Source organism: Chiloscyllium plagiosum, unplaced genomic scaffold (assembly GCF_037043375.1).
Source record: "Chiloscyllium plagiosum isolate Xiang-an unplaced genomic scaffold, Cpla_swu_hap1 HiC_scaffold_48, whole genome shotgun sequence".
Taxonomy (NCBI): Eukaryota; Metazoa; Chordata; class Chondrichthyes; order Orectolobiformes; family Hemiscylliidae; genus Chiloscyllium; species Chiloscyllium plagiosum.
The window spans coordinates 37,942,758-38,086,936 of NW_028270186.1; positions in this window are offsets into that span (position 1 = coordinate 37,942,758).

Genomic DNA, 144,179 nt, shown 5'->3' on the forward strand with positions numbered 1-144,179 from the left:
CTACACACAGATGAAAAAACCCACCAATTCGACTGGGATAACACATCTATTCTTGGACAGGCTAAGCAAAGGCATGCCAGAAAATTCCTAGACGCCTGGCACTCCAACCATAACGCCATAAACATACACATAGATCTCGATGCCATCTATCAACCCTCAGAAAAAGAACAGGAAATGACATCACCACAAACCCCAGGAGAAAAATATAAATAGAAAGCAGGAGACAACAGCTTCACTTCACTTGGAGGTCGCCACTGATGATGTGACCTAGCCAGGTAATGAAACGTCTGGATAGCAAAACTACAGCTCAGAGAGCAAACCCTAAATCTCAACCTGAGCTACAAACCTTCACAATCCTTGCAAATGGTAAATTACCCATAGTGTTCAGGGATGTACAGGATTGACACGTTAGTTAGGGTAAATAGAGAGTAATAGGTGGGGGAATTGTTTTGGGAGGGATGTTATTCAGACGGTTCGTATAGGAGTTGTTGGGCCAAATGGCCTGTTTCCACACTCTGGGTACTCACTGAAGGTAGCCAGGAAGGAACTGAAGAATGGACTTAGGACAGCTAGAATTGGGCATGAAAAGCTTTGTTGGGAAGGATTAAGGAAAACCGTAAGGCATTCTCCACTTTTGTGAGGAACAAGAGAATGGTCAGTGTGAGGGTAGGGCCAATCAGGGATAGTGAAGGGATCTTGTGCCTGGAGTTACAGGAGGTAGGGGAAGTCTTTAATGCATACTGTGCTTCAGTATTCACTACTGAGAGGAGCCTTGTTATTTGTGAGTTCAGCGTGAAAAGGACTGATTTATGTGAACAGGTTGATGTTAAGAAGGAGTATGTGCTGTGAATTGTGTAAAACATAAAGATAGATAAGTCTATAGGACCAGACGATATATGCCCAAAGTTACTACAGGAAGCGAGGGACTGGATTGCTGTGCCTTTGGCGATGACCATTGCACCCTCACTGTCCACCGGAGTCATACCAGATGATTGGAGGGCAGCAAATGTTACTCCCTTGTTCAAGAAAGGGAATAGGGAAAATCCTGGGAATTTCAGACTTCACTTTCTTATGTCTGTGGTGTGCAGATTATTGGAGAGGACTCTGAAAGAGCGAATTTATGACTCCATAGGAAACCATAGTTGGATTAGAGATAGTCAGCATGGCTTTGTAAGGGACAGGTCTCTTCCTCACAAATCTTACTGAACTCTTCAAGAATGTGACAGAACACCTTTATGGCTCATTCAGAAAGTACAGAGGCATGGGATACAGTATACCTGTCTGTCTGGATACAGAATCCCTGGCACATAGAAGACAGAGGGTGGTGATAGATGGGATGCCTTCAACATGGAGCTCGGTGACCAGTAGTGTTCTTCAGAGATCGGTTGCAGGAACTCTACTTTTTGTGGGTTTTTTTTCTAAATTACTTGGATATGGTTGTGGAAGAATGGGTTCGTAAGTTTGCCAATGACGTGGAGGTTGGTGGAGTGGTGGATAGTGTGGAGGTCTGTTGTAAGTTGCAGCAGGATATTGACAGGATGCGGAGCTGGGCTGAGAAGTGACAGATGGAGTTTAATCTGGAAAAGTGTAAAATAATTCATTTTGGAAGGTCGAACTTGAATGCAGAATACAGGGTTAAAGGCAGAATACTTGGTAGTGTTGTGGAACAGAGAGATCTTGGGTTCCACGTCCGTCGATCCCTCAAAGTTGCCACCCAAGCTGATAGGGTTGTCAAAAAGTAATATGTTATGTTGCCTTTCAATTGCTGGGAGATTCGGTTTTCAAGCCAAAAAGTTATGCTGCAGCTCTATAGAGCCATGGTTAGACCCCACTTGGAATATTGGTTCAGTTCTGATCCCCTCATTACAGGAAAGCAGTGGAAGCTTTAGAGAGGGTAAATTGGAGATTTACCAGAATGCTACCTGTGTTGGAGAGCATGTTTTATGAAAAAAGGTTCAGGGAGGTAAGCCTTTGGTCATTGAAGTGAAGAAGGGTGAGGTGCGACTTGGTAGAGGTTAACAAGATGATGTGAGACACAATGAATAGCGAGAGACCTGTTTATACCATAGCATAAATGGTTATTGTCAGTGGGCATAAATATTTTTAAGGTGGTTGGTAGATGGGTAAGGAGGAATTTCAGAGATAGGTTCTTTACAAAGAGTGTTGCGTGGTTGGAATGCACTGCCAGCGGTGATAGGAGAGTCAGATACATGAGGGACATTTAATAGACTCTTGGATTGGCACATGGATGGCAGTAAAATGAAGGGTATGTCGGTTAGTTTAACCTTCCAGACGGATTAAAGGTTGGCATGGCATCTTGGCCAAAGGGCCTTGTACTGTACTGTTCTGTGTTCTACGTTCCGTGTGGTACACTGGGTAATAAGCCCAGATCATTGTAAAATGATATGGCATTCACGAGGAGCCAGTGAACTGGTTACAAAATTGGCTTGATGGTAGGAGACAGAGGGTGATGGGAGACATGTTGTTTTTCTGACTGGAGGCATTTGACCAGCGGTGTAGTGGGTCCACTGTTGTTTGTCATTTGGATAAATATTTGGATGGGAATATTGGTTTTGTGGTAAGTAAGTTTTTTTGGGTGACACTGAAATTGGTGGTAAAGTGGACAGTGAAGAAGGTTATCTATGATACAACAATATGAACAGTACTGCTGGGAAAGTGGGCTGAAGAATAGCAAATTAGATAAACGTGAAGTGTTCCATTTTGGTGAAACAAACCAGCGTGGGACTTGTACAGTTAGTGTTCGAGTCCGAGGTAGTGTTGTCAATCAGAGACCCAAGGATACAGGTACACAGTTCTTTGAAAGGGGCGACACTGGTAGACAGGCTGGTGAAGCAAGTGTTTGGAATGGTTACTTTCATAGGGCAAAGCTGTGAGGGTAGGAGTTGGGATCTCGTGTTGTGGCTGTACAAGACATTGGTGCGGCCTCCATAAAAGCATTGTTGATCACTTGGAAGAACTCGTCAGGTTCACTTAGCCCCTTTAGGGAAGGTCATCTGACATTCCAACCTGGTCTGGCCTCCATGTGAATCCAGACCCACAGCCATATAGCTGACTCTAATCTGCCCTCTGGGTAATTAGCAGTGGGGCAAAGAAGGCTGGTCCAATCAGTGTCACCCTCATCCCATGAATGAATACATAAAAATGTAAATGTCTCTCCCTCCCTTTGCAAATCCCTCCAGGTGCTGCAATCCGTAACACAGTTCAGACCTGGACCACTTTCTTTCACACTCTCACCATCTCCAGCACCTTCACCTCTCCCTGTTCCTATCGTGTCATTAATCCCTGACAAAGATTCCTCTTCCCACTGTCCTCCCCCCGCTAGCAGACGCTTTGCAATCCCTTTAACACTTACTGCTTAAACTCTCTCTCATTTCAGGATTTTAAGTACTTTGTGGTAATCGTCCAAGCCTCATAATCTGATATGATCCATTTTGGCCTGAGTGAGGGATGGGTGGGAATTTCTTGCTGAGGTTTTGTCTGTTTCAATGGAACGTCCTTTTGTTGAGTATTTTACACTGTTCCTTCAAATGATTTCCAGTGTTCATTTACAGACACATGTTTCAGTCTGTTTAGCCTGTTTACCTTTGGTCAGTTCTCTTCTCAAACCCATGTAATTGACTTTTAGCTTCTCGATGTAGCTTGTCCTTTCTGTGATTCACTTTAAAATGTTATTTTACTTTAAACTGCACATTACACATTTTCCCAGAGGATCTCCCCAGGTGACATTACTCACTAAGTAGCTCTGAAGTCGTAACGTCCTTGCCAGTTGCACAATGTGCTATTCAAAGAAACACTGAAAAAAATTCTAAAATCTCCTCTTCGAATATCACTCTTGTCAGTGTGATTGTCAAGAATATACGAATATTGCAGTTTCACTAAATTATCACAATGTCTTTATTAAAAATTCCAATGAGTTCCTCTTTAATGCAGTGATGAGCAATGGAATGTTGTCAAGTGGCCTAAGACTATTCTGGTGCTTGTGTCCTTGACAAGTAGTTGCCATAATTTACATTCAGACTGACTCTACTTCATGGTCTGAGACCAAATGCTTTCTCTGTAATGTTTTTGTTATCCATTATTGTTCGCGTTACACATTTTGCACGAGTTTCCGCAAGATTGTGATCCATTGAATACGTAAGTTCCAACTGTTGTTCGTCCTGTACCCATGTTCCCCTGGTGTCTAAATCTCTTTTATCTCTGTGTCACAAATCAGTCTACCTTGCTGCAGAGACATTGTCCATTCCAAAAAAAAACATAATTTACTTTTTCCCACAATTTCCTGTCACAAATCGATTCCCTGATGTACAGTTTTAGTTAAAATCTGTCCCTCCCTGTTCCTTTCTACTTGTCTTCAGCCACATCCCCGTGCTGTTCACATGCGTCATCTTTTCTATTTGGATTTGGACAGTTCCTTTCACCTGAACCCTCTGTCAGTTTAAAGCCCTGTCCATAAACCGACTGACATGATTGGCCAGGACACTGGTCCCAGCTCAGTTCTAGTGGGACCTCATCCTTATGGATTTTTTAAAAAAATCAGGTACGGGATGTTGGTGTCTCTGTCTGAGCAGCCTTTCTTTCCCAGCCCTAGCTGCCCTTACGTTGAGTAGCTTGCTAGGCCATTTCAGAGGGTAATTGAGAGGCAAACACTTTGCTGTGACTATGTTGTGCAGACCACGTGAGGACGGGCAGATGTCCTTCTCTGAATGACAAGTGTTTGGATTTATTTTACATCAGTAATGGTAGTTATACATTGTCAATTACTATTTTTAACATAATTAATTTCAAATTCCACCATTTCAAATGATGTGGTTCAAACCTGCCTCTCCTGAACATTAGCTGAGTTTTGGGATACATGCTCTCGGAACAATATCACAAGGTCATTACTTTGTCTGCTCACAGGGTATTTATCCCTGAACCCCGATACTCGTGTATCATGAAGCTAAACCTGTTTTTTCTTCATGATTGTTTGATCCTGTTACCTTCCGGCACTCTGGTGATATCACTCAGTCTCTCTCCATGTGGTATCCCTCACTGTGTGTGTCTAATTGCTGCCTCTGTCAGCGTCTCTCACTCTTGCAGCTACTCCAGATCCCGAGCCAGCAGAATTCTGCACTCCAGAGAGACGCAGCAGCACAGGCCAGGAATGGAGACTGGGATTTTCCAGATCTCCGTGGGACACAGTACTATCCTCCGTGTGTAACCCTCACGGCATCAGTCTAAGTTCCCATTCTTTCTATATTTCTGTCTTCTGTAGCTACTCAGGAAGTTCCTGACTCAATAGATTTCCCAGCTGCTGGGTATCCCATCCATCACCACATTGTTCCTCTGGCTGACGATCCATCTTCAAAGGGCAGGGAGATCTGGAGCCTTCAATAAATCCTGCACTGAGGTAAGATCACTCACCGTGCACAGAGCAGAGAGCAGCGAAAGGGCTCCAAACATCGGCAAACAGTACTGGAAGTGGAGCAGTGTATAGACAAACCCCAGGCTCAATCACTACGTCGACTGTAAATTTTGTTGTTCTGAGACAGTATCGGGAGTGTCTCAGTTATCAATGCAAGCCTGTGATGTCTTAGTGAGCACAAGGACAACAGAGGGGAAAGCAGGCTTCTCATGGGTGGGTGAGAATACTGCCTGGAATCTTTCTGTTCTGTGTTCCCCCTCCAACAATGTACATATACTGTGTCTCATGGACCAGTGTCTTTAATAATTTGTAACTCCTATAACAGTTCCTGTCCCTGAAACCTCGACCTCCCCTATAGTCCCTCCCCATATTTGAAATGTACTGCATTTCAAACTATTATTCCTATCTCTGTAACTTTCTTCAGTGTCTACACCATACCTTATCTCTATAGACTTCTCCTCCAATAACTAGAGACAGAGGCATGCAGCATGGAAACGGTTCCTTCCATCCAACTAGTCCATGCTGACCACTGTTCATGAACGAATCGCATTTGCATGTGTTTGGTCCATATCCCTTCAAACCTTCACGTCTCCATGTATTGCCCAAATGTCTTTTCCATGTTGTAATTTTACTTTTCTCTACCCTTTCCCCAGACGCCCATTCCATACATGCACCATTCTCTGTGGCGAAATGTTCTCCTCTGGTCGCTTTTAAGTATTTCCACTCTCACCTCATATTTCTGCCCTCTAGTTATGGATTCCCCTACCGTGAAGTAGAGACCTTTCCTCTTCACATTACGTATACCCCTCATGCTTTTATAAACATTCATAAGGTCACCCCTCAGCCACCTCGCCCAATGGAAATACGAAGGACAATGATATAAATATCTCTGCCACGGTCCCCGCTGCGACTTTGCCACAATGTTGTGGCATACACTTGTTCAGGACCTCGGGCGTTCTCTACCTTTGTGTCCTAACATCTCCGGCACCAGCTCTTCTGTAATGGGGACTCTTTTCAGGACATCATTGTTTCTCTCCCTTTGTTTCTTTGTCCACAGTATGTTCTGACATGAAATATTCATTTCAGGTCGCGCCCACCTCCTGTGGTTCCAGGCATGATTGGCCTTCTTGATCTTTGAGGGGCCTGATTGTCTCTCTACTTGCTTTTTTTGTACTTGTATGCTATAGAATCTCTTTGGATTCTCCTTAGCCTTATCTGCCAAAGCTATCTCAACGCCCTGTTTTGCTTTCCAGCTTCTCCAGCCTCTCTGTTTCTGGCAAACCCTCCAGTATCAGTAACATCTTCGTCAATCTTTGCTCCGTTTGCAGTTTCGGAAAATGCTTCCTGAAGCAGGAGGATCAGAATTCTACACAGTACTCCAACTGGAGACCCAACAATGTCTTGTACAGCCGTATCATGATGTACCAAGTCGGGAACTCAATGCTGTGACCCATGAGGGCAATCTGCCTAATGCTGCTTTCCCCACCCTGTCCACGTGTGAAGCCACATCCAAGGAAAAATGTAACAGCACGCCTTGGTCTCTCTCTGTTCGACAACACTGCGCAGAGCTCTGCCATTAACTGTGTTAGTCCTCTCTGGTTTATCTTAACAAAATCCAACACCTGAATGCAAATCCATCTTTCATTTCTTGACCCACTGGCTCGGTTGGTTAAGATCACCTTTGAAAACTGTATTCGCTGCCCACTATAACACGCATTTTACTTTCCACAATAATTCATATATTCTCGTTTATGTCAATAATACACACGTGTGGATCCTGCACCGATCGTCATGGTACACTGCTTGTCAGAGTCCTCCAGTCTGCACAACAACCATCTCCCATCATCCTCTGTCTCTTACTGTCAAGCGCATTTTGTGTTTGTTTGGCTTGCTCTCCCTGATCCCATGTGATCTAACCTTACTAACCAGTGCACCATGCTAAACCCTGTCAAAGGCCTTGCTGAAGTCAGGATAGAAAACGTCTACTGCTCTGCCTTCATCCATCTTCTTGGTCAACTCTTCAACAAACTCTATCAAGTTTGGGAGAAACCCCTTTCTACGCAGAAAGCTGTGCTGACTATCTCTAATCAATCATTGCCTTTTCAAATGCATGTAACTCCTGTCCCGTAGAATCGCTTCCAACAACATTCACACCACTGACATGAAGCTAATCGGTGTATATGACCCCCTGGCTTTCTCTTGCAACCTTTCACAAATACTGGCACAACATTAGCCACCCTCCAGGCTCCCAGCTCACCACTTGTGGCTGTCAGTAGTAGAAATATCTTTGTAAGTTTCTTCCCTAACTTACCCCAATGTCCTGGGATGTACTTGATTAGTCCCCAGAGAGTTGTCTAATTTTAATGAGTTTGAAAACCTTCATCACCTCCTGTTCTCCAATGTGTACTCTGTTGAAAACCTCACTGTTTATTTCCCTGCTTCCCCAGTGTATTATCAACAGTAAGTTCTGACGTGAAATTTTTGTTTCGGATCTCGCCATTTCCTGTGGGTTCACACACAAATGGCTTCATTGATCTTTGAGGGGTCACATTCTATTTCGAGTTAATCTGCTATTGTTAATATATTTGCAGAATATCTTTGGATTTTCCTTCTCTGCTAAAGCTCTGCCAGATCCCTTTTAGGCCCTCATGATTTCCCTCTTAAGGATATTACTGCACCCACAATGTTCTTCAAGGGATTGACTTAATCCAGCTGGATATATAGGGCATGTGCCCCCTTTTGTCTTGACCAGCACCTCAATATCCCAAGTGATCCACTGTTTCCCACTTGTGTCAGCATTGTCCTTTACAGTAACAGGAATATGCTGGCCCTGAAATCTTAATTTAACTCTCTTTTGAAAGAATCCAACTTGCTCGGCGTCCCTTTACTTTGAAATAGCCTCCACGAATCAACTTTTGGACGGTCTTGCCTAATAGCTTCTGGACTGGGGCAAGGACAGTTTTGATGGTTAACCTGTGGTCCAGGCCTGTCCTTTTCCATCACTATTTTCAAACTAATAGAATTGTGGTGACTTTGCCAAAGTGCTCCCCCACAAACACTTCAGCCCCTTTTTCTCCCTTGTTTCCCGAAGGGAGGTCAGGTTTCATCTCTTCCTCCAGCCGGACCAGATACATACTGACTGAGACAGTTTTCTTGAACACACTGAACAAGTTTCTTCCATCCAAGCTGTGAACACTCCGGCAATACTAGTCTTGGTTTAGAAAGTTAAAATCCCCGATCATTACAGCCCTATCATTCTTTCAGATATCTGAGATCTCCGACGTATTTGCTGCTCAATTTCCCGCTGACTGTAGTACCGTCATACCGAACTGATCGTCCAGTATAATTTCTCAGTTCCACTAATACAGCTTCACTGGGCGATCCCCAGGAATATCCTTTCTCAGTGCTGCAGTGATGTTTTCACTGATCAAAAACTCTAATCCCCCTCCTCTCTTGCCTCCCCTTATATCCTTCCTGTAGCTGCCTGTCCTGCCCCTCCCTCAGTTTTGTTTCTGTAATTCCTGCGATAGCCCTGTCCCATGCTCCCATCCATGCCGTGCGTTCATCTGTATAACCTGTTAGGCCTTTTAAATTAAAGTAAATACAGCTTAATTGATGCGCTTTCCCTCGTTGCCTTCTGCGCTCTTGCCTGCCTTGTCGAATGAAATGACTCTGTTGAGATTCTGTCCCAGCCTCAATGTTCAGACTGTAGCCTGAGACCATCCCCCGCACTGTAAAGAACAGCCTCACTTTTCATGTCATCTGCAAACCTACTAATGATACCTTCTGCTTCACATCGGAGTGATTAATGCCCATAAAGAACAAAACGGTTCCTGCAAAGATCCCTGTGGTACACCCGCTGGGCAAAGGCTTTCAATCACAAAACCAACCCTCCACCAATTGTGGATCCAATTTTCCAACTTGCCTTGGATCCCATGGGCTCTTCCCTTCTGAAACAGCCTTCAACGTGCGACCTTGTCAAAGGCCTTTATGAACTGCATGTAAACCACAATATCTGCACTGCCATCATTAATATCTTCAATCGTAATTTCAAAAAAAAGCTCAGCTAATTTCATCAGACATTATCTTCGTCTTCCAAATCTATGCTGACTATCACTAATTGGTCCCTGCCTTTCCAGTTATTGATCCATCCGGTCCCTCAGGATTGTTCGCAATTTCCCTCCCACTAATGTCAGACTATCTGCTCTGCAATTTCCTGGCCTATCGCTCCTGCCCTTCTTGAATAAAGGAAACACATTAGTGATCCTCCAGTCATTCGGCACTTCACCTGTGGCCAGCAAAGTATTACATACATCCACCAGGGCCCCAGCAATCTCCTCCCTTACCTCCCAAAGCAGTCTGGGATATATTTCATTGGGTACTGGCGATTTCTCCGCCTTTATGCCTGTGAAAATATTTAACACCTCCTCTTTACTGATCTTAACATGTTCTGGAACCTCAGCATCCCAACTGAAATCCCCGGCTACAATGTCTTTCTCCTGTGTGAATACAGATGGGAAGTATTCATTGAAGACCTCACCCGCTTCCTCTGGCTCCATGCACAGTTTGTCCCTTTGGTTTCTCACAGGCCTCCCTCTTTCGTTGGGAATCCTCTTGCTCTCACGATGCTGATAAAATACCTGTGGCTTTTCCACAATCGTATCTGCCAAATATATTTCATGATAATTGTTTGTCTCTCATTTTCCACAATCCCCTTGCACTCTCTATACTTGTGAAGGGCTTCACCTGATTTTATTGCACTGCATTTTCTTTATCAAACTCACGATATCACTTGATCAGTATTCCCTGGACTTGCTGCCTTTACTATTCACTCTTCAAGGAGCACACTGACCCTGCGTTCTCACTGCATCACTTTAAAATACTCCACTTTCCTAACATGGACCCAACTGCAGGGAGTTCCTCCCAGTCTCTGTTTTCCAGATCATCTCTAATGATCGCAATATTGACAGGAGACTCAGTTGTGAGGGGGATAAACAGGAGACTGTGTGTCTGCAGCAGTGACCCCAGAATGGTGTGCTGCTTCCCGGGTCCCAGGGTCAAGGATGTCTCTGAGCAGTTACCGAAGGTGGAGGCTGAACAACCAGAGGTCATTCTGCACATCAGTCCACATGATAGTGGTAGACAAAGGGATAGGCACCTGTCAAATGAGTACAGAGAGTTAGGTAGGAAGTTAGAAACGCAGGATATTGACATTAATGATCTCCAGATTACTCCCAGTGCCACGTGCCCGTGAGGATAGAAATAGAAATATAGGCCAGATGGATGTGTGGCTGAAGAGCTGGTATAGTGGGCTGGGTTTTCACTTCTTGGGTCATTGGGATCTCTTCTGGGGTAGAGATGACCTGTACAAAGGGGATCGTTTGCACTTGAAGCAGAGGGGCACCAGTATCCCAGAAGGAGATTTGCTCGTGTTACCCAGGAGGATTTAAACTAGTTTGGCAGGGAATTGTGACTCTGAGTAAGAGAGGGAATATCAAAAAGTCAGGGGAAATACATCAGCCATCCAGAGCAAGTTTCCTATTCAGGATATCCAGGGGCACAGTCGAGGGAGGGAAAAGACATCTGGTTTAAAGAGCATTTATTTCAACACATGAGGACTGACTGGTAAGGCAGATGAACTCAGACCATGGATTGGCTCTGGGGACTGGGATATTACAGCCATAACAGAAACATGGCTGAGAGAAGAGCAGGAACATGGCTGAGAGAAGAGCAGGACTGGCAGCTCAGTGTTCCATGATACAAAAACTACAGGCGTGACAGAAGGACAAGTCAGTGAGGAGGGGAGTTGTCCTTTTGATTAGGAAGGACATAATAACAGTACTTAGAGACAATACTGTTAAACAGTCATCAAATGAGGCCATGTATTTAAAAGTTAGAAACAAAAACGGGATGGTCAGTCTGCTGGGATCGTGTTCTAGACCCTCAAGTAGTCAGCAGGGACGAGAGGAGCAAAAGTGTCGTGCGTTTGCAGGTACCTGTAAAAATAATAGAGTAATATTGGTTGGAGATTTTAACTTCCCCTGGATTGACTCGGTCACCCAGAGTGTAAAAGGCCCGTACTGAGTGGAATTTGTCAAATATGTCTAAGAAGGTTTCCTAAACCAAGACGTAAAGGGTTCTACGCTACTCAGGCGGATACAACAGTGGACCTCCCCTCAGAAACCGAAGTCAGGCAAGTGACTGAAGTATCAGAGAAGAGCACGTTGCGTCCAGCGACCACAACTGTCTTAGTTTTAACATAGTTATGGAAAACAATCAGACAGGTCCACAGATTTAGGTCTTAAACTGGAACTGGGCCAATATTGGGGCCATTCTGCAGGGTTTGATTGGGTGAAGGTAAAAATCACACAATACCAGGCTATAGTCCAGATGGTTTACAGAGGAACCTCGATTATCTGAACGAGATGGGCGGGCACTATTTCGTTCGGATAATTGATTATTCAATTAATCAATTCAATGCCTTTCCTCTGGGGCTCGGAGTTTTCAGTCCAGTCTGCTCCATGTTCAGGTGACTCGGCAGCGGCAAGCCATGAGCGAGCCCCCAAGCCCTGCCAGCCACAAGAACATCCCCGCTCGCCTCAAAACCCATCCAATACTGCCCCCACCCGCCCCTCAACGTTGCCCTCCCACCTGCCCCAAATCCACCCAACAGCGACCCCTGCCCCCAAAACCGTCCGACACCCTCCACCCGCCGCCTACCTCCACTCCCCAAACACGTTCGACATCACCCTCAGCCCGTCCCCAAACCAGTCCAACACCGCCCCCTGCCCTTCACTCCCACCGTCCAATCCATGTCCACGCCCGTGCCCTCGTAATGTTACCCAGGTAAGCGGATAGTGAAGAAGGTGTTTGGTATGCTTTCCTTTATTGGTCAGAGTATTGGTTATAGGAGTTTGGAGGTCAGTTTGCAGCTGTACAGCACGCTGGTTAGGACACTTTTTGAATATTGCATGCATTTCTGGTCTTTTTCCTCTTGGAAGGACGTTGTGAAACTTGGAAGTGTTCAAAGAAGATTTACAAGCATGTTGCCAGGGTTAGTCGATTTGAGCTATAGCGAGCGGCTGAAAAGACTGTGACTGTTTTCCCTGGAGCGTCAGAGGCTGAGGGGTGACATTCTTGAGGTTTATAAAATCATGCGGGGCATGGATAGGATAAACAGACAAAGTATTTTCCCTGGGGTGGGGGAGTCCTGAACTAGAAGGCATAGGTTTAGGGTGAGAGATGAAAGATTTAACAGGGACCTAAGAGGAAACCTTTTCACGCAGAGTGTGTTGTATGTATGAAATGTACTGCCAGAGGAAGTGTTGGAGGCTGGTATAATTGCAGCATTCAAAAGGCATCTGGATTGGTATATGAATTTTTAAAATGGTTTAGTGGGATATGGGACAAGTGCTGGTAGATGGGACGAGATTAGGAAAGGATATCTGGTCGACGTGGACGAGCTGGACCGAAGGGTCCGTTTATGTACTGTACGTCTCTCGGACTCTCAGGCTCTAAATGGTTACCACTGTTCATTTACAGACTGACATTTCAGTCTGTTTCCCCTGTTTACCTTGGTCAGTTCTCTCTCAAAATCATGTAAATGGATTTGTTACTGATGGTTGGGTGTGCTTTATGGTCACTTTAAATTGTCATAATCTCTTTGAATTCCGGTATGATTTCTTGGAGGATCTCGGTGTGATATGACTCATTCATTCAGCTTCATCACCCAACGGTCGATCTGAGATAGTTACATCCCTAGCAATTTGCACAATGTGTTATTCAAAGAAACACTGACAAAAACATTCAAGGAGGATCTCGGATAATATCACACTTGCCAATGTGTCTGCCCCAGATTATACAAAGATTGAAGTCTCCCAAAATTATCACACCACCTTTGCTACAAATTGTAATGAATTCCTGTTCAATGCAGGGATGAACAATGAAATACTGTTAGGCAGCATAAAACTGTTCTCCTGCTGTGTTTTTGACACGTAGCACACAGAATTTGCATTCAGGCTGATTCAGCTGCATAATCTGAAGCCAAATACTTTCTCTGTTATACCTTTGTTATCCATTAGTGTCAGGGTTCCCATCTTGCTTTTCCATCCTGCCTGAGATCCTGTAAGGTTGTTTACCGTTGAATATTTATGTTCAACCTTTGTTCACTCTGTAATCACGTCTCTTTGCTGACTGAATCTCATTTATCTCTGTGTCACAAGTCTATTACCTTACTGAAGATACTTTGGCAATTCCAGAAAAAAATTATAATTTACGTTTTCCTACAATTTCCTATCACAATCCTATTCAGTGATGTATATTTTTAGTTCAACTCTGTCCCTTCCTGTTCCTTTCTGCTTGTCTTCAGCCACATCTCCATGCTGTTCCGAGGTTTCACGTTTGCTCTTTGGATTTGGAAAGCTCCTTTCACCTGAACCCTTTCCCTGCATCCTCTCTGTCAGTTTAAAGCCCTGTGCATAAACCTACATACATGATTAACCAGGACACTGGTCCCAGCAGTGTTGTTTTTAATGCACTCATGGGATGTTGCTGTCTCTGGCTGTTCAGCCATTCATGCCGACCCCCAGCTGCCCTAAAGCTTGCCAGACCATTTCAGAGGGCGGTTGAGAGCCAATCCCATTACTCTAGGTCAGGATTCATACGTAGGCCAGACTAGCAGCCGATAACAGATTTCCTTCTTTAAAGGATATTAAGTAGTCAGATGGTTATCCCTGACACCGCATTAAATTCTGGATGAACAGTCTAGCGAGAGAAACACTGGGCCATTGCCTGGCCAACTGATTCCTCCCTCATCCCTGAGTACTGATCCCAGTGCACCATGAATCAATACCCTTCGTCCTGACTGTGGTTTGATCCTGATACCTTCCTGCACTCTGGTGATATCACTCAATATCTCTCCATGTGGTATCCCTCACTGTGTGGGTCTAATTGCTGCCTCTGTCAGCACCTCTCGCTCTTGCAGTTACTCCAGATCCTGAGCCAACAGAGTTCTCCATTCCAGAGAGAAGCAGCAGCACAGGCCAGGGATGAAGATTGGGATTTTCCAGATCTCTGTGGGACTCAGTATCATTCTCCATGTGTAATTCTCACTGCATCAGTCTGATTTACCATTCTGTCTATTTCTCTGTCTCATGTAGGTACTGAGTATATTCCTGACTCAGCAGAATTCCCAACTCCTGTCTCGTCTATCATCACATTGAAGACGGTTGGTCAGCCAGAGCGATGGAGAGTGAGATCTGGAGCCTTCAGTAAATCCTGCAGCGAGGTAAGATCACTCACAGTGACCAGAGCAGAGTGTATTTAAGGGATGGAACTTTGGTCCAGAAGACATGACATAGATACAGTATTGAAGGGTAAACACAGAGCACGGTGGTCCCAGGCTCAATCCCCACCCTCTTGTGAGAGGATTACTTTCAGCTCTACTGTACTGAGCCTTCCTGAGACAGCATCGGGAGTTCACAGTAATTCATCCAGGCATGTGCTGTCTTAGTGAGCATCAGGAAACAGATGGGAAAGCAGGCCTCCCTCAAGGGGTTAGTATTAAAACCTGGGATCTTTCTGTTCTCTGCTACCCCTCTCTCACTGTTCCTTGTCATGTGATAGTGTCATACAGCAAGGAAACATACCTTTCGGCCCCACTCATCTACACCAGCGTCTTGAATGCTTGTAATTCCGAGAAAATTTCCTATTTCTGTAACCTCCGCCCTTCCCATAATCCTGCTGTATATTTGAAACATACTCCAAGGTTGACGTCTCTCCCTATTTGTATGTTGCTCCTGTCTCGATAACATGTCCAATCTCAATAATTTATCCTGCAGTCAGTGCAATGATCCCTAATTCTGTAGTTTTGTACAATACCTACAGTCTACCCTGTCTCTATAAAATCATCCAGACCGGACCAAAATACTCACCTGTGTACATTCCCCAAGCCCCAAGAGAACATGATATCACTGTAACCTTTTGCAGGCCCGATCACATTCCTGCATCCTGGCCTATAGCACCACACGACCTCAGGAAACATCTCCCATCCCTACCGAGCTCCTTATCTGGATAAACACCTCCAGACCCTTTTCCAGCTGCAACAGCACTCCACATCTCTGTTTGCTTCTTCACTCCCTACAGCCCTCCCAGCACCTCAAACACTCTCTGTTTGTGTAATTCTGCAATTTGGGGCAGCACGGTGGCTCAGTGGTGAGCAATGGTGCCTCACAGCACCAGGGGCCCAGGTTCGATTCTAGCGTTGAGTGACTGTGTGGAATTTGCATATTCTACCCGTGTCTGCGTGGGTTTCCTCCGGGTGCTCCGGTTTCCTCCCACAGTCCAAAGATGTGCAGGTCAGGTGAATTGGCTATTCTAAATTTCCCAAAGAGTAAGTTGCATTAATCAGAGGGAGATGGGCCTGGATAGGTTATTCTTCGGAGGGTTCGTGTGAACTTGTTCAGCCGAATTGCCTGTTTCCATGCTGTGGGGTATCTAATCTAAATTCTCCCTCTGTGTTTCATATTACTCTCGCTAAAAATAATCCCTTTATCCATAAACAGTCCCAACCCCCCCCCCCCCCAAACCTTCGAGTCTGTGTGAACTCCCACAGCTCCAATATCTCTCCTTATCTTTGCAACTTCTTCCAGTCCTGAAAGCTTCTGAAAATGTGGAGATCTTACAATCATCCCTATCTGCGTAATCCTCTCAGGTCCCTGTAGCACTCCCGAGCTGTCGAACCCCCCCTGTTTGAAGAAAATATTCCTTGCTTCCACACATGACCTATTGATACGAATACAAGAGGTGACTACGAGGCCTCACTAAGAGCAGTGGCATTAATATCAAGGCAGTATTTGACTGAGTAATGCGTCAAGGACCATTAGCAAATTGTACTTCTCGCGAATCGATTGTAAGCTCCCCACTGTTTCGAGTAATGCACAACACAAGTGAAAATGTTTATCATCTGTACGCATCAATAATCTCATCCATGGAACATCTCTGCAGGAGGTCCTCAGGGTCGCTTCCTCACTCCAGGCATCTCCAGTTTGTCATCGGGGCATCCTTACAGTCAGTGGAAACAGGCCATTCAACCAATTGAGTCCACTGCGATCAGAAGGAGAGATTTTTACTGAGGACGACATAAACTTCAGAACAAATTGTCATCCCTCAGTACTGAAGTAGTCTGTGTCCATGTGCAACATTCAATATTATGCTGTTAAATTGTCGGCAACACTCGTGTAACAGAGCAACACATGTTCATAGTAAATGGAGGAACTCGCTCAGCATATAATTCTAGTTTTCACAAGAATGTAGGAAAGCAATTCAACCCGTCAAAACTATTAGACAAGAGAAAGAATACCTTATTAAAACACTCTGCCTGTTACACAGGAAGAGAAGGAGTTTCATCAGCTCCACATATCACTTAAACAGGATCGGAAAGAGACCACTTCGCAACTGGAGTCACTTAGGAAGAGGAAGAGGCCTTTAAGCCCTTCAAGTCACTTATACAGGAACAGGAAGGTGACAGAGATGCTCCAAAGTCACAAACAAATAGAGCATGAACTGCAAAGGCAGACTGGTCCACTTGCATCCTCTTTGCTTCATGACTCGTAGTAAGATTGCTTTAATCTAGAATGGTTTCCTGGCAGTCGGAATGAATCCAATCTTTTTAACCATTCTGCAAGGCGTCTTCCATCCCCAAGAAGGCAGTCCCTTGGCCTACACGGAGGTCAGAAACTGGTGGGGAATGGCTAACTGTTTCAGATTGAAGATGTTCTTGCGGCTGACAGGACTGTTTTGAACGTGTTCAGTGCAGGTTCACACAGCAACTGCACATTAAAGTGTTCGGATTTCCTTCATAGCCTGGACCTCTCTGTGAATCGACATGGGGGCTCTGCAGTGGCACAGAAACTGTACGGCATCAGACAACTAATGAAAAGAATGGAATTTCCATCCTATTGAGCTGTTTGGGACAGAATGAATGTCCATCCATAATAATGAAGTTTCAACTTCTCAATGTCTCACAGTACTACAAATTAAACACGCAGTTTATTCACCCTATCCTCGTGGTGCCATCATGCCAGGGTTTAGTCTGGTGAAACTCCTTAGTATTGCCTTGGTGACAAGGAGATTTTTAAAATATAAAGTTGACCAAAAAAGTACACAGTACACCAAATGCATTTTCCAAGCACTAACGTTGGGAAAAATGTGCTAACGCCGGCATTTCAATCATTTTGCATGGAGAGCCAAATATCATTTAATTCTTGGCCCATAAGAATGATGCTGGTGTACTTTCACCAAGGACATCCATGTACTGTTCATCAATAGCACTCCCAACCTCTCACAATATAATAAAAATAAATGTGCATGATGATATTTGTTGTTCACATGTGAACAGTTTTTATACCTTGTCAACAGCTTTTGCCCAAACGCTGATCCTTTGGATGCCCAACACGCCTTCAATCCTGAAGATAAAGCACTACTCTCTTCATTTTCTACAGTATCCAATTTTTAATCCATATGATATATGTTCCACCCCAATTAACCTATAGAGTCGAAGATTCTCCACTCACCTTTACTCAACCTTGTCACCCAGCTTCTTAAAATGCAAATAATCCACTCCCACTAGTTCTAACTTGTTGATGTCACGATGGACAACCTCCACAAACTCCAAGGGGTTTATCATAGATCATATCCCTTTCCTGAATCGAGGCCGAATATACGAGATCATATCATTATTCTATTAATATCTAGTCGACACAATCCTTATGAAATTGTCCAATATTTTACTCACAGGTTTACATCGAGGTTTCCACTCTTTAATTTACTGTTTTCACTCCCCTCCCTGTTTTAAATACTTAGGTTCACTACAGCTGCTTTCCAATCTGCAGAATCCTTTCCAGGTTCTAACCAGCTTTGAAGAATAATCAGTAATACTTCCAAGAGCTCTATCGCCACCTCCTCAATACTCTGGAAAGTAGTTCATCAAATGCAGCAACTAACCAAGGTCCAGTTCAGTTAGACTTTCAACAATATACATTTCATTGATTCTAATTACCTGCAGTTCATTATTTTTATCAGTACCCATGATTTCTGGAAGTTTGTTTCTGTACCTTTTCCTTTGGAGGTGGAACCAATGTATTCCTCTCAGATTTATTCTGTCATCCCGTAATACATTGATGGACGGCTCTCCAGAGACGGTGGATATGTAACCCACTCCTGCCTACGAACGTTCCAGACATGAAACAGTTCACTTCATCCGGTTCCTGGTGTGTGAACACAGTTTAAACTGAAGAAATGAACACAGTTCAGTTGCTACATCGTTTTTGAAACAAAGTGGCTTCACAATTTACACCTAAATGGTTCCAGTTTATTAAAAAAAAGATCCTCGAAATCCCAGTTCGGAAAGTAAATCACCCTGCTCTTCCCTAATTTCAAGGCTCCCATTCTGTGTAGTTTTGGCTCCATTTACCATGGGCCAAAAACTCAGGAAATTCAGTGTCAAGAGTGGGGTGAGCAGACCTCGGGACTCCCTGAATGAACTCAGCAACTGGCAACACAAACCCGAGAAATCCATGCACAGAGCCTTAATTGACATTTCAATGAAAGGAACAAGTCAATTCCCCAAACGCATTGTGCACCCATTCTCTGCCTGGCTGAGAAAGACGTTTCACCTCTGCACATTCCCACAGTAACAGTTCCTCTCTCAAAAGAAGCAGTTGACAATGTAACATTACCTTACTCTGCATCTCTACATCTATAAAGGCAGCACCAGTATTTTCAATAGATTTGGTCACCCCATTCAGAGAAGAGATCGAGAGTGCACAAAATTCACTTTAAACAAGGAGTACCTAAATTAAAATGATATTCTGGAATATGGGAAGAGCGGCAATGTTGGAATAACCTGTCATTTTATTTTTCTTCCAGTTCATCATCACCCCAATCCCTTCGCTTGCTTTTCATCTCTCTCGCTATCTCTCTCACTCTCTCTAACCACCCCTCTCTCTCTATCTCTCTCTCGCTGGATACTTCGCATTTCGTTCAATTCAAACTTCCTTCCCCACAACTCTCCCACCCCTCTGCAACCCAAACATCCCTGATACCTGCATTACTAATGTTGTTTTCCGGGTGCTTTCTGTTCTGACTTAAGGTTTACTGGACTGGAATCATTATCTATTTTTCTCCTTACAGAGGGTGCCATACCTGCTGAGATTCTCAAACAGTTCAGACGCTGAAGATCTCCTGCACTGACAGTTTATTTCACGGGATATCAGCATCACTGGCAAGGGGAACTTTTGTTTTCCATCTAAATTGATCCTGTCTGCGAGACCATTTGTCAAGACATCATGGAGCCAAACATATTGTTGTGAGTCTGAAGTCAGACTTCGTCCAGACTGGGCAATAATGTTGTTTCATTTACCAAAGGCAATCAGTGAATTCATAAAAGGTTTATGGATTCCTTTTGTAAAAATAGAAGACATTCCAATTTTTATCATTTAAATTTACACTCTGTCATTGGCTGCGGTAGAATTTAAAACAATGCCTTTAAAGTCATCGCTTCTACCTCTGTATTACACGTCCAGTGGCATTTCTACTCTTATACGTAGTCCCTGTGTGAAATAACAATAGAGTGAAGAACAAGTTCGTTGTTAAAATAATTATAACTGCAAGAGTTGTCAGAAGAGAACCAGCCGTAATGTCTGAAGTGAACAAAGCGCTAGATCATTGTGATATCAGCAACAGGAGTGAGGCCGAGCTGGAAACTGGGGATATTTTTGGTGTGAGCGTGGGCACGCTTTGTGACAAAGAGAATACAGAGACGTAAAGCAGTTCAGGGAGACTTAAGATTCTGAACAGTTTTGTTCCTTCTTCGAGGCTGCTGAAGCGCATGGAAATGAAATGGAGTTTGCGACTGGAAATGAAGATAACCGTTTATGTATTTGCTAAATAACGAATAAACAAAACAGCAATAAACTTCGCCATCGTTTTTAGAATTGACAGAAATAAGCTTAACAGGAACAGGGACAATGGTGAGGATGTGCTCATAACCCGCCTGAATATTTTATCAGGACACCTTCCATCTGACACTCTCACCAGGTCCCTTCTGGAGAAAGCTCGTAAAGAGCCCAGTATAAACTCCTGTCCATTTTTGGAACATTCCAGTCTATCTTTCTCAGATTCTGATCCACTGTAATCAGTTTCCAGTCCGTTGTTGTATGATTCTCTTCCTCTCTCTGTGTGTAACTGCTGAGACCAATCGTGTTGAGGATGACGCTGACGCTGTTACTATGGGAGAGCAGTTTGAAGGAAGTCCCTTATTAATAGAAGAGGAAACCTTCAGTGTCGCAGTTAGGATTCTTGGAGCCTACCGTCAGGTGCAGTCACTGAAAAAACAGCTCCAGTTCACACATTTTACCACAAAGCTTATATCTCTCAATAATATTTTGTCTGCTCTGCATGCTGATATCTCAGAACATTAGGCTAATGGCATGTCTGCAATTGTAAAGTTAGAGGTGACGGAGAGAGGAGATGCTTTCTCTTAAAAACCTCGAAGCTTCTACTGCGTTTTGGCAGGATAGGAAGTGTTGGGCTCACGACGGGCTCTGCGTCTGATCAATAGGCCTTCATCGTCCATTTGTTTTATTAATTTATGTTTAACTTTAACATTTATCTTACCAGAATTTAATTGCTTATGTGGGCGTAGGCCTTTATTAAGAGGTTCTTACAGTGGCGTAGGTAGTGTGGGTATGCTCCGTTCTTTGTGGGCGTTTTGGCAATGTAGAGTCGTGATCTGTTTCAGTGGAGGGATTGTCAAACTCTTGCAGAGCCAAGATTCGTATTTTGAGCTTTGTCCACTTATTGCTGGTGTCTCAGCAAGGTTGGAAAGCTTTAAATCTCTCCTGCTGCCACACTGTTTCTCTGTAATTTCTTTAAGAATTGTCTTTGATGCTTTTCCTTCCTGGATTGGAACAATACACGTGAGATAATCTATTTTCTGAATTTGATTTTCACAGGTGTAAGTTTATAAGTTGTTACCATATTGGATCAGTTACTGTTTAGTAGTAAAACAATATATTATTCTCTGAAGTTGTCCAATGGAATTACCACATCTTACTTTTGTTGTAGTTTTTCTACAGTGTTTGATTAAATTGTGTTTTGCTTCATGTCAAAGATTTTGACCAACCGAATTGCATCGGAAACACATCACCTCACATATGATTAAAAATAATAAAACGATCAGATCGTGAATACCTTTATCGTGTATTTTGAGGAGGTATTCCTGATCCATTACAAGAGGGATAGATATTTATGGTTTCCTTCGATAATTACTTAATGGACTTCGTGTTGCGGAAATACGGTGTTTGACAGTGGAAGAGGACGAGCTGGAGTTGTGATATATCAAGAGTTATATCGGATACTCAATCCAGCTCACAGATCAAGACAGGATAATTATAAACACAAATGAGATATCGGCTCAGCCTGGACCACTGTGCAGACCAGGCTCAGTGCAACCCAGCAATCTGCCCAGGATGCATTACTGTGCAGGCCTCACCAGTCCTCGAGTTATCTGTCCAACATGGGGGGCAGTTCAGACCACACAGGTGCACTGATTTCTAAACCCAGAAGCAAGGATCTGTCCAGCATGGGAGATATGCAGACGACACCACTGTCTTGCTCTAAAAACACGATTAAGGTATCTCTTCAGTATGGACAGTTGTGCAGGGAACATTGCTTCAGTTTCTGCAGAAGTGGGACCGGTGACAGAGATGGCTGGGGGCTGCTGGAAGGTTGAATGTAGTGATATATTTGGGCAGCGGCTGACTCGAGACACTGCACATGTCTCATCTCCCACCCATCCTCTTCTTGTAACCAAAAAATGTGGTGTGCTGATAAAGTAAAGCTTTTCTGTGTCGTTTTTGTTTTGTGATTGGTGAAAAACTACATTTTTTTCTTTTTTAGTATACGTTTTACGTGATTATTTGAAATAGAGCAGATCAGAGAAGTATTAGAAGTTAATTACCTCATAATGTTGCATAAACTAATAAAAATCTTAATAAAGTAAAGATATCTGGGCAGATGATGTGCTGCAGCAGTGTGAGGTGGGAGCTGATTGATCACATAATGAACTTCAGTGACCACATCTGCAGCAAGTGTTGGTCGGTGGAGGTAATCCGGCTCGGAATTGACAGTCTGGAATATTAGCTTCAAATTATGTGGCACGCCCGGGCGAGGCAGCATTAACTGGACACTTTGATTCAGGAGGCAGTCACACGTGGAACATTCCATAATTCAAATTCAGTTAGTGAACAGGGATAACTCTGTGTAATTGCAAGTGAGGCAGGCAGGGTGATCCTGAGTTCAGGAATGGAGGAGGATCAGTTCTTGACCTTATCCACCAGGTATGAAATACTTGCTCCCTTGTGGATAACGAAGAGGGCTGGGGGAGGGTGAACCAGCTGAGCACGGCACCATGGTGCGTAAGGACATTCAAGAGGGGGAGCAAAAAGAAAACTGGTAATTAAATGGGATGCGATAATTAGTGGGATAGATAGTATCCTTTGCAAGCTAGAGCAGAATCGGACCCAAAAAGTGTGTTGCTTGCCCAGTACCAAGGTGCAGCATATCTACTTCCAGCTTGAAAGATATTGGAATGGGACCGAGTGGAATCAATTGTTGTGGTCCACGTTGGGACTAACAACATAGACAAGGCTGGGAAGGAGGATCAGTTTGGGGATTATCAAGGACTGTGAGCAAAATTAAGGAACAGGTCCTCAAGGGTTATATTCTCCAGATTTCTGCCCGACCCGCGTGAAAATTCGCTGATGGTAAAGAAAATTCCGGATGTAAACGTGCCTAAAGGAGCAGTGTTGGAAAGTTAAAGCTCCATTTCATTGGGCATTGGCTTCAGTTTTGGAACAGTAGAGACCTGTACTGATACATGAATTCCACCTGAACCGACGGGGAACCAGAGTTCCAGCGAAACCAATAAATTGCACGGTGAGCAGGACTTTAAACACGTGAGCTGGGGGAAGGGAAAGGGAAAACCACACGAAGTATGATGGTAAATGAAAAGGTAAGCAGCAGGTGAGCCTGTGTGCTGGATGCTTTAAGTTCAAGGCACACTACGAAAGAAGGAAAAAGGAGTGATAACTAGTGAGATATTCCTTGAGTATGTAGACAACATTGGGGTAAGGAAACAACATAAGGACACTTTCACTGAATGTTCGTAGTATTTGCAACAAGATCAAAGAGTGAACAGTCAAATTATCGCGAATGAATATGAGTTAGTAGCCATTACGTAGACATGGTTGCAGGATGGTTATGACCAGGAGTTTAATATTGAGGGGAGTCAGTCAATTCGAAAAAACAAACAATAAGGCAAGAGAGGTAGCGTCCCTCTGATGTAAAAGGACGACACCAGAGTGATGCTGAGAGATGATATAGGTTCTATGGACAATAAGATTTGAACTATTTGGGTGGAAATTAGAATTTCGTTGAACAAAGAAAAATCACTGATAGGCTGCTTTCATGAGGGATTTTAATCTCCATTTCAATTGTTCGTACAAGCTCGGTCAGGGTAACCTTGAGGAGGAGAGTGTTGAGTTTATTGTTGATAGTTTTCTAGAACAATGTGTAATGGAACCAACAATAAAGCAAGCTATCTTAAATCTGGTCCTGTGTAATGCTTTAGGAATAATTAATTTCCTCATGGTTAAGGATCCTCTTGGAAGGAGCGATCTCAGTTTGGTTAAATTTAGAATACAGTTGGAGCGTATGAAGATAATATGCAGTACCATGATCAAATCCTTAAATGAAGGAGACGGCAATAGAATGAGGGAGGACTTAGCTAAGGTAGAATGGAAACAAAAATTTTAAGTTGGGACAGTTGACAGTAGAGGAATTTCAAGCTTTTTTCTAAGTAATCAGCAAAAATATCTTCCACTGTAAAGGGAGGACGACACGAAAAGGGAACATCAGCCATGGATTTCAAAGGAAAGAAGGGAGGCTGCCAATTGAAAGAGGACGCATACAAAGTGGCTAAGAGCAGCAGGAAAAAGAAGTCTTGGAAAACGATAAAGATCAGCAGAAAACCACAAAAAGACCTATAGGGAACGTGAAAAAAGCACAGAATGCAACGACAGATAGCAAAAGTTTCCATCAATAGATAAAATGGAAATAAAACATGGAGATGTTAAACGTTGGTCCATTGTGCTGAGTCTAACAGTAATCTGTTACAATGTCATTTTCATTGAGTGTGACAGACGGATGTTCTGCACAAGGCCGAGGTAGGTTCCTAGCACTATCTTACCTCGTCATTAACTACCCACCCAACCCCTTGGTCTCCCTCTCATTCAGTGCCAGCCCAATTCTCCCACCCATCATGGAGGTACTCACCATTACGATTGCCCGGATGCCCCTGGATATTACGTGATCCCTGGCACTGGTGCGATCTTTAAAAGCACAATGGGCACACGGTTGACATTCTAGTTCGGAGCTGCCGAGGACAGCCCAGTCCGTGTGTCGCAGATAAGGAACAATTATACCACGATTTGTTGACAGGGGTACAGAGGTCTCAACGGATGGCCCCAGAGAAGGACCATTATTTTCCCATACGAGGCCACACCACCAAACCCGCCGAGCATGGTCTGAGCTCACCACCCAACCGAGTGCAGTATCTGTGGTCTGAAGAAATGCCCAGCAATACAGAACAAGTACGAATAGCCTTTGCTGCTCTGTCTGGATAAGTATCAACGTATTCTCCCTGCTCTCTCACACTCATTGCATATCTGTTAAAACACCAACACCAAACAAGGCTCATGCTGAACCTCTCTCACTACTGCATGCAGCACCTTGCATCTCTCACTCTCCAATATTCCATCACCGCCCACCCACCCCACCAACCGAACACCGCACCTCGCACACTAACAACACTGCATGCACACAACACTGCGCACTGAGTCACTCTGGACACCTCACCTTTCCCCTTGAAACACCTGTACCAGCACTAACAGCACGGACACCCACTTTCTCCCTCAGTCCCTCTCTCCTTTCACCCATTCCAGAAGAAACAATCCGTTGAAGGTGAGAAATAACCAAACCGTGTGGTTGATAGCCTAATATCTCTTCTCTCACGCCCTCTCCCACCGCCAAGTTGGGAAGACACTGCCACGAGCCAGAGAGGACTTTAATGACTTCTCTGGAGATTCTGAAATATCTACGTCCCACCATCTGAGTTAGGAGCAATGTTCAGTGAAACACATGTCTCAATTTAACACAGACACTTTCCTTTTCCTCGGCACAACCTCAAAGTTATAGCCCGAATGCAATCTCACCTTTTGTGTTGAGCTGGAACAACTGGAATCTCCACCGTCTTGTTAACCAGGCGGGTGGAGTTACAACGTATTGGCTTCACCATTTCCCATGCAGGGTGCACGGATGCTCCCTCCTGCACCTCCTCCTGTAAACAGCTCAGGTACTGAAATTAAGCAGCTATATTTACAGCTCTCACCACTTGTCCTGATACCTTCACATCTGTGCTCATATACAACCAGCACTCTCTGCTCCTGCAACTCCTTTTTGAATGTACAGAGTATCTTAAATTGTCTTTCAATAGGCTTCTTACCAAAGTGCACCATCTCACACTGCTGTGCATTGATCTTCATCTATTGAATACCTGAATACTTAACTAACTTGTCGCTGTCCTGTTCGAGTTCAACACCTCTCCAGAAACCGTGCAATTCTTCAAAGCATTGAGATTGACAGAGAGTCAAAGTCCAAACTGACACACTGAATTCCTGCTACACTCATTCGTGCAAGAATGTGAAATAATGATATCGTCCCACGGAGTCAGTCAAATATTGGCATGCTTTCAAAGGAGAAAATGTGTTGCTGGAAAAGCGCAGCAGGTCATGCAACATACAAGAAGCAGAAGAATCGACGTTTTGGGCATAAGCCCTTCTTCAGGAAAACCCTAAAGAAGGGCTCATGTCCGAACCGTCGATTCTCCTGCTCCTTGGATGCTGCCTGACCTGCTGCGTTTTTCCAGCAACACATTTTCAGCGCTGATCTCCAGCATCTGCAGTCCTCACGATCTCCTAGATACTTTCAAAGGAGCAAGTCACATCCTGACACACTCCAGACAGAGTGAATGAAATATTGACAATCCACGGCGCAAAAGGAATCCTGATAGGCTCCCCTTATCTGCATTGGCATCAATATATTTATGCGTACATATCTATGTGTCTGTGTGGGGCACGTCTGACAGTCTCTGTGTTATTTAAACTGATGCAATCGTACCCTCTGCTGGCCTCCACACGCACTGTCACGGGCATTGGCGGAGGGTGGAATCGAACAGGGATTCATTTGGAGAGGTAGGGGGGAGGGAAACAGCTCACAACACTAATCAAATTGATTTGTTATCCATGTCCTGATGTATATGTCTTTTAAACGTTGTAATTCTACCCACTTTCTCCATTTCCTTTGGAATTTCATTCCTCACACAAGCCAGTCAGTGTGTAAAATAATTGCGCCTCATATCTTATTTTAATCTTTACCTGTCTAACTTTAAAACATCCCCCAAATCTTGAAACCCCTACCAAAGGTAAAAGACACGTTCCATTCACCTTCTCTGGATCCTTCATGATTTTGTAAAACTCTTTAATGTAACTACTAAACTTCCCAATGTCCACTGAAACATGCCCGAATCTATCCAGCCTCTCCCTTTAACTCAGTCCCTCTATTTCTAGAAACATTCTGGTAAATCTCTTTTCAAACTACCTAACATTCTTCCTATTAGAGACCGAGCAGAACTGGACACAGTACTCCAGAAGAGACCTCAACAATGTCGTGTACAATGTCAACGCGACTTCCTAACTCCGAAATTCAATGTTCTGCGTAATGAACTCAAGTGTACTAAGTATGCTAAACTTCTTCATAACCCACTATCTATATGTGATGCAAACGTTAAAGAATTATACCTGACGGCCGAGGTCTTTGTTCCACAACACTATCAAATGCCCTATTTGTAATTGAATAAGTAATAACCCTGTTTGTTTTGTTACAATCCAACATCACACATTAATACAACTACACTCCACCTGTCTCCAACAGCCCAGTGAGGGATATTACAGAGACTCATACTCTGCCTTCAGTTTTAGGACATCCCCACCTCTTGAAGGAGGCTTACACACACGGGTCTTGCTTTACACAAAGACCCTGAGCTTCTCTTGTGCTGTGCAGTTAGGTGGAGGAGGAAGGGATGGATTGCAAGCCCACTCAATGTGGGGGAAAAGTTGGAACGTAATCGGAATCTGCCTTACATCGTTTAAACGTGTCATAACGTGCGTAGTCACACTTTAGAAGTGGAAAACAGTGATCAGTGCTTGAGGCTAGAAATTGCTGCCTTTCCTTTTTTCTGGTGTTCAGTTATAATATCTATTTGAGATCTTCCAAAGCACAGAGCATATCTGCAGGATTTCATTCCTTAATATTGCAGTCGACTGATAATAGCTCTTTAAGCTAGAATTTACAGCCAAACAATTGTAGATGCTAATAGAACATAGAACAGTACACGCCCTTCGTCCTTCGATACTGTGCTGACATCTTTCCTACTCGATGATTCGACTAACGTACACACACTTCGTTCCTATCTTCTTTGTGAAATTTTAGAGTCATTTAAATGTCGCTAATGTATCTGCAACAACTGCTGGGTGGTCTAGCCGACGCACACAGGACTCTCTCTGTGAAGAATTTAAATCTGAGATATCCCTTAAACCTTCCTCTAATGACCATAAATTTATACCCATTTTTAATTGCCATATCCTGTGAAGGAAAACAAAAAGTCTCTGGCTATCCACTCATCATCTTTTACACCTATGTTTACTCATTTCTTATCCTTCTTCGGTCAAATGAGGAAAAGCCCGAGCTCTCTCAAACATTCTTCAGAAGAAATTGCCCTAGTGTCCTCGTCGCATCCTGGTAAATCTATTCTGCACGCTCTCTGAAGTTTCCAAATCGTTCCTATAATGAGGAGACTAGAGCTGAACACAGAATTCCAATTGTTGTCTAACCAGTGCACTGCAGTGCCGCAACATAGCCTAATTGCTCTTAACCTCAATCCTCTGGATTTGAAGAGTAACCGACCATATGCCTTCTTACCAACCCTATCAAATACCTGGCAACGTTGATGGATCTATATACATGGAATCCAAGATGCATCTGTTCCTCCACACGCTAGGTATCCTGCCTTTAACTCTGTAATCTGCATTCCAATTCGACCTACCAAAGTGAATAACTTGACAACTCTCCAGGTTGAACTCGATCTGCAACTTCTCAGCCCATTTCTGCATCCTATCAATGTCCCATTGTAATCTACCACAGCCCTCCAACCCATCCAACCTCACTGTCATCGGCAAACATACCAATCTATCCTTTCACGTCCTCATCCAAGTCATTTATGGAAACCACAAAGGGCAGATGTCCCAGAATAGACCATTGTGGAACACGACTGGACGTTGGCATTATTCCAGTCGGAATAATGTCATCTACCATCACACTCTGTCTTCTATGGTCCAGTCAATTTTCTTCCCAGTCAGCCAACTTTTCCCGTTTCCCATACATTCTTATTTTCTGAAAGAGCTGAAAAATGTGTTGCTGGAAAAGTGCAGCAGGTCAGGCAGCATCCAAGGAGCAGGAGAATCGACGTTTCGGGCATAAGCCCTTCTTCAGGAATGAGCTGAGTTCTGAAGAAGAGCTTATGCCCGAAACGTCGATTCTCCTGCTCATTGGATGCTGCCTGACCTGCTGCGCTTTTCCAGTAACACATTTTTCAGTTCTGATCTCCAACATCTGCAGTTCTCACTTTCTCCTTATTTTCTGAATGAGCCTACTATGGGGAACCGGATGAGACGTTTTGCAATAATCCATGTACAGCATATTCACTGCTCTATCTTCATCAAGGTATTTTGTCACATCCTCAAAGAATTTGATATGGTCTGTGAGGCATGACCTTCGCAGTTACAAAACCGACTGACGAACTCTAATCGAACTATAGTTTTCCTATAATCATATTTCTAGTCCCTCAGAATCCACTCCAATCATTTTCCCGCCACAAACGTAAGACTGGATCGTCTGAAATTCGCAGAAATATGCCACTTCTCTTTCTTGAAAACGGGGATTATATTGTCACCCTCTAAACGTTTATCTCAGTTGCAAAACAAATGCACTCAATATTCTACAGTTGAGGCCTATACTTTGAATTTGTTTTGTGTAATTCAGTAAAGTTAACCAGATTTTACTGAATCCATGCCGAGATGAAAGCTGGCATTGGAAACGTGACGCAAAATCTGGGCGTCGTTTGGCCTTGTGTAATGTGTAGTGCCTCTGCCTCTAACCCAGAGTTCAGGATTTGATACCATTTCCTGAACTTGTGTGGTAGTGTCTGTAGCTCTAGACCTGAATATCTGAATTCAAGTCCTGCCTATTGCGGAGGTATGTCGCATGATGCCAGTGCAGGCTAATGAACAAACACAGGAGAATAATGTTGCAGATTTAAGGGATAATGCCACGTGGTGATAGCATCCTTACTTCTGGGCCCAAAGGACGAGGTTCAAATGCCACAGAGCTGTATCATAATATGTCTGAACACGGTGACTAGAATGAACTTATAATTGTGATTTGATGGAGAAGGAAGAGTTTTCAGTATTGCGTTTCAAAATTTAGGCCCGAGATTACTGAAAACACATCAATTCGTGCTGATTAGAGTCGAATTTCGACCTTGTAGAGGTTTAAAAAATGATATAGTGCGTGAATTGTTCGAAAAGTGAATCTGTATTCCCCACGATTTGGAGATGCCGGTGTTGGACTGGAGTGTACAAAGTTAAAAATCACACAACATCAGGTTACAGTCCAACAGGTTTATTTGGAAGCACACTAGCTTTCGGAGCGACGCTTCATCACCTGATGAAGGACCATCGCTCCGAAAGCTCGTGTGCTTCCAATTAAACCTGTTGGACTACAACCTGGTGTTGTGTGATTTTTACCTTTGCTTTCCCCACCGTAGGGATGGCCACAAATAGAGAGCACATGTTAAGGTGAGCGGAGAAACGTTTTACACGCACCTTAGCGGCAGTCTTTACACGCAGAAAGAGATGCATGTATGGAACGAGCTGCCAGAAGAAGTGGTGGAGGCTGGTACAATTACAGAATTTAAAAAGCATTTGGATGTTGCCAGCCCTGGTGACTTTTATCGGAAATTTCTGTATTTCTTACATGATAAGACGCATTCATTCCAATAGAAGTATTCTAAAGACATTAAATGTTCTATTTTTAAATGAGGTTGGCACATATAACTCATCTTTAGTTCGATTATTTCCATTTTCTCCGACGGAAATGGCTCTGTGTATGACAACAGCATTGACTGACCTACATAGCGCAGGAAATGTGATAGGGACATAGTTCGGACAATTTTCAATCCGACATCAAGTTGTTCATTTTGAGGCCAGATAACATTATTATATGATTCAACTCAACGAGGGAGAAAATGTAATTTGCCTCAGAAAGAAAGGCATATTGCACTTCTTCACCTTTCTTGTTTTTCATCACAACAAAAAATAAAAACAGTCAGTCATTTTTACCATTTCTGGAAGATTTCTGTACAGAATTCATCGGAATCTCTCCACTTCCTGAAATAAATGGAATTCAAACAAATATAACTATTCCAGGAGGAAGTCTCATTGCCAGCAACTTTTGTGAGCAGAATGAATGAGGAGGCAGAATAACATTTTGGACTATCTATCAATATTTCCTATTGTCATGATTGCAACTAATATTTGGAAAATCTCTTTCACGTCAACACTGCAGAGATATTGTATTTTCTCAGTTTGTCATCAAACGTATGTGTGTGTTGCTGAAAGTTATCCTGACCCAATGTGAGACCGACATCATCAGCCACATCACCAGTAAGGTTATACATGAAATTTACTGTGACCAGTGGAGGAGTGGAACGAGAAAACGAAACAGTGTCTCAACAGCCAGAGCACTATAGAACCATGAGACTGACCTCAGCATTGGATAAGGTGCTGGACTGGATTCTGATGGATAGTATTTAACTTCATTTGTAAAGAGAAGGACTGATTAGCGATAGACAATATGGCATTGTGTGATGGAAACCATGTGTCATTAACTTGATTGACGTTTTGAAGAGGTGAGAAAGGAGCGAGATGAAGGCAGTGCAGCAGAGATTATCTGTATGGACCTTCAAGATGTTCATAATGCTCTGACTGCGAGACCGATTTGTAAGGTAAATTAACATGGGATCCAAAGGAAGCCAACGAATTTGATTCAATATTGGTTTGTATGTAAAGGGTTGTTTTTCATACCAGTGGCCTGTGACCAGCGATGTGCCAAAAGAATCAGTGGTGATTTCATTGATGTTCAACATTGATATGAAGGATTTCAATGTGAACATCGGAGACATGGCTAGTAAGTTGACAATTTACATCAAAGAGGAGATACAGTGGAGAGTGAAAAGGAATATCTGATAATACAACAGGACGAAAATCAGATCGGCCAACGAGCTAAGCAGTAGCAGAGGAAGATTAATTTCAATAAATGTGAAGTTTTGTATCTTGGTAAGGTAAAGAAGGGCTGTTGGAGGAGAATGTGGCTGCAGGAACACAATTCCTTCAAAGGGAACTTGCAGGTACACACGGTCATGAACGCGTTTGACATGCTTGCCTTAATTATGCAGAACATTGAATATAGGAGTTGGGACAACGTGTTGCCCCTATACAGGGCTTTGATGAGGTCATTTTAAGAATACTGCATACACTTCTATTCGCTCTGTCAAAGGAAGAATTTTGTGAAACTTGACAGGATGCAGAATAGATTTGCAAGGATGCTCCAGGACTGGAGGGTTTGAGGAACAGGGAGACGGCTGAATTGGTTGAGAAGTTTTTTTTTACCACTGGCATGTCAGAGTTTGACCGGACATTATGCAGATTTATAGAATCAGGAGGACCATGGATAGGCTAAATAGTCAAGGTCCTTTTCTCGGGACACAGGAGTCCAAATATAGAGAGTATAGTTTGAAGGTGAGAAGAGGCAAGAGTTAGAAGGGATCTTACGACCTACTATTTCAATCGTGTATACCAAAAGTGCTGTCAGAGGAAGGGGTAACTGTTAGAATATTGCGTGCAATTCTCACCTCCTTCCTATCGGAAAGATGTTGTGAAACTTGAAAGGGTTCAGAAAAGATTTACAAGGATGTTGCCAGGGTTGGAGGATCTGAGCTACCGGGAGAGGCTGAACAGGCTGGGGCTGTTTTCCCTGGAGCGCCGGAAGCTGAAGGGTGACCTTATAGAGGTTTACAAAATTAAGAGGGGCATGGATAGGATAAATAGACAAAGTCTTTTCCCTGGGGTGGGGGAGTCCAGAACTAGAGGGTTTAGGGTGAGAGGGGAAAGATATAAAAGAGGCCTAATGGGGTAACTTTTTTCACGCAGAGGATGGTACGTGGATGGAATGAACTGCCAGAGGATGTGGTTGAGGCTGATACAATAGCAACATTTAAGTGGCATTTGGATGGGTATATGAATAGGAAGTGTTTGGAGGGATATGTGCCGGTGCTGGTAGGTGGGACTAGATTTGGTTGGGATACCTGGTTGACATGGACGGGTTGGACCGAAGGGTCTGTTTCCATGCTGTACATGTCTATGACTCTATGAAAAGGAAAACGAAACAGCATCCACAGAAAATTCAGATAGCGTAGCAGCCAGGGGATATTCACTTAAGCCGCCAACTCTGTTAAGACTCCAATAACCTCTGACGTTACTGACAAACCAAAACCCAGAAATACTAATCTATGATCTCTGACCAAATCCTTTCAATTTGGGTTAAAATAAACCCAAGGCTTCACAAGGTGTTTACTCAAGTAGTGTTAGCCAGCCAGCTTGACACCTCTTGTTCAATCTCTCTCTCTTAAAAGGAACCAGGAGAAACTAACTTATAGCGTCATCACACTAGCCAGCACATCGAGCAGATAAACAGGAAACAGTGTTAACTCAATGAGGACATTCGCCTTTTGCAAACGGACAAGGAACAAACCATTCAGTGAATTGAATCACAGGCACAGGAGCAGGAGGAAGTCTTTCATTCTCTTCAATCACTTGTACAAGGAAAGAATGAAGGAATTGATGTCCCAACATGACAAAGGATTGGAACAGAGGCTGCGCAGATAGACTCTTCTACATTCTTCCTCATGCCTCCATTGCTCGTAGTACGTACATGAGACTTTCACGTGATTTTCTGGCAGTAAGGAGGGAAGCCAAATGTTTCCTATGAAGTTTCAAGAAGGCATCTTCTACTTCCGGTAAAACAGTCTGGTGTTCCGTATGGAGGTCAGAAGCTGGTGGGAATGACTAACTGTTTCAGAAGGAAGGTATAGTGCCTGCAGTCAGGGTCTGTGAGCAACATGACGTTCATTGCTGTATCACGCACCAATTGCACATTCATATGGGGAGAGTTCATTGAGGCATGTAAATTATTAGGAATGCCCTATAAGACAGATGGATGGACTATCTAACTTCAAATAATGGTGATCTTGCTCATGTTAATCTCGTCTTGTGCACATCTTGTGCAATGTCATCTATCTGCCTTCCTCTGTCTAAGTTTATTTTCTCTGTATGATCTGTATGTCATTGCTTGCTATGGTACGTCTGTACCTATCACAGAAAAACCTTCTCCCTATATATTGGTACATGTGACAATAAATGACATCAATCAGTCAAGTATCGAATTTCTCACCCTATCAATACCTCTTTCGGAAATAAGTGATCGTGTCTCACCCTCAGGTTTCAATGCAAGCGTATCATCTTCTCTCACAGCATTACAGATTACACAATCAGTTTCTCTACGATCTCCTCATAGTACCATCATCCGTTTCTGCGGTGAGGACATCGTTCCTTATCAAGGAGATCAAATCAGTGCACAGTGCCTCAATTACTATTTCATCACGACTTTACAATTGCAGGAACATGAATTCACTTAGGTACTTGAAACATCTTACATTGAAGGACAACATACCATTTACTGCTGTCATTAGTTAGACAAGGTTTGTTAAGGAGTCGTCAGCATGGTTTGTGAGTGGAAGACCATGCCATACAAATTTATTAGAGGTTTTGATAAAGTGAAAAAGAATATTTACCAGGGCAGGGCGGTAGGATTGGTCTATATGGATTTCAGTCAGGCCTTTGTCAAGGATCCACACGGTAGACTGCACTGCAGCATAGCTCACATTGAATTGAGGTGGAGCTGGCAAATTGGACACCCAATTGTCGACATGGTAAGAAACAGAGGGTACTAATGGAAGATTCCTTGTCGGACTGGAGGCCTATGACCAGTGGACTGTTTCAGGGATCGGTGCTGGTCCCATTGCTGCTTGTGATCTATATCCATGATTTGAATGTGAATGTTATAAGGCATGATTAGTAAGTTATCGGATGGCACTAAAATAGGTGATATTGTAACAGTGAGGAAAATTACCAAACACTGCTGCAGGGCCTTGATGAGCTGGGTAAGTAGGCCGACAAATAGCAAATGGTGTTCAATATAGGTAAATGTAAGATCTTGAATTTTGGGAAGTAAAATCGAGGTGGGAGTTTCATGGTAAATGGTAGGGCCTCAAGGAGTGGAGCAGAAGTATGTTGGCGATCAAATACATGTTTATCTGAAAGTGGACTCACCAGTAGGCAGGGCAGTGAAGAATGATTTTGGCGCACTGGCATTCATCAGTCAGGGAACGCTGCACAGAAGTTGGGAGATTATTTTGCAGTTATATAAGACATCGGCGATGCTGTACTTGAAGAATCGGGTTCAGTTTTGGTCACGTTGCTATACAGGTCAGATGTTATTAAACTGGAAATAGTGCAGAAGCAGTTTCGAATTAATTTGCCAGGTGTAATGCAAAATTAACATCGATTGTGAAATACGGAAAAGAATACTTTACGAAGCATTACAGACAGACAGAAAAAATGTAAAGGTTAAACCGATAGTAAGGAATTACAACGACAGTAAAATATCATGTCAACAGCCAAGGAATGAGCAAAAACAACTCCATATGTGGAAAGGAGCTCGAAAGTTCCAAGCTCTTGGCCTTGAAATATGATAAGGAAAAGTTAAGTATAGTATAAAGAGAGTATGTGATAGTTATTCAAACAACGCTTACATGAGGCATTTTGCCAAATGCATTGAATCGACCCTGCAGAGTCCGAAATAAAACCTTTACTTTGCTCTCGCTTACATTTGATTCGAGTCGATTTATTTTCCAGGACAGTAAACTTAGAGGTTCGTCCGGGATCCCGCACCTGGGTAAGATTCTGAAGATTCCCAGGCGGTGTAGGCACCAGCGCCTGAACGGACTCTTCATGTGAACTCACTGGTTACAAAGGCACAACAATTTATCTTCTACTTCACGCAACTCATACAATTTGGTATGACGGTGGAGGATAGCTAATGAATGCAATAGGAATCAGAAGAGACAATAGGACGGTCAGCTTTTAATAGCATAACAGAACATTCCAAGAGATTTTTTTTAGATGTAAACAGGGAAACAAGATCAAATATTATACTGCTAGAAAATGTGCCTGGAGTAGTTCGTGGGATAGAAAGAAACGGCAAGAGGGTTTGAATTGATAGTTTGCATCAGACTTCACAGTGGAAGATATCAGCAGCCTGCCAGAACTTTAGGATGGATAGGGCACAGAGAAGAGTGAAGAGACCGCCACTTCAGAGAAGGTGCTAGTGAAGCCGAGAAGTCTGAATGTGAATAATTGACCCAGACCAGATGGTTTTCACCCCCTATTTCGAAGCATATAGCTGAGGAGGTTGTGGAGGTATTGTTAGTGGTATTTCAGAAACCTCTGTTGTCAGCGGGGGCCTCAGAAGAATGGCAAACGTAACCAGTACCACCCCCACGTCCCGGTTAAGGAGCAAGGAATGCAGAAGACAGAAAATTACAGTTGACCAGGCAAATTGAAATTGCTGTGATGTAGGCTTCGTGGATTCTTGTGTTTCTGAACAGAAGCATAGAGTATGAAAACAAGGAAGTTACGGAGTATATTGTAAATTGCAATTGAAATAAAGCAAAGCAGTTTGGAGCAAGCATGTGCATATGTGACAAACGAACATTTACCTCGAAACTGTTGTTCGGATGCGGGGAAATGACTGTGACTAAATAGATTTTAAAACTGTTAAAAAAGCACGACTGAAGTTGTTGATGGGGAGGCCCCTATGTAGTCCGTTTCGAAGACGAAACAACGCCAGATATTTGAAAAGATCGCTGACTCATTCCACATTTCTGAGCAACCCCATATACATCTTCCAGATGAAGCATTATTTTGCTTGCATTCGTTCATTCCAGTCTCCTGTCATTGCTGCTCACAATGCAGTCTCCTTTACATTGGGGAAAGCAAACATAAAATGCATTGAGGAACGCATCAACTCTGTCCGTCGAAATAACACTGACATTCGTATTGTTTCTCATTTCAATAACTCACCTTGCACTGAAGCTAACTTTTCGTTCCTGGGGTGCTGCAATGTTCCAATGAAGCACAACTCAAGCACGAGTAACTCCTCACTTTACGCTTTGGTACGTTACACCCTGTAGAAGTTTATATTCAATTTCATAACTTCACAGGCTGACATCATCATGGCTTTTGTGCACTTTCACACATTCTACTTCGCGGTGTCCCTGTGACCTTGTCTTGTTTATATTGCCTTCAAGGAAATGAATCCAGTTCCCCGATTCTCATCTCACGTTACACGTATTTGACATCTGCTCGCTGTCACCACAATTACAAAACCCGTTTGACTTTTGTACTGCACATACACAAACACTGTTTCCAATCACTCCCTCCTCCGCTGCTGTGACGGTATTAAAAAGCACGTTTTCCTATCCTTTCCACTTCTGAACAAGAGTTATACTAGACTTCAAACGATAACTCTCTGTTTCTCTGTCTCCGCTGATGGTGCCAGATCTGCTGAGTTCCTCCAGAAATAAACAGAGCAATCTTTTCATAAAGCTAAGAACTGAGCATACTGGAATTCTGAAGAAAAACAAAACATTGCAGGATAAACTAGTAGTATTAAAAATTTATCATTGTGCCTGAAAGATTAACTCTGTCTTTACTTCATAGATGCGCCACACCTATTTAGTTTCGCCAACAATTGTTCTTGAACGAGTTACAAAGCTTTGTGACAAAGCCCCTCTATCACGCTGTCCAACATGGAGCGCCATACGTAAGAACTAAGCGCAGGCCATCTCTATCTTCGAGACTGATCCACCATTTAATAAGATCATGGCTAATCATTTCGTGGACTCAGATCCACTTACCCGCTCTCTCACCTAACCCCTTCATTCGTTTATTGTTTTAAAAGTATCTATCATCGCTTTAAAAACGTTTAGTGAAGTAATGTCAACTACTTGACTGGGCAATGATTAACAATCCTGTGGGCGAGGAAGTCCCTTATATTTTCCATTCATAATTTTATATTTTGTATAAGATTCCCCCTCATTCTTCTGAATTTCCGTGAATATAATCAGTGTCTACTAACTCTCTCCTCATAACCAAACCACCTCAGCACCAGAACCAACGTGGGAAACATACTCTGCACCGTCTCTAATTCCAGTATATCTTCTCAAGTAAGGACAGCAGAATTGTACGCAGTTCTCCAGGTGTGGCCTCACTAGCACCCTATACACCTGCAACATGAACTCCTTGCTTTTAAACCCAATCCCTACAGCAATGCACGGAAAGAGAACGCTAACATAAGATGCAGAACTTGTTTGGTACTAAAACTATATAAGACTTGCATCAATTAAGACTACAGATCGCTTAATCGTGAGAGAAACAGAGGGAAACACACTCCTCCTTGGGGGACGAGAGATAAATTGGAGGTGGATAGTGCTGGGAACAATTTAGCTTAGAGTGCTTGTAGGAGGTCGGGTTAAAGTTAATAGGTCGGAGAGGCTACAGGGCAGAGGAGAGGACATGGGGAGTACAGTGAGAGAGGGACTCACTGAGATCGTTGTCGACAGAGGAGGAAAACTTCTTCAAGGTAGGCATCCTTGGAACATGCTTAGCAGTAAGTTTAAAATCAACCTGGAGACAGTGAGGACTGCAAATGTTGGAGATCGGCCTTGGGAGTGTATTGCTGGAAAAGCACAGCAGGTCGCGAAGCATCTGAGGAGGAAGAAAGCTGACGTTTCGGGCCGGAGCCCTTCATCAAGAATGAGGTTGGGAGCCCCTGGTTGGAGAGATAAACTCTGAGGTGGGACGGAGGAGAAGGTGGCCTAATTTCTGATGAAGGACCCTGGCGCAAAACGTCGATTTTCCTGCTCCTCAGATGCTAACTGACCTGCTGTGTTTTTCCAGCAGCACACTCTCAATCACCATTTCTGAACAATGTCGAGTTCCCTAAGTGGAGAATAATTACAACCTGACCAATTATCAAACTTTCAGTCTCATCACGATAGTCAAAATAATTTAAGTTGTTTTTTTTTTGACAGAACTGTCAAGCAGCAGAAAGCACAACTGCTCAGTGTGCTTTCCGTAAGCTCCCCATGGGGAGATGTTGCTGTGGTGGGAATGTCACTGGATGTTTAATCCAGACCCGGCTAATGCTCTGGCAGCTGGTGGAAAGTAAAAGCAGTTAATAAAATGCTGAGATCTAAAATCTGGGATAAGTAACATGGACCTTTGCTTCACCAACTTTCAGGAAGCAAATTTTACGTGCTTTCCTGGTCTAACCTAAAAGTGACACCAGACACACAGCGTGATAAACACCCAACGGTCTCAGAATCAGCCAAGTAATGCACTCAATTTTATCAAACTGCTCCAAGATTTTAAAGGAAAAAAACCGGAGAGCACACCCATCCCCATCCTCAATATTGGAATAGGGAATGGGAAACATAGTCCTGTCAACCGTGCAGAGACCTCCTTCACGACACCTAAGAGCTTGTGGCAACATTAACAGAGCTTTCGCACAGACTGCAGAGAAACATCGGGAAAGGTGTAGGTCATTCAACATATTGAAAATCTCCTATTCTAATTCATACCAAACATCCACTCAATTCACTTTTTCCACACAGTGTACATATCCGTCATTGTGATTAATTGTCAGAAAAATATAAAAATACGAACTGCAGTAATCACTTTGGTCCATGGAATTGTCTACCCAATTCAATGTTGTGATGACTGATCCTCTATCTCCACACCATACTCTTGCTCTCTCCCCATTCCTATGGAGTTAAAAATTATTATTTATATTCAGTGCCTTGTTTGTGACAGCATTATGTGGTGCGAATTTCCCAGTTTAACCGTCTCTGAGTGCAGACATTTATGCTCATCTCAATGCAGAGTGCCCTGCCAGTAGGTAATACGGTAGCCCGTTTTTTTAGATGCCCCAGCCAGGAGAACTATCATCCCAGCTTCCAATCTGTCTCGCCCTGACAATATTCTATATATTGCCTTGAGATCTCCACTCATTTTCCTAAACCCCATGGAACACAGACCCAGAAGACCCAAACGCTGCTCCCACAACAAACCTGTCATCCCAGCGATCATTCTGGTCATCCTTCACAGCCCACCCTGAATGACAGTTTTCCCCTTTATTACGTAAGGAGATAAAAACTGCAAACATGTGCACAATATTCGAGATGAGATCGCACCAACCTGTTCACCTGTAGTAACACACCCATACTCTTGTACTCACATCCATCGTAATTAATGCTTAACACATTATTTATCTTCCTTACTGTTTTCTGGTCATGTAATATTGCTCTTAGTGACTGGGTGTACAAGAAGATCCAGATCATTTTCGATGTTACAGCTACCCACTTGGTGAGTCTATGTACACTGGCCATTGTGCCAATCCCATTTCCAGTATTATGAGCAAATAAGGGCGGCACGTTGCTCAGTGGTTAGCACTGCTGCCTCAGAGCGTCATGGATGTTGGTTCGCTTACATCCACGGACAACTGTCTGTGTGTAGTTTGCACATCCTCCTCGTGTCTCTGGAGATTTCCTCCGGGTGCTCTTGCTTCCTCCCACAGTCTAAGGTTGTGAAGTTTAGATGCATTAGTCAGGCGAAATGCAAAGTCATAGAGCAGGGGAATATGGTTGAGTATGATATTCTTTAGAGAGTCGGTGTGGTCTTGTTGGGCCAAATGGCCTGCTTCCATACTGTGAAGATTCAATGTCTAAGGGCTGCTGATGCTGGAAATCAAAGTCAATACGTATGTTGCTGGGAAAGCACAGCTGGTCAGGCAACATCCGAGGCGTGCGAGAGTCGACATTCCGAACATAATCCGCTGATGAGGTATCATTTGCAGTAATGACTTCTGGCTTCAGAATTCACTGCCTTGCATGGACCTCGAAGTTTGAACAGAATAATACAAAAAGAAGATCATAAATCCTTTTCTCGAATAACATTTTTCATCCAATCCTTTTCCACATCTCTTATTAATGGTTATGAGATGTCCGAGACAACTTTCCTCTCAGGAACTGCATTCCAGAGTCCAACACCCGTTGAGTAAAAAATAATTCTCAAATCCTCTCTAAACCTCAAAGGGTTCACTTTAATCGTTTGCTTTCTTGTTCTTGGCCCATTGACTATAAGTCATATCTGCTGCCTATCCATCTATCCATGCCACCCGTAATCTTAACCTTCTGAATCACGTGCGTGCCATCCTTCTCTGCTCCAACGTAAACAAACCTAACCTTATCCAACCTCTCTTCATTCCTGGTATGCTCCATCCAAGGGAAGATTCTGATGAATCTCTCCTGCACCATTTTCAATGCAATCACATTCTTCACATTTCGCAATCTGTGGAGAAGAACCCTCTGAGCTTCCTTGTGTGCTGGCATTCATTTCCACTTCCCCCCGTGTGTTTCTTACTCTAAAGTGCATCATCACATATTTTTCAGAAATACGTTCTATCTGCCATTGATCTGCCCATCTGACCATTCCATCCGTATCGTCCTATAAAATCAGATCTTCCTCGTCAGTGTCAACTATCCGCCCATCTTTGTATTGAACACAAACTCATTTATCACACTCCCCCACCCCCCCTCCTCATTCACATCTACATCATTTATGAATACCGAGAATAAATTTAAGAATCACACAACACTAGGTTACAGACCAAAAGGTTTGTTCGGAGGCAAGAGCTTTCTCAGCGCTGCTTCATCATCAGTTGTTTGTACGCTTCGAAGGCTATTGCCTTCCAATAAACCTGTAGGACTATAACATGGCGTTGTGTGAGTTTTAACAATTTCCCCACCAATTCAACACCATCACCTCCGAATCACAAATAATAGAGGGCACAGCACAGATCCCTGTGATTCACCATTGAAATGCCGGAGGAAACACCACAGAAGCGCTTCACAGGAGGCTCCCAAGAACTGAGGATGTCACCGAGACAGGGGACGAAACGTTTGTAACAAAAACTTCCAGCTCGGCGAACAGAACCACAGCAACGAGCACCCGAGCTACAAATCTTCTCACAAACTTTGATATTTAATAGCTTCCATTTACCTCCAATGCCCTCTGGCCTTTGCACAATGTACAGGAAAATAAAACACAGTAATCGACAGTGCAATTAATTCTCCTTTTGCTGACATGTTTCTGACGTTTTAATTTGAATTATAACCAGTTTGTCAGAATTAGTAATGCTCAATGCACCTACAATTTCAAATGCTGCATCGTTACTGATATAAATTGTCGTTATGTCTTGAGTTCTACAAGACCTGTATGGTCACGTGGTATTTCTCAGAGTTTCCTTGTTCTTCCTCGATGAAGACAGATGCAAAGTAAACGGCTATTTTCTTAGCCATTTCCCTGTTCTCCACAATAAATTTTCCTCTCCCGATTACATATTTCTAAATTTGGCTTTGCTTTAATTTTGTTTTTCTTAAAATATTGATCCTAGATTTATGCAGCATTCGTGTTCCTGTTTGTTAGCTTGCATGTCCTCTTTTTGGTTTCCTTATCAGTTTAATGGCCGTCCATTTCTGAATCTTAAACTTCTGTGAATTTTCAGATTTCTACAATATCTGTAATTTTTCTCAAGTCACATCTGATGATTAATGTAAAGTTTTAGTTGTTATGCTAACTATCATTAAATCACTTTCCTTTCCTTTGGTGTTAGTCATGTTGCAGTTGTACAGGATGTTAGTGAGGCTGAACCTGCGGCGTTATAGTTAGTTTTGTTCACTTTGTTCTTGGAAGGATGTTATTAAACTGGAAAGAATGAAGGAGACATTTACAAAGATGATACCAAGGACTCAACGGTCTGAGTTATAGGGAGTGGTTGCACAAGCTCGGACTTGTTTTACCTTCGAGTGTATGAGACAGGGGATTACCGTATAGGAGTGTACAGATCATGACAGACATGGATACGGTGAATGCATGCAATCTTTTTCCCCGGTTTGTGCAATCATGGACTCGAGAGCATTTGTTTAAGATCAGAGGAGAAAGAACAAAACGGAACCTCAGGAGCAATTTGATTTTTTTTACACAGGGGCTGGTAAGCATATGGAATTAGCTGCCAGCGGATCTGGTTTGAGCGAGTACATTAACAACATTTAAAAGGCATTTGGAAAAATGCACGGATATGAAAGGTACAGAGGATATGTGCAATGGCAGGGAAATGAGTCTACTGTGGATGTGCATTTTGGTCAGAAAGAAACATTCTGGGCCGATAGGCCTGTCTCCGGTCTGTTGGACTCTATGACTCTAACAACCAGTGTTTGTCTACTACTAAATGTTATACTGTACTTTCCTAATCCACTGGAGCTAACTTGACCCTCTAGCTTCGGGACTTCCATGATGTTTGACCATAAAGTTTAAGAATTCTATATTGAATGCAGACACCATGTAAAATGCAAATAATTAATGTCACGTTTTCTCAAAAATTAATTTAGAGCAAGTTAAGTCATCAGTGCTTTTGACGACGCAACACCAAATCCTGAATAGCTTCGTCTGCAGTTTGGTTTACAGCATAATCTTCAACCAGCATCATACATGTTTATGGAATCTACTTTTCACAGCATTAGCATAGTTCAGATGCAACTTGAGATCATTCAATACGACGACAGCACCCACAAATCTTGCGTACCTAATTTGCAGACCATAAAATGCACAGGCTTTGTGCAACAGTTTGGGTTTGGATGTTTAAAACACCAATGTTATCTTCTCCTTGCTATTTGTAAGATCCACTCAAAACGATTCTGTACAGGCTGATTTGTAAGATCCACTCAAAACGATTCTGTACAGGCTCACCCTTCCCTCCCTTTTTTCCCATTCCTGGAGAAACAGCCTGTACGAGGACAGAAATGGCCAAGCCGGGTGGTAGATTGCCCAGAATCAGTTCTCTCATCCCCTTTTCCCGCCATGTGCGAGGACCCTGGCACGAGTCAGAGAAGACCGGAATGTTTAATGTGGACATTCTCAAACATGCACGTCCGACCGACCAAGTAAGGATAAATATCAAACGAGGGCAATTTTCCCTTTAAAACCACTGTCTATTGCAACGTCGGCTCTCTCACTCCAAAAAGAACAGATACCGCATTGCAGAGATGCAGACACAGAAATACACAGACCTGTTGGGGAAAATACCTCATATGCGAACATGCACAATACATCCAAGGACAGAGAGGCACACAGATACACATACAGTCACACAGAAATAGACCCAAACACAGATAGAAACACACAGGCTGATATACAGACAGAAATACGCTCACACACAAAGACAGACAACAACCACATAGACACACACACATTCACACACGGAGACACAGACGTTAGTGTCACTAAGACACCAATCGACACGTTTTTGATTTATTAGGGGATCAAGGGTTCTAGCGAGAAGGCAAGAGAATGATGTTGACAAACATAAAATAAATTATTAAACGTAATATCGATGCTCGTGTGGTATTATGCGATCTGGTATTCCCTTCCCAAGCCAGGAACGGAAGCCGAGTTTGACACATCCTTGATTGAAACAGTCAGTGGCAATGTGGGACAGGTTTAGAGGGTGGATTGGTTTCTGTTTATCAGTCGGTAGATCATCAGACTCTTGATCTGAGGGCCCAAGGTTCGAGTACCCGCTCGGGCGACCTTCTTTTTTTTGGGCGGCACAGTGGCTTAGTGTTTAACACTTCTGCCTCATTATTGACCCATCAATACATTTCTGAAAGTGCATCAGCTGGATAAATATATTCTCTTCTCAGGGAGACTAAAGGTAGCGAATACCTTTTATTATTAAGAAGTATTGATATTAACACACACATTATGAAGATATCAATCATTTTTAAAAATTATGATGACGCTTTTAAGCATGGTCTCAAATTACAAAGCGGGGACATTTTGACTATTGAAAGGTACTGGAAAGGACAACAGCAATGATGCATGTGCACATAGTTCATAATCATATATTCAAGAGAATGTTCAAGGAGAATGCACATGGTCCAGTTTTGTGTCCAGTTCACATGATTGTATATTCTAACACAGAGAGGGATACAGGTCTTATATGCCTGTGAAGCAGCAGCCTATTGATCCCTCTCCCTTACTTCGTTCTTCCTGAGAAGCAAGTCTGGGAGCAGAAAATCCCTCAGTCACCTTTAACACTCGTGAAGGATTCCTGATTAGGATTCATTGGAATCTCTCCATTTCTTGAAATAAAGTGGATTCTGCGAAATTGAACTGTTCTGTGACGAAATCCCATTATCAGCAGCTTGATTAAGCAGAATTACTTCCAGGACAGAATAGAATTTGGGTCAGTGAATCATTTTACTATTTGTTATGAGCTCAACCATCTGTGCCTCACATTTGTTACTGGAAAATGACCCAGTCTGAGACCTATATTATTGGCCAAATCACTAAAACTTTTACAATTAAACTTTGTGGTTACCAGTGGAGGAGTGCGACTGGAAAAAAACATCGTTGACACTCAAACATTGGTCAGAGCATGAGTGAGACATTCACAAATGGGAAGAAGTACAAGTCAGAATTCGACCCTCAAGAGGTTTGTGGTGCCTGGGTGTTTGCACTTATTCAAAGCTGTGTTTTTTAAACAGTTGACAGCCAAGTCAATGTACGAAAATGATATGCGGACAGAAAAGTACTGCTGAGACCAGAATCAGATCATCTACAATCTTAGTGCCTGGTCGAGAAGAAACAAATGTCTAATAACCAACTCCTGATCCTCAGAACTATGTTCCTACGTTTCATTCAAACCCTTAATACTCATTCACAGGAGCACATGGAGGTCACTTACTCCAAATAACTAGTCTCCCGTAAGAAAGGTTATCATTCAGTCCGTCAAGACTGTCACACGCAGTTCGGTATGTGTTGGACAAAGTTATTTGGAATCTAAAGTTTTCCTCCTCTCTACAACTTTTTCTTCATTTATTGGTCATGATGTAGACACAGAATCAGTGTGAATACAGCCCCCATACCTCAGCAAGGCATGGCTCACAAAATACTTTTTTCTCTCTGATTGCTACATTCAATAACAAAACGTTCTCAAAAAATACCTCCTTTAATTTTCCAATTACAGCATTTAAAGACATAAGAAGCAGAACTCACTAATATGGACGGTCAAGACTGCCTTGATGTTATATAGGACCATAGCTGAATTATTGTTGGCATCGACTCGTCTTTAATGCTGAATTCTTCACACCACTAAATTCTATGACAGGTCAAAAATCCATCTACCTCCTCTTCAAATATCTTCAGTGACCTAGCTACCCTGCCTCTCGAGACCAGATACTTCCTGACGTTCATTACGCACTTTGAGAAGAAAAATTTCCGTATACATTAACCGTCACCTAATGATATGAACAAAATAATTCAACACAGGGCTCAGTAAAGAGTGAATGCCCTTGATGAGAAGGCAGCATTTGAGTGAGGATGGCATCGGAAGCGCCAACTTATTTGAGCTTCGTGGGGACTAGATGTAACGTCCACTCGATTGGGGTCTTGCAGAGCACAAAAGAAGATGTTTGTGGTTGGTGGCCGACAACTCTCAGTCCCTGGGTATCTCTTCAGGAAATTCTCTGGTTATCTTCCTCTACACAAATATCTTCAGCTGCTTCATCAATGACTATGCCCACCACCCGTCCCCAGCTCCTGCACCAGTCTGTACCTATGTGCAGCAAGACATGGACAACATTCAGTTTGTGCTGAGAAAGTATCGTTATCATTCATGTAGCAGTACTGACTGACTCTGGGCATTTTAAAGAGGATCTCATTCGGCATCTCAAGCTGGTTCCACACGGATATCTGGAGGTCGACCAGCCCTTCGAAACTATTGAACAAGAAGAAGGCAGCCATTCCAACCTGCTGCCTGCTAATCAGGAAAAGAAGGCGTCTGGTCAGCACATTGTGCTGTTAAACATTGTCCGATCGTCCTATCAGACCCATGGACCTGTCTCATGGGAACAGGAGGTGGTCATTCAGCCCCTTGAGACATTTATCCAGGAACAGGAGGATGTCACTGATACTCCAACATGACAAACCAATGGAACAGAAACTGCAATCAGAGATCTCTACACAATGTTCCTCGTGGCTCTATTTCCTGTGGAACACGTGACACTTTGACTGGCGTGCTGGCAGTAGGGAAGGAAGCAAAATGTTTTGTTTCAAATCTCAAAAAAGCAAATTCCATCTCAGAGAAGAGAGACATATGTTCTCCAAGAATGTCAGAAGCTGTTTTCGAAAGAAGGTATTGTGGCTGCTGTCAGGATTGTGGAGAACGTGACATTCGGTGCACGATTAGACATCAACTGCACTGTATTAATGTGGTGAGAGTTTATTCAAGCGTGGACGTCCACCTCTCTCAATAGACATGGCGCGTGGGGATGGGATAGGGACGTATCTTCACAGGAACTTAACCTATCGAGAATCATGTATCCTGAGTAAAAAACTAAACATGTAATTTATCATCTTTCAGTGTCTGTTTATATCATTATGAGCTATTGTTCATCACCCTCAAGTTTCAATGTAATCCCCTCGTATTCTCTCACAGCACGACAGTTTAACCTTTATTAACTCCTCATGGTACTACCGTTCCAGGGATGTGTCTGATGAAACTTCTTTGCATTCTCTCTGTGGCAGGAAGATTATATCTTAAAAAGGAGAGAAAATCTGTCCACAAAACCCTAAGCACTGCGTCAACAATACTTTCATGTTTTTAATCATAGGAATTCTTTTCCCTCAAGTACCCGCTGCAGTTTTTCTTATGGTGTGAAGAGCCATTCTTTCTCTATGCACTATGTCTGATGGGGAATTTACAAGTTCCTTACATATGTATGTCAGCATCAATAACGCCAGCACCGGAGCTGTCTATGGAGGTGGCCTTCACTCTCGAGAACGGACTGAATTGAGCTGTATAAACATGGGAACCAGGCAGAGAAGGGAGATCCCTTTGCTTTTGTTCACGGGATGTGTGCAGCCCTGGTCAGGCGAGCACGTTATGCCTATCTTCAATTGAGTGGCTGTTTCAGCCAATTCACAGGACAGAAAAGAGTAAAACAAATTGATGTGGGTTTGTCGTGACACGGAGACCTGACCATGGAGGGATGACACATTGTCTTCTCTAAAAGACATGAGGCAAGCAGATGGGCTTTTTCCTCACAAATATGATGGCTTCATTTCAATTGCATCAACTTCCTTCATAATATGTCAACAGGTTATTATTCTGTGCATCCGAATTATGTGTAAATGACTTGAGCACAGTACGCTGTCATCCTGTCTGACAGAGTCTGTGCAGGGAACAAGGTAAACACCTCAAGTACAATTATTTTTAACGGACAGATGCTTAAAAGAGATTTGAAACAGATGTATCCAGTTTTAAGAAGGGCACTGATTATGGTGTATTCAGAAGTTGCACTGAGGCTGAGCAGAAACCTGGGATATGATAGTGGTGGTATTGGGCAGGATTGTTGAGTGGGGCGGATGTGGAAATGTAAATCGGTGCAGGACTAAAAGGGTTATGGTATTTGAGAAGAGTGTGCTTCCTCCGTGCATGTCAATGAGTAATTTCTAAATAGTAATTTGCTCGTTATAATTAATAATGGATGGATTTTTTGACTGAAACTGAAGACGTTGACTTTCACCTTTCCATAATTTGCATGTCATGAGCAGAAATTCAGTTCAAACGGGTTTAATGCACACATAGAATAACTTACTTGGAACGCCAAATATAGCGAGGATGGGATAGTAACCACCTTAAATAATCCAACGGATATGTTAGATCCGCGATGCTAACGATATCCAAGGCCGAGAAAGCGAGTAAAGTCCCCAGGATAAACTCCTGTCCGTTATTGTCACATTCCAGTCTACTATTCTCAGATTGTGATCCATTGTTGGAACGTTCCAGTCCAATGTTCTCAGGCTCTGAACTCTTCTGCCTACCGCCCGCCCCCTTTCCGGAGCCACTGGTCCCGTTAGTGATGTTGGTAACGTGCCCGCTCATAATGTGTGATGACACATTGAATGGAGCCCATTTATCATTAAACGATGGAAAGAATCCCTTAGGATAATTAGAATCCACGGAGATTAACATAATTCACAGTCGCTGAACAAATAGCTCCACTCTGTCCAGGTCATTCAATATTCTGCAAGTTTCAACTCCAGCCACTCCCCTCCACATTCTTCCGAAAGCCATCAAATATGGTCACAGAACCCTCAAATGTTCCTCATATGTTAAGCTTTTCATTCCTGTGAACATTCTCCTGTATTTCCTCTGAATACACTACAAGGCCAGTGATCCTTCCTGAGATATAAGGCCCAAATCTACTCACATTACTTAAAGTAGGTCTGGCCAGAGCCCGACACAGTCTCAGAAGTATATCACTGCTTTTATATCCAAGCTTTCTTGAAATAAATACCACCATTGCAATGCCGTCCTAACTACGAACGACCTGCAAGTTTACCTTGCAAGATTCCTGGAGTAAAACTCAAATGTCTCTTTGCATGTCCGACCACTAAATTTACTCGCAATTTAGAAAACAGTTCATGCCGCTATTCTTCCTACCAATGTACATGATCTCACACGTTCCAACGTTGTATCCCATCTCCCAGTTGTTTGCCGACTATCCTGACCGTCTAAATTCTTCTGCAGGAGACAGTGAGGGCTGCAGATGCTGTAGGTTCGTGTCAAAAAGTGTGGTGGTGCGAGAAAAGCACAGCCGATCAGGTGGCAGCCAAGGATTAGGGGACTTAACGTTTCAGGCATAAGCTCTTCATCAGGAATGAGCGGGGGAGGTGGGCAAAAGGGGAATGAGAAATAAATGTGAGGGTTTGGGGATGAGGGAGAAGTTGGCTTTGAAATGCAATAGGTAGGTGAAAGTTGGGATGATAGTGGTAGTTCAGAGTGGAAGGCGGAGTAGATCGGTGGGTAGGAAGATGGACAGGTAAGACAGTTCAACAGAGCAATGCCGAGCTGGAGGGTTAGATCTGGGAAAAGATGGGAAGGGCAGATGAGGAAACCTGCCAAATTAACATTGATGTCGTGTGGTTAGAGGGTGCCAAGGCGGAAGATAAGGCTTTCTTACTCCAGGCGTTGGGTGACTAGAATTTGGTTAGTGGAGGAGGTCAAGAACTTGTATGAAATTGGCGGAGTGGGAGGGCGAGTTATAGTGTGCTGTCACAGGACAGTGGGGTTGTTGAATGTGAGTCGGTGCAAGAGCTATTCCTTGAACCGTTCTGTAAATTGACGTCCTGTCTCCCCAAAGTAAAGGAGATTGGGAACAACGCACACAGTATATGAGATGTTTGGATACACAGGGAAACCTCTGCTGGATGTGTAAGGATCCTTTAGGCTCTTGGATGGACGTGAGGGGGAGGTGTCGGCGCAGATTGTACACGTCATGCCATGACAAGGGCAAGTGCCGATAGTGCAGGCTGGATTTTTGGAGGGCATGAGTCTTCCATGGAATGTTCTCTACAGAATGCTGATAGTGGTGTGGAGGGGAATGTATCTCTGGTTGTATTCTTACTGTATGTGGTGGAAATAGCAGAGGATGATTCATTGTATCAGGAGCTTGATTGGGGTCGGGGGGAAGGTGAGGACCAGGGCTGTACTACCCTTATTGTGTTTGGCAGGGTGCTGTGCAAGGTCAGAGGTGAGGGAAGTTGAGGACATGCGCTGGAGCCCCCTTCGGCAGGCTGTCCACCTCTTCAATGTTCCTTGTCCCTCGACTTATCTGAAAACTTAGCCAGAATGCCCTCAGTTCATTAATCTAGATCACTAATGCATAAACTGTCACCGGTTTCCATTCCGAGAAGGGCCCCTTTTTCCCTACTCTCTGCTTTCTGCCAGACGTCGACGTTTCTATCCATGGTATTGCCTTGCCTCTAAAACCATGGGCCCCCTGTGTGGCATCTTGCCAAAGGATTCTTGACGTCCCGGTGAATAGCATCCATTGGTCCTCCATGATCTGATCTGCTCGTTACTTCCACAAGTAATTCTAGCAAATATGCGGAGCATGGCTTCCCTTGATGAAACAATGATGATTCTGTTCAATTTAACCAAACACTTCCAAGTATTCAGAAATCGCATCCTTCACAATGGTTTCCAGGATGCTACCAGGACTACGTTTAGGCTAATTAGTTTGTAATTTTCCATCTTCTGCCTTAATCTATTGTTAAACTGGAAGTAACGTTCGCGATGTTCCAGTCCGCTTGGACGTTTACTGATTCTAGTAATTCCTAAAAGATTAGCATTAACAGTTATGACGCGTCTTCAGCTGTCTCCATTCGGTCTCTCGGTGTAGTCCATCTGGTCCATGTTATTTATTCACATTCAGGTCATTCCGTTTACTATCACGTTCTCCTTGGTAATGACCATTATACTCAACTCTGCCTCCTCATTCTCTTGAGTTTTTTTGGGAAAATATTCAAATCTTCCACCGTGAAAACTGATGCAAAGTTCCTCATTGTTGTATTTGTTGACCACTACTGTCTCTCCAGCATCATCTTCCAGCGTCCAATTCCACTTTTGCAGCTTTTTTATCCAAAGAATCTCTAACAGTCTTTCTCTATATTACTGGCGAGCTTAGCCCCATATTTAGTCTACTCCCTCCTTTTTTTGTTGCCCTCTGTTGGTCTTTGTAAACTACCCAATTCTCTGTTTCTCCACTGCCCTTTGCCACTTTGTGTACAATGTCTTCTGCTTTTATTCTATCTCTGACTTCTCGAGTCAGCTATTTTTACCCCATGCTCCATGTAACATGCCTCTTTTTCCTCGTAATAAATCTCTGTTGTGCCTCCTGAATTCCTCCGTGAACCATTGCAACTCCAATAACTTTCCTGTTCAGCTACTTTCCCAGTCAATTCAAAACAGCTTTTGCCTTATGTTTCTGTAGTTGGACAACTGAAACATAGTTACCCCTGATTCTCTTTTCATCCTCTCAAATCGCAAAGCAAATTCAATCACATTATGATTATTGCTTTCGACATGTTCCTTCAACTTAAGCTCCCTTGTCTACTCTGCCTCATTAAACAACGCGAGATCCAGAACTGCCTGTTCTCTCGTGGGCTGCACGACAAGAAGCTCCAGAAATCCATCTTGTAGACATTCCACAAACTGTTTTTCTTACAATCCACTACTGTTACTACTTGCAGTAAACTATCCTGCTTAACGTAAAACCAACATCGCAGGAAGATTTATCCAGTGACGTAATGTGTATAAAACTCAAGTGGCCAAGAACGATGTAAATTAACAACTTTATTTCTGAAAGGATAGCAGAGAATAATTAAGTAGGCACTACTTGTAGTTTCTTCCTCTCGAATATCTTCTATATTCTCTTCTGTAATACTAGCCCAACAAAATTCGCATTACGATTTACAAAACATCAATTCTTATCTCAAAACCAGGCAGCTGTAGCTTGTTGTCTTTGGATTTTCCTGTGTCTTCCTTTTTCCTTGATAGGAATTTCTGCGTCACAGGTTAATGATCGAAAAGGTACTTTAAGGAATTTTTTTCAAGCCGTCTGTTACATGCTCAGACATTTGTCTTCTCCTCTCAAATGTTCACAGTCTCATACGCCAGAGCATCGGATTGTGTAATTGGCTCCAACGAAATAGTCTCATATTCTTATCCTTAAAACGTTCTAAGAATGGAAGCTGATTGTGGTCAGTGTACACAATCGTTTCTGACACATTGTTCATGACATACACATTAAAATGTTTTCAGGTCTGTACCAAGCACAATAGTTTCTTTTCTGGTGTGGAGTATTTGCACTTGTGGATGTTGATCTTCAAATAGTAAACAACTGGCAGTTCAATCCCATCCTTACTTTACTGGACAAGTACAGCTCCAAATCCAATGTCAGGAACATCGATGGTGACTTTAATCGTTTTGAAAAGCTTACTGTAGCTAAAACTGGTTTAGCGGTCAAGTTCGACTTCCAACGGTTGAATGCCTGCTGACATTGTTCTGTCCAACGAAACATTGTGTTCATCTTTAGCAAATAGGTGAACGGTACCACTACACTGCTGAAGTTTGGAACAAGCCTCTGAAAGCATCCGCTGAGTCCTAAGAATCAAATCACTTCTTTCTTCGAAATTGGTCGTGGAAATTCCTCGATGGCATTCGTCTTTGTGTTTCGTGGGCTCAAGCTTACATGACCGATGTTCTGTCACAAAAACGTCACTTCTTTTTCGCGAATTCCATTTCAATTAAGTTTATTACTACTTTTGTTTCTGGTAGTCGTTCAAAGACCCCTGCCAACTGTACCAATCGATCTTTCCAGGACTTATTAAAGATCACTACGTTGTCCAAATAGACTGCACACTTTCTTAGCCGAGCCACAATTCTGTTCATGAGCCTTTGGAATGTGCCGACAGCATTCATCATTCCAAAGTTCATCATTTTAAAATCAGACAACGTAAATTTGGAGTTACAAACGCAGAAATTTTCATTTGCCAACTCTCATAAAGGTAACGAATATTAACCCAGCATTAAGTCTAAATTGCTGTTACAATTGGCTTCTCCAACTTTCTCGATGCAGTTCGCCAATGTAGCAATTCGGTATGAGTGCAATGTTGGAATGGTGTTGATCTTCCGATCATGTATGCAAAATCATTGAGACCCGATAGTTTGAGAACGAAGATGATCGGCGAGCTTCATTCCTTTTGGCTTGTTTCAATGATGTTCTCGTCGAGTTTGGCCTCCACCTCCAAGTGGACCTGCCTGGCTTTGAGAGCATTAATCCGATAGGAGTGTTGTTTTATCAGAGCACTATATACTACGTCTACTTTATGTACAATAGCATTAGTCTTCCCCATCTGATCCTTATAAATGTCCTTGTTCTGTAGTAACAATTGTTTCAACGTCGTTCAGAGCTCCTGAGACCAATAGTTTACTGATCTATCCTACACATCAAGGACTTTTTCATTTTGAAATCTTTTTGAGGCATCTCAAAATCCATATTGTTTGGACTGGTTTTCTCATTCCGTTCCTCCCGTTCTTTCTCTCTCATATAAACATGTTTCAACATGTTCACATGATATACCCGATAACATTTTTTCCAGCTGGCATTTTTACTAAATATTTCACCTGACTCAACTTTATCTCAATTTGATAGGAACCACTAATTCTGGCTTTGAATGGATCTCTTATCGCAGATACCTTTGTGTGCACGTTTTCCCCTTGGAAGAACGTCCGCGTCGCAGAGCTTCTAATTGCCACTTGCTTCATACTACACTGTACCTTCTCCGCTGCTTCTTAGCTAACTAATCTACTCGGTTTAATCTCTCCCTCACCCCCGACACATAATCGAAGTGTGAAATCTCCGACTTTGCTCCTGTCAATTTTTCATTAATTTCAAAGGGCATCTAAATTCATGTCTAATGTCAACTTCAAGAGAGTAAACTGAGTAGATTATTTTATGGCATCCCTAATGGCAAACAATTGAAGAACTTAATCCCAACAATTCGGGTAATCCTGACATGATGCTCTCACCATGGTCTTCAAGGTCTGATACTACAATGCCCAAGCACCCTTGTATTCAGAATGAGATGAACTGGATCGACAGGCCATCGTCGACTGCGCACTGTGTAATGATTGGGCGTGGTTCAGAACGTGCTCGACCCCAGTACCGGCTAAGATCACAATGAAGGACCCATATTTTTAACATTGTCCCTTGCCTGCGGCACAGTGACGCTCACGTTAAATCAATTTTAGTCATCTCTCTCTGTGTTCTCTGTCTTTCGCGCTCTTTCTCTCTTTCTCTCTCTTTTCTCTCTCTCTCGTTCCTTATGAGGGTGTGAGTATAACTTTAAGACACTTTAAAGCAACAGAACAACTGCACCCTGCACCAAGTGCACTACGAAATGGTAAGAATGTAACACTGGGTGGAACCTATCGATTGTAAGTACTGGTTAAATAATTATTGTCTGTTACACCTCATCTCTTGTCGTAAAATGAATATTGTATCCAATTGTCAAGCTCACCCTGAATCCAATGTGATCTACCTTTAATAATTAGTCGACCATGCAGAACCTTGTCAAAGCCTTTACTAAAGTCAAAGTAAACAATATTCTGGCCACGTTAATCTTGTTTATTTCATCAAAAACTCAATCAAATTTGTAAGACGCTATTTCCTTGCACAAGACAATGCTGACGATCCTTGCTCATCATTTGCCTCTCCAAATGCAATCTTTCAGAAACATCTCCAAAAACGTACCCAACACCAAAGTTGGACACACAGGGCTATAGTTCGTAGACTTCTCTTCCAATTTCCTTAAATTAAGGCACAGCGTTAATCGCTCTCCAGGCGTCCAAAACCTCACCAACATTTATAGGTGATACATATATTCATGCAAGGAGCCCAGGAATTTTCTCCGTTAGTTTTGACAATATCATGGATACGCTAAATCACGTAGCAAAGATTTATTCACCTTTGTACATATTTTAAGACCTCCAGCTCGTCCTCTACTAAACTGTGAGGTTTTTTCAAAAGAATAATATTTATTTGCCGAGGTTGTCCAGCTTCCTTCAGTCTAACTTGAAAGGAACAGGGTGGTCATTATGGGAGACATTAACTTACCCTACGTTGACTAGAAATGCTGTACCATTAGTACGTCGGATCGATCAGCTTCTGTCCAATATATTAAGGAGGGTTTCCTGACACAATATTTCAAAGGGTCGACAATAGTGGATACCACACGAGATCTGGTGCTTAGTAATGAACCAAGCCAGGTGTTTGATTTAGTCATCGGTCACCACTAACAGGAGCATGTGTGGGCGGCACGGTGGCACAGTGGTTAGCACTGCTGCCTCACAGCGCCAGAGACCCGGGTTCAATTCCCGCCTCAGGCGACTGACTGTGTGGAGTTTGCACATTCTCCCCGTGTCTGCGTGGGTTTCCTCCGGGTGCTCCGGTTTCCTCCCACAATCACAAAGATGTGCAGGTCAGGTGAATTGGCCATGCTAAATTGCCCGTAGTGTTAGGTAAGGGGTAAATGCAGGGGTATGGGTGGGTTGCGCTTCGGCGGGGCAGTGTGGACTTGTTGGGCCGAAGGGCCTGTTTCCACACTGTAAGTAATCTAATCTAAGTAATCACTTTGGTGAAAGTGACCACAATTCGATTATGTTTAATTTAGCGATGGAAAAGAATAGGTATATGCCACAGAGCAAGAGTTATCGATGGGAGAAGGGCAATTATAATGCGATTAGGCAAGACTTAAAATGCATAGACTGCGCTAACAAAATGCAGGGGGCGGAGACAATCAAAATGTGGAGATGATTTAAGGAACATATACTGCATGTCCTTAATAGGAATGTTCCGGTCAGGCAGGGAGAAAGTGGTACGGCAAGGGAACTGTCGTTTCCTGAAGAAATTATATCTCTTCTTAAATGGAAGAAGGAGACTTATGTGACGATGAGATGGGATAGTTCACAGGAGGCAATGGAGAGTTACGGTATGTGAGGAATGAAAGGATGACGAGGATCGGAATTGGGACAGTTAAAGACAGAAATGGTATGTTGTGGTTGGACTCGGTGGAGATTGGAGAGCTGCTAAACGAATATTTCTCATCAGTTTTCACTCAGTAAACGGATAATATTATCGAGAACAAGAATGAGATGTGAGATATTAGATTAGAAAGGATCGAAGTCAGTAAGGAGGAGGTGTTATCATTATCGAAGGAGTGAAAGTAGACAAGTCCCCTGGGCCGGATGGCGTTTATCTGAGAATTCTATGGGAACCCAGGGAGTTGACGTTGGAGCCTTTGGCTTTGGTCTTTCAGTCGTCATTATCTACACGCTCATGCCAGAGGACGGAATGACTGCAAATGTCGTGGCCTTGATCAAGAAGGGCAGTAGAGGTGGCAGAATTAATAATAGACCAGTGAGCCGTACGTCTATTGCACGAAAGTTTTGGAAAGGATTACGAGAGATAGGATTTATAGTCATCTAACAAGCAAAAATTTGATAAGGGGTAGTCAACGTGGATTCATCAAGGACAGCTCATGTCTCTCAGACCACATTGAGGTTTTTGAGAAGGTGACCAAGGATGTGAATGAGGGTATGGCAGTTGATGTAGTTTATATGGGCTTCAGTAAGGCCTTTGATAATGTTGCACATGGTAGACTGTTGGAGAAAATGCAGAGACAGGAGATGAATGCTGATGGATTGTGTTATTGAACTGTTAACTGTGTTTCTGTGATTTTCCAGCTTGATAGAACTGGTTGTCAACTATTACATTTTAACTTTTTTATATTCTTTTACTGTTTTATACAATGATTCAGTACCTTTTGTGGGAGGGAGAGGGAGATAACTTAGAACATAAGATTGCATCAAATATGGAGACTTGTAAACTTTTCATTGTCCTCGTGTGAGTTCATGTGACAATAAACCTCGTAAGCCTAACTCATCTCCTGTGGAACCACATATATATGTTTATAATTTTTTTAAGAGATCTATTTCTCTCACTAATTTATCTTTTGCCTTTAATATACTTGTGCAATCTCGTTCCATTTTCCTGAACTTTATTAGCCAATGTTCTGTCATTTCCGCTTTTTCAATCCTGATTTCCTTGATAATTGCTATGCTCCATTTGCTCAAGGGATTCACATAATCGCAGCTGCGTGTAGCTGGCATGTACCGCCTTCTTTTTCCTCGACCAGCGCCTTAATATCCCCTGCCATGTCCTGTTCCCTACCCCAGGTCGCATTGCCCTTCACACTAACAGGAGCATGCTGTCCCCAAACTCTCACTTTCTCACTTTTGCGAAACTCCCACTTGCCAGATGTAATTTTCCCTATGAACCGATTCGCCGTTATAATCTTTTGAATGTTACTGCTTTGTACCATCACAATTGGTCTTGACCCAGTTTGTAACGTTAATTATCCTTTTCCATAACTAATTTCAAACTTAGAGAATTACGGTCACTGGCCTCAAAGTTTTCCCACTATCATAGCACAGTTATTTGCTCAAACTTATTTCCAAAGAAGAAACGAATGTGAGGCCAGAAACAGATCAGCCGTGTATCTATTGAATAGCAAGTCAGGCATGAAGGCCCAGATTTCTACGTGTCTGTGTGTTTATTATTGTGTGCTTGTGTGCGCGTGTGTGTGTGTGCACGTGCGAGCGTATTGTCCTGTGTCTCTGTCTGTGTGTTTGCTTGTGTCTGGCTGTGTGTGTTTGACTGTGTGAGAGTGTGTGCGTGTGTGTATGTGTTTGTGTCTGTGTGTGTGTATGTATCTGTGTGTGTGGGTGTGTATTTGTGTATGTCTGTGTGTTTTAGTGTATTAATATGTGCATCTCAGCATCTGCGTCTTTGATCTTTGGGACTTCTGTTGTTTTGGAAGTGAGTCCATTGAAATGTGAATCAAAATGTATGTGTTTCTCTCGCTCTCCCTCTCTCTCTCCCCCTTCTTGTGTTTGAAGTAACTTGAACACTCCTCTGCAGGACACCTCACACCACTGCTGAAACAGCAGTATTGTTTGGAAGAGACATCAAAAACAGTGGCTCTCTCACATTGGACTCGAATTGGTTTTATTGTCACGTGCACTACAATGGTGGGCAGTGGAAACTTTACTATGGCTTCACTTTGAGGCCATCTTAGGTAAAAGATACCAAGGTATAGATTCTTAAGCATTTGCTACTAAATTGAAACAATAAAAATGAAAAAAGAACAGGCTCAAATTGCAGTCCCTTACATTCCAGTCTGAGAGAACATCAGTGTGGACTTGTTGGATCAAGTGGCCTGTTCCCACACTGTAGGGATTCTGTAATAGTTTGTATCCCTCGTCAATTGTACTATATGTTCGTCTGAAAATCACTCGCAAAAACACAAGACAAGGGTTATCTGCAAGAGCTCTGTTGCACATGCGACATCCGCAGAATATTTGAGTATTGAAAATCTCAACATTTGTTGGTCCACACATAGTGTGAGACCTGCTGAATTCTTAAATGGATTTTTTATTTCTCTTACGGGGTTTACAAAGATTCCCTCTTCACTCTCTCTTCCATTGATTCTAATTCCACGCAAAGATTTTGAAGTTTGCTACCACTACCTACGTTGTTGTATAAAGCATAGTTATGAGACTTGCTTTCTTTTTGTGTCTGCCTATCCCCAAACTGATCTCCGCTGGATTATTGATGTCCACCTTGATTGCCTTGATTACCTTGTTGCCCTGGCTACCAGATATGTCATCATTTGCCTCTGTGGCAATTTGCTATTTTGTACAAATGCTTTGCACTTCCACATGAAAAACATGGTGGCGCAGTGGTTAGCTCTGCTACCTCACAGCATCAGGGGCCTTGGTCCAATTCCAGTCTCTGGTGATTGTCTGTGTGGAGTTTGCCCATTGTCCCCGTGTCTGCATGGGTTTTCTCCTGGAGTCCTCCCACAATCCAAAGATTTGTAGGTTAGGGTGGATTGCCCATGTTAAATTGCCCATAGTGTTAGGTGCTTTAGTCAGAGGGAAACAGGTCTACTTCGATTTCTCTTCGGAGGATTGGTGTGGACTTGTTGGGCCGAAGGGCATGTTTCCACACTGTCAGGAATCTAATCAATTGAAACCTGTGCATTCATCCTCAGTTTGTTCTCGAAGGAAAGGTCTCTGCACTCAACGTCACTCTGTTCTCCTGGCAACTGCCTGAAGACCCACACCCAACATACTGTGAACTCATCCCCTCGCTGTACTCCTTACAATGTACAGTGAACGCACCCCCGTTGAGTTCCCTTAGCAAAAGCCTGTGCCTCCAGACCCACTCAATTTCCTGAGCAATAGACAATTTACCCATGCATGGTCTATTCCCCCGCAACAGCGTGTGAACCCATTATCATCCTATTAAACGAGCAATGGCCTGTGAACAAATTCCAATGCTAATCTTCGAGTAGCACCCTTACATCCCTTCCCCGCTCTGTTCCTCCAGAAAGACCTGGCACCGCCCACACTCTGTTCCCTAGCAACAGCCGGTGACGCCATCCCCACTCTGTTCTGTGAGTGATGTCCAGAGCAAGTCCGCCACTCTGTTTTCCTAACAACTGCCTCTGAATCCAACACCACTCTGTTGCCGTGGAACAGCTTCTACACCCATTGCCACTCTATGTGTCATAGTAACTGCCTGCAAACCCTTCCTCACTCTGTTCACTGAACAGTAGAACTTGATCCCATCCACGCTCTGTTCCTCTAGTCACGGTCTGTGAACCCATTGCCACCTCTTCTCGTGGCAACTGCCTATAAAAAGTCCACATTCTCTTCCCTGAAAAACAGCCTCTGAACCAATCGTCACGGTGTTCCTCTAGCACGCACCTGTGAGCCCATTCCCCATTTGTTCTCCCAGAAACGACCCATTTTTCTGATCCTGAATTTCTGTGTCTACGTCAACGACGTATTACTATTTCTAAAGGGAAGACAATATTTCTTATTGATTAGTATAAATGTTCATGATGTGTAGGCCGTGGCTGTGACAGCACTGAATCCGAATGAATAGACTACCAGGGAAGATCTCTATTTCTATCTCCCTGGACACTGTCTGATTCAGCACTGCATTATTCCTCCTTCTGCATGTGATCCCCTCGGGTCTGTCATGGTCTTGTTACCACTGATTTTTAATACTTAGGTTATCCAACTATCTATTACATTGCAGTTTCTAATGTATGAGAACCCTTCTCTCGGAACGTGCTGTCCTGCATCTGGAGCTCAGTAAATAGATGGTGGAGGAACATAGACGGGAGAAAGACCAAATGCTTCCTCTTTGTGTTGTAACTGGACTCTGGTGTTGAAATCTGGAAAGGGACAAAGTAAGCCAGTTGGGCGAAATACTATTTTCTGTGTGGTCTCTTCTGCGGCCTCAGTCACTCTTGGCCAGTTTTGACTGTGTGTTTCCCTATATTAGTTAAAATGAGGTTTTAATAAACGAGGGGACGTTAACACAGGTTTTCCATTTCAAACTTTAGTCGAGATTTGTTGTGCAGTTTGGAAAGTTAAACATGACAGAATAATAACGTTGAGATGAGCACTTGAAACGTCGGATCAGACAAGGCTCAGGGCAACTGCTAGAAACTTGTGCAGTCGTCCTTTTTCTATGCTGGAACAACTCGGTGACTCGATCAAAGTTATCTCCTGATTTAAAAAAAAAAGCCAAAATCTGCGGCATTAAGAACAGTCCAACAATCGCGAGGCTGCGCTGCTGATCTCGTGGTTACGATAAGACTCTTGCAACGTCGCAGCCGGGATTTGATCCTAGGTCAAGTAATCAGAATTTCTTGTTCCTGACAGTGATAACAGCAAAGGGCAGAACAGCTCTGACTGGAATCATTTTAATGACTTGGATAATTTCGTAACCCAGAACATCAGTGTCAATATCCCTGCCTCTGAAAGAAGGGGAAGATGCCTTGACTGCCTCTGCACAGACGGATAGTTCCCCTTTCATTCCCCTTTGATTTGCCGTCCAAAAGTATTTTTCAAGGTTCGGGAATTTGAAGCTGGTCTCGATTTATTTGTTTTCTTTCCATCCCCGGTAGCCACAGTGATTGGATTGGTCGGTTTGAAAATGTTAAGGTGCCCATGAGCAGCGTGCAAGACTATTTCATCTTCTCCTCCGCTGACAGCATGGCCTTCTTGACCCTGATGTTTTCCGTAATATATATTATTAGGAGACATCGATCGCTATTTTACTAAGCACCACAAATAATCCCAAACATGTTAAAGTTCTTTCAAATGTTATGGCTCTCAAGTATTCAGAAAATGATTTTTGGAGAGATATTGAGAAAACTGTCTCGGAAAAATGATAAACTATTTGCCGTGCAAGATGCTTCTCATGAAGAAATTAGTTTTGTTTATCTACTTGTGGAATTGTAGTGCTTTTATGGCCACATCAACTCCCTGATGAAAAACTACTCTATCAAACAACTTTATTACGACATATCGATCGTATATTACCTGCATTAAATCTTCACAGACGACAACACTTGTATTTGAACAATAGATTGAAAGTGCATATGAGTTTATATTGATAATTCAGACATCCCAGCATTGGAAACTTGCTGATACAGACCAATGTTATGGAATTGTTAGTGAGAAAAAATTCTCATACCTGCAAATAAGGAATTCAAATCAGGAAAATGAAAAACATGAAACGAATTCACAAGCCTTTTATGTAATTCATCCCTGTCCACGTTCAGCCATATGAGAAGGTCGGAGATGAAAAAGATTGCTTCTGTTTCTCTCTGCTGAGATCGTCCACCATAAGTTGGGTTTTTGTAAAAGTTTTCTTTATAATTATGGCATTTCCTTGGAATTAATCCACCCCCCCCCCCACCCCCATTCCACTAACATGTGTCCTGCTTCAAATTAAAATAGCTGAGTAAAATTACTCCCAGCTTGATGGCCAAATTCTCCATGCTCCATGTCTACTGGAACTGCTCCAGGCATGGTTAGAACTCCCAGCCTAATGTCCCAATACTCCCTGCTCCATATCAATAGAAGCTGCTCCAGGAGAGTTTGCAGCTCCCAGCCTCGGCATTTCACGCTCCCTCTTTGCATTCACAGATGGACCGCATGCTCACCGATTACATCACTGGAGCTTCAGAGTGATTCTGCGCACTCATTTACATTTCCATTTCCTTTTGGGTCTTCGCGACTGTGCCACTCAGTTTCTCTGAGTGGCTGTAAACTGGGATTATATGAGCGTCTGCAGCAATGGGTATTGGCTTGTTCAGGAGACTGGCGAAATAACTGATATTAAACTACATTTCCATTCATACATGCATATCAAAAATATCCTGCGCTATTGTCTGAGCCTTTGGTGTTTTTTTAGAAATCTATCAACCTCAGTCTTTAACATACTCAATGATGGAAACTCCACAGCATGTGGGAACATCGATTTTTAAGATTCACACCCTTTTGTGTCCCCACATCTCAGTACAGTTTTGTAAAGTGTTCCTCAATTGTTCCTGACGCTGTTTCTGACATATCATCTGCAACTGTAATAATGAATGTTTTTAAAGCGTGTAGGTTTGCGTGACACCATGATCGTGTTCAGTAATCAGTGCTCAGTATTTTGGCTTGCGTCCGCAGCAACACTTTTATAATCCAAGTCACAGCAAGTAATGTTTTGTTCCCCATTTTACTCCATGTGACACGTGTTAACCAAACGCAGTAAGACATTAATTATTTTCAAATGGAAATATTATCTAAGGTGATGATTTTGTTCCTTCAAACGTTACAGTTTCTGTGCGTCATACATCAGGATTCGAAAACCCCACCATTGTTGGATTTTTGTTCTTGCTCCCACAATCTTTAACTTTCCTTGACATAATTTGTCCCAATTCCCTGAGGCACTGCACAAGCGAACATTCACTTTGACATTGACACCGTTCAGTCTGTGCTGCTGCAGACACTGTTGCTTGGTGAACGTTCCTCAATGTCACCATCTGTCATTCAAACCAGCCAATGCATGTCGATGCCACGTTTGTGAGATCATAACTCATGTAGCGATTTTCACTGACTGGACCAGAGATTCTTGGGCATTAGGTTCCGGAAAATCCAAAGATGTGCAGGTTTGGTGCTGATTTGGAGATGCAGGTGTTGGAGTGGAGTGTACAATGTTAAAAATCACACAACACCAGGTGGTTGTAGGAGCGGGGCTTCGAAATCTTGTGCTTCCAATTAAGGCAGTTGGACTATAACCTGTTGTTGTGTGATTTTTAACAGGTTAGCTGAAATGGCCATGTTAAAGTACCCATCGTTTTCGGTATTTTTATACTTTTGGTGCATTAATAATAGGTAATTTTCGGATAATAGGGAAGGGGATTGCGTAGGGAGGGTTACTCTTCGGAGGATCGGTGTGGACCTACTGGGTCACACATTCTATGTCCACACTGTAGGGATTATATGATTTTACGAAAAGAAAACAGGGCAGTATTGAGCAAAGTCAATTTTATTGGAAAATTTTCTGTGGCTTTCTGCGTCATTTATATCATTTCTTCGTTCGCCTCTGGCTAGAGCATTGTGAGCAGTTCTACAATTCACATTACAGCAGGAATGTGATAGCACTGGGAACCGTGCAGAAGAGATTTATCAGGATAATGTATAATTGAAGAGCTTCAGTTATGAAGAGAGTCTAGGCAGGCTGGGATTGTTTTTCTTCGCGCAGAGGGGATTGAAAGGATACAAGATTGAGATGTACAAAATAATGAGGTCGACTGAAAGAAACGTTTCTTGTTGATGAATATATCAATCACCGGGGAGCATAGATTTGAGTTAAGAGGCAGTAAGGTTTGAGTAACGTTTTCAGCTATGGTGTGCTTAGAATCTAGAACTAACATCAAGAGTCAGAAGCCCTCCTAAATTTAAGAACCGTTCAGATGTGAATTTGTGATGCCAAATTATACAGGACCCTCGGGTAAGTGCCTTAAACAAGAAGTTAGGATACTTTAGCGGTTGTTATTGTTCAGTACCAACACAGAGGCTAAGTGAAATCTTTCTGCATAGAAGTCCTGGGTCGTACCTCTGCCCGTTCCCACGCGAGTCAGAGGTTTATTTCCCAATCGGGAAAACCGTTTGCCTTTTGGGGCAACTCTGTGGTTAGCACTGTTGTATTTCAGTGCCAGGAACCAGGATTCGAATTCAGCCTTGAGAGACTAACTGTGTGGAGGTTGCACGTTCTCGCGCTGGGGTTTCATCCAGCTACTCCAGCTTCGTCACCCAGTCTAAGCGCATGCATGTTAGATTAATGCTAAATAAACCCCAAAATAAATTTAAGTGCTGTAAATCAGAGACAAAATTAAGAATTACAGTGCAAGAAGATTCGGAGTTAATGTTTGGGGTTGAGTGAGCCTCCTTCTTTACAGCTCTCCACTGAAGCTTTGACACTGCTTTCTCCCCACTGACGCTGTCAGACCGTAGAGCTGTCCTACTAATTTCTATTTTCGTCAGTGAATACTCAATGCGGTTTTGGAAAGAAAGGGTAGGGGATTGTGTTGCTCTTCGGTGGCACGGTACAGATTCAATGGGCCAAACGGTCATTGTCTGCACTGTCGGGATTCTATCATCTTTGACTCTATGAGCTTTTGTCTTTTGTTTGCATTTTTAAAAAATCCCTCTAAAATATGAATTGCAAAAGTGCACGCAATATTCTACCTGCAGCTGAATGAATAAACGAGATATGTTTAAGATTTGGAAATTGGACATTTCGTTCCTAAGTTCGGGTTATTAATACCTGTGCTTACATTATTGATGTGACATGTCACAGGAAGGACAATGCTGTCTGAATAAGAATGGGGATTGACTGCACCTCTTGGGGACAGTGTGTCAGTGCCGGTGATATTTGCAAGCTGCACCTTGTGCCCATGTTGGAATGAAAAGCATTTCGTAGATTTGTTTCGGATTGAAATGTTTGCTGGAAGCAGAAACCTGAGGAAGATATTCATTCTACCCCACTTTCCAATATCCAATATCCAATCTCAATGAATAACACCTTTTGCCTGCACAATGAAGGAAATTTTCTCTCCGGACACCCTTGTCGAATATTTCTTGATTCCCAGCACTTCCCGACACAGCACCATTCCGTTAAATCACATAAGACATAATATCTGCCAGTTTAAAATATTTTACGTAACTGTCCAAGGTTCCAGATCGATCTTAAAGTGAATTATCTGCACTTCCCTCCACCTACGCTTTATTTTCGGCTGATAATGTGATCTCTCTACACTGGGGAGAGGTAAATAGATGGAAAATAAATTTATGAACACCTATGTTCTGTCTGGAAAAAAATGACTCGAAGCTTCCAGTTTCCAGACACTTGAGCAACCCACTATGTTCGCATGCCATCATCTCATTCTCCAGGCTGCGGCAGTTCTCCCGCAATGTGCAGCTGGAAGAGCAGCACCTCATTTTCTAGTAAGCGACCATTCAGGCTTCAGTACCCAATATCGAGTTTTATCATTTGAGAAACTGACGCCTTCTTTCATCTTTCTGATCCACCCGCACATCCCATCAGTTGCGAAGATGGATAGCTGGACTCGAAACGATATCTCTCCTTTCTCTGCACAGATGTTCAAGACCATCTGATTTTGTTCAGACACTTCTGCTTTTCTTCAGAGAACTTTGTTCCGTTCTGCAGGATTCGTTTGCTTTCAGGAGAAGGTGTTCAGAGGAAACTGTGTATGTTGGGGAGAAAGTGAGGTCTGCAGATGTTGGAGATCAGAGCTGAAAATGTATTGCTGTAAAAGCGCAGCAGGTCAAGCAGCATCCAGGGACAGGAGAATCGACGTTTCGGGCATAATCCCTGAGTATGTTGCCTGGGCTAGACCATTTTGAATGAGAAGATAGAAGAGCTAGGTTGGCGCTGTTTATCTGAGTGCAGAGAAGACTGAGGAACCGAGTAACCGGCACATATTGTGAAGCGGGTAGATACCTGTGACAGGAATAAGCGTGTTATCGGAAGGGTTAATGAGAAGGGATACAGATTAAAAGCAAGAGAGAAGAGGTTTAGAAAAGATTTAGCAAGAATGCTTTCACCAGCGTTTGCTGTTTACATGGAATTCACTAACGGAAGGTGGAAATACTCAGTCAACAGAATATTTCAGCGGTATGTAGTCGAGCTCTTGAAGAGTCAGCGCACACGTGGATAAGACCAGGTATTGGAAAGTTGGGCGAGAGCAAACATATATTGGGTGGGAGTCCGGAACACAATGTGTCAAGGGCGACTTTGTGTGCTGTAACACGGTAGCTGGTGTTGGTCTGTGGCGCAAAGGAAAGCGGTTTGGATTTTTGCATCATTGTTAAGGTTGATGTTCAAAGCCAGGAGGTTCCAGTCCCACCAGAGGCGGGTTTTAGCTCATGGTTTGAAACGTGATGAGACGAGCATCGCTTGCTCACCTGCAAGATTCGTGCAGAAAACCAACTGTCTTGAATCACAACTTTGCCCTCCCACAGACGCATATTTTCGATATCTATTAAAGGTAGAACTCGATAAATGTCTGCTACCCAGTTGGGAACAGGATGATGTGTACTGGTTGGAAAAAAAACATTGAGTTTTTTGGTCAGCCATCACGATATCGAATGGCAGGGCGAGTTGGGTGAATGACCTCCCCTTCCCCTCTGTGTCTGGGCTGTTTCTGTCAGAGGGTTTTAAAGAAGAGCATAATGAGGACAAAGTGAATCTACACCACGGAATATTAAGGTTCTCACCGTTGTCTCGCCGGTCTAACAACTGGAAGAGAAAGTTGGTATTGCAGCTTTAAATCAGACAGTGAAGGATTCTCACAGGCGTTCTATGAAACTGCACGCTCATTCATATATGTTCCCAATTGGACACTTGGAACAAATGATCGCGTGGATATTGGGGATCAAGGAGAAATTTCCGATTTGCTCTCTGGAGTTCCAGCCACTGTAACGAACATGATTTTCTGCCATTCTGAATCTTACTCTGGATTCTTGCTCCTTTGCAATTTAAGCTCAAAATCAATTTAGCTTGCATAGCATTCGTATGTCTTCAAGATTCATAAAAAAACATTGCACTGATCACTTGTATGTAATAATGGTGAAGATTGTTGACGGTGGGTATCGTGTGGGTCATGTTGTCTAGATTAGCTTTCGAAAGGAAGTTGGTGAAGTGTCAGTGAATCGAATTCTGTGGCGAATTGAAGCCGATGGAATGAAAAGGTCCTTGACAGTGGAGGTGTAATATTGTCTGTAATCAACAAAGGAAGGCACACTAAGCTCATTTTCAAAAATGCATTTTTTCAAAATATTTTTCTGTGTCCTTTTCCTGAACCTGATTCTCCATAATCGATGGCCCATTGTTAGGATAACCTCCTCTGCGTTAGATTTCCTTTCAGAGTCACAGCAAAAATTGTGTAATTGGATTGAAGGGCCGAGTGGTAAAATCAGAACCCCAAACAGGCTGATTACCCGTGGCTCGAATGGTTCAATTGGTTAGTGGGTGCACCTATATGACAGTATAGAAATGCGTGACGTGCTGCGGTTTTGATTTCGATCTTTATCTGGTGCAGTTTTTCCTGACAAAGACCAGAGATTATGGAACATCAGGCTAAGGAACAGTTAGAACATAGAACATTGCAGCACAACACAGGCCCTTTGGCACCTGATGTTGTGCCGACTTGTGATTCAAATCTGAAGTCCGTCTTAACTACGTTATTCCAGTACAATCCATGGGTTTACGCAAAGATGATTTAAATGCCCTAAACGTTGCTGCGTTTACGACTGTTGAAGGCAAGGCGTTCCACACCTTTGCCACTCTCTGAGTAAATAACCTACCACTGACGTCTGACCTATATCTGTCACCAATGAATTTAAAGCTATGTCCGCTTCTGCTAGATATCATTCATCCAAAGAAAAAAGACTTTCAATCTCCACCTTACCGAAACTTCTGATCATCGTTTACGTCGCTATTAAGTCACCTCTCAAAGTTCTTCTCCGAGCAAGAACAGTCTCAAATCCCTCAGCATTTCCTCGTTCGTCCTTTGTACTATACCAGGCAACATCCTAGTAAAGCTCCTCTTCATCCTTTCCAATCCATCCACATCGTTCCGATAACACGGAGACCAGAACTGTATGCAATACTCCAAGTGCGGCCAAACTAGAAGACTTCTAGAACTGCAACTTGAACTCTTGCCTCCGACACTCAATCCCTCTACCAATAAAACCTCACACACCGTGCTCCTTTGAAACAAAACCATCAACCTGAGTGGAAACGTTCAGTAGCACTTCCTACAAATGAACCTCAATTCCATCTACTCGAATAGGTTTTATCTCAATATTCTTATCGACAACATTGTCTTTGTCATGTGTAACACTGAAGGAACATTTTCCTTCAACGCCTCCCCTATCCTCGGACTCGACGTATAAATTCCTACTGCTGTCCATAACTGGCCTTCTTCTGAGCCTCGTCACTCTTTTATTCATGACATACCAATCGAAATCTTTAGGTTTTTCATTGATTCTATCCGGCAAGACTTCTCACGTCCCCTCCTGGCTCTCCTTAACTATCTCTTTAGGCCCACTCTGGCCAACGTTTAAATCTCAAGCACTCTTTCTGTGCCTCCAAGTCTCATCCTTACAGAGACTCGTTCTTCCTCTCGATGAGAGATTCAACTTCTTTGGTAAATCAAAGCTCGCTTTCTCGACCACTACCTCACTGCCTGTTGCATACACAGTTATCAAGGACAGGCAGTAGATATTCCTTGAACAAGCTCTAAAGCTGAATTGTGACCAACCCCTGCAGTTTCATTCCCCAAACTCTGCATCCTATATCTTGCCTGATCGCATTGTAATTGCCTTTCCTCCAGCTATAACTCTTGCGATGCGGTATATACCTATCCTTATCCATCACTAAACTAAATATAAACGAATTGTGTTCACGGTCATCAAAGAGCTCACTTACCTCCAAATCGAACACCAGGCCGGATTCATTACAAAGTACCAAAACCAATTTGACATCGCTTCTTTTGGCCTATGTACAAACTGTGTCACGTCACCCCCTGCACACATGGCAAAAACTGACCCGTCTAAGTTACTCGAACTATAGCGTTTCCAGCCAATATTAGGAAAGTTAAAGTTCTGCATAATAACTGCCCTGTTATTTTCGCTCCTCTCCAGAATCGTCTTTGAAATGCTTTCCTTGACATCTTCGGATCTTTTTGGTGTCCCATCGAAAACTCACCATCAAGTGACCTCTCCTTTCCTGAGTCTGATCTCAGACAATATCGGCTCAGTAGACGAGTCCTCAGCAAACGCTTTTCTGCCACCGTAATACTGTGCTTGACTAACAATGCCACATCTCTTCTACTATTACCATCTTCCCTGTTCTTACTGAAATCTCTAAATCCTGGAACCTGCAATAACCATTCCTGTGCCTGCTCTATCCAAATCTCCGAAATGGCCACAACATCGAAATGCCAGGTACCAACCCATGCAACAACTTACATAGAACATAGAACATAGAACTTCATAGAAGTTCATCCACCATATTCTGGATGCTCCTGGCATTGGTGTAGACACACTTCAAACCACCTTGCTGCTTGCTGGTGCACTCTTGCGACCTTGAAACCTTATTTATGACCGCACTAATCACAACCTCCTGTAAACTGACGCTACAATACACGTTCCCTCTGAATTCATTTTAAACCTTCCGAAGGGCATTAGCAAATTCCCCCTTCCCTTCCCAGAATATTGGGTCTGCTCGGGTTCAGGTGAAGACCATCCTTTGTGTTGAGGTCCCATCTACCCTAGGATGACCACCAATTATGCAAGTACCAGAATCCCTCCCTCCTGCAAAATCACTGTAGCAACCTGTTCCACTCCTCTCTCCCTATTCCTCGCTTCACTAGCACATAGCATGGGCAAGGAATCAGAGATATCAACTTTGTGTGTTCTGGCTCTAAGTTTCCACCTTAGCTCCCGGAATGTTTGCCTCTGTTTTTTACTATGTCAGAGGTACGTATGTGGACCAAAACTTGGGGCAGCTCCCCTATCCCGAAAACGATCCAAGACATCAGGAATGCTGGTACCCTGGGAGGCAACACAACAGCACGAGTCTGTCTCATTCCCACAGAATCTCATATCTGTCCCTCCAGCTATAGAGTCCCCAATGACGAACGCTGCACTACTCCTCTCTCCCCTTCGAGTCTGAGCAACAGCGACAACCTCTGTTCCAGACACCTGTACCCCGTGGCGTACCCCAGCTAAATCATCTCCGCCAACAGTATCCAAAAAAGTTGTATTGTTATTGAAGGAGACAATCACATTGGATCCCTGTACTGCCTCTCGGGCTCCCTTTCCTCCGACGTCTGTAACCCATCTACCTTTCCCCTGTACCTAACGTATTACTGTCTCCCTGTAACTACTCTCAATTGCGCCCTTAGACTACCGAATGATCCGAACTCCAGCTCCAGTTCCCTCACCCTCTTTCCGATTAGTTGGAGTTGTCTACACTTCCTGCAGATGCAGACAGCAGAGATATTAGTAGTGACACTTACCTCCCTCATTTTACAGGAGCAATATTCAAAGCACCACATTGCATCCCCATTGATCTGATTTCCCAGACACACTACACACATATAAAACAGATGCAAAACAATGTTGAATAAAGCAACATTTATTCGAGAAGTCCAGATTATGATTTTGATGAGTGTTCTGCCCTTGGGAAACACCTCAATTATGAAAGAACAGCTACAATATTGCCCAGGTGAATATCCATCTGTGGATTGAGAAACAGAGGTAATGCTTGAGCTCGATACATTTTGTCGTATCAATGATGCTGAGCTGGGTTAAATTGTAGGAAAGGCTATTTATCTCCTTTCATAGTGTTGCATTTGCTGCAAACTCGCACAGGTTATTAAACCAATGCGAAAGGAATTGGATTTATTTTTTCGATTGTTTAAAAGTTCTTGGAAAAACTGATATCGAAATGATAAAGTTTCTTTAAAGTACTGCTGTGAAGAGCAGAGGCTTTCAGCAGGAGTAAGTTTCGAGTCTTTTCAAATGATTTCTTGGGGGGAGATCAGTGATGACTGCAGCGAAGTGTTCAAGGCAACAGGTGACAATAATAATAGTGTGTCACTTCGACAGATCAATTCCTACTCAGTGTGGTATAATTTCCCTTTAATGAGATGTTAGTGTCACCATAGTCTTTTGGAAAGGTGAGTGGGGAAATTGGGATGCTTCTGGAAACCTAAGACGGTGCGAGAATTAGTCCCACTCTGTTGGTGTGACTTAGTATCATAATCAAGAAAGGCAACAGACTGAACTAACAGGTTTCCTTTCAACACAGAGCTAAATCAAACATCTCTGATTTTTTTACAATTTATAATAATTCACGTGGAACAAGCTACTACACCTTTCAAAACCACCAACTCTTTTTATACATCGTCATTTTCAGTTGAAAGTGTTATGCAATTTCTTTCCAATTAATGCTATGCAATTCAAGAGAACACCCCTTCCGCCTACCCATCCCGGCAGCCCAGACTACCTGTCCGTATTAAATACACTCCTTGTGTGTCTGCAGACGGTTTTACAAATCAGCTACTGGAACGATTTTTTCTCTGAAAAAAAAAATTCCCGAATTCAATAACTGTCAGAATGAAAACAAAATCCGTGCTCCAAACTTTCCTTTATCATTGACTGCTGGTCCTGAAGCTCTAAACTCTAGTTATCGACGCATTTCATTGAGGGAATTTCCCTCCTATTCACTCTCACCAAATACGCACCATCTGGTAAACCTCCATGAGGACACAACTCAGTCTTTCCTGTTTTCAATCCACGTGATCTATTCGTTTTTTCATCAATTCCATTAAACACACCTTGTATTATATAAATGCTTTATCTCCCAGTAAACCCGGTTGGATTGCTTTACAATGTCATCGTTTTCAAGTAAACACTGCCCTTACCTTCCTAACGTCTTTATACTCCAGTAAATGCCCTCCCTATCTTTTATCTAGTCTCCATATCTCGGCAAATTCCCTCTTGAGAAAGGATGCTGGTTCCAATTCAACACATGAAAACTCGCTGTCATGCTGTACAATTTCATTTCCAGTTTATATAAGGTGGGGACTCTTTTAGCCACAACTGAATCGTTTGGTGCTAATCCCTGCCGGGAAGTGACTGTTTTTCATGACTTTCCGTCTCTCTCTTAACGTGTGCTAAAGTAATATAATAAGGGATCATGGAATGCCGACAGTGCAGAAACAAGTAATTTTCTGCAACGAATCTACAAAGACCACCCAAAGGTCAATGCTCCAAGAGCCACTCTTCTATCCAATTATTCTGCATATGTCCCTGAATACTGTCCTTATCAACAGTCTATCTAAGCTGGAATCAAACCGGGTCTTTGGCACTGATTAGCAGCAGTACTCACTACTAATCCACCATACCACACTGCAGCAATATTGCAAGAGACATATAGAGGCGTGTGAAGTGCCAATATTGAGACCAAGTCTTAACTAGAGCAGCTTTTATTAACATAGGCTACTGGTTGTTCTCGCCTCCGTTTCAGTCAGATGATAGCAAACGACGATGAGCAGAATAGATGTTTTTTGGCAAGTACCAATTTCCGGGATTTCCGTGTTGTTTCGCTCATTTATGCTTTTTTGACTCATAGAGGAGTTTGAAATTGTCTGCTATTGACAAAAGGTCATTTATATCTATTCAGAATAGACATGGTCCGAATGCTACCTTCTGGAACTAGCACTGTGCACTCTCCTCGAGTATGGAAAACAATGCCCTCTCAGACGATGCTACATCTCAGCTGCCATGGGACTTCCCATTCCATCGGATTCAGTTCTTCACAGAATTACACACAGCAAATCTTGTCACTGAGAAATTCTTTATATGTGTTCAGATCATGTGAGCAGGGTGTTACAGTGGCACAAAATCCCAGAGGTCATTCCATTCTCTGCTGTTCAGCATTTCGCTGACACCGGGTGAACTATCTGCTGCTCTATAAAATTTACTCATGTGTTTTAAGAAGCAAGACAAACTGCCTGAGCTGTTTGCTGTTATCAATGAATTACTCAATCTCTCAAACGTTGTTATTGAACACAGGCCACTGAGCTGGAAGGTTCATTTTCAGAAGTTTCATCACTATACAAGGTAAACTAATCAGTAAACTTCCGGACGAACCATAGCTTTGATTTCTGCTTTCTATTTATATGTTTACGTTTCTTTGGGCCTGAGGTGATGTCATTTCCTGTTCGTTTTCTCGGGGGTGGTAAGTAAGGTCCAAGTTAATGTTGATAGATTTCCGGTTGGAATGCCATGCTTCTAGGAATTCTTTAGCGTGTCTTTGTTGAGCTTGCCCTTAGATGATTGTTTTTATTTCCCGAGTGGAAATGGTGTCCTTCCTTATCTGTATGTATGGATATTAGTGAGAACGAGTCATGTCAGTTTGTGGCCAGTTGATGTTCATATATTCTGGTGGCTAGTCGTCTGCCTGTTTGTTCAATGTAGTATTTGTTACTGTCCTTGCACGGCATTTTGTAAATGACATTAGTTTTGCTTGTTATCTGTACACGGAATTTCAAGTTCATTACCTGCTGTCTTCGTGTGTTGGTGGGTTTGTGTACTATCATGATGCCAAGGGGTCTGAGTCGTCTGACAATCATATCCGAGATGTTTTTGATGTAGGGGAGAGTGACTAGGGCTTCTGGACGTGTTTTGTCTGCTTGTTCGAGTTTGACGCCGAGAAATCTGTGAGCTATGGTCAATGTGTAGCCAGTCTCCTTGAATACATTCTCTTTGTTTTTCCTTTGTTCTGCATTGCTTCTCTGTGCTGAAGTGTGTGTTTGGTCGTTGGAATAATGTTCTAACACAGCTTCGTTTGTGTATGTTGGGATGAATGGTTCTGGAGTTCAATATTTGGTCAATATGTGTTGTTTTACTGCAGGCGCCGGTGTGATGCCACCATTGGCTGTTCACTCTACTGTGACATCTAGTAATGACAGTTTGTTGTTGCTTACCTCCTCTTTCGTGAGTTTTATGTCAGTAAGGGTATTATTACTGGTCTTGAAGGTTTCCTCTAACTTGATTTGTTTCGTAATATCAAAGGTTTCATCCACGTATCAGACCCAAAGTTTGTGTTGCATGGTTGGCAGAGCTTTATGTTCGAGTCTCAGCATTACTGCCTTTGGTAACAACCCTGATATCGGTGATTACATTGTTGTTCCATTGATTTATCTGTAGGTTTTGTTGTTGAAGGTGAAGTGAGTGGTAAGGCATAGGTCCTCAATCTTGACGATACTGTCCTTGCTGATGAAGTTGGTGTTGTTTGGTGTATGTGTCTTTCGGTCTTCTCATAGTGTCGTCAGTATTTCCTTGGCCAGGTTTATTTGGATTGGTGTGAACAGGGCTGTTACATCCTCTTCTCTCTTCACGTTTTAGTGGTCTTCAGAAATTCTTGGGTGGAGTGGATGGAGTGGCGTGAGGCTTCTACTAAGTGTTTTAGACTCTGATGTGGCTCATTGGCCAATCTATTCCAGGTAGCGAGACAATGGGTCTAAGGGGGGGGGGGGGGGGGGGGGGGGGCTGCTGGTTTGTGAATTTTGGGTAATCCGTCGAAGCGTGTTGTGTTGGATCCGTTTGTTTTCTTTTTTTGGAAATCGATCTTATTTATTTCTACAGCTTTCTTGAAGTTTTTTTGTTAAGGGCTGTGATTCGGTTCACTAGTTGTGGGGTCGGGTCCATAGCCACTTGTTAGTCAATTTGATATCTGAAAGTAGTGCTTTTGCTTCTTCAATGTAGTCTCTTTGGTTTAAAATGACTGTCAAGCGTCCTTAGTCTGCAGGTTGGATAACAATGTTTTTTTCTTAGTTTTTTCGTCTTTCTAGTGCTTTTCTTTCACGTGCAGTCAGTGTGTTTCCTTCCTTACTTTGTTTTACGCTGGTGCGCCTAACTGTCTGGTAGTTAGCTGGATGTTTTTTCTGTGAGTTAATTGTCTTTCAGTGTTGCTTCTAATGCTGTGAAGAAACTTTCTTGTCCGCATTTGGGAAGATGAAATTTAAACCTCTTCCTCAGAGGGCTTTTTCAGTGTCCATTAAGGGTCGGACAGGTAAGGTTTTTTTTTAATGCTTCTGTGTTGTCAGTGTTGTTACTTTATGTAAGTTTGCTAGGTTTTTTCGCAGGTCTAGTTTTTTTTTCACTTTCTCCGTTTGTCGCTGTCTAATATCTATAGCTTGTTGTACTGTATCTGCCCATTAATGGTCTGTTGCATGAGTGAGTAGTGGTTTGTGCAAACTTTCACATTTGTATTTATGGAGTCTGTTGTAGGCTAAGCATTTTCCGTTATTCCTTTAGCTAGTGGGGTGTTAAGGGGAGGTTTGCATTTAAGGAATTTAGGAAGCACGTGTTTTCGGAGATATTCGTGCAGGAAGGACAGATGTTCGCTGGTGGCGATCGTTTCCCGCTTTCGGACCAGTTTACCGTATCGCACCCATAGTTGTTAGCGTGATTTGAGAAGATTTGTACCTCAGTTTGAGGTTCTGGACGTAGGTTTATTCTCTGAGCAGGACGGTTCATTTTCAGATATTTCGTCAGCATACTACATACCATTTTCAGTGAGCCACCGGACGAAGCATTGCTGATGATTCCTGCTTTCTATTTTTCCGTTCGAGTTTCTTTCGGTTGGTCATGTCATTTACCGTTGTAATATCATTTCCTGCGGTGATGTCATTTCCTGTTCTTTTTCTCAGGAGTTTGTAAATCGGGACCAAGTCAATGTGTTTGTTAATACGGTTCTGGTTGGAATGCCATGCTTCTCGGAATTCTTTTGAGTGTCTCTGTTTGGCTTGTCCGAAGTTGGATGTGCTGTCCTTCGTGATCTGTATTTATGGATATCAGTAAGAGAGGGTCATTTCGTTTTGTGGCTAGTTGATGTTCATGCATCCTGGTGACAAGTTTTCTGTCCGTTTGTACAACGTAGTGTTTGTTACAGTCCTTGCACGGCATTTTGTAAATTACATGAGTTTTGCTTGTTGTCTGCACATGGTCTTTCAATTTCATTAGCTGCAGTTTTTTTGGCATGTTACGTACCATGATGTCAAGGGGTCTGAGTAGTCTAGCAGTCATTTCTGAGATGTATTTGATGTACGGGGGAGTGGATAGAGTTTGGGGACGTGTTTTGTCTGCTTGTTTGTGTTTGTTGCTGAGAAATATGCGAATTGCGTTCATTGAGTTAGCATCCTTTTGGAACGCATGGTATAGGTGATTTTCGTCTACTCTTCGTAGTTCCTCTGTGCTGCAGTGTGTGCTTGCTGGTTGGAATAACGTTCTAATGCAGCTCCGTTTGTAAATATTGGGATTTTTGATTCCCAACCCAAAGTTTGGGTTGGATGTTTGGCAGAGCTATTTGTTCCTTACAATGAAACATCCCGTACGGATCAAATATTGAAGTACAGAAGCAGTTATCCCAACATTCAAAAACGATGCTGCATCATTCAGGCCATTTCCCAGAACAACAAGTGTACCATTTTAGATTCTTTTGAGGATGACGACTAACCAGGGGTAAGCCATGTGGTACTGGTCTCTGGCACAGATTCTGTCCCTATTGCTCAGAATGGAAGGGAGTGAGGAGCACAGCATTAGTCATTAGGGGCTTCATAGTTAGGGGGGCACATAGCATGTTCTGTGGGAACGAGAGAGACACACGGTTGGTATGTTGCCTCGCAGGTCCTCGGATTGTGATGCTTAAGATCGTGTTTTGAGGATCCTTATTTAGGAAGGGGACTAGCCCCAAGGCACGATTACATAGCCGCCAACACAATAGGTAGGAAATGTGATGGTGATTTAATACCGACATTCAGGGAGGTAGGGTGGAAGCTCAGAGCCAGAAGAAAAGAATTATTATGTCTGGTTTGTTACCCGTGCCCCGTGCCAACGAGGGGAGGAAAAGAGAGAGAGGAATGAACAACTTTCTGCAGGGATGGCGAAGGAGGAAGGGATTCAGATATCAGCACAGTTGGTCTCATTCTGGCATAGGCAGGACCAAAACAAACATTATGGTCAATACCTTAACCGGAAAGGTATTGACCATAATGAAAATGTGCAAATAGTCTTCCTCTGGTTTAGACGAGGTAAACAAGGGCTTGTGAACCTAAATTTAACACCAGTGCCGAGGAGGGTGAGAATAGTGCGGTCATAAATATGGTTTTAAATTCGCAAAGAGTGCAATGAAAGCTGAAAGGTGGTTTGAAGTGTGTCATTTGCAATGCTATGAGCATTTAAAATAAGGTGAGTGAACTTGCAGCATGGTTGGTATCTTAGATTTCGATGTTGTTGCCATTTCCGTGACATGGATAGACCTTGGCCCCAATGGTTGTTACAGCCTCCGGGATATAGATGTTTCAGAAAGAACATGGAAGGTGGTAAAAAAAGTGGGAGGTGTGGCATTGCTACTCAATGACTGTATTATAGTGGCAGAAATGACATTTGATAACACATTTACTGAGGTAATATAGGCTGAGAATGGAAACAGGAAAGGAGAGGACGCACTATTGGTAGTTTTCTCTCAGCCTCCGAATAATTCCAGAGATGCAAAGGGAAGGATAGCAAAAAACATTGTGGGTAGGCGCGATAGTAACACGATAGTTGTTATGGAGGACTTTTACATTCCAAATATCGGCTGGAAATACGATAGTTCAAGTACTTTAAATTGGTCAGTTTTTTTGTCCAATGCGTGCAGGAGGGTTTCCTGACACAGTATGTGGAAAGGGATACAAGGAGCGAGGCCACTTTGGATTTGGTACTGAGCAATGAACAGGGCCAGGTGTTAGATTTGGAGGTAGGTGAGGACTTCGGTGATAGTGACCACAATTCGCTTATGTTTATTTTACCGTTGGAAAGGGATAGGTATATACTGTAGGGCAGGATTTATAAAACATAGAACAATACAGAACAGGACTTTCTGCTCTCGATGTTCCACCGACCTGTGAACTAATGTAGGCCCACCAGTCTATACTGTCCCGTCATCATCCATATGATTATCCAAGGACTTTTTAAACGCCCGGAATGTGTTTGAGTTAACAACAGTGGCAGGCACGGTATTCCACGCCGTTACCACGCTCTGAGTGAAGAACTTGCATCAGACATCTGCATGAAATCTATCACCCAAATATGCCACCTCGAACAAGCAGATGTAATCATCCTCAGAAAATAAGATTCTCATTGCCCACCCTATCTAATCCTCTAATTACGTTACATGCCTCCATAGAATCGCCTCTTAGCCTTTATCTCTCCAATAAGAACAGACTCATTTCCATCAGTCTTTCCTCATAAACCTTCATTTCAGACCAGGCAACAGCCTGGTACAATTCCTCTCTACCTTTTCCAATGAAGTGTCTTTTCCTTAAACCAGCTCCACATTTCGATTGTCCCTAACCCATGCATTTTTCTGCCCCGTTCTATGCCTCCTCGATCTTTCTTATGGCATTATAATAGCCCTTTCCTCATCCATAACTCTTGCCATGTGGCATGTTCATTCCCTTGTCTATCGCGAAACTAAACATAATCGAATTGTGGTCACTCTCTCCAAAGTGCTCACCTAAAACTAAATTAGACACCTGGCCTCGTTCATTACCAAATACCACATGCACTGTGGCCTCCACTCTTGTCAGACCATCGATATACTGAGTCAGGAAACCCTCCTACACACATTGGATAAAAAGTGATCCATCAGACAGACAAGAGATATAGCATTTCCAGTAAATGTTGGGGAAGCTAATTTCCCCGATAATGACCACCATGTTGCGTTCCCTCTGGCCCAGAATCCATTTACCTATCCGCTCCTTCACATCCCTGGATCTTTTTGGATGCCTGTGAAAACTCCCAGCAGTGTGACCGCTGCTCTCCTGTTTGTGAACTCAACCGATAACACGTCAGCAGATGAGTTCTTATCAAGTGTTCTTTCAATCACCGTCATACCGTCCTTGACGAACAAAGCCACACACCCCACCCCGCTTTTACCACTGTCCCTGATATTGATGCAAGATAAAAACCTGGAACTTGCACCTTGAATTCCTGACCTTGCTCAATCCATGACTAAGTAATAGCCACATGCTGGAAGTTCACCTAATTTTTTTCCGGATACTCCTGGCGTTGAAGTTGACACACTTCAAACCAGCTTGCTGTCTGCCAGCACACTCCTGTGACCCTGAAGACCAGTGCATGTCCTGCCTACTCTCATCCCCGTGTTTACTGGAACGAGAACATAGGTTCCCACAATCCTGCTGAGCTCATTGAAACCCACGCAAATAGCAAAAGCAAATTTCACACCCATGATTTTCGTACCATTCTGGTTCAGGTGAAGACCGTCCCGTTTGTAGAGATCGCACATTCCCCAGAATGAGCCCCAATCATCCATAAATCTAAAGCCCACACCCCCTGCACCATCCTTTGCCGCCATGTATTCAGCTGGTATTTCTCCCTGTTTTTCACCTCACCATTATATTGCACGGATAAAATTCAGAGATTGCAATTCTTTTCTAAGCTTCCACACTAGCTCCCTGAAATCCTGCCTTCCACCCCGTCCCTCTTTCTACCTATGTAGTTGGTACCTATGTGGACCACTACTTGGAGCTTGTCACCCACTCTCTTCAGGACCCCAAAAAGAAGATACGAGGTATCATGGAACCTAGCACCTGCGAGGCAACACACCAACCGTGAGTCTATTTCCCAACATTCCCAACATACCTTCTGTCTGACCTTTTCACTACTGAGTCCCGATTGATTAACACGCTCCTTCTTTCCCCACTTCCCTTCAGTGCAACAGGAAAAGACTGTGTGCCAAAGACCTGGACCCCGGTGCATGCCATCGGTAAGTCGTTGCCTACCCAAATTTATCCAAAACGTCATACCTGATTTCCAGGGGAACGACCACAGGAGATCCCTGTACTGACTGTTATTCCTTCTTCTAACATTTACCCAGCTTTCTTCATGCCTAGGAGCCTGTAACTCTTATCTATCACAGACCCTGCCTCCAGAATGATCTGAAGTTCATGCAGCTTCCGTTACAGTTCCCTAACGTGGTCTTGGACGAGCACGAGTTGTGTGCACTTCCTCCAGATGTACTTGAATAGGACACTAATGGCATACCTATCCTTGAACATTATGCAGGAGGTACATTCCTCTCCCTACACTGTCAGTCCTGCTTGTTACCTTACCAGAAAGCAAAAACAGAAGAGTAGCTTAGGTGATCTGTCCTTGGTGTAAAGGTGAAAGACGGTGGATGGGTGGGAGGCCCTACGTGGGTGGGATCTCGGGTTTAGAAAACACTAAGTTTTATAGCTGAGTGGCAAAAAACGTCCCTCATTTCCCATAAATCTCTTCTCTCCGATGTGATTCCGCTGCTGACGTTATAGGTAAGCTTTTAAAGAATAAATTAGTGACTCAAATTCCCGACAGTCACCTGTTACAAGCTCCCGCTATTTCTGCTGCTGGCAACTGACATACAGGGCTCCGACGCTCGAGGTAAGCTTTTAAAGTTTTACATCAGTGAAGCGCTTTTCCCGACAGACCCCCGGTTGAATCTCCCACTGCTCCTGCTGCTGTCAACTGAATTTAAGGCCTCTGAAGCTCCTGGTGAGCTTTAAAGTTTCAGAACAGTGACTATCTTTCCCGACACGCTCCTTGTCCAAGCTCCCGCTCTTCCTGCTGCTGTCAACTGAAATGTGGCAAAGACAATTACAATGCTATTAGGAAAGGTTTAGGATGGAATGGGGAAGCAAACTGCAGGGGATAGGCAGGATTATAACGTGGAGTTTATTCAAGGAACATTTACTGCATATCATTGACAAGTATATGTTTGTCAGACACGCAGAAAGTACTCGAACCAGCGTTCCGTGGTTTACTAAAAAAAAGTTGAATCTCACGTGAAGAAGAAGAAGACGACTTATGGAGGGAGGAGATTTGAAGGCTCAGTTAGGGCACTTGAGAGAGATAAGTTCGCCAGAAAGGACGTAAAGAGAGCGGGAAGAAGAACGAGGAAGGGACATCCGGTGTCTTTGGCGGATCCGATCAAGGAAAAACCTAAAGTTACGTAAGGGTAAATCAGGTATAAAAGAATGACTGGAGTAAGATTCGGAACAATCAAGAACAGTCGTGGGAAGGTGTGTGGAGTCAGAGGAGATATGAAAAGAGCCAAATGAACATTTTACGTTAGTATTCACACGAGAAAAGCACATTTCCGTCGAGGAGTATAATATGATACAGATTATACTGGGTTGAGGCTCCCAAAGCGGAGGTGTTAGCATTTCTGGAAAGCGTGAAAACAAGTAATTCCCATTGGCCGGATTGGATGTATCCTAGGATTCTCTGGGAAGCCAGGGATGAGATTGCAGAGCCTTTGGCTTTGATCTGTACGTCGTCAGTGTCTCCAGCAATTTGGCCAGATGACTGGAGTAGAGCAAATGTTCCCCTTGTTCAACAAGAGGAATAGAGACAACTACACTAATTATAGACCAGTGCGCCTGACTTTGTTTGCTGGTAAAGTTTTTGAAAATGTTACCAGAATTACGATTTACCATCATCTAGAAATGAATGGGTTGATTAGGGCTATTCAAAACGGTTTTTTGAAGGGCAGGTCGTACCTCACAAACCTTATTGAGTTTTTTCAGAAGGTGACCAAACAAGTACCAGACGGTAAAGCGGTTGATCAGTTGTATATGGATTTCAATAAAGTGTATGACAATGTTCCTCGTGGTAGGCTTAAGCACTAAATGCAGAAGGATTTGTGTTAGCGTTATTTGGAATTTTGGATCGGAAGTTGTCTAGCTGAACGAAGACAGAGGATGGTGATTGAAGGGACGTGTTCATCCTGGAGATCAGTTACAGTGGTGTACCGCAGTAGCTTTGGGGCTACTGCTGTTTGTCGTTTTAATAAATGTTCTGGATCAGGGTATGGAAGGATGGATGAGAAAAGTTGCGGCTGATATTAAGCTCGGTGGATTTGTGGGTAGTGCGGAAGGATTTTGCAAGTTACAGAGTGACATAGATACACTGTAGAGGTGGGCTGGTAGACAGCAAATGGACTTTAATGTGCATAAGTCTGTGGTGATTTAATTTGGAAAGAGCAAAAGGAGGATCGTGTACGAGGTTAATAGTAAGATTGTTTAAAATCACACAAAACCAGGTTATAGTCCAACAGGTTTAGTTGGAAGCACACTAGCTTTCGGAGCGACGCTCCTTCATCAGGTGATAATGGAGGGCTTTACATCACACTGTAAATGTTTGCTATAAATTCTGCGTTACAATCGAGCCCTCCACTATCACCTGAAGAAGGAGCGTCGCTCCGAAAGCGAGTGTGCTTCCAATTAAACATGTTGGACTATAACCTGGTGTTGTGTGAATTTTAACTTTGTACACCCCAGTCCAATACCGGCATCTCCAAAGTAAGATTCTTGTTAGTGCAGATGAGCAGAGATACCATGGTGTCCTTGTGCATAGATCCCCAAAATGTGCCACCCAGGTTGACAGGGTTGTTGAGAGGGCATGCGTATGTTGGCTTTTATTCGTACTGGAATTGAGTTTTGGAGCCACGAAGTCATGTTACAGCTCTACAAAACTCTGGTGCGGCCACACTTGTGAGTATTGCGTGCATGTCTGGTCACCACATTAGAGTAAGGTTTTTAAGGCTTTAGAAAAGGTTCAGAGGAAATTTACTAAGAAGTTGCCTGGTATGGAGGGAAGGTCTGATGAGGAAAGGTTGAGGGATTTGAGGCTGTTATCATGATAGAGAAGAAGGTTTATATGTGACTAAATTGAGACTTATGAGAAAATCAGAGGTTTAGTGAGAGCCTTTATCCTCGGATGGTGGTGGCCATCACGAGGGCACATAGTTTTAAACTGAGGCGTGATAGAGGACATATTTCAGAGGTCGCTTCTTTACTTAGTGAGTAGTTGGTACGTGGAATGCCATGTCTGCCACAGTCGTTGACTCACCAACTTTAAGGTCATTTAAATGGCCATTAGATAAACATATGGATGAAACTGGAGTAGTTTAATTTGGGTGAGCTTCAGATTGGTTTCACAGTTGGGCACAACATCAATGGCCGACGGGCCTGTAATGCACTGTAATGTTCAATGTTTTTTATTCCACGTTGTCTGATATAACCACTTTACTTCCTAATCTCTCTGTTAAGAAAACCTGTAAAACCTCTGTACTGTTCAAGAAATGTCTTTGGACCCAGCTGTCTTCAGGTAGTTTTCACGCGGTAGTTGTGTTCCCGTGGGACACCATGTTATCAAAAATCACGTAATATAATAAATGTGGCCTAAGCAGGGGGGAGAAATGGTTACGGCAACCATCAAAAGCATCACTTATAATCGAAGTAAAAACAGCACTTTGGCGAACAGAAATGAAAGCAGAGTATACGTAAACATTTTCATCATATATTTTACTGAAATAGTACAATAATTATAACACTTTAACACTACAATGACTGCCTCCAGCACTGTACTTTTCACGAACGTGTCCACCAGAAGGCGTGCGAATCAACTGACTGCATGAATCCAACTCGGAATTCATTCATTAAGGAATGGGATAGGCTGATGGACTATTTGTCTCAGGAGCAAAGAGTAGATTTGAAAAGTTTATTTCAGGACATACGCAGGAATAAGGTGGGGAGGACAAACTCTATTGCGCATGAGTCGAGGAAGAGAATGCCGTTGTGATGAAACAACACCCTCACGGGCTTAATCCTCTCAAAGCCAGACAGGTCTAGAAGGAAGTAAATGTGATTCTCAATGAAGATATCACCGAACCGAGTCAGAGTGAGTGGAGGTCCCCCATCGCGATAGTCCTTAAACCTGACGGACTCACTGATATTTTGTGGACTATTGGAAGATCGACGCCATATCAGAATCGGACTCATACCGGATACTATGATTTGAGGACTGTACAGAGAAAGTTGGATAAGCCATTTACTTCAAAACATTTGACTTACTGTGTGGTTATTGGCATGTATCTTTATCAGAAAAAGCAAAAGGAGCTTCTGCTGTTGGAACACAAAATGGGCTACAAAGTGATGCACGTTGGAATGAGGATCACACCAGCCGTATTCCAACGACTCATGAACAGAGTTTTGACAGCGTTAAGAAAATGTACACTTTATCTGGGTGATGTAGTGATGTTTAGCGAATCATGGAAATAATACATGGTAAAGTTAGCAGAGATCTATGATCGATTATGAGAAACAAAATTGGTAATAAACTGAAAGTAAACAAAAGTCGCAAAAGCAGAGGTGACGTTCTTGGCACATAACATCGGTCATGGAATTGTGACCCCAGGAAATGCCAAGGTGAAGATCATCGAAGAATTTCCGCAACCATCCTTAAATAAAGAGCCGTTTGGAATTTTGGGACGAAGCGGATTCTAATTCAAGAATGTAAAATCTTCAGAGGCGTCATGGCACAATTAGCAGATTTACTGAGAAAAACCACAAAAAACTTGGTTGACAGAACAATGCGAGGAACTACTTGAGAATTTAAAAGCAGTATGAAACACCGCACCAGTTTGAATTAAACCAATTATTTTGAAATCCTTAAATTTTGCAATTGCTGCTAGCGATATAGGAATCAGAGGTGTCCTGCTACTCGAAGATGATAATGCAATTGAACGGCCAACTGGCTGCTATTTAGAGAAAATACTCCATCATCGAAAAGGAATTGTTGAATTGGTACTGGCCTTACATTTTAATAATTATGTGATAATAAATGTGTCAGAGACAATTGTAAACAATGACCAGAATCCTCTTACATTCTTGGAGCGATTTAAAGACAAGAACATGAGACTATTCCAATGGAGTCAAATATTACAGAATTTTAATTTCAAAATTGTACATGTTACGCATAATAAAATTGTGATGGCCGAGGCATTATCGTGGATTTAACGGATAAAATATCGATAATAATGAACAGATCCCAATATTTTATCTATGTATGCAAAAATTAATATGAACTTTGATTAATATTCAATGTATGTCATGCTAGTGGGATTAAGAATTAAAACAAAAATTAAAGCTTTTTATACTTAAAATGGTTCATTCTTTTCTTAAGATGGGGTGCTTTAAGTTGAAGGCGTGCAATGTACATTTAAGGGACTGTTTGGAAACAAATGTCATATGACTAGCATTCTCAGAGTGTAATAGAAAACTGAAGATATGTATCGTCTGGCTGAAATAGATGCATGCATGTTTTTACAGTTTTGACATCAATTCAAATTTAACGAATCAGCTTCACTTATCCCACAGAATACTAAAACGCAATCGATTTTGAAAGTATTGCTTTTGCCAAACTCTAACCAATGTGCCGATAAGATGTTTGGGGTAAAAATAAAATTTCAACATTGGAGAACACAATGTTGAGTTTTCCGGCTGTAGGCTGCCCAGGCGGAAGAGATGTTTCTGTGGTTTGGTTCGTTGTGACAATAGAGCAGGCAAAGAATGCTAGTATCGGAAACAGAGTGGGAAGAGGAATGAAAATGGACGGCAACTCGGAGGTCCACCCGACCCCCGTGTGCCCAGCTGAAAAGTTCAGGAAGGCATTCGCTTTTAACATGTTTGGTCTCCCCGATGGAGACAAGACCACATTGGAAACAGTTGATGAATTAATGAGATTGAAAGAGAGACATCTGAACCTCTGTATCATCTGCAAGGGTAGTCTGGGGCCCTCTCTGTAGCCCTGGTTCTTGGTAGGCCGGCAGGTATTTCATCTTTTGCGGTAACAGGGGATGGTACTTGGGAGTTCGGTGGGGGAATGGCACAGTGGTTGTTGGGGAAAGTGGCGCAAAACAAGGAATGAACATTGTGTAAAGCACATAGGAGTGGTGGGGGGGGGGAGATGTACTTAGTGGAAGGGTCTAGTTAGAGTTGGCAGACGTGTTAGCAGGATACCGTATGGTCGCAGATATTGGTGGGATGATTGGAGAGGACAAGGGGGACTCTGCCATTATTACATTCAGAGTGGGGGCTTAGAGCATCAGGACGGGAATTGATGTGGTGTGATGGATCGCTGTCTGGATGATATAGCGGAGTGATCTCAGTTTTCCAAATCGGTGGACATCTCGCCCTATCTCGACTCCATCATCGCTCCCTAAGTCAGACAAATCGCACCGACATCTGAGTCATTAAAGTCGCCCTCTATCTCTTCAGTAACTTTCAGATCCCCAGTCCCTGGCGTTATATCGTCATTATGGACGTGCACTCCTTATAAAGTCGATATGACACAAGGATGGCCTTCAGGCCTTCAGATTCTTCCTCTCCAACAGACACATCCAGCCCCACTCCACGAACATCATCCGCCATTCCGCTGAAATAGTCCTCACCCTTAATAAACTTTCCTTTAACTCCTCCCATTTTCTCCAAATCCAAGGGGGTGATCATGGACTCCCGGATCTGCCGAGCTTTGTCTAACTCATTGTCAATTATATCGAACAGTCCATCCTCTCTTCCGATACCGGCAGTGTACCCCACTCTTTCGCCGTTACATTGATGACTGCATTGGTGCAGCACCCTACAGGCAAGGTGATCTGGAACAGTTCATCCACATCGCCCACAAATTCCACCCTCCCTTCAAATAAATATGGTCATTCTTGGACACGATCCCCCCATTTCTTGTCCTCTCCCTTTCCATCTCTGGCAACAGTCTCCATGCAGAAGTTTACTACAAACACACAGATTTTTACAACGAACTGGAGTACAGTTCCTTTCTGACAATACCCTGCAAGATCTCCATCCCGTTCTTCCAATTCCTCCAACTCTGCCGCAACTGCTCGAATCAATCGGGAGATTATTCATATACTCCAGGATACTTAGTCTTTGAAATGCTCGTGAAACCATCGTATTTATTTTGTGAGTTAAGCTCAGCTTCTGGTCAATGGCAACGCCTGATATGCTGCTTGCGAGCAATTTACTGATTGCATTGTTTTTGAATGTCAAGGCGCCAGAGTCGCTTTCAACAGAGATGGCTATTGCTCGCACCATTTGTGATGCAAATGTTACTTGACCCTTGTCAGGCCAAGCCTGGATGGCTGTCAAGACTTGATTCATTTGGATCTGGAATGACTTGTGATTGAGGAATTGAGAATTGTAATTCACACGTACTTGCATATTACAATTGATAGTGAGGGGGGGCGGGGGGAGCTTACAAATTGCTTTTCATTTACCTGCTGCCATTGCCTTTCTAGATGTGTTTGGAAGCTGCTGTCTAATATGCTGTGGTAATCTTCTGAAGTGTTTCTTTGAGATGGTAGTCACTGTAAAAAAGAAGCATAAGTGGTGGAAGGGTTTAATTTCTGTGAATGTAATGGCAATCAAGTGGCCTTTTTTGTGTGGGTATGTTCTGCAGGATATTCCAACATACTTTTGACATCTATGTTACAGATTGTGGACAGGCTTTGAAGAGTCAGGAGATGGGTTTATCACTCTTGGATTGCAAAACTCTGACTTATCCCTGAAGCTACATTTATGTATATGACACGTTAATACAGTTTCTGGTTAGTGGTAATTTCTCCAGTATACTGTCAGAAACCTGTTGGGGATGCAGTAATGATAATCGCATTGAATATTAAGGGAGAGGTGGTTTGATTCTTAATATGCTTGTCTTTTGTCTAACCTGTTATTTATCACTTGTTGTTCCAAGCCTGAATAGGTTCCAGGATTTGTTGCATTCGAACCGGGACTGTTTCAGTATCTGTTGAGTCATATTATCAGCGAACATTCCCATGTCTGACCTGATAATGGAAGGGAGATCACTAAAGCAGTTGAGGATGGTTGAGGCTCGGACACTCTGTCTCCAGAGGAATGGCTGCAGAGATGCAATGGATTATGAATTACTGACACTAACAACAACCTTTTTATCGCAATGATTACTCCAACCAGCAGACATTTTTTCCCAGGTTCCGATTATCTATAATTTTGCTCAACTTCCCATTGTCTGAGTCTATCAAATAGTGCCTTAATATTCAGAGTAATTACTGTAACTTCGCTTTGGGACTTGCACTTGCTTGAATTGAGCTCGTAATATGATCAGGAGATGCGTGACCCTGACTGAACACTAATTGAGCGTCACCCAGCAAGTTATTGCTGAATGATCACATTATTGTTGACAACCTGCTTCTCATTGATGTGGCAGGCTGTACACCGACCAGTCGGTGATGGATAGCAAAGTGATACTTCTTACTGTGGGCAAGATATATTTTGGTAATTAATAATATTGTTGGTAAATGTCTGTGTTCTTGATGGACTGGACCAGCTTGGCGAAGCATTTGCCAATTTCTAGAGTTGGATGCAATGAAGGCCGACAGGATATCACAGGCTCCAGTGTTTCCAGCCATTCCTTGGTACCGTGTGGAGTAAATCTAATTGTCCAAAATTGGCATCTGTGATGTTCGTGTTATAGACTAGGCCAGATGACTCAAAATATTTTAAGCAGATAGGCCAGACTATTTATTTAGCTAGGTGTACCGTGGATATTCCCAGTGTAAATTAGCTGGGTCTTCTGCCGGGTTTTAAACAAACAAGATGCAATTATAAAATTATGGAATGAATGACAAAGAACAGAAAACAAAATACGACCTAATTTATCCTATGATCAGCCATGATCATAATGAATGGTGGTGCAGGCTCAAAGGGCAGAATGGCCTTCTCCTACATCTATAATCTATTGTTTGTATTGTCTATTGTCGATCCAAACCAGAGTTAATTATGCTGTTCCAAAAATACGTGCAGCAGACCCAATAAACAATCCACTTAAACAAAAATGAAAAATACAGGTTCGAACTTCGAACTTACAGGTCGAAGTTAGAAGGGCAGAAGGAAACAGAGAAGTTCCAGGCTCAACTGTGAATGACTCCCGCAGCATTTGTTCACACTCACAGCTGCTGAACCTCCCAAAAAAATCTCAGCTGCCACGATTGGCCAGTCCTCTTTCAGGATTCAAACTATTTCCATAACGTGAATGTTTTTTTCCTGCGGTGTCATCTGCTTAGGGGTAAACAACGAGGACCCCAATAAACCATTCATCTCTGCACCAATGCAGCCGTTTCGGAGCTTTGGCTGTTTCAAGACACTTCTTGAAAAAAAAAATCAAGGGCATAGTAACCTTGGAAGGGAACCACTATGTTGACAGTGAGACCACAATAAGATATTGAAATGAGTCACCTGTTCCAAATGCTTCAGCATTAATCTTGCTCTGACGTTTTGTTTTCCTCCATAACTGAGGATGTCCGTTTTGGAGAAGCCTCCTCCTCCAGTAAGTCTGTTTCATGGTCCACCCTCTTTTACGAATAAATATGGGAGGACCATCGAGCTTCTGTCTGCTGCATTGATTGCGAGATCACTCAGCTCTGCCGATCACGTGCTAATCTTGCCGTTTGACAGGCGACACGGCCTGTTTTGTTTCTGACGACAGTTTCTCTGGGCAATCACCTCCTAACTGGTTCTGACTTATTCTGCTCCTGACATGGCCTCCTGCACTCTTCATTGAACCAGTGTGGATTCCCGACTCGATGGTAAATGGAAAGTGGGAGATATGCTAGGCTGTGAAGTTGCAGACTGTGTGAGTTGTAAAGAACATGAATCTACAGATACTGATGCACCACTGCACCTCACAGATGCCTCGTAGTTAATTGCTCGATCCGTTTTAATTCTGTCTCATACAGCACACAGTGGCTTCATGACTAGCAGAAAACGGGAGGATGGCCCTTACTACCCACAAGGACTATGCGGTTCGCACATGAAGTCTTAAATGAAGATCAGCAGGCAGATTGGTGACGATGTAGTCAAGTGTGTGTTTTCCTGCTATTGATTCTCCCATAATCTACCACACAGTAATCTCGCAGCCACAGGATCCAGCATCCATGCCCAGCACGAAATTGACTATCTACCAAGCAGCAATAGCCTCTGCCTCACACAGTCCTGTCAGTGGGATAAGACCTACCAGAGAGGATGGTGATGTCGCCTGGAACATTGTCTGTAAAACAGAATTCTGTGAACTGGACTTTATCTAACTGCTGTTTGATTAGATGGCAAGAAATATACTGTAGGTCACCTTTATATTCTTTCTTTAACAAGGAAGACTTAACATAACCTTAGTTCTTACATATTTTAAAATAAAACAGGCGTTCTCGTTTTTCAGTTGAAAATTATTATACAGTAATTAAGTCACCAGAGTACAAGTGGGCTTATTACACAATGTACTCACTGTAGTAAACAGCTGATTCATGTTCAGATCGGTGGACATGCCATTTCGTAGTCAGCACAGCCATTGAAAATGACTTTCAAAAAAGCCTGAATTCAGACGCAACGCTCATGCTGCCCAAATATTGGCCTTCTCCTAAAGTTGACATATTCCAGTTATTCTCATGATCACTCACAACGCATCAGTTAGAGTCCATCGCTGAAAAATCCTCACGCTGCGCTGACTCATCAAACAATGAAGGGCAGATACATCATGGGATGTAACACAGAATATAAATTCTCGATGCTTGCCCATTCAAATTCCCAGGCTGTGGGTTTCGATATTCATTAAAGAACCACCCCATATTGTCGCCACCAATTTAATTACATCACTACATGCAGATTCCAACTCATTCTGCACTGTCCTCATCAAGCCCTGAAGGGCAGCATGGTCACAGGGTCACAAAGCAAAACCTTCCCCACATTGCCCTCCATCAGACATTGCCAGAAAAGGTAAAGCACAGCGTTGAGTTCACAGTGTAGCTTACTGTGTGAGTAAGAACATCGCACAGGATTATACAGGAAGCAAAAGTCTTCCTAAAATTACGCTTGTCAAATACACAGATCACATTGATTAAATCATCTGCACACTGTCTCAGTCAAACCTTGTGAGGACAGGGACAGCCCGGTGTTAGACACAGGATTAATTCAGTCTGCACCAACAACTCATTTTGGATAGTTGCCAGGCAGGTTTAAATGCAGAGTAATGATCCTGCCACACTGGCCATGGGTTTGATATTGATTAAATCATCAATGACTGTGTCCCCTGCCAACAATCCCAGGACAGATACAACACAGATTTAGATACAGAATGATTCTCAGTCTGTACCGTCCTGATCAAACACTCCCAGGACAGGGACAGCTCAGCGTTTTACACCCACGAAATGTTGAAGAATCCCAGTCTTGCATCTCCTCCTCCCGTCATTGCCTGTCTCAATTCTGTACAAAACAGTACTCCCACCCCCACCCCATTGCTGCAACATTGCGCACTCATGTGTTTGAAGCCCCTTGGATCTCATCCGTTTACAATGACCTTCATACCTCGCTCAGTTCCAGACCCTGGGTCGGAGGACACATTGAACTTACTCAGTGACAATTTCGGGCTACTGTCTGGTGGAGTTTACACGTCCTCCCGTGTCTGCGTGGGTTTCCTCCAGATTCTTCGATTTCTTCCCACAGTCCTAGGATATGCAGGTCAGATGACTTGGCCATGCTAAATTGCCCATAGTGTTAGGTGCATTAATCAGAGGGAAATGGGTCTGGGTGGGTTACTCTTCGGAAGGTCGTTGCAGATTGGGTGGGCCGAAGGGCCTGTTTCCACACTGTAGCGAATCTAATCTAATCTAATTTCCCACTCCTTAGGAAATGCCTGCATATCCTTCATTGAGAAAGAGTTTATCTGTACGACCCATCGTTGTTCAGTTTTGAAAGCTGAGGTGTCAAAGTCAGGAGTATTTGTGAACAGGAAGTTCCCACTGTTAACAGTACAGACATCCTGTGACAATCAGTCCATATTTACAACAGTTAATGGGATACAGCAGACAGATTCGCGGCAAAAGACATAACGGACGCTTAGAAAATACTTGCATATATAAAAATTCAAACATAGAGGGAAAAAGATAGGAGGACTGAGTGAAAACCAAACAGAATCAGAAGGTTCGAAATGTCGGTAGAGAAGGACAGCACGGCGGCGGAGTGGTTAACACTGCGGTCTCACCGCACCACTGACCCGTCTTAAATTCCAGACTCGGGCGAATGTCTGTGTGGAATTAGCTCATTCTCCCTGTTTCTGTGCGGGTATTACCCAGGTGCACTAATTTCATCCCACAGTCGAAGAATGTGTATGCCATTTTTCCCTTGGTGGGTAGGTTAGACGTATTAGCCATGGGACTGCAGGGTTACACATGATTGTGGGTAGCTTGGACAATTGAACTTTATTGGGCAGAATAGCCTGTTTCCACACTTTGGCATTCTATTCCTTTCAAAATTTCCAAGGAGAGGGAAAGCTCATTTACCCCGTGAGATTCCAAATCCATGTTACTTCGCCTCTTGTACTATCGCTCTTCACTCACAATCGCTCTCCCGCTCTATCTCTGTCACTCTCATAACATTACTGTGAATTCTCTTTCAAATAATCACTTCCTCAGGAATAGGAACGTGTCACTAGCTAATTGGCCTCGCTGTGCGTCTTCTCCACCCACTGAAATACCACACTCTCTGGCCCCTCCATTGCGAACCAGTGTGTGTAATGGCCCCTCTCTATCTCCATCCATGTACAACAGGGGGTCTGCGGTATAGATTTTTTTGGTCTCCCATGTACGTCACAGAAAAGGAGAATTAGAAATCCAAAAGAGAAAAACAGCTCCTGGCTAATAATATCTGCCTCATATCCCTGAATGGCCTAATCTGTTTTACTTGAAGACAGAAACAATAACATCCTGCCCTATTCACAGTACCTTCCCCTCAGACTCACTCCCGTTCTCCTGCTCCCCTGATATAATCCCTTTATCTTTCCATTTCTCTCTTCCCAAACCCGTCTCAGTCTTTTCCATGTACTCCCTGTCAAGCTTTGCAGTCTGTCACATGTCATCGTGTCAATCTCTCTCACCCTCTCCGTTATTTTCCCGTCAATCTCTTCCCTGTGAATGAAGGAAGCATTGTCGTTGTAATACTATTTTTCTCTCTCACTCGCTCTCTATATCCCCGTCTCCCTTTCTCTCGGACCTTGTCAGTTTCTCACAGTCTCTCTCTCCCTGTATCCGTGTCTCTCTTTCGTCAGTCTCTCTCTGTCCCTGTCTGTTTCTATCGTTCTATCTTATCACCACCCCATCTTCACTCCCTAGTCCCTCTCTGTCCGTGCCTCTCTATTGACTGCCAGTCCGCCCATCTCTTCCCCCACAACTACCATGGCTCCAACATTGTTCAGCCTTCGCTCTGACACATTTCTCATTGTAGGGAAAACTACAAAAAGCAAAATAGCCACACCCAGAGCCTGAGTGTCCTGTTCTATCTGTAACCAAACTTCACTCTCTCATCACTTCCCCAGGAAAGAGACACAAACTGTGGAATTCAAGAAGGCTGTTCATTACCATCGTTCGAAGAGAAACTAGGGACAGAAAATAAGTACTGGCCCAGCCAGCAACATTCACATCCCGGGAGGAAATTTAATGAACAAGAAATCACAACATTATCACTTCTGTGAAAACGCTTAATGATTGCTCATTATTTTTATAGTTTTCTTTATTATGAGCTGGGGATGATTGGTGGCAGTTTGGGTTAAAAAGGAAGGAACAGCCCAAACAAGCTTTGTTTGTTTGAGAGACCAGGACAGGAGGCTAGTTACAGGCTGAACCTTGATTATAAATTTCTAACAGACATTGTGAAACTCCGGAAGAGGATTACGTTGAAACTTCAAGCAAAGTTGGCTATTAAGGAAATCAGCCCGCCATAATTGCACCCAAGATACTTGGACAGTGACTTCCAAATCCACAAAAAAATTCCCGTAGAAGGAGATTGGCAGGAGACTCATGGGAACATCAATTCCTACTCCGACCTGTTCACGATTCTGATTTAGAAATATTGTACGTTTCTATCACTGTCTCTGGGCTAAGATCCTGGAATTTCTTTCCCCGAAGACATTCTGGGTCGGTCAGAGCACACAGACTGCAGCGACTCAAGAACGTAGTTCACTACCACTTGTCAAGGGTAGCTTCGAATACACAATAAATGCTGGCCGAACTAGATGCCCTGGTGTGATGAGTTGCTAAAAATGCCAAATCTAAGTTGGTTGCGGCAAGTGTAAACGTGGTGCTTAGATCAAGGAAATGACAGTTGTAATCACAGAAGCTTTGAATTAGAGAATCTTAAAGTGACGGTAATGGGCTATTCAGCACAACGTGTCCTTCCTGTTCCAGATAGCTCTAACCAGCTGCTCCCATTCTCCAGCCCTATCACTGAAGCTAAATAAACATCTAGTTATCCTTTCAAACCTTCTTTGCATTCCACTTCCACCACCCTGCCTGGCAGCATATTTCAAATCCTAAACAGTTTCTGCATGAATACGTTGCACCTCATTTTGTTCCTAGCTCGTGCTATTTTGCTGACAATCCAGAAGTTTTGACCATGATTACTGACAAACGAACCAGTGTAAATAGAATATTCAAATTAGCCTATCACATTTGTTGGTAGTTTAAAACAAGTACTACACTTCTTAATTTCTCCTGCTCCTAGAAGAGAAAGTCCAACTTCTCGAACCTTTCCTTGTGTCTGAAATACATCATTCCGATTTTCATTCTCGTCAAACCATTTCCATAGCTCTTGGAATTTAAAATTCTTCCTTACGTAAAGTTTCCACAATTGTGTGCGATACGCCAAATATAGTTTGACCAATTCTTTGTAAATATATAGCATCATTTCCTCGGTTTTACATGATTTATAATCCCTAGGATCCATTCAAACGTCTTACCGACTCGTGTACCTTGCCTTGCCACCTTTAATTTCCTACCTACGCTGTCCCTCGCTCGTTAAACTGGGATGATATCTTTTCCAATCCTTTCTGAACGTTCTGATGGTAGTGATTTCTGAATAATCGCCAACAATGCCTAAAGCATCTCCTCCGCTATCTCCATCGAACTATGAGGGGTAACCATCTGGACTTGGAGGTTTATTTATATTTTGTCCTTTCAAATTCTCCTCTCACTTCTGCCCTCTGACTCTCTTGAAGTTCTGGCGAGCTGCTGTTGTCTGCAACCATGAAAACTGATGCAAAGTAACTATTTAATTCCTCTGCAATTTCTTTCTTTCCCATAATTACTTCTTCAGTCTTATTTTTCAACATTCAAATGTTTGCACTTGCCTCTCTCTAATGTTACAACACGTTGGTGAATACTTCTGCTACATAACACAACACCCAGAAAAGCTCACCTCGCCTCGTAATCTGTTCAAGTATGAGGGACAGAAAACTCCCCAAATTCCACTACTTAACGGAAAATAAGCATACTTTTCTTTAATTCCAAAAGTGAAAATGAAACAACAACTATTTGCACCTCGAAGCCTCATTTCTCTTCAAGGAATTTATTTTGATCTGCCTCCCACTCTATAACAATATTCCAATCAATTAAAAACGGCTGTCGTCCTTGGTCTGTCTTCCTTCAGATGAATATCTCCCGGGGTCGTCTTTGCTCTTGTGCTGCAAGATGGCAGTTGGTCACTGTCTGACTAAATGTCAAAATACTAACTTCTTTCGACAATAATTTCAAGTTCTATTGCGTTTTCGTATTCTGGGGCATAACTTGAAGTTATTATTTGAAGTCAAAATCGTGTAAAACAGACAAATGTTACATAATTTCAACAATTCTGTACATGATTGTGATCCATGTACAGAACTTTCTTGGACACATTATAATGTTGTAAGGTGAGTACCAAACTTAGTAATTACCTGTCTATCACAGAGCATTTTCTCTGCTGAGATATGAGTTTCCATGAAAAATTGTCAATTGGCAGTTCAAGTCCTTCATCATCTTCCACAGGTCCAACTCCTATGTCGCTTGCTTCGATTGCAAGTTTGAAGAGATTTTAAAAAGTTTGGCGTAGCTAAAGTTGGTGCGGTGATTAATGCTGTTTTTAAATTCTCAAATGCCTACTGGCATTGTTCTGACCACCGAAATTTTGTGTTGTTTTGAGTAAATCTGTTTGCTGTTGGGAACAACCCTCTGGAAGAATCTGCTCAGCTACCAAAAAGTGAAGTACCTCCTTCTTTGAGTTCATTCATGGAAATTCCTCAATGGCCTTCCTCTTTGAGTTCTTTGTGGTCAACATTCCTTGACGGATGTTATGTCCCAAGAGAGTCACTTCTGCTTTCACTAATTCTGTTTTCTTCAACTTTATGACCAGTTTTGCTTCTCTTAATCGTGCAAGGAATTCTGCCAAGGAGACCAACAGATCTTTCCAGGGCTCACGGAATATCACTACATCATGCAATCAGAGGACACAGTTTGTTAACCCAACCATAACTGTGTTCATGAGTCTTTGGAATGTGGGTGGTCCATTCTTTATTCCAAAGGGCATCTGTTAGAATTGATATAGCCCATTTCTGGTTACACCTACGAATCTTACTCTCGCTTTCTCTGATAATGATACTTGCCATTATCCACGCAGTAAGACCAACTTTCTGATGTAACTGGATTAACCAACTTTCTCCCTACAGTCCTCCAATCTTGATATTGGGTATGAGTCCGACTTTTTTGATGCGCTGACCTTTCAATAGTCCACAAAATTGTTGACTTACATCATTTTTAGAAACTAACAGGATCTGTGAACTCCACTCACTTTGACTCGGTTTGATCATATCTTTGTTGCGCTTCGCATTCGCTTGCTTCTGGATCTGTAGGGGTATTGTTTTATCAGACCAGCATTCCCTACATCCATCTCAAGGGCAATAGTATTAGTCCTCACGACTTTAGTCCTGAATATGTTCTCATACTGCTGCAACAAAAGGTTTCATTGGATTCTTTCCTCCTGAGACACATATTTCACAAACCTAACCCAAGCCTCAAGATTTCCTCATTGTTTTACGTATATTGAGGCTCATGCAACGCCCCAAAATCTAGATTGATTCCTGAACATTCTGGCATCAAATTCTGGTGCATAAAAAAGTTCCGTAGAATTTCTCCTCTGCAATAACCTGCCTTGGTCTCCATTTTCGTCGCAGGATTCTATTTTTATACTATCAACCCTCTGGAATGTTCACTGCTTTCTTTTCAGAGTACCCATCACCATAGATATGTTTTATGTTCTCATTTATCTGTTGTCCGTCCATTTGACATTCAGGATTAAAGGCCAGTGCCTGACCGTCTGCCTGTTCAGGTTGAACAGTTCAACCCCGAACTGAATTTTAACTCCTTAATCTTTATCTTTAGTTTTTGTGTCGTTATGTGACTTATAATGGTTCTACATTGTTCCTATACAGTCTTCGAAAATTCCATAGCGATTTTCTTTTAACTCCTCATTTCCCTGGTCATCCCTGGGTACTCCACTAGAGAGGGTCTCATTCCCTCCTTGGATCCTGCTGGATTTCACCTAAGACCATACTGTATTCCTATAATTGACACTCTGTCCATCACTCCCATTGTTACTTCTCCGCATTTGAGTTGGCATTCAATCTTTAGCTGACACAGGGGAACGCTAAATTACAGTCCATTTATTCCACAAATTCCCACTCTCTCGGGTAAGAAGCCAGAAAGAGCGCAAATACGGTCATCTATTATTATTAGAGCCTGGTTAGCCCCGTATTTCTGAAAATTAAACCTTCTTTCCCTTCTGCTCCTTTCCGTCTAAGTAGCGAAGGTGGTAATTTCTTCATCGAGATCAGGACGTAACGCCAGACCGAACACCTGTCGAGGCTGTGCACTCTCCTGCAGCTCCTCGGCTTTGTTTGCTCCTTTCACTAATTCCACTGGTTTCGTTTCTTCTATCTCATCTTTCCGAACAGTGCCTATCTTTAACAAAAACACTTGAGTTTTATGTCCCACTTTACCTCAATGGAAACAACTGAGGCTTTATACCTCTCTTTCACCCCATTATCCTTACTTTTAAGGTAAGTAATCACCGATGCCCCCTCTTCCTTGGTTTTTAGTGTGTCATGCCCACTTCTCCTAATTTCTATCCTACTCAGGATTACATGTTTGCCTAAAGCTCAACATTGCCGTTTGCAATCATGTATCTTTATCTGCGATCTTGCTACTCTTCTCAATTCTGAAAGTTCCACGTGAATTCTTATCATTTCCCAAAGTGAGATTTTGAACTTTTTCAACAGAATCAACTCTCCTAGAACGTGAAAGGCATGATATATTTATATGGCTGCACCCGTCTATCAAAATTACTGTTTAGTTTTTTCGAACTCAACAAACGTCTGACCTGTTTCCTTCTTTATGTTTCTGTACCTCTATCATTTCGCTTCTGGTGAAATTCATAAGCTCTGGTACAATCCAAAATAGCCAGTTTGACCTCAACATTATCTCTTAACCCCTCAGCTGACAGGGATGCAAATATCTCACTCGCTCTGCCTACTAGTTTCGCCTGAAGTATATTTACCCATTCATCTGAACACTCTATAGAAATTAGATTCCTCAAGTTGTGGAACAGGCCCTTCAGCCGAAGCAGTCCACACCGACCTTCCGAAGAGTAACCCACCCAGATCCATTTCCCTCTGACTAATGCACCTCACATTGGGGGAAAATTCGCGTGTCCAAATTCACCTAACCTGTACATCTTTGGACTGTGGGAGGAAACCGGAGCACACGGAGGAAACCCATGCAGACACAGGGAAAGAGTGAAAACTCCATACAACAGTTACCCGGGACTGGAATCGAACCTGGGACACTGGTGCCGTGCGGCAGCAGTGCTAACCACTGAGCAACTGTACCGCTCCAAGCTAATCTTTCAAATGAAATACAGAAGGCATCGACATCTTTCTCTTCAATATGTAATAGCGTCAAGCTTAATCTCCTTCCTGTGACCTTTAGTTTCGTAATTAGGTCGCAACTATTGAAATTCAAACTGTCTCTCTTACTCTCTCTTTCTTCTGTCTCTCTCTATGTGCTCATTGAAGAATCTTCTCTCTCTTACTTTTTCTTGCCTTCAAACTGCTACGACGCGATGGTGAAATCTTCTGCTAATTGAAGCAAATACCCAAGAAAACTCACCTCGCCTCGTCATCTGTTTAAGTATGAGTGAGAGACCACTCCACAAATTTCACCATTTAAAGGAAAAATATCAATGCATTTTTCAACTCTAAAAATTAACATTAGACAACAACTGTTTGAACTCTAAGCCTACTTTCTCATAATTTTTGTTATCTCCCTCCCACTCTGGAACAATATGATAAACCAATAAAAAAAACCCTATTAAAATTCCATCAACTAAATCTTCTAAACCGCCCACCAATGTCATCGGTCTGTTTTCTTTCAGCTTCAAATCTCCCTGGTCATCTTTCGTGTTTTGCTGCATAGATGTTTCCTTTGAAAAAGAGACGTTTGATAGAGAGTGTTAGCTTGGCACACACTCAGACGATGGCAGTTTGTCGCTTTATGTTTGACCCAAAATGCCGACTACTGCAGACAGCAAACATTGGATTGTCTCGTTTGTTCGATGTTGTAAGAAACAATAAATTCAAATTTGTTGTAGCCTGGAGCATAATGTAAATTCGAGAGTGTAATGTTCGAAAAACACAGCAGGTCAGGCAGATTCTGAGAACCAGAATAATCGAAGTTTCGGCCGTAAGACCTTCATCAGGGCCGAGGCTTGTGTGTTGGAGATGAGAGTTAAGTAATTGGAGGGGTTGGGTTTGTAAGTAGCTATCTGGGAAAGCAATAGTTAGAAGAAGGTGAGGGAGAAGGTGAAAGGTCAGAGGGGAAGAGTGATGGACTGGTCTGCAGGGCGGTGCGGAGTTGGGGACTTGGGACTGGCATAATGTGTCGGGTGAGGAAATGTGGAAAGTGTTGAAATCCACATTTATCCCGTGTGGTTGCAGGGTAACAAAGGCGAAATTGAGGCACTCTTCCTCAAGGCGTCAGGTCGTAACGTTCAGGAAACAACACATATACCAACGATAGGACAGCCTGATATAATTTTTGTGGTAAATATTAGAATCTTCACAACAGAATGTCATCACTAGACACTCGGAGTGTCAGGTGAGATTCAGAGAGAAATTAACTTTGATAACCCTGCTGCAAGTTGGGTTATTAAAAACATCTACAAGTAAGTGCCAGTGGGAGTGGTGTATTTGAATTTTTAGAAGACTTTTGATCCGTCAGAAATTTACCTGTACCTCTACCATTGTCATTTACTGCATCCGTTTCACCGTATGTGGTCTCCTCTGCATTGAGGAGACAAGACACTTTCTTGCGGATTATTTTCAGAGACCATCTATGGGACACAAACAAACACCAAACACGCTCCATTGGCTGAACACTTTAACTCCCCTTCACACTCCGTCAGGGACAACAGCCAAAAACATAATTTCAGTTGATCAGTTAAATTCAAACTATTGTGAAAAAAGCCCAAAGTTACTTATTTTCAATTTTCCAGTACACTCTGAGACATCTTGTCAGTCCCTTGACGTGTGCTTGAAAACTCGCGGTGCAAAACAAATTTCGCTCTCTCTTAAAGGTACAGAACACACCTTTAACTGCATAACACTAGCCCGTTCAGTATTCAGAAACATCTTGCAGTCTTTTTAATGCTATTAACAAACTTGCTATCATATTTTGCCTTCTCCTCGCTGTTGAGGTGTTTTGTTTGATGTTCAGTGGCTTTTAAAGGCTTCTCAATCCTTTGGATTCCCAATAATCTTCCGACATTGTATGCTTCCTCTTTTGTTTTAATCCTGTCCATTACTGTGGTTATAAGGCTTTATTGTGTCGTCCTCACTTCAGTATGGTTATTCTTCCTTGAGATGAATTTCAGCTGGAACACCGAATCATTCGAGAAACTCCTGTCAATACTGCTCCATAGTCTTCCTTGCTAGGCTTCCCATTCATTCAACCCCTGTCCAAGTCCTCCCTCATGTCTTTGTCGTTACGTTATTCGATTATAATTGTGTCCCATACAAATGTAAGCAATAGAGGTGAACTGAAAAATCGTGATATTGAGATGTTGGAACATGAAAAACCATTGGGGAGAAAGAGAGTGAGACAATATGGATGAGAAGAAGAATAAAATAGAAAATGACATACATTGAAGACAGAAGAAGATATATTTCCTTTTTTTTGGTGCAATTCCCATGTGCTTTGGTCCTTTCTATTGTCTGTGCATAACAGAGCAATATATTCACATTCAAGGTGTTATGAAAAACTTATAACTCTAATAAAATGACAGACACCAGCTATTGGCAGAAACTAGCAGGTCAAGTTATTTATTTACTGGTAAAAAGTGGATTCATTGAAATAAGGTGGGATACCAAATACAGGAATTTATAACACACATCCAGATACGAATGAGAGGCTGGAGCAAGGAATCCCAAAAAGGCGCTGGAGGAGGATCGTTTTTGAAAAACGAGGATATACTGAGGATCAAATAATATTTCATGTTCTTGTACAGTACATGCATTACTTTGTGAACTGTGTCTCTGTTGTTAATTCTTGTTATTTGTGCACACATGAATAATATATTCCGCCTTCAGGAACACAGTGATTAAACGATGTATATGAAATCATTTTTCTACCAAACATTTACATTATCCTGTTTTATTGACATTGTCACTCGTAGTTTCTTCTTCCAAATGGATTCGGTTGCTTTCTACGCATTTACTTTTACTCTGTCTGTGAAATAAACAATATTCGTGGCTGGCGTCACTATGCAGTTTTTTTTTTCGTTTCTTAACCAAAGACAAATGTGCCCTGTCTCTGATCCTTTAATCTACGGTTTCAATAAAGAAGATAACTGTAAATAGATCATATACGTTTGGACTAAGGCCAAAGAAAAAGACAGACAAATTATAAATTCAAGTCACGAAAACTGTGCAAAACGTTGTTTTCAGCTTTGGTTTATAAAAATTGAACTGCTTTGTGTTGCAGATAAATGTTGTCCAATTAGAGTAGGGAGAGGAAATTCTGAAGAAATCCACACTTCTTCCATACTGTCAGATTTTCAATTTTTAGTTTGGCAGTTGGTTCCGGAGACTTCAGTGCCGTAAGAACCTCTCGATTATGGAACGTGGTTACAGAGAGCATTGTATGTGGATAACACAGCACAATCATCAAGCCTGTGAAGTGGAGCATTAACCTTTTCCTTCACCCCTAACATTGACAGATTAATTGGAGATGGGCGATAAGGCCAAGAGCAGGCGATGTCAACATTCCAGCCAGAAGAAGTGCTATTGTGACATATAAAGGCTGTCGTGAAAGGAGGTAACCGGACATGGTTGTTCAGAGACTGAATGATGTCAGTCTCCATGGATCTGAACTGTGTCAGCAGAGGGTTTCTTTTGTTGTGTGGATAAGCAACTTCTTTCAATATGTTGCATCATTGTCTCAGCGGTCGCGTCATCATCATCATGATCAGGATTAGCAGAGAGGGAGAGATCAGTATCTGAGAATAACAATTGGGATGTTCTAACAATTTATAAGAATCTGACAATAATAGAGTAGAACATTACAAGAATGGATCATAATGTGAGAACGAAGATTGGAATATAACAACAATGGATCAGAATCTGAGAACGATAGAATGGAATATTACAACAATGGATCAGAATCTGAGAACCATACACCGGAATGTTCCAAATATGGATCAGGGTCTCAATGTTCAAACAATCGACAGAAGTTTATCCTATGGTTTTTTGTTGGTTTCTCATTATTGGAAATGGATAGTGTGGCGGAAAGAAGGTGTACTCATGATTATTCAGGCAGGTTACTATCCCATCCTCGCTATTGTTGGTGTTCCTGGTAAGTTTGTCTCTGTCCATTTATTAATTCTCTAAACCATTGTGAACAAAATCGCGTTTTCTGTTATCTATAGTTGGGGAAGACGTGAACCATTGTATTCACTTACATTCACAAACTTCATTTTTATTCCTTTGATTTCATACCTTTCACTAGCAAATATATGAGGAGGAACAAAACATTTTATAACAACGGAAGCCCCATTTTATCCGACGCTGATTTATATTTCAATATTCCTTCCCTTACTAAACCTGCCCACTATCACCACCATAATACATTCAGTCTTCACTTCTTTTTCAGTGCTTTTTCAAAATAAACCATCGTCTTGATATTTGAGGTGACAGTGCTCTTCCAATCACTCCTCCAGCTACAAATAATTTGATAATAAACTTATTATTCTCTTTACCTGGGCTTGTACTGGTGCAAAATGTGAAGCCGCGTTGACTCTAAAATGAGATGTTACAGATTTCTGTCACCTCTTTCAGCATAATCTGTAAAATCACACATGGGTACAGAACTGTGCTATCGGTGCCCATGAAATGGCGGTTCTACGGAACTTTTTTATGCTTGAACATGTGATTCCTAGAGTGCGTAACGTGTCCATCATCTCCCAAGTGCAGTGCCCCGATGTGTTCACACGGTGACGGAGGCTGTTTGTCCCCACTGAAGGGAATCTTTGCAGAAGAATTTACGGGACAGAGTAACTGATAAAAGTGAGAAACTTTGTGAGATTAGAATTAATAAAGAGAAATTAGACGAAGAACCTAATTCAATGGAAGGTTGATACGATGCTGCACCAGACTAGTCCATTCCATAGTATTCAGGAAGGTGGCAAAAGAGCTAGTGAAATAGTTATAGAGTCATTCCTTTGGTCCATGCCAAACATCACCCAGTCTAAATTAGTTCCAACCGCCTGATCTTCCTCCCAATCCCTCCAAACATTCCCTCATCATATATTTATCGAAATGTATACCGAAGGTTGTAACTACAAGAAAGAATTGTTCATTATCCTATAAAGTTGTTACTAATCTGAAAAATCGAGAAAGTAGTACGCCGTGAAACAAAAACAAAGTAACTTAACGATAGGACAACTTGATTTCATTTTTGCGGAAATATTAGAATCATTACAAAGAAATGTTATCATTAGATATTTGGGGAATTACTGTCAGGCTAGAATTAGGGAAGAGAAATCATCTTTGATAATCGTGCCACAAGGTATTGTCATTAACGCATTTGCAAGTAAGTGCCAATTGTAGTGGTGTATTTGAGTGTGCAGAAGACATTTGACATGTTGTTCCACAATGAAAGAAGGAAGTCAGAATCCAAGGGTTAGGGGCGAAAATACTCCATGGATTAAGAATTGGTTCGTGGAAACAATAATGGAAGTGGCATCCTTTTCTAGACTGAATGCCGTTACTCATGAAGTATCATTTGTATCAGTATTTGGACCAGTGAACCGTGGAAGACATAGTAATGAATTGGAGGTTGGACCAAATAGTACACATCTCACTTGGTATTTATTAAATGGTGCGAGGTTCAGAAGTATTGCTTACAATGAACTGATTGCCCTTAATCGTGTGTGTGTGTATCTGCGTTGCACAGTGCTGCTGTCCTTCGGAATATTGCTTTTAGTAATACACCTCCTGACACAATAAAGCCTATTCACGATCCACATTCAAATGTCAGGAACGTGACGGAATATGACCCATGAACTGGATGGTTATGTAATGATGGTGAACCTTTAACAAAGTTATTTTCACATTTACAGCTTTTTCAGAGTTGTCGTAAATTCAGAGTTTTCACAGTGTCTAGTCAGGATGGGTTTTCGGGGCCAATTTGATTATACCTATAAGAAACTAACTCAGGCAAAAAGCTTTCACGATTACACAAAAATCTTGTTTTATGAAAGGGGAATGGCGAGGTCTCTGACCTCAACTTAAATTTGGTTTGAGCAAGCAGTCAGTTTCTGAGGCTGCTGATCAAAGTGACAAATGGATGGAAGAAGATGTTTCATGCTAAATCTCTGCATCTCTCTCTCCCCTCTACGACACAGACCTTTTTGTTTAAGGAGTGGTTATGGGGCTTGTTGCAGGCATTTGGATCAACATCGTTAAGTTGGGATAGTCTTGTTTATTTTCGGACACGTTAAGTTATTCTGCATTATGTTCGCTTTTGTTTGTGCTTCATTCTGTCGTGCGTAAATAAATTATGTTTTGTTTGAAGCTGAGAGATCTTGAACAGCGGAATCACTCCTGAAATTTCCACTGTGCACTTGATGAAAACAACTGGAATATTCAGTATCGCTGCTGGCTTGTTGAAATGCATTGTGGGTACCTGACATGATCCATAACAGATTGGAGGCTGTTTTGAGGATTTTTCCATAATTCCAATTTGAGATTAGCGTTGCTGATATCAGAGGAAACGAGTGACAGGTGTTAATGTCATTTGTTGTGTGTTGAATTCGTTTGGTTTCAACATTGCTGGGTTGGTGTTTCAGATACTAAGAGTTTTCTGGCGGTGGATGAAATGATTCCGGGAACTTTACAAAAGGTGAATAGCTGACAATAGCTGACAGTTTGGAGTTTGAGCTGTCTCCTTCCGTGAGAAAATGAGAGATAATTTCACCAAATCTCAGCATATAAAATTGCTGGAAAGATGATCAGAATGTTTAGAGACGTCGATAATTCAATTGAAAGTAAATTGCGTTAGAGGAAAATAGAAGGAAAGTGCGAAAGAAATGGAACTGTTTGAGTTCCGGTTGAAAGCAGAGGAAAGAGAACAAGAATGAATCACTTTTGCAGATTCAAAAGAAAAAGGAAGAGAGAGAGACAGGAAGAAAGAGAGAGGAGAGAGATAAGCAGACCGAGAAAAGGAAAAAAGCAAGGGAGTTTGAGCGTCAGGCATTGTCAGATAGGAAATTCATTTTAAAAGAATGGTAGACGAAGGCTGAATGTAAACTTAGTGAGGAAAAGCGTGAGGATGAGCAAACCTACTGTAGCGAAAGGCCGAGTGAGAATCTATTTGAATATATTTACGCATTACATAAATTTGTCAAGAGGAACGGAGAAAACCTCCTTTTTGAGAAGGTGGCTATACAGATGCATTGGCTCAAGACCACGCAGGTTCTGTTGATCCACACAAAACCTGTAAGTAGATCTCGTGAGGTATTTGCATCAATGCAGAGGTGGAATCTGAGGCGTATAGGGAGATGAAGGAAACCATTTAAAGTGCACATGAGCCTGTGCCAGAAGCCAACAGACAATGTTTCAGAAATCTAAGGAGGCGCCCATGCCAAACATATGTTGGGGTTGAGAGGCTCAAGCGAAGGGATTTTGACAGGTTGACAAGTGCATTAAAATACAGTACATTTATAACGTTCTTACAGAGATTATTAACTTGAAAGAGTTTAAAAATACACTTCAAGAAGTAATAAGAACTCATGTGAGAGGACACAGAGTGAAAATGACAAGATTAGCAGCTGAAAGGGCTGATGATTAGGAGTTAGCCCATAAATCAAATTTTCGCTTCAAACATCACTTTCAATCTGTAAGGGATAGAAATTGGAGAAAAGATAAATCCTCACGTCGAAAGGGAAAGAGCGATATTGGTGAAAAACATGGGACATCTTACTAAAGAGTAAAAAGGATGTCATTGAAGCAGATGTAGATGTTAATAAGCTCGGGTGTTTGCACTACAATAAACTACGTCACGTATAATCACAATGTTGGCGTGTTAAGAAAATAACTGGGATGCCTGATGTAGGAAAACAAGATATGTCAGTGAATTCAGTGGGACGAAACACAGTCGCGGCTAAAATGCTACACCAGAATGTCAGATATGGACCCGGATTAGTTAAGGAGTGACTGCCAAATCTGCTTAAACCTCATGCAAAGATGAAATTTGCTTGCATAGGCCAGCAACAGTATGTAAGTACGTTACAATACTTAGAGACACAGTATCCTATGATGTTGAATCTTTGATGTTGAAAAATGAGTAGATAGGTACCTCTGATGGACTATTGTCAAGAAACGGTAGTCGTAATGGGAATTTATGGTGAGAAAAAAAACTTGAAATTACGTCGAGTGATTTCAGAGTCTCCAGCGAAGAGTGGAGATGTCACGGTAGGAGTACTGGGAAAACTCTCAGTTCCAGGAATAAAATTTGTCCTCACTGATATAAGGGGTTCATAGATAGGAGTGCTATCGAATGTGGTTGAAAGGCCATTGGAAACTCAGGCAATCTAAATATTGTGGGACATATATGCTGGGTTTTTTTTGCGGACTCTGGGATAACAAGGTCTAAATGTCAACAGTTGAAACACGAGAGATCAAAGAGTACAGATAACAAAGTTGAAGTTGTCATGGACTATCGCAGAACCCTCAGAACAAGTCCAAGAAAGTCGCTCGGTCCCTAACTTTGATAATTATTTTAAGCCAGAATTTCTTATTATTTAGAAAGCCATAACTTGATTAGATATCGTCGCCATGGCCTTCTGAGGGGCAGGTCATGCCTCAAAAACCTTATTGAATTCTTTGAGGATGTGGCAAAATACATTGACGAAGGTTGGGCAGTGGATATGGCGTCCACTGATTTTAAAAAGGCGTGTGAAAAGGTTCCCATTTGTTGGCTCATTCAGAAAGTAAGGAGGCATGCGATGTCGGGAAATCAGCATTGGCTGGTTCATAGCAGACAGTGTGTGGTAGTAAATTGAAAGTATTCAGCCTTGGAGTTGGTAACCAGTGGTGTTCTTCAGGAGTCGTTTCTGGAAGCTCTGCTGATTGAGATTTTTACAAATGACTTGCATAAGTAATTGAAAAGTTGAGTTAGCCAGGATGCCGAAGAAACGATGGTTGTTAGAATGGTTGATAGTCTGAAAACCTCTTGTAGGTTGCAACGGAACATTAACAGGATCCAGAGATGGTTTGAAAAGTGGCATTTGGAGTTCAACCTGGATAAGTATGAAGTGATTAACTTTGGAAGGACGAATTTGAATGCTGAAATTACGGTTAAGGGCAGAATATTTGACAGTGTGGTGTAAAAGTGAGACGTTGGTATCGAGGTCAAAGTTGCCACTCAAATTGATCGAGTTGCAAATAAGGCATATAGTGTGTTGGCTTTCAGTCGCGAGAGGGACCGGGTTAAAGTGACATGAGGTTATTTCCCAGCTCTGTAAACACCTGGTTCGATCACACGAACAATATTGGGTTAAGCTTCAGAGATGCCGGTGTTGGACTGGGGTGTACAAAGTTAAAAATCACACAACACCAGGTTATAGTTTAATTGGAAGTGCACTAGTTTTCGGAGCGACGCTCCTTCATCAGGTGATTGTGACAATCACCTGATTAAGGACAGTCGCTCCGAAAGCTAGTGTGCTTCCAATTAAACCTGTTGGACTATAACCTGTTGTTGGGTGATTTTTAATATTGGGTTAAGTTCTGGTCGCTGCATTATAGTAAGGATGTAGAAGCTTTAAAGTTGGTGCAGAGGAGTTTTGCCGGGAAGCTGTCCGGACTGTAGTGCATGTCTTCTGAAGAAAGGTTCAGGAAACTGTATCTTTTGTCACTAGATTGAAGAAGGATGAGCGTTGGCCTGATGGAAGTGTGTAAGACGATGAGAATCATAGATAAAACTGATAGTCAGAGATTTCCTTCTCCGGGCGAAAATGTCTATCACTGGAGGACATAACTTAAGGTGATTGCAGAGATGTTTACAGGAGATGTCAGATGTAGGTTCTTTACACAAGGAGTGGTGGGTGCATTGAATCCACGACTAGTTGTATTCTTAGTGTCAGATATATTAGGGACATTTATCGACTCTTGGATACGCACATGGACGAAAGTACAATGAAGCTTATGTTAGCTTGTTTGATCTGCTAGTAGGAGAAAAGGTCGTTATAACATCGATGACCGAAAGCTCTGTATTGTGCTATACTGTTCTATATTCTGTGTTCTATACCTCATATTAAATTGGGAAATAAAGAAGATGTCAAAAATTAGAAAAAAATATTGAGTTACTTTCTAGAGCAAAATTTCGATGTACCCCGCAAGAGTACATAGTGTCGCATAGGGAGATGTTTAAATAAGCTTGGATGTACGAACCTGATTATGCCTGGTGTGGATGTAAAAGATACTGTTCTGATTTAGCATAATCCACTAAATATGGCTCAGTTTCAGAAAGAGATCTAACTCATCCTCCAAGACGGAATAATCCAATTGAGTTAAACTGATTGGAACTCATCCATATTAATAGTGTCGAAATCAGATGGTATCTGACTGTAATAAGTAAACGATCGCAAAGTCAATGCAGTTATGAAGACTGTTGGATGTCCGACTCTGTGTTTGGAAGACAGGTGGTGAAAAGGTTGGACAAACATATTTCTCAGATGGACTTGCTCAAAGGACATTGGCAAGTACCTTTTCCAAAAGACTGAATAAAGTTTCCGGTTTTGTAATGTTGAATAGACTATATCAATTCAAAGTCATGCTATTTCGTACCAAATAATGTGCCTGACGTATTTCATGGATTAACCAATAAAGTCGTTTCTGGATGACCAAATTGTGCCACATACATATAGATAATGTGTTAACTTTTCGTCAGACATGGAAGAATCATTTGTAACATTTACCAAAATTGTTCAATTGACTTCGTTAGGTACGCTTGGTTTTCACCTTGGAGAAAGTGAGAACTGCAGATGCTGGGGGTCAGAGCTTAAAAATGCATTGCTGAAAAAGCGCAGCAGCTCAGGCAGCATCAAAGGAGAAGGAGAATCGATGTTTCGGGCATAAGCCTTTCTCCAGGAAGGAGGAGCATTCTCCTGCTCCTTTGGTTTGCACCTTGGTAAAAGTGATTTTTTTTCCGAAGCCCAAAGCATCTTCCAAGGCCATGTTATTGTTCATGGACAAATGGACCCACAGGATGAAAAATAAAGGTAACTGGGAGTTTTGCATCCTATCGAGCAATGAAACTGATTGGATTTCATTGAAAATTTATACCAAATTTTAACATTGTGGCTGCTCCACTCACTGAATTGCAAAAGAAAGGCAATGGGTTTCAGCGAAAAGGGGACTGTTAGAAGGCATTTGACAGCCTAAAACGTGTGTGAACCTCTGCCCCAGTTTGAGACAGACAAATTAATGCAAAGCCGTTCAAGGTAGCTGTTGATGCGAGTGTTGTGGGTTTCAGTGCTGTGTTCACGCCAGAACACAACGAGAAGAAAGAAAAGACCTATCAGGTATTTCTCAAGAAGTTGAACATTCATCAGCAGAAATATTCGACAGTCTAGAAGGAGGCTTTGAGCTTGTGGTTGGCATCATAACGTTTTAAATGTTTATGCGACGAGTAATGCATCTGAGACAATCATATACACGAATCATAACTCATTGAATTTTGTGGAGCAACGTAAGGACAAACATTCCAGAATGGTTATTTGGAGCTTGTCGTTACAGTCATTCAATTCGAAGATCATGCATGTGGAGGACTAGAATGGCGACGTGTTTCCGAGACTTGGATGAGAACGAGACTTCGATGACAGGAGAATAGCAGGTTGCAATCAGATTTAGTGTGCATGCTTGCATGTTTGAAGCCAATATCATCTATATGAATGTTGCAGTGCAATGAGAATTTAAGATTAAAGTGTTTTAAAATGAACATATCTTTAGATATTGTTGTTTTGTTTTATCAGGGAGGAGCTGTGATGATGCTACTCCTTCAACAAGGTTATGTTGTCATTGGGTTTTGTTTCAGAGAGGTCGTATTGGAAGACGTCCTGGATTTCAAGTCTGGATAGGTTTTTGGGCCAGTTTGATTATAGGTAATAGATGCTGCCTAAGAAAAAAAGGCTTTCACGTGTAAAGAAAATCACTTTTGCACGGAAAGGGGAGCAGCCAGTCCTCTCAGCTCAAATTTTCTTCGATCTTGTTTGCTTTTCGCAAGCAGTCAGTTTTGTGTGGCTGCTGGTTAAAGGAACAGTGACATGAAATAAAGCGTTCCATGCTGAATCTCTCTGCCATCTCTCTCTTGCAATATTCTGTGTTTGACTTTACCTTAAGGGCTGTTTATTCGGAATACTTCACCGATTTGAGGGAAGAAGAAGTATTAAGTTGAAGTAGTCTGTTGGGTTTTCGGCTAGGTTAAGTCATTCTGCATTGCGTTCTCGTTTGTTTATGTTTTATTTAGTACTCTGTAAAGAATTTTGTTTTGTATAAAACAGAGGGACTTTACCAGATTTGCCACTTTTGAAATATTCACTATAGATATCGTGAAAATAACTCGGAAAGCTGTGGTATGGGCTAACTTCGTGAAATATTGCGATGTTTCCTGACATGGTCCATAACAGGTTCAAATTCAACAACACTCTTGAAGCTCAAAACCATCCAGGAATAAGTAAGCGGATCGACGGGTATTACATACACATGTATGCACCCCCTCCACAACCAACATTATTAACAATAGTGTCTAACATCTTCAAGATTTATTTCAGAAATTCACCAAAAATCCTCATATTTCACCTTCGAAAATGAGGACCACAATATTTCACTTCTACACAACAACTCATCATCGTGTCTCTGAAATATATCAGCATTCTCTCACTGTTGCTGGAATTCCCTCAATAGGAGCAATCTTGATCAAAGTACTGGGGAAGTGATTGCTGGGACTCTTGCTGAGATATTTTTATCAGCGATAATGTCTTGTGAGATGCCAGAAGATTGGAGTTGGCTAGCGTGGTACAAGTGTTTAAGAAAGGTGGTTAGGACAAACCAGGGACCGAAAGACCTGACGTCGTTCGTGTGTAAGTTGTTGGAGGGAATACTGAGGGACAAGGTTTATAAGTGTTTGGAAAGGAAAGGATGTATAAGGAATCGTCCGCATGGCTTTGTGAGTGTGAAATCATGTCTCAGAAAGTGGATTTTTTGAAGAAGGAACAAAGTGGATTGATGAGGGCAGTGTGGTGGACGTGGTCATTTTGGACTTCAGTAAATCGTTCGACAGGGTTCGACATGGGGTACTGGCTATTAAGGTTCGATCTCACGAAATACAAGGAGAACGAGCTATTTAGATAAAGAATTGGTAGAAGTCAGAGGGTGGTGGTGGTGGATTGTTGCTTTTCAGACTGGAGGCCTGTGACTGGTGGCGTGCCACAAGGATCAGTTATGGTTCAAGGATCGTCTCAAGGATCCTCTACTTTTCATCATTTATAGAAGTGATTTGGATGAGAACATCAGAGGTACAGTTAGTAAGTTTGCCGATGACACTGAAATTGGAGGTGTCGCGGACAATGAAGAATGTTACCTCAAATTACAAGGGGATCGGGATCAGATGGGCCAATGGGCTGATGAGTGGCTGATTAGCTTCAAATTTACATAAATCCCATTTGCTGCATTTTGGAAAAATAAATCAAAGCAGGACATATACATTTAATGTTAAGTTCTTAGAAAGTGTTGCCAAACAAAGAGACCTTGGAGTGCAGGTTCGTTGTTCCTTAAAATTAGAGTCGCTTATAAATAGGGTGGTGAAGAACGCGTTTGTTGTGATTTCTTCATTGGTTCGAGTATTTAGTATAGGAATTGGGAGGTTTTGGAATATTCTGGAATATTTTGGAATATTGTGTGCCATTCTTGTCCCCTTCCGATCTGAAGAATGTTTTGATAGTTGAAAGGTTTCAAAAGGGATTCATAAGGATATTGCCAGGGTTGGAGGATTTGAGTTACAGGGAGAGGTTGAATAGGCTGGGGCTGCTTTTCCTGAAACATGGAAGGACGAGGGTGACCTTCTGGACGTTTATAAAATCATGAGTGGCCGAGGTAGAGTAAATAGACAAAGTCTTTTCCCTAGGGTGGGGGAGTGCAGAACTAGAGGGAATAGGTTTCGGGTGCGAGGGGAAAAACAGAAAGGTGCTAAAGGGCAAGGTTTTCACGCAGAGAGTGGTGCGTGCATGGAATGATTTGCCACATGAAGTGGTGGATGCTGTTTCAATTGAAAATTTTAAAAGGCATCTGGATGGGAATATGAATAGAAAGGGTTAAAGGGAATATGAACTATGACTGGCAAACGGGTTTCGAGTACATTGGTGGGCATGGACGCGTTGGGCCTGTTCGAAACAAAATCAATAAAATTTAGACGAGACAACGAAAACCAGAAACAAGACAATTTATTCTACGATCTTATAAGAAAGGGTATCAATGACATAAGCAAATGAGAAATGAACATTCAAACCAGTACACAGATATACTTTTGAGCTGCGTGAGGTCACCTCTTCTAACTTCTAAATTACCCAATCAAATTTACGCTCTGACTAACTTGCGATCTGGTCTTGTTATTTCCCCACCCCCTTCTCCAAGTTGGCGACCCTTCCTCTGTACGTACTGACATAAGGAAGATTCTGCTAAACTTGGATCTTGATGTTCTTTTTACATTGCTTGTAACATCTTCCATTGTTCATAGGTACATTCCATTCTTGAACATATGTTTTAACAATGTATCTTTTCGTGCCTAGTTTATGCGTTTCAGCTATCTCAGCTATATTGCTGAGACTATTATTCAAAACATTATGATGAAAGAAATTATTTGCTTTAATAATTCTGCACTAAAGTCAATACTCAATTATCCACAATTTTACATTAAAGATAAAGACACATTTCCCTAACGCTTGCTTAAGTGATATTTTTCTTGTACCCCTTTTCTGCACATACACACTCTTGCTTTTCTATTTCTGCAAAAGCAACACACTTCCCCATTTCTTACAACTCCCCCATTTCTTTTTTTATACTATTTGTTGTTTTTGCATTTTTTTTCTGCCCTCTTTTCACCCTATGGTGCCGAGGTTCACAATCTTGCCATTTCTGTCCTTCTATGTCTGTCTTTTTTCAAACTCTAGGAGTAATCTTCTACTCTCTCCTTCTTGCACTTGTGCTATTGTCATGACCATTATTGATGTTGTCCTCCCAAAGACATTACCAGCTTAGTTATTATTCACTTTAACACATTAAGACCTACAATTATTAGTAATACATAAATGCCTAAGTTAACTAACCATTTTCCCCAACCGGTCAATCTCCAGTCACCCCATCCCATTCCTTCATCTTTTCGGAGTTCATCCCCAATTTCTCTTATACTGCTTATCTTTTTCTTTATTATTTCTGTCTTATCTTCCACTATGGAAGAGGTGTCTGGGATGAAGGTGCAGCATTCCTTACCAATCAGAGCACAGGTTTTCCCTTTTTCAACCAATAGATAGCCTAAAGCCATTCGATTCTGTAAAGCTGTTAATTCTCTTGGCAATCAGTTCAGTGGTCATTGCCGATATTTAGGATTGAGTTTCTCCCATTGTGCCGGCGGTATCATTAATTAAATTTTCAAGGGCAGCCGCCAGTTTCTGTATTTCCACCCCAGCACTTGTAGTGCCGTAGTTTGGAGTAGTGTCCACAGCAGACGGTCTCCTTCAAAGACCTCTCGGGTCTGACATCTTACCCTCCCCTTTCTCAAGTTGGGCTCATGTTTTTCTCTTCGGAGGTGAGGGACTATATGAGCGAGGTAACAGCAGCCACTCCAGCCTTTCTGGTCTTGGGGCAGTGTTTCATGAACTTCATAACATGCATGTATTGCTGCACATTCGGTCATGCGAACGTATTTTTCCCCGGGAATAAATGGATAGGCCTTCAGACCGCATACCCGATATGTTCCGTTTAATATTCTGGGAGTGGTCGTGCCATGGCTTGGCATGTGTAGACACAAGATGATTTTCCTAATTGGAAGGGTGCGGCGTCATTCTGATTATAGAAACAGGTGGTATTCACTGCTCCTTTCGGTGGGGAAATTCTAAGGCTATCGATAACACCCTGGGTTTTCAGGGCGGGCCTTGGGAAACATCCCGCAAAGTTATACTTGCTCCTTACAGATTCCCAACTTTGTATTATTTGAACCCAAGTCAAATTGTTGTACACCGTAAACTTCTTTTTTAATAAGCGGTATTACCGAGGTGGGGATTCCAGATTCGCCATGGTGTGGAAATTCTGCACAGACCCAACAATCGGCAAGTCCCTCTTGTTTAGCATAACTTTGGCATAGTGTAGTGAAGTGATTTTTCCCGCTTCCTTGAACAGTTACTACTGCTAACATAACAATATTATACCAGTACCCACCCATCACTGAACCCTGCCTATCGCCCTGTCTTAATCTTTTAGCCGCCAGGGAGAAGTGAGTCCACGCAACCCTTTGAATCAATAACAATATATAGATCATCAAACGTAAAAAGAGTCAATTATCTCAGTTCATTCCTTCTTTCTCAGCTTAACATTCAGAGGGTTGTCTGTAGGATGAGAGTGCCCCTCCACCAATGGGACGTTCAAAGGACCTTTGACGCAAGTGTGATGACTCCACCCTTTCTCTGCAGTCCGCTTAGCTGTCTCAGTAGTGAGAAGGGTTAGGAATGGTCCATCCCAGCTCGGGTGGAGTTTGGTATCTTTCCAGGTCTTGATCAGGACCCAATCACACGGCTGTATACGGTATGCTGCAAATTCGAGTGGCGGTATCTGTATCAACAGGCCTTTATTCCAAATAATAGATAATGAAGAGCCAAGTGCCGTAATGTATTTTTTCAAAAACTTGTCATTATATCAGCTCGGCACTTCTCCTCTCCCTCCGAGGAATGGTAGCCCAAACATCATTTCATAAGGATAAAGTCCGATATCGCAACTTGGGGCACTCCGAATGTGTAATAGCGCAATAGGCAAATATTTGGTCCATGGTAATCGAATCTCTAGGACTAGCTTAGACAATCGCTTCTTTAAGGTTTGATTCATTTGTTCCACCCGTCCACAGGAAGGCGGGTGCCAAGGAGTGTGGAATTCCCAAGAGATTTCTAATCCTGCCATTACTTCTTGTAGGATCTTAGAGGTAAAATAGCTACCTTGGTCTGAATCTATACTTTCTACCACTCCATATCAAGGGATTATATGTTTAAAAAGAGTTTTCACTACTCCCTTCGAGGTAGCTGAGGACATTGGAAATGCCTCCACCCACCCAGTTAGGTGATCTATTCGGACTTATAATTATTTTTGCTTCGCTACTGGGATTAGTTCGGTGTAATCCACCTGTATACTTTGGAAGGGTCTCACCCCGGGATTCTTCTTCCTCTTGCCCCCTGCATTACTTTCTTGTTAATCTTTTGGCAAGTTGTACAGCTTGCGCATATCTGTTTTGCCAACGCATATAATCTCTTACATCCATATTTCCTTACGACTAAATCACACATTGCTCGCACTCCCCAGTGACTCCCCTGATGTAGGACAGCTATAATCTCGCATCATCATTTTATTCAACACTTTCCTCCCATCGGGTAACAACCAGCGCCCATCTGCTGTCTTTGCAGCTTCTACAGCTTTTAGTCCCTTTTCCTCCTTTATCGTAAACAACGGGACACCCTGAAGATCTGAAATTGTAGGTATTAGGAAGTCTATCACTGCTCCTTGTGGATTCTGGGTCGCTTCTTCAGCTACTTCATCGGCCAGTATATTTCCTCTTACCTTTTGTTCATTCCCCTTCTGATGTCCGTTTTATTAACTATCGCTATTTCTCTCGAGAGTAACAGGGATTCCAGCACTTGTTTTATCAATTCCTCATGAGCTAGTTCTTTTCCTGTGCTATTTATCAGTCCTCTTTATTGCCATTTTTTACTATGGTAATACCTATTCCAAACGCATATTTGGAGTATGTACATACCGTTCCTTTTGTTTTGTTTTCTAAGGTCCTGAGAGCTCTTTCTCGGGCATAGAGTTCACATGTTTGGGCTGACCAGCCTTTCGGCAGTCTTTCAAACTCGATAACGTTTCCCTCTATCCCGTCTACTACAGCATATCCATTGTGCCTTTTACCCTCAATCATCCGGGAGGACCCGTCTATGAACTACCGACCTCCCACATGCAACGGTACGTCTCTTAAGTTCATTCACACTTTAGTCTGATATTCATGGGGCATGGGAACCCAGATTGTAGCTTCAGGGTGCAGGGCCTGGAGTGTAGGGAGGTTAGGAACATGGCATCAATTTCAAAGGAGGGTGCCTGTAAACAGGAAAGTGGCTTGAAGTGTGTATACTTCAATGCAAGAAGTATACGAAATAAGGTAGGTGAACTTGCAGCGTGGGTTGGTACCTGGGACTTCGATGTTGTGGCTCTTACGGAGACATGGCTAGAACAGGGACAGGATTGGCTGTTGCAGGTTCCAGGATTTAAATGTTTTAGTAGGGTCAGAGGTGGGGGTAAAAGAGGGGGAGGTGTGGCATTGCTTGTCAAAGACAGTATTACAGTGGTGGAAAGGACGATGGATGAGGACTTGCCATCTGAGGTAGTTTGGGCTGAGGTTAGGAATAGGAAAGGTGAGGTCACCCTGTTAGGAGTCTTTTACAGGCCTCCTAATAGTCCTAGAATCATTGAAGAAAGGATAGGGAAGGTGATTCAGGAGATGAGTGACAGTAATAGGGTGGTTGTTATGGGGGACTTTAACTTTCCTGATATTGATTGGGAAAGCTATAGCTCAAGTTCGTTAGATGGGTCAGTGTTTGTTCAATGTGTGCAGGAGAGTTTCCTGACACAATATGTAGACAGGCCAACAAGAGGTGAGGCCATACTGGATTTGGTTCTGGGTAACGAACCAGGCCAGGTGTTAGAATTAGAGGTAGGTGAGCACTTTGGGGATAGTGACCATAATTCAGTGATTTTTACTCTCGTGATGGAGAGGGATAAGTGTGTACTACAGGGCAAGAGTTATAGCTGGGGTCAGGGAAATTATGATGCGGTGAGACATGACTTAGGATGTGTGGCTTGGAAAAGTAGACTCCAAGGCAAGAGTGTAAATGATATGTGGAGCTTGTTCAAGGAGCAACTATTGAGTGTCCTTGATAATTATGTACCTGTCAGGCAGGGAGGAAAGGGTCGTGCGAGGGAGCCGTGGTTTAATAAGGAATTGGAATCCCTTGTTAAATGGAAAAGGGCGGCCTATCTCAAGATGAGACGTGAAGGTTCAATTGGGGCGATTGAGAGTTATAGGGTAGCCAGGAAGGACCTGAAGAGAGAGCTAAGAGCAGCAAGGAGGGGGCATGAAAGGTCCTTAGTCGGTAGGATTAGGGAAAACCCTAAGGCTTTCTATAGGTATGTTAGGAATAAAAGAATGACTAGGGTAGGAATAGGTCCAGTCAAGGATAGTAGTGGGAAGTTGCGTGTGGAGGCAGAAGAGATTGGGGAGACACTGAATGAATACTTTTCTTCAGTATTTACTCAGGAACAGGGCATTGTCGTCGATGTGAATACTGAGTCACAAATAAGTAGAATGGATGGCTTTGAGGTATGTAGAGAAGAGGTGTTGGAAATCCTGGAAAAGGTGAAAATAGATAAGTCCCCTGGGCCTGATGGCATTTATCCTAGGATTCTCTGGGAAGCAAGGGAGGAGATTGCAGAGCCATTGGCCTTGATTATTATGTCCTCTTTGTCTACAGGAGTAGTGCCAGAAGACTGGAGGATAGCAAATGTGGTTCCCTTGTTCAAAAAGGGGAGTAGGGATAACCCTAGTAACTATAGGCCGGTGAGTCTCACTTCTGTTGTGGGCAAAGTCTTAGAGAGAATTGTAAGGGATAGGATTTATGCACATCTGGATAGGAATAATGTGATCAAGGACAGTCAGCATGGTTTTGTGAAGGGCAGGTCGTGCCTCACAAACCTTATTGAATTCTTTGAAAAGGTGATGAAGGAGGTTGATGAGGGGAAAGCGGTAGATGTGGTATATATCGATTTTAGTAAGGCGTTTGATAAGGTTCCCCATGGTAGGCTACTGCAGAAAATACGGAGATATGGCATTGAGGGTGAGTTGGAGGTTTGGATTAGGAATTGGCTGGATGGAAGAAGACAGAGGGTAGTAGTTGATGGCAAAGTTTCTTCATGGAGTGCCGTCACTAGCGGTGTTCCGCAAGGATCTGTTTTGGGACCATTGCTGTTTGTCATTTTTATAAATGACCTGGAAGAGGGGTTAGAAGGTTGGGTGAGCAAGTTTGCGGATGATACGAAAGTCGGAGGAGTTGTTGACAGTGAGGAAGGATGTGGCAGGTTACAGCAGGATATAGAGAAGCTGCAGAGCTGGGCAGAAAGGTGGCAAATGGAATTCAATGTAGCTAAGTGTGAGGTGATTCACTTTGGGAAGAATAACAAAAAGGTGGGGTACTGTGCTAATGGTTGGATACTTGGTAGTGTGGATGAGCAGAGGGATCTTGGTGTCCATGTACACAGACCTCTGAAAGTTGCCACCCAGGTAAATAGTACGGTGAGGAAGGCATATGGCGTACTGGCTTTTATTGGTAGAGGAATTGAGTTCCGGAGTCCTGAGGTCATGATGCAGTTGTATAAGACTCTGGTGCGGCCGCATCTGGAATATTGTGTGCAGTTTTGGTCGCCATACTATAGGAAGGATGTGGAGGCACTGGAACGGGTGCAGAGGAGGTTTACCAGGATGTTGCCTGGTATGGAAGGAAGATCGTATGAGGAAAGACTGAGACACTTGGGGCTGTTTTCATTAGAGAAAAGAAGGTTTAGGGGTGACTTGATTGAGGTGTACAAGATGATTAGGGGGTTAGATAGGGTTGACAGTGTGAACCTTTTCCCGCATATGGAGTCGGGTATTACAAGGGGGCATAGCTTTAAATTAAGGGGGGGGGGGGGTAGATATAGGACTGAAGTTAGGGGTAGGTTCTTCACTCAGCGAGTTGTAAGTTCATGGAATGCCCTGCCAGTAGCAGTGGTGGACTCTCCCTCTTTATGGGCATTTAAGCGGGCATTGGATAGGTATATGGAGGATCGTGGGTTAGTATAGGTTAGGTGGCCTTGGATCGGCGCAACATCGAGGGCCAAAGGGCCTGTACTGCGCTGTATTGTTCTATGTTCTATGTTCTATGTTCATTAATATCAAGGCAGTCATGTTCTGGATTGCCAAGGGTAACCCCCCTGGCCCCGCCACAGAAATGCAGCTGGATTCAAGCAATTGTCTGTGACTAACACAAGGTCAGCCTGTTCCATTAAGATTGTCTGATATTTCAAGATCCAAGAGTCTGTGAGCCATTGTCCTGCTTTCTGATTTAGTATGGTCCGTACATGGTGTGGGGTGCTGACTATTAAGTCTCCCCCAAAAGTACGTTTCCGACTCTCCTCTACAATAAGGTTGTTGCTGACAATACCTGCACACTCTCCAGCCAGGAATGTAGCTTTCCATTCATTAATTAACAATGAATTAATGCAGTTATGTTTTAAATTAACCATGAATCAATATGACAGGTCACTGAGAATGTATTAAGGAATCCTGCCAATTAATATTGATTCAGGCTAACACAATTCATTTATTATAAATATTAATTATTAATTGTATATATTTTATAAGTCAGGGTATAAACGCAACAAGTGACTAAAACATTTTAAAAACTGTAACCGCGCAGTTCTGTTTGTTTACCAGTCACGTGTGACTTCTCATTCTGTTTCTGTAATTGTTTTGCTCGATCGCATTCAAATGTAAGAACCTGAAAAGATTCCATCGCACCATTTACAGTTAATTCAATCCCCAATTTGGTGGCAATAACTCGTAATGAGCGCCAAACTGATTCTTCGTGCCTCTCATCACAAAACTGTTGCCATAAACCAATTAACTGTTTCGTTCCCGCTTCCTTCGGCTTAAAATTTAAGGATGATCTTGCTGCCCCCGTATCGACTAGGAAAACTACGTCCTCTTATTAAGGTCCCACCTTTAAATTTATCAACTGTTCTTGGTGGGTCCCCGGGGGCAGGAACTCCTGACACCACTTCTTTTTTTCACCATGGTTCATAAACGGCACTGCCTTTACTTGCTTTTTTGGATCTGGACACTCTCTCTTAAAGTGACCTGTCTTTCCATGGTAATAACATCTCGCCTGTGAGGATTTCCACTTAGATCATTGTTCCTGTCTACCAGACCCCTTAACATCTCCTTCTCCTCCTTTTATTTTCAACATACTGCCATCCACTATTCCGGTTTCCTTTTCCTTTTTGGTTTGTCCTTTTTCTTTATTACCTCATCAACTGTGGCTTATCGTTATTTTTGCCTTCTCTTTCTGCTTCTCATGTTACGTTGCCAGATCAATTGCTGAGCCGATTTAACCAACTGAACAGCTTTAGGGCCATCTCATGGCCATTCCTCATCACTCAATGTTTTGTTTCGACCTTGACCTTTTAAAAGAAATATTGCAATATTTCTTGCTATCTGTAAACTCAAATATAATTTATCAACTTATGCCTGTCCAACTTCAAAGCCCGTTCCCAAATATACATTTAGGAATCCTACCTGTAAACATACATTTATATATCATAAATTCATTTATTCAGTGTTTAATATTTAAAATGTGACATGCATACAGCTCCCAACCTTGAAATCCACCACAACTGCCCGGTTTTAGTCCCCCGATTCAAATCCAAAACTAGTTATCCCAGGTAGTCCCGACCAGCCACCGCTCAACTACAATGCTATAGGTTGTTAAAAAAACTTCTAATTCATGAACAATGGCCAAATCCAAGGTCACCGATCCCAACCATAGGAGTTTTCTTTGTTTATTGCAATCTAATGTTGAACCAAAACTCCAACTGTCCTCCATAAGTCGCTTTTACGTAAGGACAAAAGAGACCAGCCAGAAACCGACAGTAAGGCAATCACAACCTCCAAAAATAGCAAAATCCAACACTCCACTTCACAATCTGCAAAATACTTAACCCCCAAAAAGATCGTGTCAATCTTTCCATAATAGAAATCAGACTCAAAACAATCCCGGATCTCAAGCTCCAGAGAACAAAGCACAAACATTCAATCACCAACAAACAAATGTGCATTCTAATTGAATTACAAAGGGTTAAACTTTCTGTTAGCTGTACAGTTCTTTTCTCTCTCTCTCTCTCACACACACACACACACACACACAATATCTCACAGACACTTTGAGCTTCCCGCAATGACTCCTCTAGGTTTTGAATATTTTTTCTGGATGTCTGGCTATAAGTTAGTTACAAAGTGTAACCTCAGTGGCCCTTCAGCGACTAGCCCTTCTGACACGAAGCATAATCTGATTCCTTCTGACTGTAAGGCTGTTTTCCATTGACATTTTATCTTTTTTTCTCCTTTCCTCGCGTCCGAGGATTGTACTTCCAATTTCTTAACCTTTTTCCGAACGGACTGTCCGTTGGGATGCGGTACTCGGACGTCCCTCTAATGTCTCCTTCTAAACTTAAATCACTATTCTTATTTCCCATTTCAATACTCGGCCGTTTCTTTATGTAATTTAATTAACCTTACTGAGGTCCGGTTTCACCTTCTTCAGCACCCATTTCAGTTTACTGGCATTTTCGTGGGCGATTTCCCCTCTTTACAACCGGACTAAGGCTGGGTGGTCCAATCAGGTCGATACCTTACTCGTCAGATCCATCTAGCCAATTAAATACTTTATTTTGTGTGTTGCCAATTCCCTGTACTTCTCGTACAATGCCGACCACCAAGGCAATGCTTAAAGGCCCATTTTCATACCTTGGTCTGTGCACAAGAGTTACCTGGTCGAATCAGCACGCCCCATCCCGTGGCAATACCTGGCAACTACCGCTGCCTATCCCGATCGCCGGGATATATATCTTACCCGGGTCTTGTATACCCAAGAGTTACCCGACCAAACCTGCCACGTGTCAGCGCGCCCTGTCCCTCGGCAATACCTAGCAGCAACCACCGTTACCGATCCCGGTGGCCCGGATAATACTTATAAGATCTTATCTTACCCGGGTCTTGCGTACAAGTGCTACACGACCGAACCCGCCGCATCTCAGCGTGTCTTGTTTCCAGGGTCTCCCAGTCCGGATCACGCTCGCCTGAGCTGCCGCAGCAAGTAGGGAAACGAGAGACAGCCGAAATCAGCGAGGTGCACTTCTCCGTTTTCCCAAAAATTGCTGAGCCACCAGAACTTGGAATCCCGGACGAGCCCCCAACTCTGTTCGAAACAAAACCAATAAAATTTAGACGAGACAACCAAAACCGAAAACAAGACAATTTATTCTACGATCTTTTAAAAATGGGCATCAATTTCTGAAGCAAATGAGCAATGAACATTCAATCTTGTACACAGTTATACTTTTGAGCTGCCTGAGGTCAACTCTTCTGACTCCTACATTACCCAATCAACTTTATTCTCTGACTAACTTGCGATGTGGTCGAATTAATTCCCCTCTTTCTCCAAGTTGGCGACCTTTCCCTCTGTACGTGCTGACATAAGGAAGATTCTGCTATACTTGGATCTTGGTGTTCTTTTTACATTGCTTGTAACATCTTCCATTGTTCACACATACATTCCATTCTTGAACATATGTTTTAACAATGTATCTTTTCATGCCTAGTTTATGTGTTTCAGCTATCTCAGCTGTTTTGCTGAGACTATTATTTAAAACATTATGATGAAAGAATTTATTTGCTTTAATAATTCTGCACTAAAGTTAGTACTCAATTATGCATTAAATATAAAGACACATTTCCCTCATGCTTTCTTAACTGATATTTTTCTTGTCCCCCTTTTCTGCACATACACATTCTTGCTTTTCTATTTCTGCAAGAACAACACACTCCCCCATTTCTGACAGACCGAAGGGTCTGTTTGCGTGTACATCTCTGTGACTTTATGATTCTATACTGCATGTTGACTGTGAGGTAATCGGACAATCCCTTCAGCGTGTAAACAGTATCTTCAAAAGAACGGGTCCCTAATGAACATAGTCCGCCGATTTCTCAGCAACACTCCCAACTAGGATAGAAGACACGTCCAGAAGCCTAGCCACTCGCCATTACAGCGAAGACATCTCGAAAATCACTGCCAGACTACTTAAACCCCTTGGTATCATGGTAACCCAGAAACGCACCAACACAGGAATACAGTTGCTCATGTACTTGAAATGCTCCAGACAGACAACAAGGAAAACTGATGTCATTTACAAAATACCTTCCAAGAACTGTAACAAATACTACCAACAAACACATTGACTTCGATTACATTTACTACCCCGTGAGAAAATTAACAAGAAATGACAGCACCACATGAAATTCCGTCACCACAGGAAATGATGTCACAAACTTAAGGAAACATGACCACATAAATAAAATTCTCACCATGCCACCAGTCTTTCTTCAAGATGCTCACTGATGGTTTTTCTCAGTATGATGACAAAAAGTCTGAAAACTAACCTTCCAGCTTAGCGAGCGAACCGACATCCACAGTGGAAACAGGCTATTCGGCACACCAATCCACACTGAACGTCTGGAGAGTATCCCAAACTGAAACATCCCCTACCCTGTTCATATCACCCTGTAATTACCATGGCTAATACACCTAACATAAATAGCCCTGAACACTATGGGCAATGTTAGCACGACCAATTCACCTAACTGCGTAGTTTTGGCTTGGGAGGAAACCAGAGTACCCGGAACAATCCCACGCAGACACGGGAAGAAGATGCAACTCCACACAGACAGTTTCCCAAGGCTGGAGTTGAATCCCGGTCCTTGGCACTGTAGGGTAGCAGTGTTAATCACTAAAGCAACTTGCAGCCTCTGAATGTTCAAGAACTGACCACATCAACACCTCCACACGTGCACCTTGGAACAGGCTATAACTGGCCACATCCCGTGAATACATGAAAAGAAGCGAAATCCCTACTGTTTTTCACCCTGTTACGGATCCATATGGGCTGTCTTAGAGAAGGCCAGAAGAGGGTGACATTGCATAATGTACGTCACCACACGAACTACCAATCAGTTGCATGCATAAATGTAGAGAGGTATTAATAAACAAACACATTAACCCGCAGACAGAGCAACATGCACTTTCGCTCTGACACACACAGAAACGCACACTCACAAAAAGTCAAGCATAACCAAGCGCACCCAAATACAGACACAAAAGCATCAACAAAAATGCAGAGAAAGGGAGGTTGTCAGTATTTCCCTTGCTTTGTGGAGGACCTTTCACTATTTCACTTGTTCTAGAAAGTGTGTGTTAGCATTTCTGTTGCTTATTTTGCATGGTGTCATTATTTTAATGGCTCCAATAGCAGTGTGTCAATAGTTCAGTCCTTCCATGTGCAGTTTTCCAGTATTTCACTTGCTTATATTAATGGTTGTTTGTCACTTCTTGTGTGAGGATCTTGACTCTCAGAAAATGCCAATGCTTACAGGTGTCACCAAACCGAGAAGAATTGTAAGATTTGTAGAGGACAGAGTGGAACACCAACAAGACAATGACAAGTTGGTGACGTATTCGAGTAGATGACACCTGAGGTTCCATGCAGAGCAGTGTGATGTGATGCACTTTGGTATGAAGCACATTGAAAGACAATATAAAGTAGTCTGCAGAGTTATTAATGGGGGATGAGGGAACAGAGGACTACGAGTGTATATCAGCACGGATTGTTGAAGAATTCAGGACAAGTGGAGAGAGCAGAAAATATGACAGATTAGTTTCATTTTCTGAGTTGTTTACAGGAGGGGGTGTTGGAGGGGTCCTCCGTGCTCCTTTCCTGGGAGATGGTGGAGACGATATGTTTTCCACCCACCGTCAGCCCAACGATACCCTGGAGATTTCATTTGAACCAGCTCAACACAAAAGGGAAATGGCGTCAGGGTCACGGCTTTGTGGTTGCCCTGAGGGAACGGAACTGACAGTGGGTTTAAAGTGAGAATTGCCATTCCCTGAACATTGCTCCTTACCTGGTTGGTGGGATGTGCTCGTGTGGGGGGAGGGTGTGTGAGGGAACGGATATTGGCCACTCAATGACCCAGCTTGACCATGTCTCTGTCCTCTTCGAGGCTGTTTAATTTTCTTGTAATGGTAGAAAAGGAGGGATGAGTGAACGTGGTAATATATGACCCTGCTGTTCGGCCTGGTGTTGGTGGTGGGGTCATGGTGTGTTTAATGAACGGAGTCAGTCCACAATGTTGTATCCATGCCGTGTTCTTAGTGTGTTGGGGGGCGGGGTAAAGTAGAGGTGAATGGTGGGGGAGGTACTGCATGCAGTAATGAGAGAGGAAAATCATGAGCCTTGTTTTGGGGTATGTGCAAGAACAAATAGACAGTGAGTGTGAGGGAGCAGAGAATATACAGCAACACTTATCCTGACAGAGCGGGAAAGGTTATTGGTTCTTGTCCTGTATTGCTGGACATATTTTAAGATCACTGGCTTTGCAATGAGCTTGGTGGTAATCTCAGACTATGCTCGGTTGATCTGCACGGTGGCCACCTTTGGGAACAGAATGGTTTCCTCTGTACTAGCCCATCTACCAGGAACTCCGTGCCCTGTCGACAAATGATGATGTAATTGCCCCTACCTGCCATGCTCTGGGTCATCTATGTAGGACAACTCTACAATGAGAAAGCTCAAACGTATCCCCCTTGGTCTTTTAACGAACAAACCACTGCCTGGGATCAAGGAATATTCAGGGGCATCCGGGTGTTGGTGACTACCTCCAGACATGATGTGTGGGAGAAATGGACTGGCATTGAATGAGAGGATCACCTTCGGGATGGGTAGCTGGTTAATGAGGTGGGTTCGATAAGATTGCACCAGGAAACTAAGTCAGCCTCGTGCAGAAGATCCCTCCGTCACAAAGAAAATGTCACTGAGACCAGTTATTGTTTGATTCAGGCCAGTGAGACGGAGTATCTGCTGTCCCCACCCACAGTTACAAAGCTGTAGAAAAAATCGTCACCAACAAGTCTCCCTCATCTGGACTCAGAATAATATCCCACCCAACCATCATTACTGGGAACACTATCTCATGTTGTAGAATGTACTGAAATGTCTACATTGCAGCATTCAGAAACCTGTGAACACATTCATCGATGTCACTGTCTCTTCGTCTCCCCTTCTCTGTCTATTTCCCAAACCAGTTACGTTTGTTCGTACATCAACTGATACCACCTACTATTTTTCTCTGTCTGTGAGAATCTAGGATGGTTATGTGAGGTGGATTGAGAATCTGGCAATATAATTTTTGTTCTCATTCTTGTGATTGGCCCCTCCAAGTTCTAATTCCTACAGCTAGTCCCATTCGCCAATCTACCTCCATAGTTCAGCATTGTTGTCCAAAATGTACTTGTCCATTTTTAATTTGAACAGCTGTCCTGTATAATTTCGTGGCCTTCGGTGTTACTCACCCAAGGTTATCGGGATACACCACTAAAAAACCGCTCTGGTCACTCCTCAGCCTCAACACTCCAGGGATTATAGCCCCAGCCTACTTATCTTTCCCTGTAGCTCAACCCCACTAAGCCACCCCCATCAAAATGCCAGCAACATACTTGTGAAACTTTTATATTAGCTTTCAAGTTTATCAATGTCCTTCCGGAAGCAGAGAGACCAGGATTAAAAGCACTATTACAAAACTGGCCGAGCCAATGTCCCATACAGATGCAACGTGTCATCCAACCACTTTAACTCAAAGCACTGTCCAACAAAGGTAATTGTAGAAACTTCCTATTTTACCACCCTGCCTTGCTCTTTAGATTCTCTCCAGGTGAGTTTCGACGTTCTGCTCTGCAAACTTCTTATCCACAGGAACGCTTCAGAAGGTTCTTCAGCGAGCAATCTACATTTGTTGGTCTTTGGCAGTTCTCCTTCTAAGTGTTCAAAATTTCCGATTGATAACATACAACATTGGATTATTTCATTGATTTTGATATTTTCAAAATACTAAATTCAAATTGATTGGATTTTGTTGTGTTGGGACATAATTCAAACTGATGGGCAGAATTTGAATTTCATCATGTTTCATGGTAAACAAGATGCTGCAATTGTTTCCACCATAAATTTGTTCTGTCAGAAATAAACGTCGGGAGAAGGGGAGATCCCACACTACGAACAAAAAGAGTAGTGAACACTTTTAGGAATTTATCAAAGGTTCAAGAAGCCCAAGAGGGTGGAAAAGAGATGAGAAGCTTTGGGTGTTTTCACTCCAATGGACTGGGACAAAGAATATTACTGTGCCAGTGTTTTCAGAAGGGCACTGGTGAAAGATGTTTTCATTGCCAGAAAGTCGGACACGTGATGTCACAGTGCTCTTCGTTAAAGTAACGTATTGTGGGGAACGATGGGGTAAAAGTTCAAGCCAGTGGCATTATTGAACGTAGTAAAGGAAGCTCCCAAAAGAGCTGAGGAGCTGCAGGATAGTACACAGCCGAGACCGAAACTGGGTATGGAGTTAGTGCCTGAGGTCTATCAAGAAATTGCTGCTGTGGTAAAGTTCAGTGAGCACAGCGTGATGAAGGGAAAGAGGCTTTGATTTTGAGAGAAACATGGTTTAAACTGTCACTGTTAGTAAGTGATGACGAATTCGAACTCTTACTGATCTGTTACCCGAGAGTGTGACAATTTGTGCGACAGAACTTTACAGTTCACCAATGTAAGGTCAGTTTGGAGTGTCATCTCAAGACTGCTGAAACAACAGTGGGAGTGATTGGCAGAGTGTCAGTTCCAGGAATCTGGTTTGTAGTTTCGAATGATTTACCAGGGTCCACGGTGTGAGTGACACCCCTTGATGTGTAGAAGCCGAAGGAAGAACAAGAAACTGACGATTTAAAATAGAAACATCCTGTATTTTTCCAACATGCCTCACAATCAGATTCCACTATCATTAATCACAGCACGAGGCAGGAACTAAAGGGAAAGATGAAGGCGCTGAGGTTCAAATATTGGATACACCGTTTCACGTAATAACACAGGAACAACGTAAAGAGGTAGCGGGTCAGACAGAAGGCTTTAGTCCTTCAAGGCTAAGGGATTGAAACAAAAAATCAAGATGGTTGAAGATGTATGTGTGAATGCATACACTGAAAATGAGGCAGGGGAAACTCTTGATTGTTACAATCTGAAGTATGGACTCCTAAGATGGAAATGAATACCAAGGCAGGTGGTGCAGAAGGGAAATGGGCCGAAGTGAAACAGATTGTTTTGCTGGCAGCATACGGACAGGAAGTGTGATGGCTAGCATATGAACCATCGGTAGAAGGTCACATAGGGGTACTTGTTGGACTGAAATGCGCAAGGATGTGGTTAAATTTTACAGTACGTGTCATACATGCTAAATGCTAGTTAAGCTACAGGTGGAAATAAAGCCAGCACCTTTGTTGGAAATTCTCATCTTTGAAGAACCTTTCACGTGGATTAGAAATGTGTGTCTCGGTTCCTTCCTGAGAACTACAAAAGAGACGAACCTGGAGAAATGGGTGCTGCTTACTGCCAACGGAGTGAAGAATCAAATCCAATGACTTGAATTTTGATGTGCCTCAAAATATATTAAAAAGTGAAGAAACCCTTTTCGAGTGGGATAGGTGAGTTAACTATCTGTCTCAAGAGCATAAATCTCAGTTGAAAGGTCTGTTCCTAAAGTAGGAGGACATGTACAAGGATCAGATAGAAAGGACTAATGCTATTGCACACGAACTAGACGTAGGGAATACTGCTGCGATAAAATAATACCCTTGTCATCTTAATCTTTTCAAAGCCAGACAGGTCCATTAGAAGGTGGAAGCGCTGCTCCACGCGGGTATCATAGAACCGAGCCGGAGTGAGTGTGGTTCGCTGGTCATCATAGTTCCTAGTCTGGACAGAACACAACGATTTTGCATGGATCATCAGAAGGTCCACGCTATAGAAAATTGGACTCGTATCCAATACTGAGATTGGAGTACTGTATCGAGACAAGGCAGATACATCACCAAATTGGACATACTGCGTAATTAGTGCCAGATTATATTGAACAGAGATGGCGAAGGAATTTTTTGCATTATAACCCCAAATGGGCTACATCAATTCAATGTCATGCTCTTTGGAATGACGAACACATCAACCAAATTTCGAAGACTGATGAACAGATTTGTGTTTGGGTTAACAAACTGAGCATTCTATTTCGTTGATGTAGTGATCTTTAGTAAGTCCTTGAAAGATCACATGGTACAGTTGCAGAGCTCTTGGAATGACGACGTGAAGCAAACTGGTCAGGAATTTAAAGAAAACTGAATTCATGAAAGCAGGGGTGAAGTACTTCGGAGCAAGTGAGGACTGCAGGACTGCAGATGCTGTAGATCGGAGCTGAAAAATGTGTTGCTGGAAAAGCGCAGCGTGTCAGGCAGCATCAAAGGAGCAGGAGAATCAACGTTTTGCGCATAAGCCCTTCTTCAGGAATGAGGTGGCGGGAAGGGAAGAAGTGGAGGGCTTTGAGGTCTTCGTCATGGGGATGGAGTTGTATAGGGACTGGATGTCCATGGCGAAGATAAGGCGTTGGGGCTGGGGAAGCAAAACTCATGGAGGAGGTGGAGGGCGTGGGTGCTGTCCCGCACGTAGGTGGGGATGTTCTTCGGACATAGCATCGGTCGTGGAAGGTTGACCCAAGGAACGCAAAGACGAATGCCATCGAAGTATTTCCAGGAACAAACTGGAAGCCAAGGGGCTCCAATTCTTAAGACTAAATGAAATCTACCGGAAGTTCGTTCCAATCTCTAGCGGTGTAGTGGCAACATTAACCGATTTGCTGAAAAAAAAGACAATGTTCGGTGTCAGAACAATGTAAGTGGCATTCGACCATTTATAATCAATATTAATCACCACACCAGTTTATATCCACCAAAAAAATCAAACAAGTGGGGAGACGAGAATCAGAAGAAGTAAAATGTTCAGAGCGGACAAGCTCCAGCACAGGAGACTTTGAACTGGAAGTACTGGAATATAGGAATCCTTTTTTTGAGATAAATTCTCGTGCGCTGTCAGAGGAATTGGGGCTTGGCTCCACCTGTTCCAAATGCACAATAAATGTTTCTTTGAGAGAATCAAAGGCAACATTTCCAAGCCTACTGAAGAGCGAGATGATGTTGGTTTGTGAGTGGGTGTAAAGAAGGATGTAAAGAAGCTCCAACTGATTGAGACAAGTGGAGTGAATCGGCAAATACGCGGCAGATGTAGCGCAATGTGGGTAGATGTGACGATATGCACTTTGGTGCCTATCATTTGATAAGGATTACTTGCAAAATGCTGACCTTCAAAGGGATTTGCACTCCTTCATTTCCGTACTTCTGCACAAACCCCCGAGATCCATGCAGGGTAGTGAGTTCTGAAGGCAGAAGTCAACACTGCGAATGACATTGTCACTCTGACCAGTATACATTGATCCACGAAGTGCCGAGCTGCAACACTGAAAAAAATGGTCTGGATCTCCTTGTGCACCAGTCACTGGAAGCAATATTGCAGAAACAGAAATCAGTTAGGAAGCTAAATGCTTTGTTAACCTTCATATAGGGGGAACTTGAGTACAGGAGTAAGGGTGTGTTACTACACTTGTACAGGATCTTGGTGCAGCGTTGTTTTGGTCTCCTTACCTAATAAGGGGAAAGAAATGACATTAAGGGAGTGCAGCAGATATGACCAGATTGATCACCGGGTTCACAGCCTTGTTGTGTGAACAAAGTGTGGATCGACTGAGCCAGGGAAATGAGTGGCGATCTCAGTGAAATAAATAAAACTCTGACAGAGCAAGACAGGTTGGGCGCAGGTATGAGAAGTCCACTGGCTGGGAAAACTAAAACAGGGTACCACAGTATTCGATATATGCAGGCTGTTCTGCATTGACATGAGAATAAACGTCTGCACTCAGAGACTGTTGAACCTGGGGAATTCTCTGTAATGTAATGCTGTGGAAGTCAGGCACCGAATAAATTTAAGGAATTATAGATACAAATGGTATGGGAAGACAGCAAGAAAATTCTGTGGGAACAATGGATCAGCCACATTACACGTAGTTCTCCAATAATACGTTGGCTGCGTTTCTGTGAACAGTTTGTGGAGAAACCCGAACAAATCCCTTTGATGGCAAAAAAAAAAACAGGGTGAACAGCCAAAAATATGAGTCAACTCCAAAAATTAAAGTTAGCCGGACACACAAAATAGTACATTCTAATTAAATCTTTAAATCATATACAATAATGAAGCGCTACAGTAAACAAAACCCTTTAACACGACAATCACTGCCACAAGCACTGTACTTTTCACGTAACTCTGCACTGGAAAGTGCGTGAGCCGACTGACCAGGCGAAGCCAAAGCGGAATTCCAGTTCTCTCCAAGATACTTTCCCTGTTTTGAAATAGTGTACCTTCTAAATGGAGAATACATTTTGCAGTTTCAGGCTCAGTCTCAAGGCTGGTCGAGCTGATGGCATTCCTGTTTTAACTGAACACTGTGTGTACATTTTGCAGACAGATGATCATGAGACTGGGTTTTGCGTTGGAGCTGTTGAACGGCATGGATTTGTGTAAAGTGAATGGGAGCTCGCTTTATTAAAAAAAGTTCGCAATTCACTAATCGCGTTCCATCCTGTAAGCAATCTAATCTAATCTAAATTAAATCAAACTGTATTTAGTAAACTTGATTTTTTTATGAGAACTGAATGAATATTGATTGGGAGAGCAAAATCAATGGATCGAACCGAGTACTGCAATTCCTACTTTATATTTCGCGGTAGTTAATCACGTTAAGGGATATCTACACAGTGTGGGAGACAAGCGTTGTGGAGATGTTCGGCAATGAGCTAGAATAGGGAAGCTCAAAGTGTTGAATGCCCTACTCCTTTCCCAATGTTTTGGTGCTGTCTGTGGGAAAGCTCTGTTAATCTTGTCACAAGCTCTCAGATGTTCTGAAGGAGGTCGCTGCAGGAGAACACTGTTTCCCATTTCGTTTTCCAATACCGATGTTGGTGCCGAGTACTTATCCGTTTAGTCCTAGGGGCAGTTTGATACAAACGAGTCTGTTGTTTGGACGTTTCAGAGATCATTGAAGGGTCTAGTCTCCAGACCACATCAGGCCCAATCTCCAGTCCATGTCAGACCAAAACTCTCGACTTAGCTGGGCCCAGACTCCAGATCAAATATGGTCGAGTCTCCAGATCGCACCAGGCCCAGTCTCCAGACATGCACCGACCCCATTCTCCAAACCATACTGGCAACAATATGCAAAACGCACCATGCGCAGTCTCCAGACTGCACCGGGACTAATCACCAGACTGGACCGGGCTCTGCCTCGAGGCCACACTGGACCAGTTTCCAGACTGCGCTAGGCCCTGTCTCCACACTGCACCAGGTTTAGTGTCCAGACTGCACTGTGCAGTCTCCAGACAGCGCCAGGCCCAGTCGCCATACATGACTAGGCCCCCTCTCCAGACCACACGTGGCCCATTCTGTGGACTGCACTGGGCCCAGTCTCCTGACGAGACTGAACCCACTCTTCAGACCACACCAGGACCAATCTCCAAACCACACAGGGCCGAGTCTGCAGACCACATTGGGCTCAGTCTTCAGACGGCACTGATCAAGTCTCCATATTACACTGGTCCTAATCACCAGACTAGACCAGTCCAGTTACAATACCGCACGGGGACCAGTCTCCAGCCCGCATTAGAGCCCTGTGTCCAGACCACATTGGGTCCAGTCTTCAGACTGTGCTGAACCAAGTCTCCAGACCGCACTGGACCCCTTTTCCAGTCAGCACAAGGCCTAGTCTCAAGGCGTCATCCAATTGAGTCTCCAATCCACACTGAGCCCAGTCTCAAGACCGTGCTGGTCCTAGGATCCAATTAAAACTTGAAAACCTATCTGTATTGTTATGAACCAGGCGGGCGTCGCCAAAATACATGGAGGAGGCAAGCTCGACACGAACATTTTCTTAGTTTAAAAGCAAATGTGAAATGCTGTGTTTCAATTACAATTCGCTAGGTCAATGTATTCCGCATTAAGCAAAACACTTAAAAAATATACTAACATTGTGGATCAAATAAGACAAAGTTAATAGGAACCTGGAATAACTTTATTCCATTGGGAAACTTAACAGAATAAAATGTTGTTTAACTACTGAATAGCAACTGCTCTAACATGGCAACATGCCATAAAAACACTTTTGTCATAAAGCAAATTCAGAAAATAGATTCTCTCACATGCAGTTTTCAATCCAGGAGGAAAGAACATTAAAAGACAATTCAGAGAGAAATCACAGAGAGAGAGAGAGAGAGAGAGAGAGAGAGAGAGAGAAAGAGAGTAAAGCAGATGGGAGAGATTTACTGCCTTTCCACGCTGCTGAGACTGCAGAAATAAGTGGCCAAAGGTAAAACGACAAATATTGGCTCTGTGAGAGTTTGACAAAAACTCCACCGAAACAGACCAGCTCTCCACAGGAGCAGGACGGGGCCACAATGCCCACAAAGAACAGACCATGCCCACAACGCCTACGCCACATTAGCAGCCTCTCAAGAAATGCCGAAGCTAATTCCAGCATTTAAATGATAGCAAGATCAATTTTGAAGTTACGTATCAATTTTAAAAAAGGATGAAGCAGACTGGTGAACTGCCGCAGACGGCCTTGGGAGCCCTGCACTTCCTACTCTGCCAAAACACAGTAGAATAATTCGGCTCATGAAGGGAAAGCATTGTCTCTCTCTTTCACCTCTAAGTTTGCGATTGGAGTTTTGTCACTAGTCCAATAGTCATGGATGTCGAGACAAAGTAGTATGGTTAGGTATAAAGGTTGTTGTGAAAGGAGTTAATAAGAACTGTTCGTTCAGTTATTGTGACTGATGTCAGTCTCCATGTATTATAACAGTGGTACTGGAAGATTTCCTCTTTTATTAATAAGGAACCTCCTTCAACCTGTTATCACTTAATATCAGTGGCAGTGTCATTTTCAACACGATTGGGTTCAGCAGCGACAGGGAGGGACTGGAAGTTAGTCTTAGAAAAGTAATCTGGAATGTTCCAGCAATGGATCGGAATCTGAGGGCATTACACTGGAATATTCCAACAGTCGATCGGAATCTAAAAACATTAGACTGGAAGGAACCAACAATGGCTCAGAATCTGCGAAAAATAGAACTGACAAGTCACAACAATCGACAGAGTTTCTCCTTCAGTGTTTATCATCTTTCTCTGGATTGGACATAATTAGCGTTGCGGATCGAAGCTGTACTGATGATTATTCAGGTGGATATTATCCCATCATCGTTATTGTTGGTCTTCTTGCCAAGCATATCTCTGTCAATTTTTTATAAGATCGAAAACGTTATTGATATTTTGAATATTTCGCAAATAAATAAACTGTTGTCTTCAGCTTCAGTCACAAACTCCATTTCTTTTAAATGAATTTCAAATTCCTTACGTGTAAGGAGGAACAAAACTGTTTCGACCCTTAAGTCTCCCTTTTCCCCTGAACTGTTGTCTGTCTCTAGAATTCTCTTTGTCATCATAACTGTCCACACCCACCTCTACAATATCCCCAGTCTCCTGAATTGCCTCATTTGGTTGCTCTATTAGCCACCATCTACCCCTACATTAATTTCAGATTTTACGGCTCCCGTTCTCTTCTGACCACTCTTCCAATTACACTATTTTTTAAACGGAACCGTGCTCTTAATTCTACAGTTATTTCACTGTAGGGACGCCATATCAAAGTAATAATGCTACAGGACGTGCAATTCAGAAGCACACGTTATGACTCTAAATGTATTGCTTCAAATTCCACCATATCCGATGATAGAACTTCAATTCGATTGACAAAAATTGGAATGAAAAGAATTTTAACTAATTACAACAATAAACCACTAAGATATCTTTTCTTACTCACTTATATCCTTCGATAAATAAATTATCGTGATTGCCCAGTTTTGGATATAGTCTAACAGACCCAGAATAATATGTTTGGCTCCTTCCTATCTTGACAAATGTCTTCACAGTCAAGTGCAAATAGGATGGAGAACAAATGCCCCCGTTTTCAGCGATGCTAACATTCCGTGAAACCACAATATTAACTGTGAAATAAACCAAGTTACTGTGGATACTGAAAATCGGATTTTTTTTAATTCAGCGTCTGAGATTGTTGGAGAATATCTGTAGTTATCGTCGTCTCTGTCAGGAGAAAAAACAGACAACAATTCGGTCCAGTGACCCTATATCAGAACTGAAAGCAACTGGGAAGTAATATTATTTATGCTGGTCTTAGGGATGTTTGGGTTGGAGGGTTGGGTGGAGGTTTAAATTTTTGAATTAAATGAATGGCGAAACAGTTGGAAAGAGAGAGAGGGTTAAAGGAAAAGATAACAAAGGGATTATTTTTGACGAACGCGAATCAAAATAAAAGGGAAGATATTCTAACATTTTCCCTTTTCCCATATTCCTAAATATCATGTAAATTTAGGTATGTCCCTGTTTAATTTGAATTATGTTCCATCAGTCCCTGTCCTCTGAGTGTGGTGATTAACTCCATCGGCAATACTGGTGCTGCCGTTATAGTTGCTGAGGAGCAGAGAAACGTAATGCTACTTTGTCAACTGCTTCTTTGGAGAGAGGAACTGTTACTGAGGGAATGTGTGGAGACGTAAAAGCTTTTTTCATGAGGAAACTAAATTGAGGAGAGTAAGGCATTTTCGACACTGAATGGGTGCACTGTGTTCTCCTGTCATTGGAAATTCAGGCAAGACTCTGTAGACGCTATCCACAGGTTTATATTATCAGCTGCTGGTTTCATTCTGGTTACTCACGGATCTGCTGAACCAATTCTGGACGCTGCATTTACAGAGTGCCTGCGTCCATGGAAATCAAAAACAGCTGAGACTACCTAGAAGGGAAACTTTGCAAACAGGGAGGGGCAGAGCACTGCACTGTCCTCCCTGGGATTTCCAGTGACATTTTTTGTACAATGGACCCATTGAGGTGGCATGAGTGAAATCAGCTTGTTTCAAAAATGAAGCTCTTGCACTTGCTTTAGTATAATCTGTATTCTCAGACTATGGATGGGACTGTGCTGACACTCACCATGAAGTGAACTGCATTGATTTTGGAACTTTTCGGGCAGGTGTGGGTAACATATCCACCATGTCTTGAGTGTAGTCCTTGGATGTTTTCACTCGCTGAGAGAAGCCACCTGCCACTGAGGGGAATACATTGTTTCTATTTTCCCCAAAAAGTTATAGAAACTACCTTCCAGAAATGGGAGAAAACAAGGGGGCTGGTGAAAATGATGAATTATAGGAAATTAGAAATAATAAAGAGTACGTTTTTGAAAATCTAATTGAATTGAAGATTGGTAAATTGCTGCATGTGATTATCTACATTTCATATTATTGAGTAGTTGGTAGTAGAGCTAGTGAAACAATCACTGATTATTCTTCAGAACTGATTCTAGAAATTGTCCTACAGACAGGAAAGGAGCTATTGCAAAATATTCGAACAGGACAAATAGACAAATCAGAAACTAAATCAGTTGTTGCCAGCTGTGAGAAAGAAATTAGCGCATTTTGTGAAGAATGTGACACCTAGGCACGTGGAAAATAATGTTATGATTTGGTAGAGTCGGCCTAGATTTAGGAAAAGGAAATGATCTTTGTTTAAACCGCTGGATTAAACCACCAATTGTCCGTGGTCACATCGACAATTCAGATACGATGGGAGTAGAGTATTGGAATCTTCAAAAATTTGACATGGTCGAATGCAGGTGAGTGGTGTTCGAATCCATGGATATGTAAGTGTAGAAAATAGTCCGAATGGATTAAAAATTCCATCATAGGCAAAATGAAGAAAGTCGTGATTTTCCATGGACGGAATGCTGTGGGGAATCAAAAATCAGTGTTTTGTAAAAACAGTTCGCAATGTATATAAAGTATTCAGTTGTGAATAACAAATGTAATAATTCTCATTTATGTTTCTTAAAAAGGGAGATTTTGGGAAGTGTTGTCTCTAAAATGATCTTGGTGAAACGTCACCTTCAGAATCCATAGGGGACAATAAGTAATTATAACTGTAAATGACATGTGAAATGCGAAATAAGAAATGTACCAGAGTAAATATATACTACTCAAGGTTGTGTTTTGTTGAAACAATATTTGGACTATTGCGTACAAACTGAGTCTAGTTTATAAATAATGACCTCCATGTCATCGACACAATACGAAGGAGTTGCACCAGACCATAACCTGTCCTAATGTTACCATAAGTAGAGAATGCAGTAACTAAGGGTTAAATCTGTAGCGCTTTGAGAGTCTAAGAATTTGAAACTTGGTTATGGACAAACGTTCATTATGTCGCAGGCAACCATTGATAAGGGGAGAAATGCCATACTTTCCATCGAATGTCCAAGTCCAGATAGTTTACATGCCTATGCAGAGGTCTCACATAGATTTGCAGAGAGGTAAAGGCTCTAAATGAACTCTGAACACTTTAATTCAGAGTTATTGTGTATCTCTGCACACAAAGTTATATTGTTCAAAATCCTGTCAGCACCCACGATACCTTCATTCTGAAATAGTCAGCCATTTTCCACCAGCTTGTGACCTCAAGAGAGAACATGGGTCTGCTCTCTCAGAGTTGGAAGATGCCTTTGTGACCAGTTTAAAAGAAGGCTTCTGCCTACTGCCAGAACATCATGCTAAATAATACGTATGAACTGAGTAATGAAGCCACGAGGAACAAGTGGGGAAGTCCATCTGTGCAATCCTGACTCCATTTTGTTCGTGATGTTGGAACATTTTGACACCTGTGTTAGTAATTTGAGAAGCGGAATGACCTCTTCCTGTTCCTTTGTAAATGATTTCAGGTTTGAAATAGTCTCTTTCTGATGCGTGTATTAGACGTGTAGCCCTGAGCAGACTGCTTTCCTTCCTACATTATAAGCAGAGGGACTGAATAAGCTGTCCCTTTTCTTGCACAGTAATTTTGATGTGCTGAATAAGGTGCTCACATTCTTGTGAAAACTAGGTTGAGGTACTAAGTGAGCTCCTCTGTTTACTGTGGAATTGAACAGTGTCTGGCACTGCTGTTACATGAATGCTACTCACGCATTAACAGCACGATATTGAATGATGTCCAGGTATTGTTTCAATGGACATAGACTGCTTCAAGTGTGGAGGGTAGACAAACAGTCTGAACATCATGTGATCATCAGTGAAAACCTCACTTTGGCTCAGTGTTGACTAAATGGGCTGAATGGCCTCCTTGCACACTTCCTAACACAAGCTGGAGATGTCTGGACTGGGACAGGAACTCTGACGATCTCTTGCAGAGATGCCGTAGGGCTGAAATGATTGATGTGCACAAACCATAAACATCTTCGCTTGCGATATTAATGACTCCAAACAGTGGAGGATTTGCAAATGATTCTCATGAAGTTCAATTTTGTTCAGACCCCTTGATGCCACACTCAGTTAAATACAAATTTCAGACATCACACAACACCAGATTATAACCAAAGACGTTTATTTGGCAGGACTAGCTTTCGGAGTGCTGTTACTTTTCAGGTGGTTGTGCTGCGATCTTCTTGGAGATACTCTCTAATTTCAGCTGGCTGTTCGTGGTGTCGATGATGAAGAAGCAGATATCAAGTTTCAGCAGAAATTCCTTCAATAATAGACAACATCATGCTGTTATCTGACTTTCTGTGCATCTGCATTGCCAAGAATTTTACCATTAACCTCGTTCTCTGCATTCCTGTTGCTTCTTCCAAAGTGAACTACTTCACATTTTTCCACATTAACCTCTATTTGCCACCACTCCGCATCTTATCTATGTCCCCATATCAATTGCAAAGTCCTTTGGCGCTATACAACTCTGCCTGCCTTAGTGTCATCCGCAAATGTACTAGCCCATCCTTCTACGCCTAAATCCTGATCATTTATAAAAATGACAAACGGCTGTGGCCCCAAAACAGATGCTTGCAGCACATCACTGGTAACTTAGCGCCAGGATGATAACTTTCTGTCAACCTTAACCCTCTTCCTTTATTCAGCTAGCCAATTTCTGATCCAAATTGCCGAATCACCTTCAATCCCGAAACACTGCAATTTGTGCAGTAGCCTACTGTGTGTAACCCTATCAAACGCCTTACTGAATTCCATGTACACCACATCAACCGTTTTACCTTCATCCCACTGTTTTGTAAACGTCAAGAAGAACTCAATAATGTTAGTCAGGCACGACCTACCCTTCACTAAACCGTGTTGGCTATTCCTAAAAAAATGTTCCTTTCTAGATGATTATAATGACTGTCTCTTATTTTCTAACATCTTACACACAACCGAAGTATGGCTCACTGAGCTATAATTACCAGGATTGTCCCGACTCCACTTCTCAAAAAAAGGAACAACATTTGTTATCCCTGGCACTACTCCTTTCGCCAATGATGACATAAAGTTCGAAGCCATTGACTCTGTAGTTTCCTCCCTGGCTTCCCAGAGAATCCAAGAATAAGTCCCACCTGGCCCAGGTGTCTTACACATTTTCAGATCTTCCAAAATTCCTAAAACGTCCTCTTTGTCAATATGAATCCCATCTAATCCTGTAGCGTGCATCTTCGTATTCTCACTAATATTACCCTTTTCCAATGTCAACGCTGATGAAAAGTATTCATTAAGCGCTTCCCCGATGTCCTTAGATTCCACACACAACTCTCCACTTCTATCTTTGACTGGCCTTAATCTTAATCAGTCTTTTCTTGCTGATATACCGATAGAAGTCCCTGCGAATTTCCTTGATTCTATCTGCCAACAACTATTCATGATCCTCCTGGGTATTCTTCGTCTTATGTTTAGTTATTTCCCGGCTAACATATAACTCGCAATCCCCTTAACTGAGCCTTCACACCTCATCCTCACATAAGCACTTTTCTTCCTCTTTCCAAGAGGTTCAACTTCTTTAGAGAACCATTTCTCCCTCTCTAGACAACCATCTCCCTGCCTGATAGGTACATACTTATCAAGGATCCACAGTACCTGTTCCTTAAATAAGTTCAACGTTTCAAGTTTGTCCATCCCCTGCATTACTATCACCCTTCCATGGATGCTAAACCTTGCCTAATCTCGCCATTAGGCCTTTCCCACAATTATATCTCTTTCCCTGTGATTTATACGTATCCCTGCCCATTACTCAAGTAAATATAACCGAATCATGGTCACTATCGCTAAGTCCTCATCTACCTCCAAATCTAACAGTTCGCCGGTGTCAAATCCAATATGGCATCTCCCCTTGTTAGACAGTCTGCGTACTGTACACATTGAACAAAAACTGACCGATGCAAACTACCTGAACACTAGTATTCCCAGTCCATATTGGGGAGGTTAAAGAGCCCATAACAACTATCCCGTTACTCTTGCTCTTATCGAGAATCATCGTTGCTATCCTTTCCTCTACATCCCTGGAACATTTCGGAGGTGTATAGAAAACTCCCAACAGGGTGACATGTCCATTCCTGTTTCGACCCACAGCCCAAACTACTTAAGTGGATCAGTCCTCCAATGTTATCCATTTGTTGTAACAGTACCCGTGATTAAGAATGCTACACATTCTCCTCTTTTACCATCACCTCTGTTCATGCTAAAACACATAAATTCCGGTATCTGCAACAACCATTCCTGTCGCTCGTCTAGCCATGTCTCCGAAATGTCCACAACATTGAAATTCCAGGTACTAACCCATGCTGCAAGTTCACACACCTTCTTCCGGATGTTCCGGGCATTGCAGTACACACATTTGAAATCAAAATCCTGGTTGCCGGTGCACTTTCATGATCTTGTAACCCTATCCATGACCTCACTACCCTGTCCCTCTTGTACACTAGAAATACAATTTAGGTTCTCATACCCCGACTGCATTTGTTTAACAATCCTGCCCTCCCTCAAAGAGAATTAGCAAATTTCCCTCCCAGGACATTGGTGACCCTCTGATTCAGGTGAAGACCATCCTGTTTGTAGAAGTCCCACCTTCCACAGAAAAAAACTCCAATTATCCCAGAACGCAAAACCCTCCTTCCTGCACCATCCCTGCATCCACATGTTCAGCTCCACTCTCTCTGTTCCTCGATTTGATGGCTTGCGGCATGGTCAACAATCCAGAGATAACAACTCTGTTATAACTCTAAGCGTCCACCCAACTCCCGGAATTTCTACTTTAGGTCCCCATCTTTCTTCTTACCTATATCGTCGGTGGATCACGACTTGGGGCTGCTCCGCCTCCGCTTCCAGGATTCCGAAAACGCGATGAGAGACATCATGACCACTGTCACCTGGGAGGCATCACACCGCTCATGAATGTCTCTAGTTCCCATAAAGCCTCCTATAGTTCCCTCATTTGTGTAGTCTCCAATGTCTAAAGCTCTGCTCCTCTTCTCCCTTCCCATCTGAGAAACCGGAACAGAATCTGCGCAAGAGACCTATGCCCCATTCCTGATCCTTGCTAAGCCGTTCCCCGAACAATATCCAAAACGGTATATTTGTTGCTGAGGGGAACCACTACAAGAGATCCCTGCAGTAACTACGAGTTCCCTTTCCTACTCGTGATGGCAAACCATTTACCTTCATTATGTGGCAAAGGAGCAAATGCCTCCCTGCAACTCCTGTCAATAACCCATCCAGCCTCCCGAATGATTGGAAGTTCATCCAGCAGCAGCTCCAGTTCGCTAACGTGGTTCGCGAGGAGCTGACCTTGGGTGCACTTGAAACAAATTAAATGAACAGGGACACGAGAGACGAACCGTACCTGCCACGTACTGCAGGAAGGACGTGCAACTGCCTTAACCATGATTATCACTGTTCTACATTCGCAAATAGACCACTGAAAATAATGAAACACGAAAGAAAACACGTGTCATCTTACCAAACGACGCACAGTTTTTGTTTGGTTCGGGGAGGAGGACGGGTGGGAGACATTACCCGAGTAATGTTACAGTTAAAACAAACGCTCAAATTTGTAACATGGTTAACTCTCCGACAGTCTCCTGCTCGACGCTGCCGCACTTTCTGCTGCTGGAACACCAACGGTGGGACCCGACGCTCGAGGTGAGTTTTTAACTTTTTTGCTCACATTCCCTACAGACGTCTGCTTGATGCTCCCACACGTACTGCTGTTAGAACACAATTTGGTGCCAATTAAACTGATTCACCTACGTCCAAATTTTATTGCCGAGTTTTGATGTTAATAACTCTCCTGTATCTTTCCCTGGACCTTACTGTTACTCATCCTACAGCATCTGTTTCTCCCATTACAAAGCTTAGGAAAAACATTTAAATGTCTAGTTTGCGTCTTTTCACTTCCTGATGTCCTGCCCTGAGCTTCATTTTGGAGAGTGGTGTTTCAGTGGCTTTGAGACGTGTTTTTTGCAACTTGTTCCGTGCCTATCCACTGAACGCTTGTCATTTTCACTCTCTGCTGATCATGTGCGCAGTAACATGAGCGATCCCCTCAACTGTTATTGATTCATACCAGGCTTTCACATGGAGTTGTGTGGCGTTTGACTTAATTCTGTTTTTGGAAAGTTAGTAGAACTACTGAGGATAGTTTGCCGGAGGTTGTATTTTAAACTGCTGTGAACAGTCAAGAAGACAAAACGCTTTGGTGACCAATCTCGATGAGTCATGGTCACTGTAGTGACTGCATTTGGGCCTACAACATGATCAACACTTGGAGCAGAGCCTGCCAAGAGGGGAATCACCGTAAAATGGAATGAGGAGTCATAATCAGATCAGCCATGGTCGAAATGAGTTTTTAGGACTCGCTCAAATGACTCACTCCTGCAACGTATTCATATATTTCTGATCGTAACAAGCCAATTCACCTTCTCTCCCACTGCCACTTACTTGTAGAGATTAAGCCTCTTCTCCTGATCCTGGGTAACAGTATCGGTTCACTCGACGCTAGATTTCCCTGTGCCCGATTCTCGTGTCGTTGAATATTTGCCTTCAGTTCCTGTATCCCGGTCTCAAACAGTGAAATGTTTGCCTACTGTTCCTGTGTCCCAGTCTCAGGGAGTTCAGCGACTGCCTCCTGTTCCTATGTCCCAATCTTGAGCAGTTGAATGACTGCCTACTGTATCTGTGTAACAGATTTGTGGAAACAAGTGTCGTCCGCCTGTTCCAGAGTAACAGGCTACAATAGCTGTTTGCTCTCCTTTTGCTCCTATGGA